Source organism: Lytechinus variegatus, chromosome 4, assembly GCF_018143015.1.
Source record: "Lytechinus variegatus isolate NC3 chromosome 4, Lvar_3.0, whole genome shotgun sequence".
Classification (NCBI taxonomy): domain Eukaryota; kingdom Metazoa; phylum Echinodermata; class Echinoidea; order Temnopleuroida; family Toxopneustidae; genus Lytechinus; species Lytechinus variegatus.
In genome coordinates, this window is record NC_054743.1 from 48,443,270 (window position 1) to 48,587,448 (window position 144,179).

The 144,179-nt window shown below is 35.9% G+C and overlaps 2 protein-coding genes across 6 annotated transcripts; one reads left to right on the forward strand and one right to left on the reverse strand.

Moving 5' to 3' along the window:
• Positions 1–31,532: 31,532 nt before the first annotated feature.
• LOC121414220 lies at positions 31,533–115,480 on the reverse strand. Of its 5 annotated transcripts, XM_041607321.1 has the most exons (15): positions 115,364–115,480; positions 89,940–90,028; positions 84,262–84,567; positions 83,166–83,339; positions 81,463–81,503; positions 77,016–77,141; positions 74,244–74,354; positions 73,416–73,496; positions 70,431–70,541; positions 60,666–60,746; positions 58,750–58,854; positions 55,652–55,834; positions 53,958–54,137; positions 32,346–32,573; positions 31,533–31,860 (listed from the first exon to the last, which is right to left on the reverse strand). In XM_041607321.1, the coding sequence occupies exons 1-15, from the start codon at positions 115,366–115,368 to the stop codon at positions 31,825–31,827; spliced, it is 1,857 nt and encodes a 618-aa protein (XP_041463255.1). In that variant the 5' UTR covers positions 115,369–115,480; the 3' UTR covers positions 31,533–31,824. The 5 variants fall into 5 exon arrangements, with proteins under 5 accessions (XP_041463255.1, XP_041463253.1, XP_041463254.1 ...); XM_041607319.1 differs by having other exon boundaries at positions 31,533–32,573; XM_041607320.1 differs by lacking the exon at positions 115,364–115,480 and adding an exon at positions 109,052–110,010 and having other exon boundaries at positions 31,533–32,573.
• Positions 115,481–120,036: 4,556 nt separating this feature from the next.
• LOC121414222 (neural cell adhesion molecule 2-like) lies at positions 120,037–137,579 on the forward strand. The gene is made up of 11 exons (XM_041607324.1): positions 120,037–120,128; positions 121,429–121,770; positions 122,019–122,375; positions 123,113–123,397; positions 124,136–124,441; positions 125,382–125,669; positions 126,377–126,397; positions 128,499–128,765; positions 131,987–132,091; positions 134,122–134,264; positions 135,856–137,579. The coding sequence occupies exons 1-11, from the start codon at positions 120,083–120,085 to the stop codon at positions 136,294–136,296; spliced, it is 2,601 nt and encodes an 866-aa protein (XP_041463258.1). The 5' UTR covers positions 120,037–120,082; the 3' UTR covers positions 136,297–137,579.
• The last annotated feature ends 6,600 nt before the right edge of the window (positions 137,580–144,179 follow it).

The window sequence follows — 144,179 nt, forward strand, 5'->3', positions numbered from 1 at the left end:
TTATAAACTGAAAAAGGCAGTTGCACAACGAATTTTGAGACAAGCCAAAAGAAAATCTTGGGAGCAATATGGTTTCCACTTTGGCGAGTTAACATCACGAGTTATGGCGAGTTATAGCAAGTTGCCAAAATGAGGCACTCGCGACAACTCGCATATAGCTCACCATGAAACTCGGGATAACTCGCGACAACTCGGCATGGCTCGGCGGAGCTCGTTCAAGCTCGGGACAACTCTCCTTGAAGTCGTGAGCAGTATCAAAATTTTTGAACATGTTCACAAATTTTGCTAACTCGCTGTAAATCGTGCTGAACTCACCTAAACTCGTTTTATACTCGCAGTACTCGCAATAACTCGTAAGAAGCTCGAGATAAACTCACAATAACTCGTAATAACTCGCCTTATCTGAGTATACGCGAGTGCGTTCCGAGTTTTCAAAAGCGAGATACGAGCATTGCAATCGCTTTACGAATCAAGTGGAGGTGCCCACGAGATTAGCGCGACTTTAGATCGAGCACCCCGAGTTACAGCGAGTTTCGTATGAGTTTATTCCGAGTGCGTTGCAAGTGCTCAGAGGCATGCCAGCTGAATGATAAATGTCCAGTGATCTATATTTTCCCCACATATAAACCCCTCCAAAAAAAGTTTGGAAATCTGAGTTCGGCCATTAATTTCTTCCAACTCAAAAATTTTCACATTGCATATTTGACATCATTTAAAAGGTAATTCAATTTTCTTTACAATAATACCATGCTTGCTATGAGCATACCATTACGAAAAGGGGAGGATTCAAAAGTGTTGGATGAAGTCTGAACTGAAAAGCTGCAAAACGAGCAAAAAAGTTTGGAAATCTGAGTTTGGCCATTAATTTCTCCCGACTCCCAATTTTACACAATGCATATTTGCCAAAGATCATTTGATTCTCTTTAAAATGATCCCATGCTTGTTATGATCATGCCATCAAAAAAAGAGCAAAATTTAAAAGAACTGGATGAGGTCTGAAGTAAAGACCTGCAAAACGAGCAGAAATAATTATGAAGGGTCAATACAGAACATGATTCTTTTGTCTGTGTCAATAAAGATGAAAATCCATTCAAATCAATCCCCTGCTTTTTCATTTCATAATGTTTTGTTGTGGTTTATTTTTGTTTGTTGTGTGTTTGCTTGTGCAGAGGTGTGTTTGATTCCATTTGAATGTTGATGTTAAGGTGCATAAAAACAATTGCTGAGAATCTCACTCATAATCATGGCAGAAAAAAACAGTGACATTCAATGTTGTGTCATTTTGCAAATTTTTAATTTTGACCTTGCCCCACATTTCAAGGCACTGCACCTCCATGTGAGCAAAAATTATATCATTGAAAGTATTATTTAAAGAAAATTAAATGATCTATTCATTGATATTAATTCAACATTGATATTTACTAAAACCGAGGCGGGATTACCGATCAAACTCTAAAGAAACCGCTTAAAAAACTCACTCATCACCACGGAAAAAGGAAAAGTGACTTTCAATATTGTGTCACTTTGCAATTTAAAGGACAAGTCCACCCCAACAAAAACTTGATTTAAAAAAAAGAAAAAAACTCAACAAGCGTAACACTGAAAAATCCATCAAAATCGGATGTAGAATAAGAAAGTTATGGCATTTTAAAGTTTCGCTTCATTTCACAAAACAGTTATGTGCACAATTCGGTCGGTATGCAAATGAGGAACTGATGACATCACTCACTCACTATTTCTTTTGTATTTTATTATATGAAATAATTTTTTTATGAAATATTTTTATTTTCTCGTCATTGTCATGTGAAATGAAGTTTCATTCCTCCCTGAACACGTGGAATTCCATTATTTTAACATTTTGTGCTTCAGGCAAGGAGATCCTAATCTTCAGATTCGTAAAAATTGAAATATTGTATAATTAAAAAAAAGAAATAGTGAGTGAGTGACATCATCGACTCTCTCATTTGGATGTAACTGACTCGTTCACATAGCTATTTTGTTAAAAATAAGCGAAATTTGGAAATGTCATAATTTTCTTATTTTACATCCGATTTTGATGAAATTTTTAGCATTGTGCTTGTCTGATTTTTCTCTATTGATTCAAATCAACATTTCTCTGAGGTGGACTTGACCTTTAATTTTGAATTTTGACCTTGCCCCCACATTTCAAGGCACTGCACCTCCATATGAACAATAATCATATCATGTAGGGTATCATTTTAAAGACAATTAAATGATCTATTTATTGATATTAATAACAATTGATATTTACTAAAACCGAGGAGGGAGTTTTGATTAAAGTCGGATTTCCAACCTTTTTTTGAGTTTATTTTAAAGTGAGAGCACATTTTAAGTGACCCACGCAATGTACACGTACTTCTAAAAAGGCCGTTGCCACTGCATTATTACAACTTTCAACAAATAAGGAGAGAAATATTCCTCGATCCAAAAGATCTAAGAGTTGTGGCCATTCAGGTAGGGAAACAGCGAAAGAAGATGACATTCAAACAAGGGTAGAAGAAGTGCAGGAAGAGACAATTGAAACGGAAGAGGAGGTCAATGACGAGCAGAGCCAAGGTAAAAGAACAAGACATCAAACTAGACAAGGTCCAAGTGGAGTGCCTCTGGCAGTCTCACCTGCATCACACTAACTAATATAGTAGCAGTGCTGACTTTGAAAACTACTATAAAATAATTATTCACAAAAACACCATTCATACAATGATACAATACTACGTTCATTGACAATAAATGACATTTGACCTTGATCATGTGACCTAAGACTTGTCAGTGATACTTGATTACCCCTATATCCACATTTTATAAACTGTATCTAAACTTTGAAAGTTATGACAGCAATATAGTATTAATCTCCAAAATGGCCAAAGTTCAATAACCTTAAATGACCTTTACTTTGGTCATGTGACCTGAAACTGGCATGAGATGTTCGGTGATACTTGACTACTCTAATATCCAAGTTGATGAATCATATCCATAAGATTTCAAAGTTATGATGGTAATTCAAAAAATACCCCCAACATGGCCAAAGTTCATTGACCTTAAATGACCTTTTACCTTTATAATGTGACCTGAAAGTCGCACAGGATGTTCAGTAATACTTGATTACTTTTATATCCAAATTTCATGAATCAGATCTGTAAACTTTTAAAGTTATGATGGTAATTCAACAGATCACCCGAACATCACTAAAGTTCATTGACCTTTGACCTTGGACATGTGACCTGAAATTCGCACAGGATGTTTAGTGATACTTGGGGGGCGTTTCATGAAAGGTTTTGTCGGACGTTTTATCCGGCAAGTCCCATTTTATCTGACAGTAACCATAGTAACAGTACCTCTCAGCCAATCAACATCAGTGAAAAATGTCAGATCTGACAACTCATAAACTTTCAAAGTTATAATGTTAATTTAACAAATACCCCCTATTGGCCAAAGTCCATTGACCCTAATTGACCTTTGACCTTAGTCATGTGACTTGAAACTCGATCAAGCAGGATGTTTATATACTTTAATAACCTTATGTCCACGTTTCATGAACTAGGTTCATATATTTTGTAAGTTATGATGACATTTCAAAAACTTAACCATAGGTTAAGATTTTGATGTTGATTCCCTAAATATGGTCTAAGTTCATTGACCATAAATAACCTCTGACCTTGGTCTTGTGACCTGAAACTCAAGAAGGATATTTAGTAATGCTTGATAAAATTTATGGTCAAGTTTCATGAAAAAGGTCCATATACTTTCCAAGTTATGATGCCATTTCAAAAGCTTAACCTTCGGTTAAGATTTGGTGTTGACGCCGCCGCCGGCATCCATAAATTGAGTGCCAAAAATGTGCATATCCCGCCCCTTGGTCGTATGAAACTCTTATCACTCGTAACAAAACCTTGATAACTCGTTCATAGCTCGCTTTAAATCGTATAAAGGTCACCGCAACTCATACTAAGCTCGGCCTGACTCGTTTCGCGCTCAGTTCACTCGTACAGCGAGCGTAGTGAACTCGATGTTGAGTCTTTTGTCACCGAAACAAATTCCAGGAAAAAATGTAAATTTCACGCGAGCTTGTGCGAGCTAAGGCGAGTTAGAGCTCGCGCAGCTCGCGTATGACTCGCAACTCCAACTCGCCAAAGTGGAAACCCACAAATTGGTCATTCACTAAGGGTTGATGGGCGAGTTATTCAAAAAGACAAATTAAAGGCAAATATCATTGCTGATAATTTTCATAATCCAAAAAAAAAATTGACGAAGAGACGTCATTCAACAAAACTGACTTGAGAAATAAAGAACCCGTAAATAATTTGGAAACAATTAATGAAGATTTCACTCTTAAAGAACTTATTGAAGCATTAAAAGCAACTCCGAACACGGCCTCAGGGCCTGACAATATTAAGGCGCTTCTTATAAAAAATCTACCCCATAATGCAATCGTCATACTGCTTGATATTTTCAATTTAATTTGGCAAACATATAAATTACCGCCTATTTGGAAATCCTCAATCGTTATTCCAATATTAAAACCAAATAAAGACAAATCAGATGCTAAACAATATAGACCGGTTTCATTAACTTCGGTCTTGTGCAAAATTATGGAAAGAATAATAACCAAAAGGCTACTTTGGATAAACGAAAAATACAATCTAATATCATCTCCTCAATCTGGTTTTACCCCAAATAGAAGCGTTTTCGATAATTTAACAAGACTCGACACAGATGTCCACAAATCATTTATGAATCACGACTTTGTTATAGCGGTTTTCCTTGACCTTCAGAAGGCTTTTGACAATGTTGACCACAAAATTCTGATATTGAAATTACGAACTTTGGGTTTCTCAGGTCATATCCTTGATTGGATAACCGAATTTATCAAAGGTCGAACTTACAGAGTAAGGGTCAATAATTTCATTTCACATCGAAAGGAAATATGGAGTCATAAATCCCTTCTTGTTCAATCTTTATATGATCTAGCGCACTCATACATTTATTCGAATATAGCTATTCTTGCAGATGACATTGCGTTTAATATAGTATAGATGCCGAAACCTTAAAATTGCAACCAAAAAATTCCAAACAGATATTGATTCCATTGCAGAAGGTACTAGCAAAATTAAACTTAAATTATCTGCTACCAAAACCAAAATCATCATTTTCACCAAAAAAAAAATGAAAAATGCTTCCACTGATGTTTATATTGGAGATGATAAAATAGAAGTTGTATCGAATTTTAAAATTTTAGTTTAACCTTTAATTCTGAGCTTACGTGGAAACACCACATCAGTGACTTGAACTTGAACTAAGATGCAAAAAAAGAATGAACATAAATTAAGGTGTATTACTGGCACCACTGGGGAGCGGACACCAAAACGCTTGTGATTTTGTACCGAGCTCTCATTAGACCTCTGTTGGACTTTGGTTGCTTTTTATTTAATTCGGCTCCTCAAATTCATAAGAATAAATTAGATTCGATCCAATACCAATCCTTAAAGATTATTACAGGCACATTGCCTTCAACTTCCTTAAAAAATCTCCAAATTGAGTGTGGCGAATTGCCACTTAGCCACCGCAGGGAATTCCTCTCTAAAAAAATACGAACTAAATATATTACATTCAGCTCCATATCATCCAACTAGAGAATACTTTGCAGACTGCTGGGAGTACAACTACAAATCACCTACTAATTTACCATTACCAATGAGAACTTTGGAGTACTCACCATCGGTGGAAAAGATTACTACAGTGCCACAACCACCTTGGCACTTTCTTCCTCCGGAAATCGATTTTAGCCTCAAAGAAAAGATTTCTAAAAAAGACAAACCTTTACTACTACAACAAAGCTCTTATGAAACAATCTATTCAAAATATTATAACACCCTTCGAATATATACTGATGGGTCTAAAGATCTTACTTCATCCAAAACAGGCATATCATTTTATATAACTGACCTAAGATATTCAAAATGCTTTCGTATTTCACCTCATATCACTCTGCCGTGCTGAACAGGCAGCAATTATTATGGCACACACCTGGTTGGAAGATTGCTAGTTGATTCTCTCAGCACTCTGCAATTGATATCTAATTATGAAAACACTAAGCTATACCCCTAATATTAGAAATACTTACAAAATGTAGGGCACTTACTTATCTAGGTGTTGAGATAAGATTTGTATGGATTCCGGCAGCACTGTGATATCAGTGGAAACGAAGAAGCAGACAAATTAGCTAAATTAGCTTTAACCAAACCAGATATCGATGTCGAAATTTCTCCAAATGTAAGTGAACAAATCAGTTCACTGACACAACAAATTTGGGCGTTCAGGAAAGAACCTTTGCTTAATGCCTTTTGTAGACGACATGGAATAATTATCCATCGATTGCGTACAGGTTGGATTAGAACAGCCTCTTTTTTATTAAAAAATCATAGGCATCCAAATGGCCTTTGTGATACTTGTAAAACCAATGATGATGGTTTTACATCTTCCAGGCTAGGGTGAATCAAGTATAAAGGTTTTCTTTTAATGCTCAATGACAAAGAAATTAACCTGCTCTGACCAGTGAAAATCACCAGTTTAGCTGGAGGGATTCAAAAGAATACGCTTACATGAAATAAATCAAAATAGTTAGAATCACCTATTTCATGTTCTATTGAGATAAAAAAGTACTTTTTCAGTTCACTTTATGTCAAATCAATTACTTGAAATAAAAAAGGTCTACTATTTATAGTTTCTGAATAAGGCAAATCCTGTAATTAAAGGCATTATATACAGTCAAGGAAACTCCCGCTTTTGCGAGAGCGACAGAATCTCGAATAACAGGGATTTGTGGTCGCACGACGTAATCTTTTAGGATCTCACCGAATAGCTTTCCTGTACAAAGTGAATAGGGTTTTTTGACATACCCTCACTAAAAAATTCATATAAAAAAAGCACCACGGTGGCGGATTTGTATTTTTAATTATGTTAAAGAAAACTAAATTTCTCATCTAAATTTTAAAAATAGAATTCGCCACCGTGGTGCTTAGACGCTATTGAAGAAAGAAGACACATTTATGCTGAAAAATGCAAGCAAGAGTTCTCGTAAGAGGAGGTTAGTCTCTGCGTTCAGCCTTTGTGCCGCGATACTCCGCTGCCTGTTGTAGCCGAACGTGTGGTGTGTGTGTGTGTGTGTACTGCGTGTACAAAGTGTGCATAGAGCTATGGTACTACCATTGACCTTCCATGATCATGCTGAAAGTTATTTTGGGTACGGCAATTACGTAATATATGATAAGAAAGACTTGGAAAATATATTCGTTCCTATGGTAATGACCTCTAATCAGCTCTCCGGCGGTTTAGGGCTATGGAAAATGGACATGCAGTTCTCGATAATGTTCATGATCTAAACCATTGATCTCACACCTGTTCACTGCTAGCATGGATCATGTCGAATGGAAAATGGTCATGATCATAATGACATCATAATATTGCTTTTAACTCATCTTGGCTGGACGTTTGAGGGAAGTTTGGACATGGATCGAGCTGACAGGCAGACTTTTATAATGCACTTGATTTGGTGACCGCTAGCCCCAATACTTTGCAGTATGTTTGTTTTGAAGGTGAATACAGTATACTTTTTTCCAATTCGTTGGCTTCGTCAACCAGCCAATGATTGTTTCAGGACAGACCTGTATTCGGCATGTTTTGAAATTGCATATCGACTTAATATTTTCCATGACTTCCGCCGGCACTAGTAGTGGAAATAATATTATAATGTATTGATTATGGATTGTGCAGCAGATCATAAGCTGAAGATGAATGCTCAGGTGGAATTAACATGAAAGTTGGATATTACGGATATACATGACGGTGGATCCAAAAATATAGTCTAATTACGGCACATTTAACGTCCGGATTAAAAGTGATGAACGAAAATCAAATTGAATGCTTGACAATAAATAAGAGAGAGAAAAAGAGAGAGGGAAGAGAGAGGAAATGCACGGTTGTATACACGCGTACACATTTTCACCGCTCTTACCGAGTGTTTCGCACACATACACAGGCGCGCCGGAACACTTTCAGTTTTGGGGGGACAAAATCCCGAAGGGGGAACAATACTTTTGACAGCGTGAGATACCGAAGCGATCGAGCGGGAGAGGCTATGGGACCCCCCCCCCCACGGTAAGGATTTTGTGTAAAAACGGAGTATAAAAGTTGCGTTTCTAAGTGCATTCAAAAATAAAATTTCTTGAGAATTAAACAGTCTTGGAGTTCTTTTTGCTCCTTCTGCTTCCTCCCTTCTGACCCAGCCTGGTGTTTCTTCATGACCAGGGTCGCAGTTCCAGCAAATTACGAGCCTTATTGCAAACGAAATTGTTTCAAACCAATGTAATATAGGCCTTTTAAAGACTTTAAGATGACAAAGATGACCGTACGCAGCCGGGGGCCGCCGATCGAGAGGGCAAAATTCATCAAAAGTGTGCACGAAATCCTTCAATTTTATTCTAGAAAATGCAAAAGCTCCCCCATCACAAATCCCCTCGCTCTTACGTTTCTTCGAAAATTTAGGTCTTGCAGCCCCACCCACTCCCGGGTTGTTGTTTTTTTTTTTTGCAAACGTCCATGAATAACTAAAGCTGGGATGAACCAGAGAACATAGCTGCCATCTCAATCTGATAATTATCAGGTAATGGGAAGAAGCTTTGGAATCTAAAATACATATGAGCTGAAATAGTATCAGACAAAACGCCTTCCAATCATGCCAATGAAAAGAGAATAGAGAAAAATACGGGGCTGTGAAATTATCTTAAGATTTTTTTTATAGTAGAGCAGTACTGTAATGCTTATTTTTTTCTTTTACATTCTTTACATTTTTATTCATATCTCGGATAATATGAGTCCGGTCAGGAAGACACTTTCACAGATGATTTTATTTTTTTCATGTCCAAACATTATCTCTAAGTTGCTTTCGAGTGGGATTCACCATTTTTACAAATTATAAGTTATAATCCTCTACACATGATTATTGTGAGTGTAATTTTCTGATAACATGTCTATATTGAGTTGAAATGACCTTGGTATTTTCTTTAGGGCACTGAATTGTTATTATTATTTGTTTGGCGTCACCTGTGCCTGGGAGGCGAAAAGCGAACTGAATCACTATGATCCACAGGTCTCTCCTCCCGATATCATTGATTGGGGGGGGGGGGGGGAGGTGGACCTCGACACCGGGGTTTCCCCTACTCTTATACGAATACTGTAGTGCAGTGGGTCTTAACGTGCAAAGGTGGTGACTCTCCTCTACAAGGGGCCTCCATTTAACGTCCTATCCGAGGGGCGGAGTGTTTTCCATTGTAACATAGCCTGCATCTATGAAACATGGGAGACTGACGTTTACACACAACGCACTGACTTCAGTCATCCGCCCAGGGTGGACTCGAACCTACCATCTTTGGTTCGACTTCGACGGGCAGACGCGTTACCGACTGAGCCAACACCGCTCTCTTGTTATCACTGTATTAACTCAATTTATATTTAGTTGAAAATGAAATAATTGAAACAAGTTTCTCGAGATGTTATGGTTTCTGGGCTTGACAGCTATGACATAGATTCCATATCTTGCTCGAGTAACTAGTGTTCACGCGCGTTAGTGATATCGGGTCCGGTCTTAGCATTTCTGGGCGACCGCGCGTTTGTTAGACGAAACAGCGTTTGTTAGACGACACAGCCAGCATCATAGAATTATAAACCTAATCATTGGTGGACCACTATCAATTTGCCATTCGCTTTTAGTCTGAAATGTATTCATTAAAAGGTTAAACGTTATCACACTGTAATAAGATGGAAAAGGGGGCTTATCAAAGCTATGTTTCACAGAGGAACTGTTCGTCAAAAGACGCGAGGCTTACTATGATAATGTATTTGCCCCGTCAGGGGCAAATTTTTTTCATTTTTGACAATGGAAATGACAATTTTCAGGCAGAAAAGTGCCTTCATTTACTTTTGTCCTTAAATAATTTATCATTTTTCATCTTTCAGGGGGGCACGTTGGGGGGGGGGGGCAAAATCTCGTTTTACCTTCCGGCGCCCTTGCACATACATAAGGGTCTGAAAACAGCCGAGAAAGACTACACAGGGCGAAGGTTTTCAGTGGCGATTCACGCTTCGGTGAACGCAACTATCTCGAAAAAGGGACTTTTCAAACGATCTCGGAAAACCGGGAGTTTCCCTGACTGATATATTGTGTGTCGTACGGGACATGTCCAGTGTATCGTAAGGGACAACTATTAATAGGACAATTATTGAAAAGTGAAGGGCAGTAATTAGATCCTTATGGGATAAATCGATCACCCATGGTTCAAAGATGGAGAAACTGATTTTATGAAATTGCATCATCAAAAATAAAATTGTAAGAAAAACATTTGCACTTTCATGTGTCGTACGGGACATTGCAAAAAGAGGTTCGGAAAAATCAGGGCTGTCCTTATTATGGATCATGAAAATGTTGTAGATATTATTTGGAAGAAACCGTGATACATTATTCCATTGACCTGCAATATTTTCAATCTTCTCGCGCTTTTCCAATATTCTTCAGGCAGTGTTTGTACTTGTTTATTTAATCAAAAAAGTCGGGAAATATTGACAATTGAAAATTCCATTATTCCCCCTAAAAAAACTTTATCTGACTTCACTTTTGGTTAAAATTCATTATTTTTATAAAATTTAGGTATCATAGTAAAATATTACACTACTTATGACTTATTGAAAGCATGTTGAAATTTAAAATATTTTTGAAGTTCTAGTGTGGAATCGCCCATTTACCGATTAATATATTTTTTGGGGTGACTCAACTTACCAAGCATACTGCTTACATGGGCATCCAATTTTCCTGATATATATAAAAAAATATATATTTTTTTCAAAAAACATTATTTCAGAGAGTATTTCACTCCTGCAACACAATTACATGTATTTTGTAGCCAGTCTGCTGGCAATTTATGATTTTCATGGGTAATTTGCACTTTTTGGCGGCATATTGGATTTTGCCAATTTGCGGAAAATGCTCAATGTTACACGAGTGGCATCATTCAGATTCGTAATCAGCACCTTCGAATTGACAAGAAACCATGAAAAAATATTATATATATGAAAAAACAAGGTTATGCATCTTCTATCCTGGACTACAGGGGGCTTTCTAAACCGTGGCATAGTTTTCATGGTAACGAATGTCAGGAATTGACCACGCGGGTCTCACGGGCCTAATCACTAGTGGCAGGCCCTATATTTATTCGAGCCAACCCATTGCTATTTTTTTTATTTTGATATGGCTGATTGACAAAGTGTATGCATATGATTGTCCATCTAAAATTGATTGTATTTTTGGTAATTACTGAAATTCCTTTTCCCGAATTGGGAAGAAATATCACCAATTTTGGACTATATTTTGACTGGAGGAAGGATTAGGGCTATTTTACTGTTTGAGGTGATGAATCTGCTCCACCCGACGGTGTCTTCAAACACGCCAATTTATTTTTAAAATGAGCCGGTCGAGGGACCCTTTTCTGGTCAGATATGGATTGCCAGATATAAATCCTATCCACTGGTAGTAAACATTCGACCACCGAATTTCATCCTTATTTTTTATGAATTTTTTAATGGTCAAGGTTGTAATCTTGACTGTAGCCTATTACATGGGGAATTCCCTAGTAGGCACTAGTGGAGGAAATACCTGCCCAACTCTTCAGTAGCAGATTATTTCACTAGTATGTACATATTTCAATCATAAAGAGGTCCAAAAACTGAACTTCATGGCTATATGCAAGGCTACATAGGGGGTATAACAGGTAACAAGTTGTTAAATTAGTAACTCTGTGTTTGTGTACCTAGGGCTAGGCTAGGCTGTGTAGCCGCTGTGCGTGTCATTGACAATGGGTCGCTTGCATGTTGTCGTGTGTTTTCGTATACCGACGAGCGCTGCTACCTGTGTATCGTGTATAGCACCCATCACAAGATATCGTACACGTTAGATTAGGCCTTGAATCAATTGCACTTGTGAAATGGGTTCATGGGGAAGGGAATGAGAAGAGAAAACTTTAGACTTTGGCTGAAGAGTGGCGGATTCAAGGGGGGGGGGGGAGAAAAGCATAGTTATTGGGGGGGGGGGGCTGAGAATGAGTTTTGCTATGTTGTTCAACTTTAACTGACTTCTAGCCAGACTAGCCCCCATCCATTTAGAATACAAGCCATCTAATCCCCTCTCTCCCTGTGTGTGTCTCTCTCTTACACCCTGGCGTGGGCCCTTGTCATAGGAATATGTGAATGTATTGTATGCTTGTATGTTGATTCTCATTTCTTTTTATTGTTATCTGATTTAACTCATGTGAATCTGGTATTGTGGACAGATCTTGAATCCACATATGCACACTATTCATATCTACAATTTGCATTATAGGATTTGGGCCCTACATTGCATCCATTGTTGAGCTACATAGGCATGTAGGAGGTGTGTAAATCCATAGGGCACAAGACATTAGAAGTAACATTAGAAATGGTCATTACATAACACATCTGTATATTTCATGCATTTCTTTGTGTAAAGTGAGTTTACAGATGTTAAAGAAAAGCCAGGAAGGTAAATTAAAAAGAAACCTTCATGTGCCATACAATACAGGTCACACGGGCCTAATGACTAGTGGCAGGCCCTAGATATTCATTCGAGCCAACCCATTTAGTCTGGTCAGTTAGCGAAATTATATGGACACGGTGGACAAAAGCGTGAATTTTTCTCCAGACCTTTGTTTATGTATAAGAATTAAGAATGGGGTATGCTCCAAAAAATCTGGCTGCAGGAACAGTGAAAAAATGGGTGAAAATGTCAGAATTTATGAGTTCAGATTTGTCTGATGTATAGACTAGCCCTAGTGCAAAACTGAATAGCAGTGCATTATTTTGCATTGGATTAGTTCTTGAATTCAGACCCTTTTTGAACAGATCTTCTGTTTGTCCTCGCATCTCAATGCACCAAATATCTGAATGAAGATGCTAACCAAGCCGAAGGGTGATGGTGGAGGGGGTTGAATGTTGGTGTGTATGTACATATTTTGGTCTTGGATAAAGGTGTGCAAGACACATTTTTTGCATGCGTTGGAAATTGTGTTGCCATGGTAACAGTGCATTATTGCAAAAATAAGGTAAAAATCTTGCAGTTAGAACCACTTCCTCTGTTTTTAACTGATTCTCATGAAATTTGGCACACACATTGATCTTGAGGTGAAGATGTCTGAGAGACACTTTTGTGTGTCTTTCAGAAATCTTGTTGCCATGGTAACAACATATTATATGGTGAAAATTGGGGAAAAACTTACAATTCAAACTGCTTCATCAGTTTTCAATCAATTCTCATGAAACTTGGCAAACACATTGGTATTGAAGTAAAGATGTACTACATGTAGGCACTTTCTGTGTGTGTTTCAGAAACTGTGTTGTCATGGTAACAAAATATCATATGGCAAAATTTAGGTAAAAATACTTGCAATTTGGACTACTTTATCAGTTTTGAACCAATTCTCGAGAAATTTGGCTCACACATTGGCCTTGGGGTAAAGATGTGCAAGAACCTTTTTTTTTGCATTTGTCAGAGAGTGCATTACCAGGGTAGCCACATATGATAGCCAGAAATGTAGGAAAACTTATTGTGGATCAAACTTCTTCCCCTGTTTTTAGTCAGTGCTCATAAATATTGGAAGAAATATTCATCTTAGGGTAAAGATTCATATTAAATTCTAAATGTCTTCTCTGCATTACAATGTGGGGGTATTAATCACCTTCATTAATATTTCTGGGTTTGGGGGAAGGGGCAGGATTAGTCCTTTAAATCTGACATCAAAGAAGGTTAAAGGCAGTGGCCATTAGAAACATAAAAATGATAAACACTCTTAAAAAACGCATCCCCTTAAGGGCATATAGGCTGGAGGTACACTGGGTGAATATGAAACCTTCCGCTGAAGCAGAGGAGTTCCAACACTGGAAAGCAAAACAAAATGTGTACCCCTTCTATTTTCAACAGTTGATTTTCCAAACCTTAGTTCCACCTCCCCAAGATGTGCACCCCTCCCCATACCACTTTTAGTTCTACTTCCCCATGCTCAAACCAGTCTACACTTTTGTCCCTCAGGGGTCAATGCATTTTTAAAGCTAGACATTACTCTTTTTTGGGGAGGGGGGTCTTTAGAAAATGACCTCATAAAAATTACAGTTAAAGGATTATGACTAGGAACTGAACCCCCCCCCCGAAAAAATAGGGGGCTGATATACTTTTTAGCAGAAAATCCCCCCCCCCCTTCAAAGGTAGAAGAGTCCTTTGCACTTCAGACCATTCATTTGAAGTTTAATGCATTCTGATTTGATAAAAAAAATTGTTTACAGTACCCAATTAACCATTGTTTATTTATATTCTCCTACTCAGTCTTTAATTCATATTCATATTCCGTTCCTACTCTTTCTTTTTAACTTTCACATCACTCTTGATTTTGAGCTTCACCATACCATCTCCTTCTGTTTCTTGTCTCTCTGTAAGTATATTTTTTTTGACATATTCTGAAGTGTACCTTTAATCATGCAACTAATTATAGAAATATAAATATAAACAAAAATCTCTACACTTGTTTTAGAAATTCACTTGCAAATCCATGACTATCAAAAATATACCTATGTGCACAATAGATTTTAGCTTTATATTTTCTTTCATTTAATTTTTTTCAGTATATTTCTGTGACAGCCCCTGCTTCATGCTTCAAATAAAACATTGATTAATTGCACACCGGAAACACCGGAGTGTTTAAGTTCCTCATGGTCATGGCCTTTAACATTCTATATTCTTATGTTGTCAGTTTTTAAGGACCTTCTCCGCCCCCCCCCCAAAAAAAAAAGCCTATAAATATTATTGAAATTGATTAATACCCTGCGCTATTATATGACGTTATAAAGGGGAATCAAACCCAAATAAACACTTGTTTTTAGAGGAAAATGACAAATCAGACAAGTTTATAGGTCAAAGTTTGAACAATATCGGACAAACAATAAGAAGTTGTAAATATATTAAAGTTATAAACATTGGTATATCACTATACCCATGAAGACTTCAAATTGACCGCATATGTGATGTCATTGTGATGTAAGAAGGACCACTCTTCCATGTACTGGAATAATTAATTAGCTAAAATTTCTTTATTTCAAAAGTTTTACTTGAAATTATATCTTTCTTTCATGAGGATATAAAACATACTACCGGGTTTATATTACGGCCCCCATGGAATAGGGATTTAGGAGAAAACCAAAAATCCTGATAACTAGATACTAGTGTAATGGGAAAGTTGTCCTTGCGGCCTCACCCCTTGTCATAATTTACTTACCCAGTTGCCAATTTGAATTCTACATACTAGTAGCCTTAGGGATTTTAATTTTAAAGCAGCCATAACTTTATTTTGCTTGTCCGATTTCTTTAAAACTTTCACCATTCTGAATTTTCTCCTTTTCCAGGCACACAACATTATGACCAAGGCTTGATTCCCTTTTAATACTGAATATGAATCTTTACCCAAAATGAATATTTGTGTCAACTTTTATGAGCACAGGCTGAAAACTGAGAAGTAGACTGATCCACAATGAGTTTTGCCCATATTTCTGGCTAAATGTGGTTACCAAGGCAATGCACTCTCTGACAAAAGGTTCTTGCACATCTTTACCTCAAGGCCAATGTGTGAGCCATAATTATTTCATGAGAATTGGTTCAAAACAACATAAAAAACTGATGAAGTAGTCCAAATTGCAAGGTCTTTACCTAAATTTTGCCATATGATATTTTGTTACCATGACAACACAGTTTCTGAAACACACACAAAAAGTGCCTACATGTAGTACATCTTTACTTCAATACCAATGTGTGTGCCAAATTTCATGAAAATTGATTGAAAACTGATGAAACAGTTTGAATTGTAAGGTTTTTTCCCCCAATTTTCACCATATATGTTGTTACCATGGCAACAAGATTTCTGAAAGACACACAAAAGTGTGTCTTAGACATCTTCACCTCAAGATCAATGTGTGTGCCAAATTTCATGAGAATCGGATGAAAACAGAGGAAATAGTTCCAACTGCAAGATTTTTACCTTATTTATGCAATGATACACTGTTACCATGGCAACACAATTTCCAACACATGCAAAAAATGTGTCTTGCACATCTTTCCACCCAAGACCAAACTATGTACATACAGTGCCGGCCGCGGGAAATGTCACGCCCGAGCACGCAAACAGCCTAGGGGGCTTTCGCGTCTAACCGAGGGTATTCAAGGGGAGCAGTCTAGGGCGTTTAGACGGGCCCGCGGTTTCCTGCGTGCTATATAATATTGGCCGTGCCCGCACTTACCCTAGGAAATCCTAGCGTACGTACATTGCACTATGTTTACATGTACATGTCCTTCGATTATCTTGTGAAAGACCATTATGTTTTTAAACTAGCGTGATCGGGATCTATTGTAGGTTGAATTTTTGATTTAAGATGTTATTTGTTTTTTTTCTTTCATCCTTTCTTTCATTCTTTAATTACTGTTTCCCTTTTAATTTTTTTTCCCTTATTATTTCTTTCCCTTCTTTCCTTCCCTATTTCCTTTATGTTTTTCTTCTGTCTTTGTTTCTTTCAAATAATGAAGGAATTATTTTTCTTTCGTTCTTCCATTCTTTCTTTCTCTTTTTTCTTACTTTTCTCTTTTCTCTTAATATATTTTTTCTTCACACATTCATTCATCTTCCCTTCCTTTATTTTAATTCTTTCTTCCTTTATTCATTTCAAGTAATGACAGAAACCGTATTCTGTCTTTTATTCTTTCTTTCAACCTTTTAATCATACTTTTTCCTTTAAATTTTACTTCATTTTTTCGTTCTTTCTTTCTTTCCTCTCAATTCATTTCTTGCTTCCTTCTTTCTTCCACTAACCCTCCCTTCCCTTTCTTGATATATTTTGTTAACAAGTCTAACGTACATTGTGTGGCCTTTTTTTTGTTGATTTTTTTTGGCCTGGCTCGGTCGATCCTATGTAGTGCTTTGCCGATTGTCCCGTATTTAATTTTGTGAAATCTGGTCACCCCGGCTGGAACGTCGAAGCTATTATCGCAATGAATCTTAACTTTTCGACATATAGATACATGCATGTACTCTCGGACGAAGGCCTTCCCCGAGTCTTGACATTTTTCAGTGCTCATTTATCCTTTCCTTTCGCTGGAATAGTCACAATGATCGTTGATTACGATACAACGTTATGACATCGGTCATGCGCGAGGTCGACTCATGATTATTTCACCGCCTCCTTTTTGTGCCACGATCTTTCTTTGATTTCTTTAAAGGGGGTTGTCGATTACGATCCGACGTTGGTGTGTTCTTTCGACATCACATCATGCACGGAAGGCAAGAGCCCGGCCACTTATTGTCATTTTATCTCATTTCGGTATTGATATTTTATAAACCTTTATCATAATAAGCGGGGTAGGGGGCCGGGGGGAGAGCAAAAAATCCCTCTCATATCGGGGAAAATTGTTCTTTCTTACATCATAAAAAGCAGACGCGCAAAAAGCGAACACTGCAAAACTGGTTGTGCTCATCGATTTTTTTTATTTGGTTCCTTTGTTATTGTCAACAGTCTGGGATAGTCTTGCTCCCCGTCCACGCCGACCCCTCTCCTTTGATCACATCCGCTTCCCAATTTATGACAGGATGTTCTTAGAAATGGGGGGGGGGGCATTAATTTGTTGATGCGTCAACAACAATGAATAAGGATATTCTTTTCATTTCGGTCCAAATCGGGTCTCCCAAGCCCTCACCCTATAAAAAAGTATAAATTTACTTTAATATAACATCACTTTTAGGTTTGTCTTTTAGCTAAAACATCTGATTTCGTGAGAGAGGGATTGAGAGAGAAAGACATGCAAGATGTTTTATTTTGCTGATTGATATATTTCCTGTAATAAAACATGGAAACGAAATTTAAAAGTAATTTTTCATTGTAATTTTTGCGGAATCGTAACAAATTCAATTAATTTTAAAATGATAAAACCAAGTCACAACATCCTGTAATACAAAATTAAGTTTTACGTGGCATATCGAAATAATAGTACATGAGATTTTTAAAGCGCACTTTCCATCTTGATTATATGCTCAATGCGGTTCAGAGCAGAACAACAACAAAAGGTATATGCTTATATGTATCTATTAAAAACTTTCCTAAGGCATTTAGCTTCAATGTTTAAACACGTACCCAAGCAAAAGTATGTTTTCGAAAGCTACTATGACGTATTGTATGGAATGGGTACTTAACGAGGTACTTATCACTTGCCGACAAAGCAAGAATGGAGCTATACAAACAATTCTTTTCTTTTGTTAAGAATTTTAGCGGGTGCTCACGCAAACGCTAACTATCAAACCTTACTATTCTTTTCGGGGAACAAAGGAGTTAGTTAAGCCAAGTTGAAGAATAAAAGCCCTTCTCTGTTCACCTCTATATAATATAGTCGAAAATCCCTTTAATCATCACGCGTGAGCATTACTGAATAAAACAAGTTTCATAACTATATCCTTATCTATCCTTTTCCTTGTTTCTTTTCTTAGGCCTTTTCTCTCTCTCTTTCTCCCCTTCAGTAACTTTTATCCCCTCTATTTCATCTTTCTCAATTTTCCCTTCCTTTTTAATTTCTCACCCCTTATTCTTTCTCTTATTACAACTTTCTTTTATTTCCCTTCCACCTTCCCTCTTTTCTATCTAACTTTCGCTTTGTTTATCCCTTCTGTTTTCTCTCTCTCTAGCTTCTTCTTGCTTTAATTTCCCCCTTCCTTATCCCTTCTCCATTTTACCTTTCCCTCTTTCTCTTCTTCATCCCCCCCCTCTATTCCCCCTTCTCTCAGTCCGGGCTCCCAGTTTTCTATTTCTCTTATCTCTTTCCTTCAATCCATCCCTTCCTTTTCGCATTTTTTTCTTTCATTTTTGCTTTCTTCTTCTCCGTTATATCTGCACTGATCTCGTAGATCCGCGCCTGAAAGGCATATCAGGGTATATAAAAAAGGATGACCATGCTGGGGAAGAATAGAGTAAATAGTTCTAGGACTACCTCGGGAATGTAGGGTCAACATCGACAAATACCAGCTCCTTTGTCAGAAACTCATTATGTCACTGAATGAAATAACGGACACCACGGGGAGAATATTAATAGGAAATGACCATTTAGGCTGGTGCCAGTGTGTAATCCAAAGTCATTCGGTGAAAAGCTTAAAATTCCCGTTATCAACCCAAAACTGTAATTTTCATAACAGATTTTATCCACGATAAATGATCGAAAACTTATGGTTGATATGAGATAAATATCACATGCAGTCTTGAACGAATGTGTCAAATCAGACCTCTTCTTTCGACCAAGAATGCACGGCCGAACATCCTAGGGAAAACAGCCTAGGATAGACGCTGGCGGTTCCCTAGGGCACTCATTTTCTAGGGGAGCGGACACGGGCGTCTTCCCGCGTCCGCTCCCCTCAAATGCCCGCTACGGGCTACCGCGTCCGCCCTAGGGGGCACTGTGACGTTTCCCGCGGCCGGAAATGTACACACCAACATTCAACCCCCTCCACCGTCACCCTCCGGCTTGGTTAGCATCTTCATTCAGACATTTAGTGCATTGAGATGCGAGGATAAACAGAAGATCTGTTCAAAAAGGGTCTGAATTCAAGAACTAATCCAATGCAAAATAATGCACTGCTATTGAGTTTTGCACTAGCGCTAGTCTACATATCAGACAAATCTGAACTCATAAATTCTGACATTTTTACCCATTTTTTCACTGTTCCTGCAGCCAGATTTTTTGGAGCATACCCCATTCTTAATTCTTATACATAAAAAAAGGTCTGGAGAAAAAAATCATGCTTTTGTCCACAAGTAGGGCATTTTGACGCTAACAGACCAGACTAATTGCTATTTTTTTATTTTGATATGGCTGATTGACAAAGTGTATGCATATGATTGTCCATCTAAAACTGATTGTATTTTTGGTAATTACTGAAATTCCTTTTCCCGAATTGGGAAGAAATATCACCAATTTTGGACTATATTTTGACTGGCGGAAGGATTAGGGCTATTTTGCTGTTTGAGGTGATGAATCTGCTCCACCCGACGGTGTCTTCAAACACGCCAATCTATTTTTAAAATGAGCCGGTCGAGGGACCCTTTTCTGGTCAGATATGGATTGCCAGATATAAATCCTATCCACTGGTAGTAAACATTCGACCACCGAATTTCATCCTTATTTTATATCAATTTTTAAATTGCCAATTTAACACATGAGTCTATGGGGAATGAATCAGGCCTGTGAGACCCGCGGGGTTCAACGATATGAGTGGTGTGCGGGTCGCGATCCATAGACAATTGGGACCTTTCGCAATCCCCACCGACGCTAATATTGGGGTCCCCTAACACAAAAGTGAACGCTTAATCATACACTTGATTTTTAAGATTGATTATATATTATAGTCAATAGAATCAAACGTAGAAAACTGTTCTACAATCAATGCTATGCTTTGTGTTACAGGGGGGCTACAGGCCCGACAGATCTGCTTTTCGTGTGCAAAATCCTTTCCCGCGACACCCTCACCATACACATGTATATTACGACTGATGGCTGGAGATATTCGAAATGCAGGACCTAAAATAGATTATGACATGGATAAGAAAGTGGTTTTTTAAACAAATCGAGTACATATTGAGTGAGAAAAAAACTTACTGTATGAAGGCTTAGATATGGATCATTACAATCCATCGAATCGATTTAATGTGGATTATTGGTGGATCACTGGCAATTGATTTCATGGGTCAGATCAAGCTCTCTAGCCGAAACCATTTCTGTACACAACATATGCAATACGTTTGAGCATGGACCCTAGGGTCCATTGTTTGAACTTACGGGTTTCTTTTATTCTATTGTTTACGCCTTCTACACAAACGATATGCCTCTAGCACACAATGTTATGGGCATTATGTTTTACTTTCCCCAGGAATGGGGATTAGATTCAAATTCCGGGGGACCACTTCCATTGATGAGTGGATACCTGGCGCGACCATGGGGTTTCGAAAAGCACCCTTATAAACAAAGTAGGTCTTTTCCAGATTATGAAAATGCATCTCTTCATAAGTATTTGGGTTGTGACACCCTACAAGTATTGGATATATATATCCCCTTTTCAGCATTTTTAAACATGGTTTTGACACCCTTATATCGTTACAGAGGACTATACGTAACGTACTTGCCCACTCTTTTCCCTTTTACGCGTGGTGCTCCTGGTATCCACTAATCAATGGAAGTGGGCCCCGGGCGGCCTCTCGAGCTCTAAGCGGAGTCAAATGTGGCTTTGGAAAGTCGTCCTCAATCGGATATATCGCTGTTAACATAGTAGCAACCATAATTTTGCACACGAAATGCATATTGAACGTTTCCGTCGCAGATGCGAAACGAAAAAAAATCACATGTCACACAATTTGCATTGCAGGACAGAGTTTTACGACCATGATGACGGGCCCTGAAAATCAATTCCAAAATCAACTATCGTTTTAAATTAGCGTGCGCGTCCTCAAACGAAAGGTCGGGATTGACACGAATGTTGTAATGACAGAGGCATGTCGGCTATGCATCTCTGGAAATGTCCTATACGAACCGTCAGCGCTGTGGTACTCGGTGTGAGTACTCGAAGCGGTTCCAATGACGTTGCTGTCAGATAGTTTACATTGCCATAGCTGCTGTGATACGACTCAAAGACCGATCTATTGACTGCGAAGAGACCTGTTGTTAGTTTACGATCAACAAAATGGCTACGTCAGTACAACCGGAATGTTAGTTTGCGAATAGCATAGTAGCTGCGATATGGTGCGGTACTGCAAGAGGAATCGGATACCGGGGGAGCATTTCATGAAAGGACTTGTCGGACGTTTTATCCGACAAGTACTGTTTTATCCGGCAGTTACTACGGTAACGGTGACTCTCAGCCAATCATTATCAAGGAAACTTGTCAGATCTGACAAGTTGTCGGACGAAAATGTTGATGAAACGCTCCCCGGAGCTCTACGAATCGGCATGTCATTCATATCGTATGTAGAAACTGATCACATAGGCACCCAACGATCTGTACCATTCACTTGCGAGATACCTTCAGGGAAATACACATCATCGGAGTGCTCAACACCATCGTCATATGACGCGAACTAGCAGACCCAGAGCTATGCACACCAAGAAACACCAGGGGCCCGTTGCAGAAAGAGTTGCAATCAATTGCAACTCTAAAAATCATGCGCAACTTGATTTTCAACCAATCAATAGCGCGCATTTTGGACTTGCAGGATTTTTTGACTTGCGTTTAAACGCAATTCTTTCTGCAACGGACCCCAAGGGTGAAAACGTTCTGGGGCGGTATACTGAAAACGTTCTTATCTTAATTTTGTTCTTATCTACGTCACTTTCTTAAATTGGTATTCTGAAAACGTTCTTATCTTTTTCTTATATTTCGTTATTATCTTTTTCTTATCTTGCTTTCCATCCTATGCTGAGCGCGTAAATTTACCACTCGCGCATATAATACAAAAGTGCGCTAAAAGATAAGAATAAAATCAAGATAAGTGGTATTCTGAAAACGTTCTTATCTTTTTTCTTTCTTATCTGTCACGATATTTAAGATAATATTTAAGATAGCTAGATGGTTATCACATCTCACGATGTCCGCATTTTTTCTTGCTCAAAATCGATGGCCACTAGTAGTAACAAGTACCCACAAGTATTCCTCCCACCATTTCTTTCATTCACCCTTTATTTTGCCCGTCTCTTTTTTCTATCCCTTCTTTCTTTTTCTTTTTTTTCTGGCCTTTCTATCTGTCTGTCTTTCTACTTTTCTTTCATTCTTCATTTATATCTTTTCTTTTGTTCTGTTTGAATCTTTTAATTTTTTTTCTTTTGCTTTGTTTCAGTTATGCTTCATCTTTCTTCCTTTTTTACTTTCCCTTTTCGTTTTATCCCTTTCTTTTTTTTGTTTACTGAGTCTTTATTTCTGCTTTTCCCCTTTTTCTCTTCCTTTTCTTTCTTTTTCCTTTTTCTTTCTTTCTTCCTTCACTTTTTTGTAATCTTTTTATTTTCTTTCTTATTTTTTCTTCCATTCTTTCGTTTTTATACATGCATACTATGAAAGCTTAAAAGTGCCACCGAGATGTTGAGATAATTATCTCGGGAAGTCGACATCTTGATAGCAAAAGATAAGATGACGAGATCCCAGATCTCATCATGTCGACATCTTTTAGAAGAGATGATGAGATGACAAGATCCCGAATCTCATCATGTCAACATCTTTTAGAAGAGATGATGAGATGACAAGATCCCGGATCTCATCATGTCAACATCTTTTAGAAGAGATGATGAGATGACAAGATCCCAGATCTCATCATGTCAACATCTTCTGGAAGAGATGATGAGATGACAAGATCCCGGATTTCATCATGTTGACATCTTTTAGAAGAGATGTAGAGATGACAAGATCCCAGATCTCATCATGTCAACATCTTTTAGAAGAGATGATCAGATGACAAGATCTTCGATCCATGATCATGTCATCTAATCAACTCTTCTTAAAGATGTAGACATGACGTGATCCAAGATCTTGTCATCTCATCATCTCTTCTACAAGATGTCAACATGATGAGATCCGGGATCTTGTCATCTCATCATCTCTTCTACAAGATGTCAACATGATGAGATCCAGGATCTTGTCATCTCATCATCTCTTCTTAAAGATGTTGACATGATGAGATCCGGGATCTTGTCATCTCATCATCTCTTCTACAAGATGTCAACATGATGAGATTCGGGATCTTGTCATCTCATCATCTCTTCTACAAGATGTCAACATGATGAGATCCGGGATCTCGTCATCTTATCTTTTGCTATCAAGATGTCGACTTCCCGAGATAATTATCTCAACATCTCGGTGGCACTTTTAAGCTTCCATACTTTTCCCTTTTTTAATCATTCATTTTATTTTTCCCCTTTTTTCTTCCTTCCCTTTAATAATTCTTAATTTTTCTTTCTTAATTTTTTCATTTCTGCTTTTTGATTCTTTTGTGTCTTTTTTTATGTTTTTTTTTTGCTCATTCTTTTTTCGTTCGTTCTTTATACTCTCTTTTTCTTTACTCTCTGTCTTTCTTCTCTTAACTTTTTCTTTATTCTTTTCATTGATTTTTTTATCGTTTACTTTTCCCAACTTTTTATTTTCCCTTTTCGTTTTTTTTCTTTTTTTCTTTCTTTCTTTCTTTCTTTCTTTCTTTCTTTGAATTTACCTTTCTTTCCTTTATCATTTTGTAGTCTTCATGTTTGCGTTAATTTTCCTTTCATTTTTTTCTCTCTCATCTTTATTTCTTTTGTTTCATTTTCTTTTTTTCTCTTTCTTCCTTCACTTTTTACATTTTTATTCCCTTTTTTCTCTTTCTTCTTTTTTCTTTCTAACTTTCTTTCTTTCGTTTTTTCAGACTTGTTTTCTTTTTCCGTACCTTGTTACTTTATTTTATCTTTTAAGTTTGACCTTTTTCTTTTTGTGTGTGTGTGTTCCTTTTAGTTTCTTTCTTTTCTTTCTTTTTGTCTTCATTTTTGTTCCTTCACTTTATCATTGACAATTGTTCTATTTCTTTCTTCCTTTTCTTTCTTTTATTCATTCTATTTTTCTTTCTTTTTTATTTTTTTATCTTTAAGTTCTTTTTGCTTGCTCTCTTTCGTTTATTCTTTATTTTTTCATTATTTTCTGCTTTGTTCCTTTCATCTTTTTTCTGCTACATTCTGAACCTTTTCTGTCGTCCTACTTTAATACCTACTTACTTTCTTTCTTCCTGTTTTATTCTTATTCGTAACTGCTTTCTTTGCCCTTTTTTCTTTACTTTCTTTCTTTCTTTATTTTGTGCACGTGTCTCGAAATAATAATCAGTCATTGCGTATAAAATGCCTATTTCGCGCAATGCGCCAGAAACAGTGTACGCGCAGCGGCCATGATATTCTCTTCACAAATAAGGAACGCTTCTATTGGTTAAACCGACAATATAAAGCGCATTTTGATTGGTAATATCTAAAAAATGGGCGTGTTGAAGATAAGAAGGAGGCAGTCCTTACAGAGATAAGAACGAGTTAAGAAGATTTTCAGAATACCGATTTTTGCAATGATTTTAGCGTCTTCTTATCTCAGTGAGATAAGATAAAAAAAATAAGAACAAAGATCAGGGGTGGTATTCTGAAAACGTTCTTTGTTTTTATCTTTGTTCTTATCTCAATGAGCAGAAATTTAAGAAATAAAAAGAACCAAAGCAAAAAACAATGAAAGAAAGAAAAGGTAAACGAAAGAAAGCAAACAAAAGGAACTTAAATGAAAAAAAATCAAAAGAAATAAAAAAGGAAATAATACAAGAAAGAAAAATGATGAATAAATAGAATGATAATCAATGATAAAAAGAGGAATAAAAAATTGAAGGAAAAATAAAGAAGGAAAAGGAAAGAAACTTAAAGGAAAAAAAACGGAAAAGGACAAATTAAAAAGATTAAAAAGGATAAAATGAAGCAATAAAGAACAAAAAAAAGTTAGAAAAAACGAATGAAAGCCAAGTTTTAAAAAAGAAGGAACAAAAATATGTAAAAAGTGAAGGAAGAGAGAAAAGGGGAAAATGAAACAAAGAAATAAAGAAAGAGATAAAGAGAGACAAGATAAAAGATGAAAGGAAAATTAAAGCAAAAGAGAAAACTAAATAAAGATAAAAGAAAGGTAAATTCAAAGAAGGAAAGAAACAGAAGGGGAAAATAAAAAGGCAGGAAAATGAAGAATGAATGAAAAGAAACGAAGAAAGATTAATGGATAGAATAAAGAAAAATATTTTTAGAAAATAATAGAAGAAAGAGTAAATAAAAAACGAACGAAATGGGAATGAGCAAAAAATAAATTAAAATAAAGAAGAAAGTAGTCAGAAAGAAGGCACACATTTAGTTAGTTTCATAAAGCAGAAATAAAAAGAATGAAAGAAAGAGAAAATGAACGAGCGGAAAAAAAAACAAAAATAAAATGAAAGAAATTATAAGAGAAAGAAAACAAAAAATAATGAAGGAAAAAACGTTGAAAATTAAGGAAAGGAGGAATGAAAGAAAAAAGGAACACGTAAAATGAATAAATAAAAAACAACAAATATAAAGAGGAAAGAATGAATGAAAGATAGAAAAAGAATGAAGAAATAAAAAAATACATAAAGTAAAGGATGAAAGGAAAAGAAAATCAGAAAGAAAGAGAAAAATGGAAAGAAAATAAAAACTTAGTAAAGAAAAAAGGAAAAAAATCGTAAAGGGAAAATAAAAAAAAGAATGACCCCTCCCAATCATGGGATTGACGCTGCTGTGTAGGCCCATCCTCCCGTTTTTCATTTATAAATTCACATTTATCATTTTATATGTATTGTTATTTGTTTTTAACGGAAATATATTCAATAAAAAAGAAAAGAAAAAGAAAGAATAGGTAAAATGACGCAAAAGAAAACTAAGGAAGAAGTTAAAAGATTCAAAGTAAAACAAAATGAAGAATGAAAGAAAAGAAAAAAGACAAATAGAAAGAAAGAAAGAAAAAGCGAAAATGAATAAATTAAAGAAAGAAAGAAAAAAAAGAAAAAAAGGGATAGAAAAAAGAGACAGGCAAAATAAAGGGTGAATGAAAGAAAGGGTGGGAGGAATACTTGTTACTACCAGTGGCTATCCATTTTTAGCAAGAAAGAACGCGGACATCGTGAGATGTGATAACCATCTAGCCCTCTTTTAGCACGCTTTTGTATCATATGCGCTAATTATAAATTTACGCGCTCAGCATTGGATGGAAAGCAAGATAAGAACAAAGATAAGAACAAAAGATAAGAAAAAGATAAGAACGTTTTCAGAATACCAATTTGAGAACGTGTCGTAGATAAGAACAAAATTAAGATAAGAACGTTTTCAGAATATTGCCCCTGGGGTGGTATTCCGAAAACGTTCTTATCTTTGTTCTTATCTTTTATCTTATCTCATTGAGATAAGAAGACGCTAAAATCATTGTAAATCAGTATTCTGAAAATCTTCTTAACGCGTTCTTATCTCTGTAAGGACTGCCTCCTTCTTATCTTCAACACGCCCATTTTTAGGATGTTACCAATCAAAATGGGCTTTATATTGTCAGTTTAACCAATAGAAGCGTTTCTTATGTCAAGAAAATAATCATGGGCATTGCGCGTACATTGTTTATGGCGCATTGCGCGAAATAAGCATTTTATACGTAATGACTGATTATTACTTCGAGACACGTGCACAAAATAAAGAAGGAAAGAAAGAAAGAAAGAAAGAAAAGAGTAAAGAAAAAAGGAAATAAAGCAGGTACGATTAAAGAATAAAAGAGGAAGAAAGAAACTAAGTAGGTAAGAAAGGAGACAGGAGACAATGGTCAGAATGAAGCAGAAATAAAAAAAATGAAAGGAACAAAGCAGAAGATAATGAAAGAGTAAACGAAAGAAAGCATCCAAAAAGAACTTAAATGAAAATAAAAAAATTGAAAGAAAGAAAAAAGAATGAATAAAAGAAATTAAAAAGAGGAAAAGTAAAACTATTATCAATGATAAAGTGAGCAATAAAAATAAAGAAAGAATTAAAGGGAAAGAAAGAAACTTAGTGAAAAAAAAAAACGAAAAAGGACAAAAAAAAGATTAAAAGGATAAGATGAAGGATAAAGAACTGAAAAAACGAGTGAAAGAAAAAAAGAAAGGAAGAAAAAAAGAAGGAATACAACAAATGTAAAAGGTGAAGGAAGAGAGAAAAATGAAACAAAGAAAGAGAGAAAGAAAGAAAGGAAGAAAAAGATAAGAGAGAAAAGATGAAAGAGAAATTAAAGCAAAAATAAAGACTAAAGAAAGAAATCGAAAGAAAGGTTAATTCAAAGAAAGAAAGAAAAAGAACGAAAAGGGAAAATAGAACTGGCAGGAAAAATGAAGAATGAATCAAAAAACAAAAAAAGCAAAAAACAAAGAAGAAAAATTAATGGAGAGAATAGAGAAAAAGGATAAATAATAAATTAATAAATTAATAGAAGGAAGACGGAGAGAAGAAACAAAGTAAAGAAAGAGAGTAAATAAAGAACGAACAAAAAGAGAATGAGCAAAAATTAATTTTAAAAAAGAAGAAAGAAAGAAAGACACAAAAGTGACAGAAAAAAAATCAAAACAAAGGAACCCCTAAAGAAAAAAAAGAACCAAAGAAGAAAAGAAAAAATAATAAAAGAAAGATATTAAAGAAAATAAGGGAAAAAAAAGATTAAAAAAATTAAGGGAAGGAAGAAAGAAAGAAAAAGGGAAAAATAAAATGAATGAATAAAATGGGGAAAACATTTATAAAGACGAAATAATGAATGAAAGAAAGAAAATAAAGAAAGGAAAAACAACGAAAAGGGAAAAAATAAAAAAGAAGAAAGATGAAGAATAAATTCAAAAGAATAAAGGAAAAGATATAAATGAAGAATGAAAGAAAGGAAGATAGACAGACAGATAGCAAGGAAGAAATAGTGAAAATAAACATAGAAAGAAAAAGGATAGAAAAAAGGTGAAAACAAAATAAAGGAAGAATACTTGTTATTACCAGTGGCCATCTATTTTGACCAAGAAAGAACGCGAACATCGTGAGATGCGATAACCCTCTAGCTATTTTAAATATTATCATAAATATCGTGAAAGATAAGAAAGATAAAAGATAAGAACGTTTTCAGAATACCACTTATCTTTATTTTTTTTTAGGGCGCTTTTGTATTATAATTATGCGCGTGTGATAAATTTACGCGCTCAGCATAGGATGTAAAGCAAGATAAGAAAAAGATAGGAACAAAAGATAAGAACGTTTTCAGAATACCGCCCTGGGCCCCGTCTTACAAAGAGTTACGATTGATCTAATCAATCGTGACTCTATGGAAATCCATCAGTGTCAATTTTTTTCGTCAGGAAATATGCAAAATGTCCTTTGTTAACAAAGGAGAACACACAAAATTGTCAAGAAATCAATGAATTTATGGATATACATTAATATCCAAAAAAAATTATTTTAGCAAACTTGTTTTTATTTGTTGACTTTGCTGGCTTTCCATAGTTGCGATTGATCGGATCAATCGCAACTCTTTGTGAGACGGGCCCCAAGAATATTTATATGTTCCTCTTGAAACATGCTAATAAACCGACGATACACAGCCAGGAAACCAACAATAACAGAATTGTTATAAACATTTATAACTGTATGAGGGAGCTAATACAGGGGCGTTTCCAGCCTTCGCCAATAAGGGGGGGGGGGCGGATTTTTTTCCAGCCATATTTTCCCTGATCGGCCGCCCGAAGATGATTTTTGTTTAGCCTTTTAAGGGGTAGTCGTAATAGTCTCTTCTTAGCTTTATTCTCATAAATTAACATAAACATATTGTATTATTATCTTTATTTTCACTCGATTTTCTATTGTGCCAGGATTATTTCATTGTTCATTGTTTTTATCAGCGAATAAATTATACAATTAGTAGTATTAAAATTAGTTACTGTTCCTTTTAATAATTTGAAATATTTTAGTTTGATTAATATTACCATTTAAGTAACAATATTTGTTTTATTTATGTTACTAAGTATTGTTATCTTTGATTTAGATTTTGACTATATTTTCATGTATGATGTGATGATTTATGTTATTCTTTATGTTTTCATCAGGTCATTGATGAAAAACAGTTTTATACTGATCTTTTGTACCTGATTAAATATGTTCTAATAAATAAATAAATAAATAAATTTATATAATGCGAGCTAATTTTTTGGTTATTTCATGTATTTTGTCCTAAAATTTGAAAATTCTGGGCAATGTTTGTTTTCCTGAAAAATGCAACTAAATAATTACTGCGAACGCAAAGCGCGAGCAGAAATTTTAATACACGTTTTTAGCTGATCGAATAGGAACCTGTTTAATAAGGACTTCTTTGCAGTTAGCCATGAATACGTTACGTATTTCAACAATCATATAATGCAAGCGGCGAAGCGCAAGCTGAAATTGTTTGACATTTCTATCTAAAGAATGAACAATCTAGGCCCTTTTTTTAACATAAACTGGATAGCTTTATTTTTAAACAATTGATGCGAGCGCGTTGCGCGAGCGGAAAAATTCGAGATCTAGATCTAAAATCGGACACTCTATTCATGTTTTGTAAATCATGAAATGATTAGTAATAGGGAATCTTCCTACATTAATAATGCGAGCACAAAGCACGAGCAGATTTCTTTATTTATACTGTGATCTGAAACTGGATAATGATATACAAAGAGAACAAGTAATAAACATGCACGCACATGTTTCAGATTTTGACCTAGAATCTATGCATTCTAAATACATCTTTTATCATGAAAATCAAAGCGACCGCGAAGCGCGAGCTTAAACTATTTGATATTTCGATCTGAAAGGAGTTAATTTATGGATCGCCCTTAATAAAGAGCTGGGGTCCGTTTCATGAAGAGTTACAACTGTGTAACTTTGTCACTATGTCAACTACCATGGCAACATGGCTCAGCAACCAATCACAATCAATGTTACCATGGTTGTTGCCATAATGGCGAAATTAAAACAGCTGTAACTCTTTTTTAAATGGGCCCCTGATATTTTTATTGTTATTACTTTGAGTTTTGACATAAAGGACTGGGACATTCTATGGACATTTGGTCATCATATTGAAATGATGACTATCTTCCTATTCCTATTCCTAAGCGCGAGATGAAACTTGTCGATATTCCATTCTGAACAAAGGGAAAACTTAGTTATTAAATCAATATCTTATTTATTAATCTATTAAGCATAAGGAGAACAAGACATCTGTGAGTATTATGACCTGAAAACTTGACATTTCAAGCATTTCTTAAATTATAAATAGGATGCATGAGCTAAAATATATTTCTAACAAGTAATGCCAGCGCCAATCGGAGCCGAAAGTTTTGATACACTGTCATGAACTGGGGATTTCAAGCTTATTTGAAATAATTATAACTCGCCAATCAAAATGCGAGCGTGCAGCTGTAGCTGATACTATTTGACAATCAGACCTAATTGGGATATTTTACTTTATGGAATACACGAAAATGATAGGTACCTGACAAACAGCGCGAGCAAAAGAAATTAATATGACACTTTTTTGAAAATAAATTTGTAAATCAGACAAAATAATGAAATTTCGATTTCCGAGCTGAAATAAGTTTTGTATAATGACTTCAAATTTTGAAACTTTAAGCACCAGATCGAGTAAGACAATTATGTTAATCACTTAAGAGTCAATGCGAGCGCGAAGCGCAAGCAAAAATGTCATATAGTCACATGAATTTTTTTCCAAGTCTTCCTCTCATCTTATTTTTTCACTCGTCTTCCTCATCTTATCTTTCCTCTTCTTTTTCCCCCTCTCTTTTCTTTTTTCCCCCCATTTTTCTTTTCTTTTTACTCCGCCAATACGGGAGGGGGGCCGGGCCGCTGCCCCCCTTTGATCCGCATGTGCTCATAGGCATGGGGTGTACTTGCAACACAATTTGGGTTGGAATAGATCTCATGATACGTGTCTGATTGTTGAACTGACGTTGGAAAAGTTTTTTGGTCTGACGATGTATGCGCGTGCACTTTTTTCGATGATGCAATGTTGAGGCAACGTGGGGGGCAACGCTGTAGTGTTACCTGGGGTGTCAGGAACGGCTCCACGGGGGCATAGGTAGCATGCTCTAAGGATTTTTCAGTTAATATAAAACAAAAGGGGAGAAGAGATCAAAAAGAAGCGAGGATGAAGAATAGGTTTTTAAAAAAGTCTATGGCGTAATCTTTTTATAAGTCGTCGTAGCCCGTTTGTAAACAGACCCTTATACCCTAACAAATATCGTATGAACCTCACCCTATCAACAAACTGACGCTTTGTTACAATTTATCTTATAGTGTTTTAAGAGATATGTACTAATAGTGGTCTCATAACGTAAATAATAAGAAATGCATGTTGTGAGAAACGAGGTTTCACGTGACATTGACATCAATCCTAGATGAGACCATCAACTATTCTGCGAATTATAAACGACGTGGTCTTAAAAAAGATTCTTACATCGTTCGTGGCAGGTAATGAATTCACGTGTTACAGAAGCTCTGAAAATCAACAAACTGGCTTCCCAACTTTACTTCTATAGCTATGATATTTAGTACGTATGTAAAAATATCCTACCTCGTATCCTACATTAGGTACAGACTTCCGAAAGTTGATGAATGATTCATTCAACGTCTCTGTATCTGGCACATCAGCATACAATATCTCACGGGAAATAAAGTAACGTGCATGATTCCTCTTGTCAGGATTGGCCATCCAGAGTTTCATTCGTTTTTCCAACATTTCACGCCTTTCAGGATTGTCGTCATTGCTATCGTTCTCTGAAAAGGCTTGAATGGAGTCATGCTAAAATATGAACAGAAAATTTAAAGCTTTATTGTTTCACCATGCATCGAGATTACAGACTGTTCGAATAGACACACCACCAGATATTCGACTAATTGTGCAAATATCTTATTTTTTCTGCTAGAGATTTCCAAATTTCTCATGCAATTACGTTAAAAAACCTTCACTTTCATCATTATCCATTTTAAAATTTAATTTAAGTCAGAGAATTCTCAGAACAAACTCAAAATTGAGAAAGCGATGTATTTTTAATTTACATGTATCAATAAATAATTGAACAATTCGAAAAATTACTCTCAGACTGGTTTCAGATCTCGAAATAAAATAATGTCATAATACTAGCGTACCTTCATTACATTTGTGGAATTGCACGTTTAAGCCACTGAAGTTCCAAGAATTTCCAAAGATGAATCGTTTTAAATTTCCCTTTTATGTAATGTTGTTAATGTATGATTTATTTGCACTATACAATCTCTTCTGCATTAGCCTTCATTATTTAAATGTATAACATCTTCGATTTCGTAATGGTTGTGTCAGCCTACGGTAGGCCATGTTCCTTTGTGAAAATACATTGTTCATATAATTGTAATGATCATTCAGAGATAATCGTAAGGCTTTCATGACAGTGTTTATTTATTCATTTATCTAATTCAACATTCCGATTAACACACCAACAAAGTCACTCCCCGATAAGACCTTGTAAAACAACTGCTCAAGTTTAAGAACCAATAATTAGTCAAGTGTACTTGACCAAATTGTCTGAAAACCCGATTGTTCGTCATGTCCCACATTATTTCGAGTGCATTAAAAATGACTTTCTATTTCTTTTTTTTTATTTCTAATATATTTGACCAGGGTAGCCCTCTCAACATGGTTTCCCGTTAGGCCCTGGAATACATGATAAAAAATACAAAAACATAAACACATACGGAAATATACATAAACAACATGTTAAACTCATCATAACAGGAAACAAGTGTACGGCATCTTTAAAAATAAAACATACTATAGTGAATAACCAAAATTACATAGAAATCAATACACACAGTGACATATGAAATAAATGAAGGAGATAGACATAAACTGTTGATCTCAATATAACTTCTAATTACATATACATGTGAAAGAAATGGATGAAGAGAACAATGGTAGGCGTAGCTTAAATCAAGGTTCCCCAGAGCTATCTACCCTTTAGAAAAATTGGTGATGCCGACAAAATGTCTCTGCTGGGAATCGAACCCGGGCCCCCAGCTTTGAACGCCGGTGCCTTAACCACTAGACCACATAGACGGGTTAGTGGCTAGGGCGACCCCGATCCGATTGACCGTCAGATAGACAGATTTTCGACACTATACCAATTATAATTTCCTTGGTCGGGTGAAGGTGGGTTTTGAACATTGACAAGCCGCAATGCCTCAGCTGGATCAAAGGTATTGCTTTGATACAGTAAACGTACATGACGTATGGGAGAAAGTATACAAATGTGTGAATTTATACACGTACAACAGCTTTGGCAACTCTTTTATTGCGTATGAAATTCGCAATACATAATAGATATATAGACTGATCGGAATGTAACAATAAAATTGCAAAGTACATGATCATTAAAATAATATGAAATAGGCGATTATGATCATGCTACTCGCATGAAAAACAAAATAAATAAAAACTGAGAAGCAATCAAATCACAATTTATTAGTACACATAAAATAACAATTAAATGAAAACGAGGCAATTCTCTAATTGCACCGAACCTCTTTAAACAAGTCTTGAAATGTGTGGCTAAGTCGTTTGCACTGTCTTTCAAAAGATTGAAAAGCAAGGCAAGTTTGGACATGAATGGGAAGACTTAAAAATCAATATGCCCTGATGATAGTTTCATATATTCAGTACGTGGAGTTGGAATAAAAAGTTTGGGTATTTGCAGCATTTCTAGTCGTTTTGACCTGTGGCGACCGCACAGTAGCGTTGTTAGCGTAACAGAACGCTAACATTAGGGCCAGTCATACCTTTCACGGGTGAGCACCGCCTTGACGCATTGTTTTCACTAACAGATCACTAAAAGTAGGCCTACTGGTATCGATAAACTCACAGAAGCTTAGCCGAATTCCTAATAATCTAAAAATAATAAATTTTAGCGGTGCTTAATCGCTCAAATGATTGACAGTCGCAATTTGCACGTTTTCTCGCGCGGTAGTCGCGCGGAGCGGCAGTTCTGAAGCGGCTGTGATAACTACTTGCGGTCACGTAGATCAAACGAAACCGCACACAAAGGTGCGGAAAGCAAGATTAGCGGCGCTCCGTATAAAGAGGTCGCTCGTTGTACTGCGCAATGTTCACGAAATAGAATTCCTCAGGAAGTTACCGCTCATCAGAGGCGTGGGAAAGAAGCTTTTACTTGCATTCTGTATGAGTTTAGTGAGAGAATGTAATCATTTTGAGTTGAGGTTTTGTTGAGAACACTTGTTCTGTTAATCAATCCACTTTTAATTCCATAACGGACTCGATATTGGAACTAATATCAACAGCAATAGGATTCATCGTATCGCGACGGCCCCTGCTTCGATTCAAATCAAATTGTATTTCAAATCTTTTGCATGTTACATCGGTTTGACCTGCTTCTGAATCTCAAGTTAAAAATTCGCAAAGGATCTGGTTTCAGCAATACTCGTTGGGGAGCCTGATTTGAGCTGGTTTGTGGAAACCAAGGGGAAATCCAAATTTCTCGTATGTATTATGTACCTGGTGGATTTATACGAACTGGTGACCGACTAAGCAAGGATGTCGAGGTGGAGAGCATCCTAATTCAAAGCTACAATTGATGCCGCAAGGAAGAGATACGTTCATTCTTCTTCATGGTTTTTGCCTCGCAGATTATAGACAAAAAATTCCTACCTAACTACAGACATATACTGGCCAGATATACTGCAGGAAATATTTGGCATGCTACATGTGGTTATAAAGGAATGGAGGGTGACAAGTCGGTATTCGAGGAAAAAGTCGGGGCCGCAGAACTTGATTGCAGTTTGTGCATGGAGCTTCATATAGTTGCAGTCAGTCGCCAATTAAGACCTGAAAAGGTAGCTTCTTTTGTCCAAGTGATGTTCATGACTAGAAGGGTTTTGCATTGTTAATGAGCTTGACTGACTGAGTTGACCTTCGAATGCAGTAGACCATGGTTCCTAGGTAGATCCACGAGAGACCAAGGCTAGGATATGCAAGCATCCTGTGAGTATGGTATTGAGTTGGATGTATAGATACATGTATTTTTTAGATATTTTAGGTGAAAATGAATAAATAAAAAAAATAAAAGAACGGGTGATTAATTAAAAAGCAAAAATAATTGCATTAACGTCCACGGGCGACAATGCCTTGTTCTTGTTTCAAATTTAAATTCCGTAATCCTTTTCTTCCGCCAAAATCCCATTCATTTAACACATAGTTTATTCACCCTGCCAGGCCACGTCCCTCATCTAAATCTCTCAAAATATTGTAGGCACGTTGTCCAGCACCCCAAAATGAGGACCTCGCATTTCATTTCCCCAAATTACTCATGCATGACCATCCAGGCGCCATTTTGTTTATTTCAACTCCATTAATTTTGCATACAATTTCTCATCCCGTCCTTCCTCCCTTATCCTGCATGCTACAGACTTGTAATAAATTGCTGTCGATTGCTGTCGAGTTGCTCTTGTCGAGTTGCTCTTTCGAAAAATATGACTTGCCCTTCAAAATGCCGTCTTCTTCACCTAAATTCGAATCGAATATAGAATACGTTCAAACAATTCATGTTTATAAGAATGTTAAATATTAAACTTGTAAAATGGCCATAACTTCCTTGTTTTTATTCATTTTTGTTTTATATTTTCACGGTTTACTAATCATGTTATCCCTCACAATTCAATATTCTAGCACGCATTAGTGATCATTGAGATTAGAAATAGAATAGAGAATACTAAAATGAAAATAACTCCCTTGTTTTTAATTATTTTGGTCTCATATTTGCAGAGTTTGCCTATGGTATCATCCCTCATAATCCAAATGGTTTTTACGCATCCGTGACCTATACCTGACTAAATGTTGGCAATTGTGTACTTGCCAAAACTTTCTCGTTTTCATCCATTTTGGTCTCATATTTTCAGAACTTACTGATTATGACAAAATCCTTCATAAGTCAATGGTTTGATACGCATCAGATATTGACTTGTTTCCGACCTCCTGTTTTTAGGAACGACAAACTATCGATCTTAGGCCTAGGCCTATTCCGTATCCGGACATCTACCCCCCCGGACATCCACCCCCCCCGGACTTCCACCCCCCGGATATCTACCCCCTTAGGACAAGTACCCCCTAGGACAAGTACCCTCTAGGACATCTACCCCCCGGACATCCACCCCCGGACATCTACCCCCGGACATCCACCCCTGGACATCTACCACCCGGACATCTACCCCCCGGACATCTACCACCCGGACATCCACTCCCGGACATGGGGGTAGATGTCCTAGAGGGTACTTGTCCTAGGGGGTACTTGTCCTAAGGGGGTAGATGTCCGGGGGGTAGATGTCCAGGGGGTAGATGTCCTAGAATCGGCCTATTCAAATTAATTTCAATGAAGGTATATGGTCAGAGCGGGATCCGGCCTTTGATATCGCCGGTGCTAGCCGGCTAGCGAGATTGTCGATGTAGACATGGTGTATGAAAATAGCGGGGACGGACTAGTCCCAAACTTGAAGCTTGAAAGTTGAAGTTTAGGCCTAGTCCGTCCCCGCTTTTTCATCTTCATATGAATAAGTATAATTCTCAGCAGGTTCTTTTATTTAGGAACAATTTTCTTCAGAATAATCAGTTGTGAAATACGATTGAATTAGCATTTGTGTCAATTAGTGTTAAGTGTTACTTAGTCTTAGATTTGAATGAAATGGCGTAGCCTACCCTAGACCTAAATCAAGTCTATTTGAACAGGATACCCTGGGCCTGGCCTGGGGTGGTAATTTGAAAACGTTCTTAGTGCTTACTTCATTCAAATGTGATGTGATTCTTAAGTTATACAGGCCAAGCGTAGACCTGGGGCCCGTTTCATAAAGGACTTGCAACTGTTGTAACTTTGTCATAATGGCAACTATCATAGTAACAGGGCTCAGCAGCCAATCAGAATGAAGGTTTTCATGGTAGTTGCCATAATGGCAAAGTTACAACAGTTGCAAGTCCTTTATGAAATGGGCCCCAGATCCAGATTCAGTTTTATACAGCTGTAGAAATATGTGGTTGGAATCATTTTATTTTTATAAACAGAGTGGGGTAGGCTTATGCCTCTATGTGATAGAGAATGAAGTTTCGGGTCCAGATAACTTTTCTGTTCTAGTTTGGAATATTCATACATAGACCTGGGATATGGGCAGCTAGAAATTTCAAAAATATTGTTTAAGAAGAGTAATTTTATTTATCTCTAAAACTCTCAAATTTAAATTGTAAATTGCAGATCCGATGGGACCAACATCTTAGCAGTTTACACCTAGTCAGAAGTACAAAATTGAGAACCATGCCGATCAGCAAGTGTTAGTTACAATCTAATGAGGAACGGGATATCTGAATGGAAAAATTGCAAGGTATGCTTAATGTTTTGATAATATACAGGCTGTATCTAAGCTCACACCCCAAAAAAAAAAATAATAATAAAAAAAAATAAACATTCCCCCTTTTTGGGAGGGGGTTGGCTATGGCCAATTGAGCTGAAACATTATGCGATATCATGTAATGTTAAAGCTTCATTGTGAGTTAATATTTGTTTGAATTCAGATTCACCAGTATTTCCAGTTTTAACACTGCATACTAATTATCCATATCTCCTGTCTATACATGCATTTGCATAAAAAACCAAGATATTAACAGTTATCCCAAATTCTGATAAATATTTGAATTAATTTGCACTCTTTATTTTCAAAACATACTGTTGATAGTTATATTGATATATGTATTTATCTGGATGTGGGACGGAGTGTCTGCATGTGCTAAACTTTTTTTTATCACTGAAGAGTATAAAATAGAGTTTACATTTTTTTAAAGAAACATCCAGGGCGTATTTGATTTATTATCGGCCCTTCCAAAGGTCTAGCATTTATCTTTGCGATACTATCGATATAGGGGGCTGTCCCTTGCTTGGCACAGCCCTCGTCAATTGGAAATGGTGGTTCGATATCATGCTGCAGCTCAGAAGGTTCAACACCTACACTTTGTTATGCTTCTATGCAACGACGTATAACTGAGAGAACTAAATCCATGGTCTTTCAGCTACTGACGCCCTCTTAGACGGATATTTGCCGCCTTTCGCACACCTCAGGAACGGTCAGAGTTTTACGTCTACGACGACGGGCCCCAAAAGTCTCTTCCAAAATCAACTAACGTCGTAAATAAGTATTTGCGTTCTCCAGCGAAAGGTCCGGATTATTTTTGGACACGTCGGAACGGCACAGTGGCAGTTAAGCTAAATATTGCTAGCCTCTCCCCTAAATTGGGGTGGAAAGCTAGGCGTTGTCGTTTCCGGGACATCCTGTAGGCTATTTACGTGTAGTATTCTTAATTGATTAGTTATGTTGCTAATTGTTGCCAAGGGTTGAACATTGAGCTATAGTTTTGTTAACAAACCTTAGAATGAGATGCCGCCAGAAAAATAATTATGATAATTAAGCATACGATATGTCTGCATGGTTAAGCCAATTGTTCTGGAGCAGGAGGGAATCAGACACAGTAATTCTTCCCACTTTCATCATGATATATTGTTGGATCTGTTTATCTATTCAGTTGTGCGAATTTTCTCTCTCACACATAGAGAATGCTGTTTTTATGCAGCTAAGATGTTAGTTGTTGGTAGATCCTTAGGCTTGTTTTACTTAGTCTCAACCAGGTATTCGTCTTCAATACACGAATACACGAAAGGGTTCTTCCTTTCTTTCATTCTGTATATATATATATATATGGTAGAAACATAGTGAAGCCAATTTTATCTGGCATGGGAAATAACGCGCTTCATGGGATTCACAGACAATAATATGTGAGCGACGAAGCGATATGCACACTGGCGGCGGGCATTGTCCGTTTGGCGGTGAATCTTACGTAACTTTAGCTGGCTTCACCATACCTCAGCAGGAAGGTATATTGTTTTCAATTATTTGAGATCGGAAGTATTGGCCATTGCGTCTTAATTATGCACCATTTATTTCATGTTGTGCCCTTGATTGTTTCCTCGTCCATATAGGTTGACACCCTATCATTTGTGGAGAGGAATTTTGTTTGGGCAGTGTTATTAATGTTGTGCCCTTTGAATGTTTCCTCGTCTGTAGAGGTGGGCACCCTATGTAGAGAGAAATTGTTTGCGTCATTATGCACCCCGGGTAGGGATGTGCGGACGCTTGGGTGCGGACGCTTTAGTAAAATTGTGATTGAGTTATCGGATAAAATATACCCGGGTCCTTCCAAGTAGTTATGCTGAAGCCGTCCACTGTAATTAAGTGGTATACCCATTATATAAAGTTATAACATTGAACTTAGGATGGTGATTTTCAGATTTAAGAAACGTACTAATATGTATTCAAATTATGTTAGTATATCGTATCACAAGAACCAACTTATTCATGTTGTAACCGCCAAGATTATTAAGCCTATTCCCATACTGGTATGGGAATTATGTTGGTGATTATACTTGTTATGTATGGATGAGATTCAAACCACAACCAATGGCACACCTTAGTTTCTTGTGCTTGTGTTAATTGTGAGTGTAAAAGGCTTAGCAGAAGCTAACAGTGGCGCTAAGGTCAATACAAATCACTAACAGTGCCAAGGGCACCAATAGTGACGATGTTAGTGAATAATTTCTCTCTTTAAAACTTGTCTCCCTTTCTTATACCAAGTAATTTAAAATATACCTCGACTGAATTAAAGAGCTATTCTGGGCCCACACAACAATATATGAATAAATTGAGTAAGATTCGATGAGCAAATTCCTGAAAATTTCATCAAAATCTAATAAAAAAATAACAAAATTCTTGAATATTAAAAATTAAACACTGTATTTTGCAAATGATATTACTGAGCAGCATGTGGTCATGAATATGCAATAAATGGAACTATAATGCAATATCCTCAAGCTCTTTCCCCCTTTTCTGATTTTACTGAAATGAACTCGTAATTGTCTCAAATGTGTATATGTTGTCCGACGAGTAACGAAATGATGATCTTTGAAGCAATATTATAGGTGGAAAAAAATTAAATAAACCGAATTTTGTATGATACAACAGACCCTCATTGCATATTCCCGAAGACATGAATATAAATTTCACCGAAATAGGGCCTAATGCAAAATTTAAGATACCATAATTGTATTCATTTCCAATTTTATCAATTTGTCAGTGTTTTGTTTCTCATTTTCAAACAAAAGAAACTGATGAAAAGTGGGATTGTATTTTTTACAGAATCTCCATCGTAATATCATGACAGGCTATTTTTTAAAAATCTTTTTGAAGCTTATTGGATATCTTCTAAATTGAATTAGTAAATATATATTTACTACCTGCTGCCATTTTCAATTTTGTAGGCCTATATGATAATGAATTACATTCATTTACCCTTTCCTAGACAAGATTTTAAACTTGTAGGATGTGCAAATAATCATAACTAAATCCAAGTTAAATCTAGATCACTACGCACAAATTATAGATTTTGCCTCACTTAGCTTTCTGTGCCTTCTGTGCGATAATTCTACCCATTTTGTTAGGAGCTGATTTGTTAATGGATACTATACAGATTGTGATGTCAACCATTGATCTCAGATGTAAATAATGGATAATAGCGATCGTGGCGAGATTACCGGTTGTAACAGGGCCCTTTGTTAGCGCAGTGGTAGTGAAATGTTAAGCTAACATCGTTTCTGTGCGGCCGATACTGTTCGATATTAGCTTGTTTATATAATTTGGGCTAAGGTTGTTAATTATTTTGAATATGGCAATGCAGTGATTAAACTGTATCTATTGGAAAAAGAATTGCCAATTAAGCTTCTGCAGTAAGTATGAAGTAGATGTACATAGGTCGGCATTTAAAATAATTTTGGCGTAGCGATTCTGGGTTCGTTTTTGTTGTGTTAACCAAGATAATGGAACAATAATCAAGATGAGGGACAAACATGACAAAATACGGATCAATTAGTGTCTAGGGCTTAATCCTCCGAATACAAGAAGTGACCCGATGAAGTTTGCTGTTCACACTGTTCACATGTTTTGTTCATTTCATAACTGGGTCGAGAGTAACTCCAAGATATTTACTATTTCCAGTGTTAGATTTTTACATGATACATCAATGTTACAACTTTTCATTTTTTTTTTCATTGAACCAAAGATCATGACTTTAGTCTTGTCGACGTTATTATACATTTCGTTTCTGTCTATCTTTTATGACGAATCAAGATTTATTTTATCAAGTTTATTTAACAATTCCTCATGAGGTATAACGTCGAATCGGGGGCGGCGGAACGGGGGGGGGGGGCAAAATAAAAAGAAAAATTCTCAGTAGGAAAAATGATCTTTTTGGAAAATGCCCTTTTTCAAAATCAAAAGTGCCCTTTTTCAAAATGAAATGCCCTTTTTAAAGTAAAACATAATACATTTTTTGTTAGAAAAATCACACAAATGTTTGATCGCGCTTCACGCTCGCATCAATTATTGTTCAATATAAGGTTTTGTTTAGTGTAAGATTATGTTTAGTATAAGGTTCTGTTCATGGTTATAAAAATGCATAGAATGTTGTTTATTATAAGATACTTATTCCATTTGTGGTTACAAACAGTGATTAGAATATCCAGTTTTCAGGTGAGAAAATTACAATTTTCTGGCTCACGCTTCGCGCTCACATCAATATTTGTTCACTAAGCTATTCATCCTGTGCATTCAAAATGCTTAGAATGTCCAGTTTTCAGGTTGGGATATCAAACATTTTGGGCACATGCTTTGCGCTAGCACCAATTATTGTTTTCTAAGGTAGTGTTATATATAAGTAGAATTGTAAGAACAATTACATTTATTTATTTAGTTATAAGTATTTCCTCTTTATGGATATTCATAGCATATAATGATCAAGAATATTCCAGAATGTCTCAGTAAGGCTTTGTTAGGCGTGCCTACACCTAAATAACAAGAGTAATGAGAGTTTTTTTTTTTGTATTTTCTGGATACACAATAGAAATGGTACACAATAGAGACTCCTAGTGGTAGTGCAAATGGATACTAAGATTAGCTATGTTGTTGACAAGAGCATAGTTTATTTCCGACTGGGATACAACATATATCTTCTGTGGAATTATTTGCACGACATCAATGAACTGTTTGCAGTTACTTTGAGAGAGGAATTCTCAGTTCTCATCGCGATCATCAACCTGTTTTTTGTGTGATTCTGTGAGGATTTATTCACATCTTTCGAAGGGAATGGTTCTTTGAAGATTCTTTTGCAATTTTGAGAGAGAGATATTGTCTACTGCTTGCTGTTCTTGGTGATAATCGGTAGTGGGCCATCTGAGATAAACATCCTAAGATGAAGCTGCTCCTCGGACTCTGGGTTTGGCTTTGGTGCCTTCACGGAATCCATTGCAGAATCTCCTGTTGACTGCCCTGAGGTGCCTGATGCGTCCAGTGCCAGTAATCTTTCTGCGCTTGGCCTTCACACTCCGGTTATATTTCCTAATGGTCTTACAAGGGTATGAACAGGCTGCACAGGAACAGTTCTGGATGTGCCAGCTACGGCGCCCACACCTCCTACAGAAGTTGTGGGTCTTGTTACGGCGCTGTCCAAAGCTGGAAGTACCCTCAGTCATCTTTTTAAAGCAGCAGACTGTAAGAGCATCATCAACCTGTTTTAATAAACGCTTTTCAACCCATGGATTGCTGACATTGACTGTTAATCATCATCAACATCGTCTTCACATACATCTTAACTTGTTACAGTGACTCTTGTTATTTATCGTGCTTCAACATCAATTTCATCATCGCCATCATTGTGAACTTTAATTTAAGGAATCTTCACCAACCCACTTGGATTTTTATCTTGATTTAATACAGGACTATCATAACTTTGGATTGCACATTTAACTCATCAAGAAATGTAAGATCATTGCTTATATTTATTTTATTTAGTGTATGATTGATCAGTTTCCTATTTCTTTTTACTTATGTTATCATGTCTTGTACTGTCCTGTCTCTTGTATTGTCTTGTCTCTTGTTTTGTCTTGTCTTCTATGTCTTGTCATTCCCATTCTCTTTCTGCTTTTCTTCTGTCTATTGCACAACATATTCTTCACAGCGAAGACCTCTGTGTGTGAATAACTTTGCACTTGTTTTGTAATTATGCTTACATCAATATGATTTGGACCTCTTTGTTCCTTCTTTTTTTCTTTCTTGTATATAAACGCATATATGAATAAGTCGATTATATTTTCTTCATTTCCAAGGGGGATCCACACTTCACAAGCTTAGTGGACCCCCCTTATTTCCATTTATGCTAAATATTATACTGGTTTTTTTTTGTTTTACGAAGTAAGAATAATTTATATTATAAATACAAAATGAAACGCTCTGAGCAATCCGAACTTAAATATACTTGTTATAAAAATACATTGACAAAGATTATACGTTTAGAAAAGAAAAGATATTTTACTAATCAGTTACAACTTTACAAGCGTGATATGCAAAATACATGGAAAGTTTTAAAACAAGCAATGAATATATCAAATAATAAATCTAATATTACAAAATTAGATCTGACGATGTAATTTTTGAAGATTCTCGCCAAATTTGTAATATCCTGAATAATCACTTTTCCTCAATTGGGGAAAATCTTGCAAATAATATTCCTCCCGCAACAAAACACTTCTCTGAATTTTTAGGCCCACCAAATTCTAGTTCAATGTTTCTCGCCCCAACTTATAATCAGGAGATAATTAATATTGTTTAAGTTCTAAAAAAAGTACAGGACATGATGACATCAATAATTTTCTTCTTAAGGGGGTAATGTCGTCAATTGCGGATCCATTAACTCATATATTCAATCTGTCACATCTTAACGGCATTGTTCCCGAGAGCATGAAAAAAGCAAAAGTAATTCCTTCGTTTAAAAAGGGTGACAAATTAGATGTTAATAATTACCGCCCAATTTCTTTGTTATCTACATTGTCGAAAATACTAGAAAAGATTATTTATAAAAGAACTATAAATTTTCTCAAATCAAATAATATACTTTCGAATTCCCAATTTGGATTTAGGGAAAAGCACAGCACTACACATGCATTATTGAGTTTCATTGAAAAAGCGGCACATTCAATCGATAAATCTTCTCATTTAATTGGTTTGTTCCTGGACTTCTCCAAGGCCTTCGACACCATTAATCATTATATTTTACTAAAAAAATTACATCATTATGGAGTGCGTGGGAAGGCAATTCTCAAATGAAAAAAAATAATTGTGGAGTTCCACAGGGTAGTCTTTTAGGCCCGATTTTGTTTATAGTTTATATTAATGATTTTTGCAGATCGTCAGATGTTCTTTCTTTCATTCTCTTTGCGGACGACTCTAACTTATTTTTGTCACATAAAAATCCTCTTCACCTTGCTAATATAATAAACTCTGAATTAAAAAATGTTACCCAATGGATAAGAGCAAATAAATTGTCAATAAATCTTCAAAAAACAAAATATATGTTGTTTAGCAAATCTATTAATATACTTCCTGTCGATATTATTTTGGATGGAACTCCCTTGGAAAATGTATCCCATATTAAGTTTCTTGGAATAACATTCGATAATAAGCTCTCATGGAAATTCCACATAGATAACATGTGTAAAACTATTTCACGCAACACTGGTATAGTTAACAAGCTTAAATTTTATTTACCATTATCGTCCCTGCTTACATTATATTCATCCCTTATATTGCCTTATTTAAATTATGGAATTTTAGCGTGGGGCAACACACATCAAACACTCTTAGACAAATTACTCCTATTACAAAAGAAGTATCTTCGTATCATATGCCACACAGCATATTTGTCTCATACGCACCCATTATTTCTTAACATAAAATATTGAAAATTAAAGACTTATATTTGTTTAATCTCGGTCAGTTTATGTATAATTATAACAACAACAACCTCCCAAATGTATTCAATTCAATGTTTCCAAAAAATCAATCCATTCATAACTATCCAACAAGGCGATTGGGTGAATTCCATTTACCACTTTTAAGAACTTTGCTGGCTCAGAACAGATTTATATACACAACAAAAAAGTAAGTCCCCCCTTGAACAAACATCAATAATTTCCGAACCAATTCGAATTATTGAAATATTTTTACATGAGCGTGTACTAGGTAATTTTATAGGCTACCCTCTGAGTAAATGTAAAGGACGTATTTTACGTCATGCTTCAGTGAGCACCGTCAGAAGGCAAAAATGCCACTTTTCAAAAGTCACAAGCCAAATATCATGACTTTGATTCCATTTTACTGGAACTAATTCCACATTCTCATCATGAAAAATAGTCAGAAGGCTTGTAAAAGGTACTTTCTAAAGTACGATACAACTGTTTTGCTAAATTTCATGGTTGAATAAACACAAGTCCAAATTTGCAATAATTGGATTTTTTATACATTTATATCACTAAGAATGAAAGAATATGATGACAGTTATTTTTGGGAAGAGTATCTTCAACAATATTCATCGTTTCACGGTTCAATGAACATTTATTAAAAACAAAAAATACGATTTTCAAATATCATAGACAATTATTGTTTCGTTTTGGTAACTGAAAATTATCTTTTCTCAATTTTTTCGTTATGTTCACGACCATTTAACTTGCTTCAATGATTCAAAGGCTTTTAATTAAACATTCACGCTTGAATGAACATGTGGAATGTGATGCTCTCTTTTTTACGTTATGGAAAAAATGCAATTCGTAACTATGGATATCCGTTAAAAACCTCCTTGCATAGTTCATTTGATTTGATTTTTATGAAAATCCCGATGTTTAAGTGAGCACATAATATTCGAAAATTATGCAAATGAGAAGAAAGTTCAAAGCCGTGGCCCCACTCTGTGCCGTGTTGAATGGTTATTTTGTTGTGCGCGCCTTTTGGATAGTGTTACTCTGAAGCCATGTGCGTAGTTTCATGAAAAAACTGTTGGCAGAAGTAGCACAAATCGTCCATGAATCAAACCCTCATTTCATATTTGTGAAAATTTTGACTTCTTCTCTCATAGACTTGTGTACATTATGGGTGCATATGTTAAAGCATACTTAACCCCATATTCAGTATGGTGGATCTTTTTTTCAAGGCTGTCTTTAGCAATGTCATTTGGCAGTATTAAATGTTTATTAACCTATGGGCAGAATTCTGTGCAGAAATGAAATCAATATGTTTATTCATGAATGAGTGAGCACGCATCAAAGTGGGAAAATGGGTATTTTCAATGTCACGGAGTCATTTTAAACGGTCATAACGTGCATATTGAGGGCAAATTCGGTTTCAAATGTTTTTGTTTTATCATCCATCATTTCTATCACCACACACTTTTCGAACTTAAAACATTTTCATGGTTGAGCGAGCACATTCGAAAACTTAGGAATGAATACTCTTTATACGGCATAAATGTATTCTTTTCGTAACAAATTTTCATGATCAGTTTAATTTATGGGCAAATTAGTGGTGGACCCAGAATCTTAAAATGGGGGAGGGGCCTATAATCGGGGAAGCCACCAACATTTTCAAATTCTAACATGATCTATAGCAAGTTGTAAATGATACTACCATAACCCCCTATGATGATACGTCACGATACAGGGGCCGCGGAAGTTTTTCAAAGTGGGGGGGGGAGGGGAGGTTGGGGGTAGCTGAGCCAAAAGTGGGAGGGTGGGGGCTGACCATGCAAAAATCACAATCGTATGGTCATTTTTACATTTTTGTACATGCTTTTTGAAAAAAGTGGGGGGGGGGCTGAACCCCCTCCCCCCGCTTCCGCGGCCCCTGCAATACAATGTGCTCACTCAACCATGAACATACGATATCAAAGTTGTGTGTGGAGTGGCTAAATGATGGATAGTAAACCAGTATAACACCATAAAATTCACCTAAAAAACAACTTTTGTCCAACATTGTATTTGCACAATCTGAAACACGACTCTTGTGACTTTCAAAAATGGTCATTTTTAATTCAATCTTTGATTATTCATGCATGACTCAACCGATCAATTTTATATTTCCCCAGGAGTTGCCTAATGAGTGTAGAAATCCACCTACGAAACATCATATCTCAAAATCATTCCGTTCAAAAGTTACAGCAATTTGATTTAGGGGGGACTTACTTTTTTGTTGTGTATATATGATGGACCAAAGTTATGGAACTCATTTCATAATGATTTAAGAACTGCTAAATCTTTGAACTCTTTTTAGACTAAATTCAAACTATCTCTATTAAAATCCTATAATGTACCCTAAAATTAGATCTAATTCATCATCTCTGTCAAGTCATCAATATTACTATAAAGACTATAATTAAAACAAATTAATCATCTTTTTTTTAATAGAAAAACAAATCTGATACAAGTCCTTCTCATTTGTGCTCGGTGTCGAACCTTGTACATTATTGTGTCTATGCTCTCCTCTATTTTCTCTTTCTCTCCTGTCCTTATCCGCCTTCTTATACCACTTATTTACTTACGGCATCAATCACATTTTTTTGCGCATCATATTCTTTCCAGGTCATTTCATATATTTTTTCTCCTTTTATACACATCCACGATTGCATGTGTTTTATCTACGTTCAGCAGCACCCATCCATCCTATCAGGGCATTCTCCCCTTTTTCTTTTTTTTTCTTCGAGGGGGGGGGATATTTTAGGACGGGTTGTTTTGTCCTATACAAACTATATTTTTTTGATAACTTCGTATTTATTTTGTGAGTATTATTTATCATTTATTTATTTTTTTTCTCATTTGATTACATATATCTGTATTTGTACTTAGTTATTGGTTGTGTTTTTTTTTCAGGGGCCCACATTGTACAAGTATTGCTTTTTAGTGGGTCCCTCCATTTCCATCTTAATTTGATTTCTATTGAAAAATAATATACTAAGTTAAAACCTCCAATGTGCTGCCCAAATTGTGTGTTTTTTCACAACATGTGTATTATTATTTTTGTTTCTCTGCAACGGATACAAATACTTATGTTTATATATGGTATACAACTTGTTTTTGTTTGACGGAAGTGAAATAAATAAAATTGAAAAAAAAAAATGATTTGTATTACTTTACATTACTTTGTACTATGTTTCGAATGGAAATGGAATAAGGAATTGAATTGAAAAGTTGAAAAGAAAAGGAAATCAAATTTTAAACTAAATTTTCATTGTTATATGTTGGAGTATCGTAACAGTAGTCATTCTGTTCCTGGTGAAATGCCAAGAATGTCTAGTTTTCTGGATAGAATATCACATATATTCAGCTCGCGCTTTGCACTCGCATTACTCAATTGGTGAGATATGTAGCCCGTAGCCTATTTACGAGTCATTAAATGCAATCTTTCAAAGGTTCCTTTTCTGGTCAGTATATTAAAAATTTCAGCTCGTGCTTCACGCACGCGTTAATTCTTTAGTTAGATTCACATCCCTTTTTTCATGATTACAAAAACTGCTCATAATCTTTACTTTTCATGTCTTATTGCATGAAATTTCCAAAAGTATGAGCTCCTTATTCTCGCTCGCAAGGATGCCCTTTTAACCGTTATTAGATCCTTAATTGACCAAAAAGCGAGTTTTACAACTTCAGATTTGAGAAATCGCTCAAAGCGCTCGCTCGCATAAAAATAAAACCTAAATATATACTTTATCAATCAGAAATCACTTTAAAACGATTGCTCAACTTAATTACTACAAAACACACCACTTCTTCACACAGATGATAATCTCGTGAAAATATCCGTTTGCACCAAAATGCCATTTTTGGCATATTTTTGCTTTGCCCTCCCTCCCCTCCCCAACGAAAATACGTTCTGCCGCCCCTGTGTCAAATGCTTTACGGCAGAGGCGTCGATTATGGGGGGGCAGGGGGGGCGATCGCCCCACCAATGAAAATATTGGGGGGGCAAACATATCATTTTGCCCCCCCAATAATTCCGCATGTGCTAAAAATAAAATAAGATTGTAATGTTACACAGAAATCAGCAAGCGAGATTGAGATACACAACTTGTTCTTCGTCTAAAATCGTGCTCAAAATGTCCACTTTTCAGATTGGAATATCAGAAAATTTCAGCTCGCGCTTCGCGCTCGCATCATTTTTGTAACAAAAACCCATACTTTCCATGATTAAATAGGTGAATATGGTCCCGTTTTCAGTTCTAAACTTTAAAAGAACTCCCACTTCGATTTGCAATAATCTTTTGTTGGATATATATATCTTGTTCTTTATTAAAAACGTCCATTAAACTCAATTTTTTTTCAGATCGAAATATCAAAATTTTCAGCTCGCGCTCGCATTAATCTGCTGGTGAGATATGTATATATATATATATATATATATATATATATATATATATATGTCTGTGTGTGTGTGTGTCTGCGTGTGTGTGTGTATACATATATATATATGTACACATATATATAGGCATATGTGTGTGTTTGTGTGATCGAGCGCCTTTGGAAAATTGATTCATGATTTTGCCCCCCCAATCTGAAAAATGGATCGACGCCCCTGCTTTACGGAGGTCTATATTGTAATAAAGTTGAAACATTAGAAATATCATTGATATAAATATAAAAAAGAAGAAGCGGGCAAAAAAGTTATTGATTTGGAATGATTAAAAAACTTTATATTGGCTTCCACAAGATAACTACGGAACCAGTCCAAGGTTAGTAGCACGAATCCCTAAATGGTAAAGTTTGCTTAAAAGTATATTATGATCAATTGCATTATAAGCCTTAAGTCCATAAAAACCCCTTTTAATTGTTCATTCTTGCAAAACATAGGTAAATATATTATCAATTAAAGTAGTCGTATTTTTTCAATGCTCGTAGGTTTGATCATACATGTAGAGCTCTGTAATAGCTCTATGGTTTGATAATTGTCGGGAACATACCATGGACATTTAATAATGTATTAAGGCCATCGGTAATGTAATTTTGGGAGAGCAGATCAATATTAAAACCCCCCATAAAATGCATATTACTCGGTTTAACTCATGTAATGGGTTATCAAGATAATCCAAAAAGAGTTTTTTTTTGTCCTTCTCAGGGAGTTTATTATAGTAGACACTTCAGCACTTTGCCCAATACGTGAACCAATTTCGATACAAAGCAATTCAGCACCATTATTACGAGAAGAGAGGTCAGAGCGAATGATTTAAAAGATGTAGTATTATTGGAATAAAAGCCACCCTCCTCCTTTACCCTTTCAGAATGTATGAGTGAAAAGTGCGGAATGTCATATAGAAGAGGTGATTCACTATGAAGCCACGTTTCGTTAATACCTACAACAGACAAAGGTAAATTGCAGAGAATATAAAAGCAGTTGTTGCGTACATGCTTAAGACGGCTTCAGCCGGGATCTGACAGGGGTTCATACATCCTTGTCGCACATCAAGATCATCCTCTACCCCTTGTTCCATGGGTTGGTTCCCAAAGTAGGAATTTCTGTGTGCTCTGTTCCTGATGTCGGAGAGGGTGGCCGGCTAGACGGAGCCCCCGGGCAGCAATCAAGTCCGCTTCCATGGGAAGATCACCTAGAGTTGGTAATCGGAGGTGTAGGAGCTCCAGTGAACGTTCATAACTTTCGCAGCATGTGGGTGTAGGTGCCATTTAGGTTTTTTTTCTCCGTGGACACAGTTAGGGCCCAGCACTCGCATCCATAGAGCAGGATGGCCTCAACTTTAGAAACGAAGAACCGCTTTTTGATACCCGGGTTCATGTTTGACTTCCATATCATATCCATGCCATTTAGGGCTTTCCAGGCGAGTGCTTTTCTGACTGCGATGTCTTTCGACCCAGGATCCGAGATACTTGAAGTCAACCTTCTGTTCCTGGATGACACCTTCCCTGGTGCGGAGTGGTGCATGGTATTCAGTGTTGTAGGACAGGTACTTGGTTTGGGGGCCATTCAGTCGAATACCAACCTTCTTGCATTCGGTCTCTACCCTGATGAGTTCCTTTGCTTGCTCTATGGTATAAGACAGGAGAGCAATATCATCCACGAAGTCCAGGTCAGCTAGGACTTCCTTCGGGTGCCTCCTAGATTCGTTGGGTGTAATAGTGAAGCCTAGCCCCTCTTCCTTTCCGTCTGCCATGGCTCTCCTCAGTGTATAATCTAGCACTATTATGAACATGAACAGAGCGAGGGTGTCTCCCTGGATCACTCTGGCGAGGATGTTTAACAGCTTCGTCTCACCATCTAGGGTCTGTACTCTGGCCATGGTATCATTGTACATCCTTATGATTGCTCTCAGGAGGTTGGGTGGGATACCATCCTCATCATCTTCTCTCTGTGTATGGAATCAAAGGCTTCCTGAAGTCGGTGAAGGTAATGGTGGATGGGAGGTGATTAACCTTCTCACCTTCAATGATTCTTCTCAGAGTGAGGATCTGAGCATGGACCTATTACTATTAATAGGTCCATGATCTGAGCAACTGTGGAGCACTTGGGGCGGAAGCCATTCTGATTTATGCGGAGTTTGATATAAATGACACTGCGTATACGATTGAGGATTAACCCTTCCGAATTTTATTGCATTCGCGGAGGGAGAACAGAATACTCCCGAAACCACCCGAATACGAATATTCGGATGGATTCGCAGCTGATTCGGTTTCGGTGTAACCCTAGCTTGACCGTGTTCTCAATCGGGACCCTTCCATCGGAATGAATTCGATCATATCTGAACGGGATACCAGATCGTGGCATTTGAAAAATACCAATCGTTACCCTGTCCCACCCAAGCGGATTAAATCGTATCCATAAATATTACCACGTGAAATTTCAGATAAGTTGATAGAACATTCGCGATGAGATACGAAAGGACTATGGCGGCGTTAAGTGCGAATCGTGAGAGTGGGAACTATATATATTGAATACTAGGTATTACGCCCCTTAAAAGTATTGTTTAATTTTGTGAGCAGCCGATATGAAAAATTCTTAAACCAAGATGAAACATGTGTTCAAGTGCATGTATTAGAACTAATAAACCCTGAAAACAACCATTATTGAGAATGAAAAGCTAAAACTACAAGGCAAACGCCGATTTTGTAAATAGGCGTCTTGTATATAGTATACATGAGTGTATGGGATGAAATTAAGTTTCCGGTCACTTTATATTTCAATATTTGAAGCACTAAATAATTATTTTGGAACGCAATTTTTTCTGGGCTTCATTTTTGTAACTTATCATAGACACAGGTGACAAGTGTGACCTTCCAGCTCAGATTTTTTTAAAAGTCAAACCAATGTTAACCAATCACTTTAATCGTACGATGTACCAAAATAAGTCATGTTATAGTACAGTGCGTCCCAGAAAAAACGAAACCGAGATTTAGCGATCATTTATCATTACTTAATCATAAATAAAATAGACAAATGACCTACCAATTTAAAGCTTAGAATCTCCTCTTTCATCTGATATTACATACATTATTTCTCATTCACGCATGAGTGAGCAAATACAATTTGAAGAAAGGATATCAAAAACTCATTTGGCGGGGGGTATCTGGGTTTCAAAAAGAAAACCACATTTTTGAAAAGTTCAATATCTCCTCTTTAATTTGATACCTAAATTACAGAAAATGGTCAAAAAATAAGAAAGTTCTGGTCATTTGAAATAAGGCTTGAATTTCAATAATTTCATAAAATGAAGAGGTTCTCCAGGCTGGCTTTCAAACTCACTCGACACTCCGTTTTGTTGACGATCAGCCATGCATTGAATCTTTTGTTCACCATGTGAAAGCTTCTGTGGGAAAACGTTTATCTCATGAAATTATGGAAATGCAAGCCTTATTTCAAATGACCAGAACTTTTTTATTTCGATTTATTTTTTTCATGCATCAATGAATTGACTGGTGGTATAAGATGGCAAAATTATAAATGATCAATTTGTTATTCATCGAAATTATATATTTTTTTAAGTGCAAAGTTAAAAAAATATATAAAGCAAATTCTTTATGGATTAATTTCAAACTGATTTTTTTTATTGTTCATATATTATGTATATGTTTTTTTTTGAAAAAAACTTATTCTGAGGACATAAGATAAAGATGAAAAAACAATCGGGGTACACACTTTTAAGGAATGGAAATCAAAATGAGAAACTGTTTTAACTTACGATGCTCTTTGAATAGAACATTGATTTGTCCTGTTGCTGATTGTCAGGCATCGTAAGAAGAACCTCACATCTGTCTCTCCAGCGACCAGATGGAATCTGATCTAGTTCATTAAGTACATAGACAACGTATTGAATAGTGTCATCTGCGAAACTCTGATCAGGATACCTGTCTTTTGCAAACTAGAATTGGTCAAGAAATGAAAAAAAGGGCGCGAGTAAAGATCGAAATATATTGGCGGATTCAGGGGGAGAGGGGCAAAGCGCCCTCTCCCTCCCTCATTGGCGGATAAAAAAGAAACAGAAAAAGGAAGGGAAAGGCAAGACAGGGGGAAAAGAAAACACAAATAGGAGGAAAAGGAACACTGAATAAAATTGGAAAGTGGTATTATAATGGGTGAAAAATAAGGTGATATAAAATTAACATTTTCTCTATCTCTTCGCACTTGTATTGCCTTGAGTGAGACAGTAATCTGCTAAAGAGAATGCTAATGAGTTTAAATGTGGAGCCTGTTCATGATTACAAAAAAGTACTGATTATAATAAAAAAGAAATAATATATCACGCTCCGCACTTGCATAATTTACAATGACATCAATATGCTCTTCGTGATTTTCTTCCCTGTTTAACAGTGCTTAACATTTTCTCTCGGTTTCGTATATGAAGAATTCCAGCTCCCGCTTCATATTCACAGGAATTTAATTGGATAAGAGGTTATTGTCTGTTTAAAAACTTGCTCAAAAATTAATGTCCATTTTCAGATCTGGATAATCTTCACGTGACGATTTTTCGCTTTCATCATTTATTTCAAAATATTTTTTTTCATGATTACAAAAAGAAGATAGAATGTCCAGTTCTTATGTTTAAATGTTGATGTGTGATTGGAACTTCATATGAAGATAGGATTACGAAAACAACCCGTACGTATTCCCTTTTTTCGGGGGGGGGGTAGATACGGGTCAAACATCCATCTATATTACTGAAACTCACATTCATATTCATATTCAATGCTATGAGCGCCTATAGGCAGCCCAGCAATAACGTCAGGGTAATAACAGGAGCTCTCTCTCTCTAAAAGGCCTGTTTTCGGAACTGAAGTGGTTAACGTTGATAGATCCCGAAGGTAGATATGCCGATTTTATTATTTTATCATTAATGTCCTTGTTATTATCATTAGTATTATTATTATAAACATCATTATTAAAATACAACATATTAAGGCAAAATGAGTATTATACAGATTCATCATTTCCTCTTTTCGATTTTTTTCTCGGTATTTTCGAATCTGTTAGTTTCATGCTTGATACAAATCAAGATTTTTTTTAATTTGTGTCACATATGACAATATTTTCGGGATGGCTTTGGTTCATTCTCCTTATTGAAAATGAATATATTGATGACGATAAATATGGAAAACCAAACCAATAAAGAGTCCCTGGCCTAGATTTGCAAATAAATATTGGTGATTTCAATGCATTTGGCAGGATTGGAGTGTAGCCGTTCTGGCTCCCTCCTTGTCACAACGGGGTATGTGATCGATGCCGAAGGCCTAGTGTCCTTTCGGAAGGTGTTAGTCCCCACTTTATCCACTCTCAAAGCCAGGTGTTAAGTGGGTATGATGACAAAGCCTTGACAGTATGCATACAACATATTGTGTGTTTTTTTAGCAGATTAAGGTAAAGTGCGAGCTGTACTACCTTTTCCAGAGAAGGACGATGTTTTACACCTTTCGGAGGCTTTTGCCTCCCTGTGATCTTCACATGTTCATGTACCACCTTCACTACACGCTCCACGACGGCGTCCTGGTTTTTAGCCCTGTGTATATCAATCAATAACACCTTTCCAACAAGCGGCAGTTGATATTCTGAAGCCTTTGAGTTCTGTAACGTAGGTTAACAAGAAATGGACAAAACACGATTTTACATGAACAAGTATATACCAAGTAACAATGCATTCTTAGAAAAAATAGGACAGTTTGCAAGCCCCCGTTTGGTCAAACTAATACCATGGTCACATTTGCTCTACGGCAGTGAGTCGAAAACAGCCGTTTTATTCATTTTCATACAAACCACATATACGTAGCTCGTACATAAAATATTTAAACGGCTGTTTTTGACAAATGTGCCCAAGGTATTAGTAAAATGGTAATGAATATGTGAGCCACCAAAACTATTAAGCCAAATCAGTGCATCGAATCTGCTACAATCTTGGTTGACTTTTACCAATATTTTTAGTCTGATATATATTCATTAAATGATTGGTTTAATGTCTTAACTATTTGAGAATGTATTCTAGACTACATTGTCCAATTTAAAAAAAATCATGAAAATCCATCATTAAACAGAAACGTTTTTTCGATAAACTATAGGAAAGCAGGAATCCCAATCTTGTCGATAAACCAAGTTCAACATTTTCCCCCAAACTCCTACAATTGTGTGCTTTATTTTTGTCAAGGGTGATTTCCAATGTCACTGAGTGTGTCCATATTACATATTTCAGGGACGACCGTACATCTTAAAAAATAAAAAGTGAGTAAAACATTTGTTTCAACAACAGAACCAAGGTTTTTTTTATTCAAACAGAGACGCTGGCGAGTTCATGCATCCCGGGTATAAAGTAACGCAAATTAATTTTGACGGCAAAAGCAGCAGTCAAAACGAATGATAACAAATCACAGAAGAGAGAATGTGTCTGTGACATCATCCCCTACCTGCCTCAAACCTTTTTAAAAGGTGATACTTCCGATCTATAAAAGCGAAATAATGGGTAAGATGCATAAAAAGTTGCAATTGCTTTCCAGCAATTGCAACTTTTTAGGCATCTGACATATTAAATTCTAACAAGCGCGATTAAATATTATCAGCAGACAGTGGCGTACCGTGAGTCATGGAATGGGGGGGGGGGCACCAGCAAAAATATTGAGTCACTTAGTGGGCGCGCGAAGAGCGCTCAATTGCCAAGTATAGGCTAATGACAAAATAGAGAAATTTTACGGACTGTGCAATTGAACGAATATGTATCTCACTTATCAACTAATGCGAGCGCAAAGCGCAAGCTGAAAATGTTTGATATTCACACCTAAAAAAGGATATCATAAGCAATTTTTTGTAATCATGATATGTACCGCTCTCGCAAATCAAACAATGCGAACGCGAAGAGCGAGCTGATATATTTTGTATAAATTTACCCCAAACAGGGACATTTTAAGGACTTTTTTAAAAAGGAATTCATGAAGAGCATACATATCTAACCATAGTCATTCAATGCGAGCGCCATGCAAGCGCATGCTGATTTTGTTAGAATTAACCTAACCCATGAAACACTTTTTGTAGTCACTGTAATCATGTACATGATACATGTCTCGCGAAGAGCGAGCTGAAAATTTTTGAAATTCAGACCTGAAGAGGGAAATTCGAAGGCTTGTTTGTAGGAATCCACTAAGACCATACGTAATTTACTCACCAAATGATGCGAGCGTGAATTGCGAGCTGAACTTTTTTGATATTAAGAGCAGACTTCTCACCAGTCCACTAATGCGAACTTACAAGCACGGAAGGGAATGTTTGATATTCAGACCTTAAAAGGGGGCAATCACTTTACGTATATAGTCATGAAAAAACATATGTCACTACATAAAACAATAAGAACTAGTTTACATACACCTGTGGAATACAGTGACATTTGTTCACTTGCCAAACATCGTAAAATTTACTATATCTTCAGAAATATAAATACTACCACGACTAATTTGGTATCAAGGAAAGAACGTAATAAGCTCTTTCACATGATTGGGATGCCGTTAGGATTAAATTATATTTCAGGAGGAATTTTCTTTGAAAAAAAAATAATATTCGTGCTAAATGTATTCTGTTGTTTGTTAATATATTTCAAAACGTCGTTTCATAGCAATATATAAATGTCAAATCTATCATTTATATTACATTTTCTATCATTATATGTCACCACTGAACAAAAAAGTGAAATGTTTGTGTTGAGGAGTAACTAGCACAAATATGAAATGTTTTTGTCAAGATTTTTTTTATTAAAAAGATAAAGATTTGGTGGATAAGATGACATCTAAATGTTTTTCAGCTCCTGATGACAAAGCAGTGTGATGAAGGGGCATGACATACTGAATGTTACATATCAAATTCGTCATGTTAGTACAAATAATTCATAAGATGCAGTAAATTTTATAATGTTTGGAAAGTGTCAACTTTTGTTGAACATTTTGGGTGTATGTAAACTTCTGGCCTCAACTGTATATATATATCATTACTCAAACAATACGAGCACCAGGAATGATGAACACATAGGCCCTCTATACACGCCCTAAGCCAGTAATGTTTCATAAATTGATGGAAAAATAGTTATTCTGCAATATGATGATATATTACAATATAACATAATATAAAATGCAATAATTTCTTCTTCCCCTTTTCCCCCGCTTTTGTTGCCAGCCGTGGGGGGGGCACTTGCGCCCATGCCCCCCCCCCCCCATAGTGTTACACCAATGTCAGTCGATATCATCGAAACTGGACGTGATAAATGATAAAAACCAATTTGGAAATAAAATATTTCCGTTTAATAACTTAATGGTTTAGTGAAATGAATGTATGTTACTTCTTTAAAAGTCTTCGCTTTGAACCACAATGTAGGAGTCTGTGTTATATCCGTTTAATAGACACTATCGTAATAATGAACATGAATCGCAGAGTTTTTTTTATATAAAGCAGGCAATCGCTAATTCTTACTAATTCGGAATGTTTGGTCATGTAGCTTGTCACAAACGTACCTCCTTATTTGGAAATGGAGAAGAAGCTTCACGTGGGATAAATTCACTTATTTCGGAGTCCACTGAATCATTTCCCTGCTGTTGTTCTCCACCTTCTCCATGTATCTGCTCATCACAATGAACAAAAAAAAACATCAATTTGTTTCTCTAAATTATTTCATCAGTATAGCTTGGGAATCATTGTAAACGAGCATAATGGATAGAAGTTAATTACGAAAATTTACAAGCATATGATGCAAATTTCATAAATGGCCCTGAAAAAACAAGCGTAGATGGAGATTTCAGGGGTGCCAGGTAAAAATGGCAGAGGTAAAAATGGCAGAGGTAAAATTGGCAGAAGTAATAATGGCAGAGGTAAAAATAATCATAGGTGATTTTTAGCTATCATTTTTATCGACCTGTTTTGAAGGAGAAGTACACCCTGAAAAATGGTTTACTATAAAAATAGCAGAAAAAAACATATATATGAACGTTTGAGGAAAACCCATCGAAGATTAAGAAAGTTATTATAAATCTTAGTTTTTTTTATTTGTGACGTCATATTCTAGCAGCTGCCCCGTATTTTATGCACCAAAATGTATACTTCAATTTTTTAATCAATGGGTCAAGATTGTTGAAAAATTCTTTCAGGACCGGATGTGAAATGATTTGTATGTTGATATACTTGAGGTACAATAAAAACCATTTTCATTTTTTTTAATAACATTTCATTGATATTTCTTATTACACCATATATGGGGAAGAACTGCTCGCAAATGACGTCACCATTAAAATATTGAATTCTAATAGCTTTTTAAATCTTTGATGGATTCCCTAGAACACTCACCAATATTGTTGTAATTACTTTCTGCTATTTTTGACAATAAACTTAAGTTTATGTCAGGGTGAATTTCCCCTTTAATGAATTAAATACAATACTTGGGATCCAAAGTGTGGTTCAAATTTGAATATCAGAGGAGCAATTTGACGTGGGAAGGCCATGCCTGAAAGTCAAGGGAAAAAATACCGACTCAAGTGTTATCAATTTGGTGCAGAAGATCTACAGTATGGCTTTAAAATGTGACTGTTTCTATTAGTTCAACATTATAATTCTAATTTTCTTCTCAGAACATTTCTTATTTAATCTACTGTACATGGAGAAAGTTTTTGATTTCTTTGCATTGGGGTTTAAGACTGGTCATATAAACCTCTGTCATTTAACCGCTTTGATACCTCTGCCGTTTTTACTTTTGCCATTTTTACCTGTGCCAATTTAACCCTTGCCATTTTTACCTCTGCCATTTTTACCTTTGCCATTTTTACCTTTGCCAATTTTACGTCTGCCATTTTTACATTTGCCATTTTTAACCTCTGCCATTTTTACCACTGCCATTTTTACACCGAGCTGATTTCAGGTTTTATGCCACCGAAGTCGGATCTGTATCTGCTGATTGATTTCTCTGTATTAACCCAGTAAAACATTTTCTTTCCAAAGTAGGACATCATAGGTGTGTAATGATCATGACCGTACGCAGCAGGAGTCAGTTTCCCCCTTCTCCCTCCCAAAAAAGTTTGAAAACCTCAATTTTTTTACTAAAAATTGTTACATATTCACCTAAAATGTGTACTAAGTCCTACAATTTCTTATTTAACAAAATGTGGGAAACGCCCCCAATGACAGGCTCGGTCGCTTTGCTTCCTCGCTTTCGAGTGTCTTCGAAAATTTTTACACGTCCTGCCACCAGGAAAGAAAAAAATGCGTACATTCTCGATAATGAGATAATTGAGATGAGAACTCGGACAGAGCTACACCAAAAGAAAGCTAAACGATATGGCAGGCTAACTCGGGTTGGAAATGTTAAAACTATGTTTAAGACTACTAATCAAATTCCCTCATTCCCTCCTTTTCATGTGAAAGCATGAAAGGCACTCCTTACCAAAGCCTGGTGTGTATTCGCACCGTCTCCTGGTCTAGCATCGACATTATCATCATCGTTGGGTGGTCCATGCCCAATTTCCTATTATGGAACGTAGCATAAACCATTTTAAACGGTAGGGGAGACATTCTTATTTATATTATAATGTACACTCGGCAAAAAAAGTTCTTGGAAACTTAAAAAGTTAAAATATTCCATATAGATATTCGATTATAGGCAAATTAATGTATGTCAACATGACCAGACAATATTCCTCTTCCAGTATGACATGATATTTTCATGTGAACAATCATGCATGGGTGGTTAAATGCTTTAAAAATAATAGCAATGTCAGTAAAAGAAATGGACCATTCAAATGCTAATGAAATGTTATTAAACTATGTTTTTGAAATATTTTCAAAAAAACATTGTTTTTAAGTGTTTTTCTGATGTTCTCTAAAAATGTTTCAAAAATGTATCAGAAGCATTTTAATGTTGACGTTTTTGTGATATCATTATAATATTCTAAGACTCAACACTGTAACATTTTACTGACATCTTTATAATGTAATATCGTGGATGTTACAATAGCATTTTAAAAACGTTGTTAGAATATGACAGTAATAATTAAACATTTTTAAGATAAATTGAAACCATGATTCTACAATGTTTTAACAAACCATTTTTGAAAAATGTTTTCCAAAAATTGCCAAAAGTATATTAGAAACATCGTTTTTGTGATGTAATATTAACATTTTTTGAGAACTAAAATAACATTTTACTAACATCTTGTTAATATTATAAATTGGATGTGAACTTATCATTCTAAAACGTTAAAATATTCTGACAATAACATCAAACGTTCTTGAAATGTTATGAAACTATGTTTGAAAACTATTTTAACTCGACGTTTTTGAAAAAAAAAATGTTTTCCTAATATTTTTCAAAAACTTTACATGTATTTTAAACATATTTTCCGATGTTTTTTATGATATGATTGTTAAATTCTTTTCAGAAATTTATTATATTTACTAACATTTTTATAAGGGTACACTCTAAAAACCGAAGTGCCAATTTAGCTCTTAAAGAGCGCGTATAGTGACTGCACTTCGGAGTGCTGATTTCTCTAGTTCAAATTTGAACTAGACAAATCAGCACTCCGAAGTGCAGTCACTATACACGCTCTTTAAGAGCTAAATTAGCACTTCATTTTTTAGAGAGAATATATTTGATGAAAAACTAAAATTAAAGAAAATGTTTTTAGAATATTATAACAATGAATAACATCAGCCGTTATAGAAAGGTAAGGAAAATATGTTCTTATAATAGTAGAAGAAAAAAAACATTAAAAAATTCTAATATTTACCAATAACTGTCTTTATAATAACATCTTAAAATTTCTTTTTAACTTTACTATGTTTATAAAGTGATACAAAGGATCTAAATATATATTTTAAAGGTTTTTTCAACATTATAGCAATAATATTATTCGTTCTTCATATTTCACTAGAAAGGAGAAATGTGTTATTTAATACGTTTGTATGATATGACAATATTTCAGAAAAAATACATTTTAATAAAATCGCTCTTATAATGTTGTGAAAAAACATAAAAATATGTTGTTGGAATATAATGCCAATAACATAAAACATTTTCAAAATGTCATTATAATATATTTCTAGATTCTTATTTTATTAAATTATTTCTTAGAAACGGTATTTATAATGTTTGAAAAATGTTTTAAAGATTTATCAGAAACATCCTTATTTTGTCCTTTTTAAAGATTATTTTAACCTTGTTTTATGAAAAATTTTTTAACTAACATCTTTATACTGTCATGCATTGGATGTGACAATAACATCAAAAATTCTCTAAAAAATATGAAAATTTGTTATTAAAAAATAATTACACACTTTTATTAAGAAATAGTTTTATGATGTTTTCCCAAAAGTCTAAATGAAATTTATAACAAACGCCGGTATTTTGATGTTTTTATGTCATACCTGTCTTCAGAAACAAAATACCATACTCTGATATTACGGTAAAAACATCCGATATAAAAATATACAATTTTAAAACGCTAGCAGAATTTAATGATAATATCATTGATGGTTGTAGAAAGGTTATATTTTTCTTTTGTTTTTACAGAAACAAAATACTTCTAAAATGTTATAAGAATGTTACCTCAATAACATCAAACGTTCTAGAAAGGTCACGAGACAGAATTTAAAAGATACAGTGTAATATAATGAACACCATTTCAAATAATTGTTATTTTATTTTTTCAAAATCCTATAGATAAGAATTCATGTTAAACAAAACCATTTTTCTCATTTTCATAATTTCTTTCAGAAATCAAAGAAACATCTTGATAACGTATTTTCAATGTTAGCAAAATGTAATGACGGCACAATCAAACGTTCTAGAAAAAGTTCATTTTGAAAATATTGATTACCTGATGAAAACAAAAATTTTTGAAAAATATTATTACAATAAGTTAAAATGACATCAAACGTTCAAGAAAGGTCATAATTAAATATTTTGACAATATTATAGGGATATTTTCAGAATTTATAGTTGGAAATTATCATGTCGAGGAAAACCATCTTTTATGTTTTTATGACATCATAATAACGTTATAACGTTCTAATATAATTGTTGGGAAAACATTACGCCAACGTTGGGAAAACGTTTGGCGATCTGAACATGACGTAGTAGTCATGAATATTCATGAGAATAGTAAATGACCCAAATTTCTGCTGATTATGTTTACTTAGTTGTTTTTACCATCAAAAGTTTCCGAAAAATATGTTGCTTGATTACCATATGAAGAGTTTAGTTGCAAAAGGGCTTCGGTCCACGTTGGACCATTCTGAGAAAAACCATGTTTTTTATTCTCACTTACTGCAATATTCTTATGAGAAACTAAATTGTCATGATGTACTACCCTATCATGTGAACATAAAACTGGGTATAAAAGAAATCTACCTGTCTTCAATTTTTTTCTATGAATTCTTTTAAAAATGATCATTGTGGACCTAAGCCCTTTTTCAAGTAAACTGAAATTAATCCAATCTATTTTGAATAAAAATGTAATTTTTCTTTGCCACCTTTTTTTCCTTTTTCATGTAAATTTCAAATTTTCTTTGTTTTCATCAACGTAACTAAAAATTTAGAGGTTTTGAGACAGAAAACAATAAAATTTATGAACAAAGGACCTAACCCCTTTTGACAAATGAGCTCTTCAAAAGAGTTTGATTGCAAAAGGGGTTAGGTTCACTCCAAGGAAATAATTTTTTTTTATTCTCCTATATTGCATATTCTTGTGCGAAACTAAATTTTCAAGATTCCCTACCATGACCACATAAAATTGGGTATAAAAGAAATATTCCTTTATTCATATTTTTAAAAATATTCTTTTAAAAAAAAAATCGGTGTGGACCTAATCCCTTTTGCAATTAAACTGAAATAGACCTAATCCCTTTTGAAAAAAAGTGATTTTTTGGCCATTTTTATCACTTTTAAATAGGAATTTCAACTTTTCTTTGGTATCATCTAATAGTCCAGGAAAAATAACTGATTTTGGGGGCCAACCGCAAACAAATAGCAATAGCATTTTTATTACCACAATGCATTTTCCTGAAGTCCGCAAAATGACATACTAAAAGTCCAGAAAAATCCCAGTAGTGGAAAGACGTCTAATTTGCATAAATCCAAAATGGCTGCCAAATTTTCAGAAAATTTGAATTTTCGTACATAGATTCTGACATGAACATTTAATTGCCTCAAAATTAGTGTCATATGAAAGAAAAATAAATTTCCTATAATTTGGAACTATTCATAGGGGATAAATCGATAATTAGGCTGAGATTTTTCTTAGAAAACTGCATTTTTGTCATTTTTCCCCAAAATCGAAAATTTTGGAAATACATGATTTTACATAAATCTAAGAAAAAAAATGAGCAATTATCTTGAAATGTTCCAGAAAACTTTATTGATATACTAACATCATGAGGATGCAATTCTAAATTGGTTTTATTCTGTTTAACAAATTCATAAGATATCAAAGTTGACTATTCAAATTTCACAAATGTCGCGTTTTGTATGCATTTTCGTAGATTAATACATGTATGTATAACGTATCTAGTGTACACAGTACAGTAAAGATTGTTTGCATTTATCTACGCTTATCAACTACTTAGTTAAGATTAGTCTTTCTTTATCAGCTACATAAAAAAGGGCTGGCACATTGATGCCTACCCCTTTCAGGGAGCTGTAAAAGTCACACCTTCTGGCTATATCATTTGGTACAATCAAAATTAACGCAACAACATTTCATTCCAAATTAGTGATAAATTTGTTAGCTTTATAGTCCAGGAAAATTTTACTGATTTAGAGGGTCAACCTCAAACAAATTGCACAAGAAATTTTTTACTGCAATGCATTCCTTTGAAGTCCCCAAAAGTTCATAGTATTTTAAAATCCATGTAGTGGAAAGACGTCTTATTTGCATAAATCCAAAATGGCGGCCATCGCAAGAATTTTCAGTAATGATTATTTATAGTAGTACAAACACTTGTCTGATCATAGCACTTTAAAAAATATGATTAAAGCATTTACCTTTCACCAGTGTTATATCTTACCATAGGCTTCATTTACAAATTCAAATTCAGATTTGACCTCTTGAGGACAATGACCTTAAGGCCAATGACTTAAAAATATTGATTTTTTGCATCCAGAGTTCTTGATTAGCATCATGTTATATCAACTTATGTTTGAAATTTGAGGATCTCTAAAGAAATTTGACCTTAAAATGTAAAAATATTGGTACTCGGCATCACTGGTTGATATGTTTTGAGGTGATTGACCTTTCACTTTTCTCAGCAGTCAAATGTTGTCATCTGCAACCTTTACTCAAGTGATCAGTTAAAAATAACAAAACTATCATCTGTATAGTTGTAAGTTTGTAACTCTAGGGGCACGTTTCATAAAGAGTAACTTTGCCATTATCATGATTATGGCAACTACCATGGCATTACGGTTCAGCAGCCAATCAAAAATCAAGGCTACCATGATAGTTGTCATAATGGCAACGTTACAATATTTGCAACTCTTTATGAAACGTGTCCCAGGTCTTTTTTGGCTAGACTGAGGTTAGAGCATTGGGAGGTTTTGAAATAATATCTGAAATGCCTCAATTATTTTTTTGCAATTATCATCTATGTACACTTCCTGAGAGACTTGCAAATTTTCCCATCTAGATTGTAATCTGGTGTAGTTGCTCTTTAGAAGGGAGATGCAGCTTCCCACGTTGCTGGTTGGCACTGCACTTCTCTTCCCTTAACTTGCATAATGGTGACTCTGTCAGAGGTTGGACAAAATGAAAAATATGTTTCTTAGATTTTAGGCTTTTTCAACTAGTTTGGCATCATAGATTTGATGGACGCTATCTTCGCTGAGAGCTCTGTGGTATAGATACTGATCTGCGTATATCAGATGGGCAATACCAGACAAGACATACAGACTCTTCATATTTTTTGGCTTTAGATAGTTTGTGATAGTCCCACAAGTGTTGTCTAGAGGTAGACGTGTCCAATACAGCACATGCATACTCTGTAGCAGAGTATTGGTGGAGGACTTTGTCAGTTTCGGAGAAGGTTATTATGGATCCTCACTTTCCCCCTTCACTCTTAATGTGACTGACTTGGTTGACACCAAGATAATTATATTGCATGGTCGCGGTGCTGGAATGGAATTAAAACCATGGGTTGTTTTGAGTTTCCTCAAAGCATGAGGATTGTGGGGATGAAACCAGCTAACCTTGGTCTTTGGGTTTGAAGACTGGACTCAAGCAAGAACACTACCCTGAGAGAGTCAGTTCTTTTGAGTTCTTTACCTCCTGGTCATCCTGTTGAGCTCCATAAAGAGATGTATGTTTTCTAGTAGAAGTTTGATGACTTTGGTCAGATGAATGTCATCAATGATTTGTATAGTTGTACGAGTAGACCAAAGTATCAGATGCAGCTGCTAATTCAACAAACTTTTCTACACCCATTAGTTAGTTACCGTATTAAGTCGGAAGTCCTCAGTGAACTGAGTCTGGATGAGAACCTAGCCTGTATATTATTTCCAAAATTAAAAATCAGCCTGGTTAGGAATATGATATGCTGTTCTATAATGGGACCAATTTTTTTTAGGATGAGATGCTCAAGTAGCTTGTAGAGATATCAGAAAAGGGCGATTGGCCTGTAGCTTCTAGGTACATTTGGATCTTTCCCATGTTTGAGGAATTACTTTATCCTTCCTCAAAATTTCTTGGAGATGGGACTGTTTAGCACATTGTTAAACAGGCTGACAAGCCTTTCTTAAGTATGGAAGCTTAAGATGTTCATATAATCATATCGTCATGTCTACATATCTTAAATAAAAAAGATAAGATGACGAAATCTTGGATCTAGTCTTGTCTACATCCTGTAGGAAAGATGATCAGGTATAGAAGATCTGTGATCTCGTCATGTCTACATCTTTTAGAAGAGATGATCAGATGGCAAGATCTTGGATCTCGTCATGTCTATATCCTGTGGGAGAGATGATCAGATGGCATGATCTGGGATCTCGTCATGTCTACAACTCTTAGGGAAAAGGATAAGATGACAATATCTTAGATCTGATCATCTCTTCCACAGGATGTAAAAAATGGCGAGATACAAGATCTTGCCATCTGATCATCTCTCACACAGGATGTAGACATGACGAGATCTAAGATATTGACATCTTATCCTTTTTCCTATGTAGACATGACGAGACGATTAAATTAACATCTGGGTGGCAGATCAAAATGTTTCATTTACTCAGAGTGGTGTCACCGAAGGGTGCTGCCTTTCCCTTCTTTGTTCCTTCAATTTCAATATCCAGGTGAAGTCTCCATTGGACTGGTCCCATGGAAGATATCCAATTTGGTGTATCTTGTACTGGGTTGTTCTATTCAGCAGAAGCTGGATAGTAAACTAGTTAAGTTTAATATTCTAAATAAATTGACCTTTGAAAGTTTCAGGGTTAAAGGTCACAACTTTTAATACTCGCAAATTTTCTCATGTATCAAGGGACCTGATAAGTTAAGAATTATTATGCAAAACATAATTTTTTTTTTAGATATTCCGACGTCAATAATCCTTTAGGTCATTGCCTCTAAAGTTCAGCGCAGCTCAATTCTAAATTGCATTCGATTTTTAAAATGAAACCTATGATAAAATATTACAGTGATGAAAGTTTAACGCTTTAATCATATTTTTTAGTGTTATGATCAGACCAGTGTTTGTACTACTACGATTAATCATATTGGATCACTTTTGATGCCAATAAGACGCTTTTCCACCACTTTGATTTTTTCTGGACTTTTGGTATATCATTTTGGAGACTTCATGGAGATGCAATGTGTTGAAAGAAACAGTATTGCAATTTTTACACCTTGAGGCCTGTTTATCATAAAACAGTGATGCTTAGCGTCAATATTAAAAAATGTTAAGGTCATTGACCCTTTCTAGCTCTCCAGTGTTCAAAGGTCAAAGTTTATAGCCCACCAAAATCCTTCTAAAAGACCAGATTACCTCGGAAGTCAATATTGAATAATTTTATTTTCATTATTACTATTTTTATCATGAGCTAATGATGCAAAACATCAATTTTTTGATATGTTGAGGTCATTGACCTTAAGGTATTTGACCTGTAGAGATCAGGAGGTCAAATCGGAATTGCATCCTAATTTTGAAATGAGGCATATGGTAAGATATAACACTGACGAAAGTTCAATGCTTCAATAATGATTTTCAAAAGTGCTATGATCAGGCCAGTGCTTGTACAAATAATCATGAAAAGTCTTCATGATAGTCGCCCTTTTGGATTTATGCAAATAAGACGCCGTTCCAATGCATGGATTTTTCTGGATTTTTAGTATGTCGTTTTGGTGACTTCAGGAAATGCATCGTGCCGTGCTCAATATAATTGTATTGCATTTTTTTACACTAGAAGCCTGTTCATAAATCAGAGATGCTACGTGTCAATATTCTAAAATGTTAAGGTCATTGACCTTTTCCAGCTCTCCAAGGTCAAGACTTATAACCCACCAAATTCTTTCTAAAATAGCAAGATACCTTGAAAGTCAATATTGAATCATTTTGTGTTCATTATAACCATATTTATTATGTACTAATGATGCCAAACATCAATTTTCTGATATTTAGAGGTCATTGACCTCTAGAGGTCAGCGGAGGTAATAATTTGACTTGCATCTTGCTTTCAAAATGAAGTCTATGGTAAGATATAACACTGGTGAAAGTTTCATGCTTTTATCATAATTTTTGAAAGTGCTATAATCAGAACAATGTTTGTACTACTATCAATAATTATTTTAAAAAATCCTTACGGTAGCCGCCATTTTGGATTTATGCAAATAAGACATCTTTCCACTGTATGGATTTTTCTGGACTTTTAGTATGTCATTTTGGTGACTTCATGTAAATGCATCGTGCTCAAATTAATTGTAATGCAATTTGTTTGCGATCAAACCTTATTTTCCTGGACTATAAAGAGCTACTATAAATCTAATCATTGGGAACCAAAAAAAAAAATCAAATTTGATGAAAAATGGACCTAACCCTCTTTGCAAGTGAGCTCTTCGTATCATTTTCATTAAATAAATTATTCGTATAGGTGAATTTTCAAGGTTGATATAGAAAAATTGTTATTAACCGTAATCTTTAAGATTAGGATAGGAATAGGCTTAGGATATAGGATAGGATCAGTTAATACAGGTTGTGGGATAGAGTTTAATAGATGAACTTGAAACCAAATAATATTTTGTAAAACATTTTGAAAACATTCACTTGAAACATCAGTAAAATATCATCTTTGCGGCATTTTCTTAGCATTATTAATATAACATTTTAAAAACATTAAACGTAAACAACATTATGTTTTTTATTTTTGGTTATATTAAAATGCATGGTTTCAGAAATGATTAAAAGCGCTTTTAGAACAATAATTTAAAGCATCAGAAGAATATCATTGCAACATTTTATTAATATCATTGAAATACATTATAAAAATATGTTTAAAATGTTTTTTTTTATGCTGCAGCTTAACGTTAGAAAAATGTTTTATAGTAATAAAAAAACATACATTTTCATATGATTTTGACATTTGCCTAAAAGATTTTCATGTTTGACCAAACATTTTTATGATATTTTGTCAATGTTCTTGTGTTAGCTGGGAAGCTTCAAGAAGTTGAAATCACAATTTTAAATGAGTGAAACAATCACACAGCCTCACACAGATCTTCCGGAGGGTCTCCCGGTAGGCTGGGGATAATCTGAACACGGTGTGTGACTGCGTGTGGCTAGGTTCGCAATCACCCCACAAAGCAACCTTTTGCAGGCATTCATAGGGGGATCTGAGCCAAATTTAACGTACTCTGCCCGTTGTTAAGGGGCAGATCATGGGCAACGGTCAGAAATCTTGTAAACTATGTTGCCTTTCTTAACCACGTTAGTTTGTTGTTTTGCAGGTATCTTTCTCCTAGAGTATCACGAATGTGTCGTCTATATACCAACGTATCGATCCCATGCCCGTGGCTTAAGTCTAGTATATGAAGCGAGAGCAGTGGTCTCAAAAACACTTGCATATAGATATTGAGAATGAATTGCAGAGGTTTTTTTTTAATAAGCATGCAATCACTAATTCTTAATACTCATTCGGAATGTTTGCTCATGTAGCTTTTCATAAACGTACCGTCTTTATTGAAAATGGAGAAGCATGACATTCTGGGGTTAATTCACTTCGATGAATTTGGGATTCCACTGGATCGTTTTCCTGCTGTTGTTCTCCATCATGTCCATGTATCTGCTCATCACAATGAAAAAAAAGCTCATCAATTTGTTTCTCTGAATTATTTCATCAGTAAGCTTGTTGGGGCCATGCGTTTTGAGTTGGGCCCATTTCCGTTACAACTCAAATTTTCCTTGAAAATCGCACCATTGTATACAGTTGTAATTTTTTCTTATGTTTGACATCCTTTACCCATAAAAGTATATATATTCTGAAAGGAAATTGTCTGAGGAATTCAAAAATGGAATCAGAAAAGGCATAGGGTAATGTCATAAAAAGTTAAAGGTCAAAATATGTGGAAAACTGTGAAAAAAACATACTTCCCAATAAATCTGAGAATCAGTTAAACTTTACACCCTATAGGGAAATAACATGCATATTTCAATTCTTTAGAGTGAGACCTTTCCAGTGATATATAACTTGTTGGGGATAACTCTACCAAAATAACTGGGCGCAATCATCTTTTAAGACCAAATTTCACATCACAATTTTTGCGGGTAAATATGTATCAATGCTTGATTTACCCCTAAAATATTAATTAGCCTTGCCTTTAGTTGCATAAATACACTTGCAAACACTAACCAGTATATTATGATATATTTACTGTGGTTATTATGAATAAAAAATGATTTCATTTGACTCAAATTGTGGGATTTGTCACCTCTTGGCTCAAAGACCGGTGGACCACAGGTTGACAAAGTTCTGAGAGTCAGGTTTAACATATAAATATAGGAAGATGTGAATGCACAATGAAAAGTTCTCATTATTGTTTAGCTTATTTAAAATTAGTGTGAACAAAAACAACTGACAAGTTATAAATAAATCCAGACACCTGGCAAAAATACTTTGATTATGTTATTTTAGAGTGTTATATTTTAAATGTACCCTCTTGCTCAACATTCTGCAGGACATGGTCTCTTGGTACTGGGTCAATTGAATGTCTATGCACAGAACATATTTCTATGAGTACATTTGCCTCTGTTTAGTTTAATCTTTGTACCAGTTTCATTCTCAAGTAGTTTTTTGTTTAATTTTTTTATAATTTGGAAAAATATTCTCTGAACACTTTTGTGCCAGCCAAATATGTGTCATTTACTGATTTATAGAAGCAGTGTGATGTAACATTAAGAAAAAAGTAAATAGAATCAGATGAGGACTTTATTGCAACAAACAAGTTTTCATTAATTAAAATTGCATAAACGGTGTATTTATATCTATTACGATACCAGAGTAATATCTAAAGATTCTGACACAAAGTTATCAGTATCGGTCTATGCTGTCAATATTGAAACCATGAGGTCATAATTATTAACACAATAGATTGATTTATCTCTGAAGCCTTTAATTAGTTTGTGCTTTTCTTTTTGAAATTTATGCAGCTTCTAAATTTTATTCAAGGTGTAACCCACAACTGTATTTTATCTCTCCTCATTTCCTATACATCAGACAGTCACAATTTCAATCATGTTAATTTCATGTTTTACATCAATTAATTATACTAATTAGCTTAATTAGGTACCCTTTAAACTTAAATGTTCAAATTTGACCCACTTATGATTGAAGAATAAGCTAGTGAGCCCCAAAACTATTACATATTTAGGTACTGTGATGTTACACATTTAGTTTCTTAATGAAATGAAAATTTATGCTCCCCTCGTCATGCTCCCCTCGTCTACCACCATGCAAAAATGGCCAATCGATGTTACATAATTGCTAATTACTGGTAAACAAAGTAATCTCAAGTATTTCTTTTTCTTTTAAGTAATTGGTATAAAGATTCCCTTTAATATGATACCAAATATACCCATGTAGCACATGTATTTCAAGTTTTATACCATTAATTATTTCTGTGCTTGTCGTGCAAATGTAACGATACCACCTATTTGCGGGCCCAACTTAAAACGCATGGCCTTACTCATTGTAAACGAGAATAATGAATCCAAGTCAATTACAAAAATCTACAAGCACATTATGCAAATATCAGAAATCGCCCTGAAAAACAAGCGTAGATGGAGATTTTATGTTTTATGCCACCGAAGTAGGATCTGTATCTGCTGATTGATTTCTTTGAATAACCCAGTAAAACACTTTCATTCCATACCAGGACACCATAGATCTGATCATGACCGTACGCAGCAGGAGTCGGTTGCCCCCTTCTCCCCCCCCAAAAAAAAAAAAAGTTTGAAAGCCTCAATTTTTAACTAAATTTTTTTACATATTCGCCTAAAATGTGTACAAAATCCTACAATTTCTTATTTAAAAAGGAGGTAAACGCCCCAATGACAGGCTCCGTCGCTTTGCTCCCTCGCTTTCGAGTGTCTTTGAAAATGTTTACAGGTCCTGCCCCCAGGAAAGAAAAAAATCTGCGTACATTCTTGGAAATGAGCTGACACGGACGGAATTAAGATAAGAACTCGGATACTGCTACACCAAAAGGAAACTACACGATATTAATGACACAGGCTTACTCGGGTTGGACTTGTTAAACCTAAACACTACTAAATCAAAATTCTTCATTACTTCCTTTTCATGTGTTAAAGCAGATACGAACCAATAGCGCCATCTCGAGTCCTCAACTACTCATACCTGGCCAGTTTCCTGATTCATTATACTAGTGTAGTCTAGTAATATAGACCCACTTGAATGATACCATGCTATTATCAACTACCATACCGCAATAATTATGTTACCAAGTAGCAAAACACTTACCTTTCCTCTCAAAACGTTTAGTTGCTATATACAAATACAATTATTATAGGTCAATTTATTCTCAGTAGTCATTAGTAGATCTCTCAAAAGCTATATTTTTAGACTATGTATTTATAACACACAGTCAATGAGAGACCACACAGTTCATTCCCCCTTTAAAGCATGAAATGCACTCCTTACCAAAGCCCGATGTGTATCTTCACCATCTCCTGGTCCAGCATCGACATTTTCATCGTCGTCGGGTGGTCCATGCCCAATTTCCTTGTGGAACATAGCATAAACCATTTTAAACGGTAGGGGGAGAAACAATATATAATAATATAAATATATGGAGTGCTATGAGAGGTATGGTTGTTTCTACAGGCTCAAGGGACCGCAACGCGACTATGCTCGAAGACCTTGCCCGGAAGCATGGTCTGGCTAGTGCGGTACCCGCGAGCCGAAAGAAACTACCATATCGCGAATATCAAAGCAGCCCAGACATAATATGAACCGAATCAATAATAAGTCTAACTTCTCCAAAATAAACTGGATTCCAGAAGAACTAATCAAAATTTACAAGGGCATTGCGCAAATTCAACTCTATAAAAATAAACAATATTTTTCATTTCATTTCGTTTATTTCCATTTTCAACAATTTTAGACAGGCTAGCTTCAATAATCTTTACAAAGCACATTTGTGTCAATTATTAAGAGATTGGTCCAATCACAGAGTTATAGCTCCTCACATCAAATGGTTTCAGAATCCCAATTTACAGAAAGGCAAAAGAAAGACTAGTGAAAATGAAATGGGATTTAGCAGATTTCCCACTTTATCACACAGGTCCTTCACAAAGAAGCTGCAAGAAGTTGAAATTATTTTTTTTTTTTTGTGACTGGAACAATCACACATCCACACACAGCACAGATCTTTCGGAGATGTCCCGGTAGGCGATAAGGTGATAAGCATGCAATCGCTAATTTTTACTTATTGGGAATGTTTGGTCATGTAGCTTTTCATAAACGTACCTCTTCTATTGAAAATGGAGAAGCATCAAATTCTGGGGTTAATTCACTTCGATGAATTTGGGATTCCACTGAATCATTTTCCTGCTGTTGTTCTCCATCATGTCCATGTATCTGCTCATCACAATGGAAAAAAAATAACACACATCAATTTGTTTCTCTGTATTATTTCATCAGTATAGCTTGTTACTCATTGCAAACGAGCATAATGGATCCAAGTCAATTACAAAAATCTACAAGCATCATGATGCAAATATCAGAAATCGCCCTGAAAAAGAGTAAATGGAGATTTCAGGTTAGATTTTTCTGTATTAACCCAGTAACACATTTTCTTTCCATACTAGGACATGATAAATCTGTAATGATCATGGCCTATATACAGCAGGAGGCAGTTGCCCCCCCCCCCCTCCCGAAAGTTTGAAAACCTCATTTTTTATTACAAATTTTCACTGATTCACCAAAAGTATGTACAAATTCCTTCAATTTCATTTCTAAAAATGCAAGAAAAAAAATCGCCCCAATGACAGCCTCGGTCGCTTCGCTCCCTCGCCTTCGTATTTCTTTAAAAATGTTTGCACATCCTGCCCGGAAAAAATACGTAAAACCTGACATGGACGGACTTGAGATGAGAAATAATAATAATATAGGGTATTTATATTGCGCACATATCCACCTTGTTAGGTGCTCAATGCGCTCCTATATTACCCGGCTAAGCTAGGCGTTCATAGCGCACACACCTTTTAAAGGAATTACTTCCTACCGGTACCCATTTACCTCACCTGGGTTGAGTGCATCACACTGTGGATCAGTTTCTTGCTGAAGGAAACTACGCCATGGCTGGGATTCGAACCCACGACCCTCTGTTTCAAAGTCCAAAGACTAATCCACTGGGCCACAACGCTCCACATAGGATACATGCAGTTTTACCAAAAGGACACTAACAGATATTAATTACACAACCGATCATTTTTTTAAAGGCTATACAAAATCATTCATTCCTTTCATTTTCATGTGGTAAAGGCACTAGGCCTTTTTACCAAAGCCTTGTTCAGTGTCTACATTCACAAGGCCTATCATGTGTGCAGACATTATGTGTTGATCTTAGGGATCATGTCCACCCCCACAAAAATTGATAATAAATAAATCACTACCCCCCTATATATAGGTAAGATTCTAAAAGTAAACAGAGGGGAAGATAGGAATATATGAATAAAATTCAGAGCCATGGTGCAGTCGTTAGCTTCGCTAGTTCATAAAAAAAATCACACAACATACACAATGTGAAATTTAGGGTCTAATGAATAGACTGTGGGATGGCCGCTAAAATTTTGACTTTCCGTGGGGCGCCAAATGAAACCACGGTTCTTGGACATGATAATATGTAAAATATTATGAGTGAATACATGCAACATGTTGCCATCACTAAATTCTGCTCCAGACCTCAAAATTAAAATAATAATATGCGAAATCGTACCATTGATTCGACTGGAAATTCCGCCATTCAACCCATTTGTTAAGGACTTCCGCGAACGCGCGCAAGCGTGTACAATGCATGTAACCTCGTTCGCGTTTATTTTTTATTTGTTGTAGAATCTACGATGGCGGATAAGATGTCGTCGTCTTCGTCGTGTTTTGACAGCGAAAATGACGATTTACCAATAGCAAATATATGCTACATGCACGTCTTACCCAAGGAAAGAGGGCCAGTAAATTTCTTTGAAGTAAAGAGCTAGAACAAATTTAAGTCTTTGCTGCATTCGTTGGTGTAGACTACCTGGGACTTCGGAATAAAAATAGCTGTTCGTGCAGCAAAGAAGTTTGCGATTGACTTGCATGCAGCCCGGCCAGCATTTCAGCAAGATCCGAATGGATCAAAATAAATATAGATGTACCGCGTTACTTTCAAAAGAGGGGGCACACCTCGAGTCGATTTTAAAAAAATAAAATCACTTTTTCATGACAATCTAACTCTCCTTCTTTCTTTCCTTTTCCAGTTTTCACTTTTTATGTATTTTCTTAGTTCCCTTTCCCCCTTTCCTCTTTTTTCCCTTTCTTTCTCCCCCTTTTCTTCTTTTTCCTTTTTTTTTATTTCCCGTTGAACTCCACCAGGGGGAACAGCTTGCCCCCCCCCCTGTTAATCAACTGCTCCCTCGGCCGGGCTGCATGCAAGTCAATCGCAAATTTCTCTGCTGCACGAATAGCCTTTTTTATTCCGAATTTCCAGGTAGTCTACACCAACGAATGCAGCAAAGGCTTAATTTGTTCTAGCTCTTTACTTCAAAGAAATTTACTGACCCTCTTTCCTTGGGTAAGACGTGCATGTAGCATATAGTTGCTAGTGGCAAATCGTCATTTTCGCTGTCAAAACACGACGAAGACGACGACATCTTATCCGCCATCGTAAATTCTACAACGAATAAAAAATAAACGCGAACGAGGTTACATGCATTGTAGACGCTTGCGCGCGTTCGCGGGAGTCCTTAACACATGGGGTGAATGGCGGAATTTCCAGTCGAATCAATGGTACGATTTCGCATATTATTATTTCAATTTTGAGGTCAGGAGCAGAATTTAGCAATGGCAACATGTTGCATGTATTCACTCATAATATTTATCATGTCCAAGAACCGTGGTTGCATTTGCCGCCCCACGGAAATGAAAAACTAGAGACATTTTCCTTGTCCATCCCACAGTCTAGAAGGAAAAATGACATCTAAACTCTAGTCGTACGCCTGTTTGTATCGCTACTAATATACCATTAATCCACATACTTACCCGTTTTTGCGGTGCATTTGAGCCAGAATCATCATTTTTACGCAATGATTCATCGGGTTTTACCAACGGAACACTTTGAGCACCTTCAGGATCGTCATGGGAACCAGACGAATTCATTTTGTATCCCTATAGTGAAAAGCAGAACAATTACATGCAAGACGTACCATGTGTGAAGATTATGTGCATGTTGATCGATCCTTGGGATGTGTCGGGCCTGTAAAACACCCCCATCCCCTTAATTCATTGCCCGATTATAGTAATAAGCTCCTAAAAGTACAAAGAAGCGAAGAAAGGAATTAAGTAACAATTAAGAGCCATGGTGCAGTAGCTCGCTTTGCTCGCTCACCAAAGATTCAGATACACACTAATACATCGAAATGAGAGAAGGGAGACGGTTTGCACTCTAATCCGAATTTATGTTCTGGTACCACTGGGTCATTCTATCAGTACTTTTCGTCCGACATGTTGTCAGATCTGAAAACTTCCTTGATGTTGATTGGCTGAGAAGCACCCCTGGAGAAGCACTAATCATAATAGTAACTGCCGGATAAAACTGGACTCGTAGGACAAAATATCCGACAAGTCCATTCAGGAAACGCTCCTTGACATACTTTGTAGCATCCTACAGCTATGATAGCCGGTGTGGGATTTAGCCGTTTCAGTCTTATACACTGAATTATCTAAAACATTATGCCAGTTGATTGTGGTCCTAAGCCGGATCCACAATGAGCTGTACCTTTATTCGAGCATCCACTGTCATATTCCATTACAAAAACCGCAAACGCCAAATTGGTTACCCAGACGGTTAACTGCAGATCCGTCTTTTGCCAACTCATCCACTCGTCACCTGGTCTATCTTCATTTACTAGTTGTCTATAAATGATATTCCGTCCATCAACATTTATTGTAACAGCCATTTGGTTGAATACGCATTTGGTTCAATAATCACTTCGTCTCATCACCATTTCGTCTTATTACCAGTTAGTCTAATATTATTTTTTTTATTCATTTCGCCCAATTTACACTTAGACCCAACAGACCAGATGGCACATAGATTAAATGGCTATTGGACCAACTGGTTATTAGACAAAATGGAGTGTGGACGAAATGGCAATTAGACCATGTGGATAATGGACGGACTGATGTTAGACCACATGATAGAAGACAAGTTGGGAATTGAACGAATAGGCATTAGCCCATTCGGAAATAAACCACCATGATGGCCAAGATCAGTACGACAGCTGCCATGATCACATTGGTATTAAGTGACAATTCGGTCAATGCACGTTTGATCAGCGTCACAAGAAACATTTAGCAAATTGAGTATCTGAATATAAAAACGACCAAAGTACAATTTTCGGCAACATTGAGTTACATATGGGAAATTGTAATTCCTTACACAATGACTCATCTTGTGTGTAAAAGACAAGATGGGCTTTTCTTGCATACATTCATATCATAGCGTCCTCTCTCATTGTTTTTACTACTTTCTACAGAAGTCTATCATGTATATATACACAACAAAAAAAGTAAGTCCCCCCTAAATCAAATTGCTGTAACTTTTGAACGGAATTATATGGAGATATGATATTTCGTAGGTGGATTTCTACACTCATTAGGCAACTCCTGGGGAAATATGAAATTGATCAGTTGAGTCATGCATGAATAATCAAAGATTGAATTAAAAATGACCATTTTTGAAAGTCACAAGAGTCGTGTTTCAGATTGTGCAAATACAATGTTGGACAAAAATAGTTTTTTAGGTGAATTTTATGGTGTTATACTGGTTTACTATCCATCATTTAGCCACTCCACACACAATTTTGATATCGTATGTTCATGGTTGAGTGAGCACATTGTATTGCAGGGGCTGCGGAAGCAGGGGGAGGGGATTCAGCCCCCCCCCCCACTTTTTTCAAAAAGCATGTACAAAAATGTAAAAATGACCATACGATTGTGATTTTTTGCATGGTCAGCCCCCACCCTCCCACTTTTGGCTCAGCTTCCCCCCCTCCCTTCCCCCCCCCCCACTTTGAAAACCGTTACGCGGCCCCTGTATTGTGATTTATCATCATAGGGGGTTATGGTAGTATCCTTTACAACTTGCTATAGATCATGTTAAAATTTAAAAATGTTGGTGGCTCCCCCGATTATAGGCCCCTCCCCCATTTTAAAATTCTGGGTCCACCACTAATTTGTCCATAAATTAAACTGATCATAAAAAATTGTTACGAAAAGAATACATTTATGCCGTATAAAGAGTATTCATTCCTAAGTTTTTCGAATGTGCTCGTTCAACCATGAAAATGTTTTAAGTTCAAAAAGTGTGTGGTGATAGAAATGATGGATGATAAAACAAAAACATTTGAAACCGAATTTGCCCTCAATATGCACTTTGTGACATTGAAAATACAAATTTTCCCAATTTGATGCGTGCTCACTCATCCATGAATAAACATATCGATTTCATTTTTGCACAGAATTCTGCCCATAGGTTAATAAACATTACTGCCAAATGACATTGCTAAAGACAGCCTTGAAAAAAGTTCCACCATATTGAATGAGGGTTTACTTATTCTTAAACATATGCACTCATAATGTACACAAGTCTATGAGAGAAGTCAAAATTTTCACAAATATAAAATGAGGGTTTGTTTCATGGACGGTTTTTGCTACTTCTGCCAACAGTTTTTTCATGAAACTTCGCACATGGCTACAGAGTAACACTATCCAAAAGGCGCGCACACCAAAATAACCATTCAACACGGCACAGAGTGGGGCCAAGGCTTTGAACTTTCTTCTCATTTGCATAATTTTCGAATATTATGTGCTCATTGATGCATTAAACATCGGGATTTTCATAAAAATCAAATCAAATGAACTATGCAAGGAGGTTTTTAACAGATATCCATAGTTACGAATTGCATTTTTTCCAATAACGTTAAAAAGAGAGCATCACATTCCACATGTTCATTCAAGCGTGAATGTTTAATTAAACGACTTTGAATCATTGAAGCATGTTTAATGGTCGTGAACATAACGAAAAAGTTGAGAAAAGATCATTTTCAGTTACCAAAATAAAACAATACTTGTCTATGATATTTGAAAATCGTATTTTTGGTTTTTAATAAATGTTCATTGAACCGTGAAACGATGAATATTGTTGAAGATACTCTTCCCAAAAATAACTGTCATCATATTCTTTCATTCTTAGTGATATAAATGTGTAAAAAATCCAATTATTGCAAATTTGGACTTGTGTTTACTCAACCATGAAATTTAGCAAAAAGTTGTATCGTACTTTAGAAAGTACCTTTTACAAGCCTTCTGACTATTTTTCATGATGAGAATGTGGAATTAGTTCCAGTAAAATGGAATCAAAGTCATGATATTTGGCTTGTGACTTTTGAAAAAAGTGACATTTTTGCCTTCTGACGGTGCTCACTGAAGCATGACGTAAAATACGTCCATAACATTTACTCAGAGGGTAGCCTATAAAATTACCTACACGCTCATGTAAAATATATCAATTCGAATTGGTTCGGAAATTATTGATCTTTGTTCAAGGGGGACTTACTTTTTTTGTTGTGTATATATATAAATATAAGAATGACCAAAGTCCATATGATTCTAAAACCGACCCAAGCCCACCCGACAAATGGCCCCGCCCACACACACACAGGTATCGTGAATATTAATGTTCATACAAAAATGCACAATTAAGTTTGTTTTATAATGTTGTCAGATGTCTTTTGGCCAAATATACTTTAATTTCCTAAATTTAAAAATATCATTTTTTCGCTTTCCTCGAAATTACCTCTTATGGACTTAGGCCTTTACTAGATGGGGTGGGGGGGGGGGCAGTCAAATATATTGTTGTACACACCATGCATGACCAAACAAAGATTGGACGCGGGCCGCGCGAGCACTCGTTAAGGGTATCAAAAACACCGATTTTCACAACAAAAGGTGGTTTTGAAAGACTAGTCAAGGGTCAATCGCGGGGTCAAACGTATTCAGGGAAGGGTTTTTTCAGAGCTTCTTTTTAAGACTAGTCAAACGTGTTTAGGGTATAATTTTCTCCCAAGATTTCCCCCGGTGCTTTTTCCTTGTCGTTTCTTAAAAGTGCTCGGGCCCGAGACAAAACTTGTTTAGGGTTCATATTCTGGCGACAACTAGTTTTTTTGGCTCAAATGTGTAAATGAAGCCAGCGAAAAAAAAAATGTTTAGGATTGTTAGGCATACATTTAGAATACTTATTTTGCACACAGAGAAAAACTCGTTTAGGGGTGTTTGGAAATAATTTGGTCACGCATGTTTACAGCAATACATTTGACCCCCCCCCCCCCCGCGATATTTTTATTGCGTTTTGAGTATCACGGTTCCCATGCATTTTAGCAAAACTTTTGAAAATAAGTGATTTCATCATCTATTAAAATTAACTTACTCGTCTTTTACGGGCAGCCATACATCTTCCGTTAATGTACTCTACAAATGAAGAAATGTATGAAACAAAATCAATAATAAAGATAATTAGAACAACTGTTATGATTACAATGATAATGATACGAGATAAACTATACTCTAAAATATAGTACATGAATGGCCCAGGCTTGAAAAAGTGTAGTGGATAATTATCTTCCCATTTTTGAGAGAAATAAAGCACCGATGCATCGCGATGGTAGTATTTTAACAGATGATTAATCATCCCCGTTAATAATATTAATATAAACGCCTTGTGTATTTCTTTCATATCCTTTCATAATCGTTCATAAGATTGGACGATAAATCTCTATAATGCTGAATTTGAGCGGGAAGAAATAAACATATAGGAAACTTACTCTAGGTTCTAGCTGAGATGATACTGCGCCTTCTGAAAGTGTTAATTTTTTTATCAGATGCCGGGATCATGCCAATCGAATTTTACTTGCAAATTCGATTGGGATTCTCATTTTCTCTTACATGCTATTTTGCTTGACGCCTTTTTATTTCTTTATTATACATTTGAATATGATTTTGGGGGAAAAATTTCTGATTGTTCAGGTTAATGTTTTGCTTATGAACCAAATCGGTTTTCATGCCAAGATGCGCATCGCGTTCATGTTATTTGAATGATAGGCCAGTTGTCTATTTTATTGTAATGAATAACAATTCAATTTTCAAAATTCATTAATAAAAATCCACAAACATTGGATCATTCTCAATATCAGTGAAACACAATCTTAAAAATCAATTACATAAATAAATATAAATATAAAATAGAGAAAGAGATAGAAATATGGTGGGCAGCTTACACATAAAAGTTATAAACCATTTAAAATACTTAGGTAATATACTTTACAAATTATGGTGAACAATTTTCCACATTTAACCTTAAAACATATTCAATACATCTTTATCAATAATTGGCCTCTTATAACATAGTTAAAATTAGATTTTTTTTTCTTTTTTTCCTTTAAAAGTTTCTTTGCACAATTCAAATCAAATTGAATATAATTTAAAAAGAACAGGCAACCAAACATCGGGAAAGTTATCGCTGGTGGGTGGATTCAGAGCCTGCAGTGCAGGACCCCACCCCATCGCCAAATGATAATGGGTTACAAAGGACAAATGTTTTTCCATCTTAATATTCGAGAATAAAAGAATCATCTAGCGTAGTAATTCTAAATGGATTATAGTACTGGTAATTCAAAACAAGAAAATTTTGATGATAAATATATAGAGAGGAATAATGACGTACTATAGTTTCACAATGTGACATTTAAAGAAAGACTGATACCGTTGGAAGCTTGGAGAGATTGCTGAAGGTTTAGTTTTTATCTCCTATCCCTATTCATGCTTACAAAAATAAAAACGGATAAAGACGGGGGGGGGGCGTTTCATAAAGCTGGTCGTAAGTTAAGAGCGACTTTAAGAACGACTGGTGATCCTTTCTTACGCGCTAAACCATCGCCAATAAAGTATTACCATGTACTACACAAGGATCACCAGTCGTTCTTAAAGTCGCTCTTAACTTACGAACAGCTTTATGAAACACCCATCGGGTTAGACACAATAGTGTGGTCGAGGCCAGGTATTGGTCAAAAACAATATGGCCCAAAAATTATATTGTGTCTATTCCGGCTGGGTCCTGATTTTCTCGGTCCTTACCTTGTATACGTGAACGCTTACGGCACATGATCACTATGATAACGGCGATTGGGATTAAAATCAATAGAGATAATGATCCTAATCCATCTTCCTTTTTAGCCGGTGGAACTGGTATCTTCTCAGAAGTATTATACGGAACGCTGGAAGTGGTTGAAGGAACCACTTCAACTTGATCTGAAATATGAATATTAGAGCAATGCCATGATTGCAAGACGTAAGTACAGACGATACTTGAAATATCGATATATAATGAAATTGGAGGTGACGTGGCCGATTGGTCTTAGGCGCCTGGCTATACATAGAGAGTCCGGGGTTCGATCCCCAGCCGTGGCACCTATGCCCGTGAGCAAGGTATTTAATCTACAATGCTCTTTTATCCTGCTTTCCAATAGCCGCCATCTTGATCAGCAGAAGTAGTTGCTTATTACATTGGAAAATGTTAGAAACTTCAATGTTTTCAAATACTTCCTTCAATTTCAAGCCATGTGAAACTTGAAATTCAAGGACTTTTTGGTGTCACCGAAGGATATTCTGACGTAACCGTGAAATCCATTTTTTGGCGCATCGTATGTCAGATTTTATTTAAATAAATAATGTTGACAATATGAATGCGTAATTCGAAATATTGAATGCTCATATGCCTCCACTCGCCACATTCACCATTTTAATGCGTAGTAGAAGTGTAGTAAAGTAGAAGTATTTTTCGTTCAAACAATATAGTGTTTAGTAATGCTAATTCAGATATATTTCCAAAGCAAGTCATACTTTTAAGCGTCTTGAAGGGTCTGTGGATAATTCTCTCTAAAAAAATAATGAAAATTGCTTCATAATAATAAGAACTCTTAACTCCTTCTTATTGCAAGGAACTACGAATAATCTCTTTTCTTGGCAATTGAGGTCTCGTTCCCATAAACATCACCAGGCCTACCATGATTATTTAATGTTTGTCGGAAAAATTGTAAATGTTTATACAATGTATCTATGCTTTTTAGAAAGTAAAGAACCCCGTGGAAGGCGGAAAAAAGAAACAAAACACTACAATAATGAAAAAAAATATTCCAAGATGTTATCGTTAGGCCGACTAAAATGGCCTTACCTACAACAGAGAGACGAACTAGGCTCCCTTCCTTTGCAGAATCAAGTATATATTCAGGAATATCTTTCACCACTTTGCAGTCATAGACTCCACTATCTGTTTCTCTAAGGTCCGTGATCGTCAAATACTTTGCCTGGCTTGTAACCTCGTATCTTTCAGTGCCGTTTGACCGTGAGGTTACCCCTTGTGGTTCCACTTTGAGGCTGTAGATAGTCTCGTTGTCCTTTTTCCAGTAAACCCAAATTGCAAGCGAAGTGTCGAAGGGACATTCCAACTCGACCATTTCTCCAACGGGGACATTTCTTTCTGTAAAATAACACATTTGTTGTCAATTATAAATCAGGACCAAATGTCGGAGCTGTAATGCGAGTTTAAGCATTATATCGCTGTCTAAAATGACAAGTAGAAGTCAATCAGAGAAAAGCAATTAGAGTCAAACCTCAGGAAGCTTAAGGCCTAGAGTGACCATGTAGGCCTACAATATAAACTCACAGATTAACACAGAATAATATAGATATGCATGCGAGGCTAGGGGGTGGGTTGAGGGCTGATGCCCCTCCCCTCCAAACAACCCCTCCACCCCAGAAAAAGAGGAAGATATATATATATATATATACATGTATATGTGAGCATGTGCGTATACATACATTTTGTACATGCGTGTGCGTGTGTAATAATGTTCTTGATGAATGTAATGGTATTGTTAGTGGTAAAATTGGGATTCAACTTTAGATCTAGACTAACAAGTTATCGATTCAAACAACTTCGACCTGACAGATGAATCTAACGTTAGATTCTAGACCTAGATCTTTAATAGATCTTACATGAGTAACAGTTAGATCTAACTTTAGGTCTAAAACTTTTAACGCTATTCATATTTGGGTAAGTAGATCTAGGAGCAGGAGTAGGTATAGGTCTAAGTCTAACGTTAGTCTAGATCCCAGTTTTAAGCACTGACACTAGACGTAATTTAGATTTCATACATTAGATCTAATAAATGTTAGAGATCATGGCTGTTTCGGCCTAAAGTGAGTTGGCCATTTTTATATGTGTTAAATATAGATTCAACTTGTTACTGTTAGACAATGCATAACTGACCATGCCTACTGGGATCTAGTCCTAACAGGTTAGACTAAATTAATAGGCATAGATCTAGGCGTATACATTCGTAATTCGTTAATCCGAAAAAGGAATAAGGTTCATAATTCCGAAGGTTTGTTAGTCCGAAAACGAAATAAGGTTCGTTAATTCGAAAATTGAATAAGGTTCGTATTTCCGAAAACGAAATAAGCCAAGGTTCATTAATCCGAAAATTAAATAAGGTTCGTATTTCCGAAAAATGAAATTCATTTTTGTTACAAAAACTGTTGTCATTATAAGATAACACTATATTATGCAATAACAGTAATAACTATCAATGATACATGTGTGTGTGTTGTGGCCAAAGCATGTATTGCATTAAGAATAGTCGCCCGGATCAAGCATAGGCTTAATTTCGATTTTATCTGAGCAATTGCTGCCTAAGCAAATGGTTTAAGGATGTAGGGGATTAAGTTTGTTGGCTGCGTGCGAGTAACCTCCAGATAATAGGATTTGTATTGTAGGGGATGTCATTTTTAATAACAGCTTCTGCTGGTAATAAAAATGAAAATAATACTAATGATGATCATAATAATCCAAACGATGATCATAATAAAAATGTTAATAAAGAATATAAGCGTTGATAAAATTTTATTGATCGTTTAACGCCTAGTGTTGACAATGTTAATGACGATAGAAATGATAACAGCTTAACATTTAATGTTTTTTTCATCATAATCCATGTGAAATTTAAAAACGGAATGCATTTAAATTCGAATCCACCGAACAGTTAAGCCTATGTGTGTGTATGTTGCGTGAGGGATGCTCATGTATGGGTGTTGTGTGTTCGTGCATATCAGGGCCGAAGCCATGATTTTCTATGAGGGGGTTCCGAATAAAAAAAAAGAGAGAACGCTTTGTAGTTCATGATCACTTCCGTTACCTACCGGGGCTGATCCAGCTTTCCCCAATGCGGGGGGGAGGAATTTCCTTACATTTTCCCTGATAAAAAAACGAGTCGTGTATCTCAAGAAACAATTCAGTGCAAGTGTGAAGATCGAATCGATCATTAAAGACTGTTTAACACTATGAAGAGGGCAATTTTCTTGTTACTAAAAATGGACGCAGGTCGGTAGGGGGCAAATAAAAAAGGGCACTTATAATGTCAAAATGGGCATTTTAGTGGAAACGGATATTTTCACCTAAAATTATCATCTGCGTGAAGCAGTTGTGTGTTTTATAGTAATTATGTTGAGCAAAGCCATTTTGAAGTGATTTCTGATTGATAACATGCATATTTAGGAAAAAATCAATTCTGAAGTTGTAAAAGCTCGCTTTTGGTCAATTATGGCGCTAATTTCTGTTTAAAGGTAATCCTTGTGAGATCACGAGCTCAAACTATTAGATATTTCATGCATCAAGACATGAACTTGAACATTCAAGTTACGGGGTAATAATAGCCGGGAGAACAGAACTGAAGTGGCTTCCCTGGGTAAATAATATCTATTTTATTATTATAATTGTTATTTTAGGCCTACATGAAATTTCCCAAAGTTTGAGCACGTGATTCGCTCGCAACATCTCACAAGGATGCTCTTTAAACAGTAATTGACCAAAAACTTCAGATTTTATTTTATTTCCAAACCGCTTGCTCGCTACGCTCGCAAAAGTAAAACCTAAATACATATCTTATCAATCAGAGATCACTTAAAAAACTTTGCTGAACTTAATAACTACAAAATACACAACCTCTTTACACAGATGATAATCTCATGTTGAAAATAACAGCACCAAAATGCCCCTTTTGGCATGTAAGTGCCCTTTTTTGGCTTTGCCCCCCCCCCCCAACCAAAAGTAAAAATACGTTCCGCCACCCCTGGTTTAAACATGCATCGTCTTCATGGCTAACTGCAAAAAGTCCTTAACATGTCCCTTTTTGATCAGGTCAGAGCTTATATTATACAATTTCTGTTCGCGCTTCTTGCTCGCAGTTATTATGTAGTTACATAGGCATCTCGTTTTGAAGATCGCCCATCATATTTTTTAATAAAAAGCTCGCTCTTCGATGTTATTACATATGATGTTATTACATATTTACTTTATTTTATAAGAATAAAGGTAATTATTGACTGTTAGGAATATCCTTTCAAAGAAACAAAAAAAATCAACTTCGAGCTGCCGATCGGTGAAAACATGGGTGGAAAAATGTTCCCCCCCCCCCCTATTGGCGAAAGTTGGATCTGCCGGGGAGGGGGGGGGGGGGCAGGGGCACTTTGAAATGCTTTTTTCCAAAATAGGAAATTCCCTTTTTTCCAAAAAAAAGGTGCCGTTTTTCCAAATAAAATACTCTTTTTAAAGTATACAGCTTAGATTAGTTTTCAGGCTGGAATATTACAAATTTTCAGCTCGCGCTTCGCACGATTGGTGAAATTGGTGAAATATGTATCCTTAAGAGGTCACTAAATGCTTTCTTTAACAGGTTCCTTTTCTGGTCAGTTTTATTTAAACTCGCGTTTCGCGCTCGTGTTAATTATTTAGTTAGATGCACGTCTTTTTAATGACAGCAGAAACCTGCTCGGATATTTTTATTTTCATTTCTTATTGGAATTCCCTAAAGTTTTAGCTTGTGATTCACGCTCGCAATACCTCGCAATAATGCCACTTTAAGAATAATTGAGCCCCCAAAACGAGTTTTACAACCTTTTTTCCAAGCCGCTCGATCATTATACTCTCTCGCGAAAAATAAAGCCTAAATATTCATTTTTTCATAATTAGAAGTCACTTCAAAAAAGGCTTTTCTCTACTTAATTATTATAAAACACACAATGACTTCACGCAGATGATAATCTCAAGGTGAAAATATCACCAAAATGTCAATTTTGACGTATGAGTTTCATTTTTGGCTTTGCCCCTTCCCCCAACGAAAATTCGTTTGGTTTTCGGATTAACGAACCTTCGGAATAACGCCACAAATGCTCGGATTAACGAACCATTTTTTCGTTTTCAGATTAACGAGCATCGAGGTATAGGCAATTTACGTGTTTCGTAATTGTGTAACCGATTTAGGACCTTCACCCTACTATGAAGTTTTGATAGAGACGACTGGGTAACTTTTGGGGGACAATTCCACGAAAATATCCCTCAGGGCTCAAAATTGCAAACATACATGTTTATATCCAATGTGCAAAATCTACCTTTTATAACTGTAGTCTATGCCTTGAAGTTGTTGATGCCATGTTTGCAACTGAAATGCATTGTCTGCATATTTCTGATATTGTATTGCCAAAAGTTCAAATTTTGTTTCAGAACGCGAGTTCTGAAATTGGCCAGATTTTAAATGATTATACCTGAAATATAGTCTCACTTCAGAATTGGTTAAAGAATGATGTCTGTGATTGATTTTTAGTAGAGGACACTCACTTTTTCCACAGTATAACCATAAGAGCTCTCATTTTGGGAAAAAATAAAAAAAGTTGGGTTTTTGGTCTATTGACAGCATAACACCCATAAAATTTAAAAGCCAAAAGTTCCATACCAGCCACACAAAGAAAATAAACATTAAACCAATGAAATATCTTGGGATTTGCAAAGATGTAACTTACTCATTAAAATTATACCTTGTTGTAAATCAAATACCAATTTCAAGGAAATGAAGTTCTAAAAGGTGGAAGGCCCGTAACAATTGATGTGGCAGTAAATATTTGTTTGTTTTTGTCTTCTTCTACTTCTTCTAATCTCAAATCTTTAAAACCAGAAATCAGGGTCGTCACTAGACCATGTTCAGTCACATAGTGGCACACGTTGTAATAGACATCATGAAGTTGAGCCTCCAGGCCAGCGCGCGGGAAATCAGCAGTTATTGCCTCATGTGCTACAGGGGCCAAGGACATAATTACAACAGGAAGGCAAAAGATATTCGTTGGACCCACCTCTTTCGAAATTTGTTCAATTTGATATTGCTGATTGACAAAAGTGTATGAATATGATTGAAAATCTAACACTGATTGTAGAAATGGTAGCTACTAAACTTCCTTTGCCCAAATTGGGAAAATAATATAATATCAATGAATTTGGAACTATTTTTTAGCTGACTGATAATTTAGGATTATTTTACTGTTTTAGTTGATGAATTTCATCTTTTCATAATTATTTTCATAAATGGCGATTTATTTTTAAAATGGGCTGGCTACAATACCCTTTTCTGGCGGTCCTCGTACAAGCGCCAGAAGACGATTTTGGTTTGTATTAAACCCGCCATGGGCATTTATTATATACATAATTCAACATTCAAAATCACATTACATGTTTACAAATTTTTGGGGGGCATCCACACTTTGCCACTCTCGACCCAGGTGCTAGATGGGTGCTCGATAGCATGTGAAGGTCATTGTAGCTTGTCCAGTACTGTGTGCGCCTCACCGGCGACTTGCTGGATACTCCCCAGGGAGTGGAGGGTGTGAATACATTGTGTGCAGGAATGACTGATTGAATCAGATGAGCGGGGTAATAATATAACTGTAAAACGATAAGACACGTCGTCCTGATGTATTAAGCGCTAAATAAATGCAGAATATTATAATCATATTATATATCTATACCTTGATATGTATGTACGATCCACACTTGTTGTATAATCATGATGGCAACTGGGATAAAACAGGTGGCAAGTATTTCTTTCATCTTCCTGCTGTAAAAAGAAATGAAATAATAACTTATTAATACCAACATTTAACATTTTGTCTTACTCCAGAAGATTGACAGCAATCATCTTAATTTGCAAGTGTAAGTAGAACATGTGACCAACACGTGACAATTATCCAACGTGTCAATGTAAAGTGGCACACGAGGATGGCAGAAAATCACGTAGGTCTAAGTGGATCATTGACTCAGAGGTGGTTTAGTTGCCCATCCTCTCTCATCATTGGTATCGATCGGATCGGATCGATGGATCCAAAATTGCACGGTTGATAACGTCATTGCAAAATGGGCTGAATGAACGCGTATCAGGACATCTACCCCCTGAACATCCACCCCCTTAGGACAAGTACCCCCGAGGACATTTACCCCCAAAAATCCACCCCCGGACATCTACCTCCCGGACATTCACCCCGGAAATCTACCCCCTAGGACAAGACCCCCGAGGAAATTTACCCCCCCCCAAAAAAAAAAAAAAAAAAATCTACCCCCGGACATCTACCTCCCGGACATTCACCCCGGACATCTACCCCCGGACATCCACCCCTGGACATCTACCCCCGTATCCCTAGGATTGTTTGCCGGATTTCATGGAGAGGATGCGTATCTTAGCTAATAAAATCATGCGAACGCGTAGTGCTGGATAAATAGTTTATATTCTCAGCACTTTTTGAGCATGAACATGGTGCGTATACTGTACATCTCTTTTTTAAAACAAGAAAAATAAGAAATCGAATCGCGAGCAGAGTAATTTGTGCATATTGACTTTATAACGGGATCTTTAAAGCTATATGTTATCATACTGAGTAGATTAACATCTCACTCAATTGGCAATGTAAGAGGGAGGCGCGAACTTGTCATTTTGATATAATCACATATTTTTTTTTATTTTCCCAATAATTCTACTCCCCTTACTTCGTTCACTTTTCTTCCTCTGCTCACTTTTCTTCTTGTATGGTTTTCTTCTAAACTCCCTTTTTCCCGTTTTTGTTCTTTTTTTGGAGACTTATTAAGAGGTTGAACGCTTCATTTCTTAGTAAAATATCCAGCTTGACAGAAAGTTCCTTGGGTCAAAAGAAAAAGATTAATCCTATGAGAAACTCTGTTTTTACACAAATAAGCGAGTTATGTGCATACATTTGCATATTTATTAAAATCCATAATTCAATTTTGATTTATTGTTCGAAATAGACATGAAATGAAATACTCCGAAAATTTGCTTTGCCCAATTAATCGTGGGCCTGGCAGCCGCTGTGCAGCGCCAGATCATCGAGGCTCTATCCTTTTAATCGTTGAACGCCAAAAAAAAATTATTACAAAACAAAAAAGAAACAGGGTAGCAGCAACTCTCCCCTTTTAACGTATTTTGGTCTGACGCGGCCGGGGTTTGAGCCCCCGACCTCTCGGTTGTGAGACGGACGCTCTACCAACTGAGCCAAACACATTGGTTATTGTTAATGAGATCTTTAACATATTATGCATATGACGAACCCAACCCCTTCTAGAATTTGACACAAAGACTCTGAGGACGAAAGGGATTATAATTACGAATAAATATTTCGGGTATCCCTGTTTGTAACTACCTATATTACAAAACTAATTATAGTATTTTTCACGTATCCTGAATTATTTATGTGGAGTAAATCATAATGGAAATACATCAAATGAGATTTATCAATCTTAAAAGAAAGTATTCATAAAAATAAACTTACTATGTCAATGCAAATAACTCCAGAATTACATTACCAAAATGCATTTGTTGTATAAAGGTAGATGATCTATAAATGACAATTAATTCCATTAACTTTATTCATTAAATACAAGTGAATTGCTTGGTTCGACCCTTAGGTGCAGGGGCGGATCTAGCTTTCGCCAATGGGGGGGGGGACTCGGACATTTTTAAAGTCATATTTACCCTGATAGGAGTTGATTTTTGTTTGTTTCTTCGGGGTAGTCCTAATTGTCACTTCGCTTTATTCTAATAAATCTACATAAATATGAAATAGTGTTATAATCCTTATTTAGATAGTGCGAGCGCAAAGCGCGGGCTAATTTCTTTTTCAATTTATATTTTTTGCTAGAATTTGAACATTCTTGGCAATGTTGGTTATCCTGAACAAGATGTGCATGCAACTAAATAATTAGTGCGAGCGCAAGCAGAAAGTTTTTATATACGCTTTTAACTGATCGAAAAAGGTATATGTTAACATGATTAAAGACTTCTTGTAGTTAGCCCTGAAGACGCTACATATTTCAAAAAAATAAATAATGCGAGCGGAAACGCGAGCTGAAAATTTTTGACATTTCTACCTAAATAAAAATTCTGAGTCCTTTTTTTTGTAATCATGAAGAGAATAGGTATGTAACTAAACAATCAAGATTTAGACCTAAAGCGGGACACTCTAGTCATGTATTGTAAATCATGAAAAGGATGCGACAACAGAGGAATGACGCGTCATTCTCAATAGTTGTGATAATTGAAACTTACTTTATAAGGTATTCATGTCTTCAACGCGGAGCCGATAAGGCCCGAATTACAATCGTCACGAAAACATTATAAAAGGACTCCACCACAAGGTGGCACTATAACACAACTCTGACAAAACACTGGCGTGATCACTTTTTATCTCTTCATGTTAATCTGATGCAAATGTATGCATACTAATAATAATTATACTTTCTTATATAGCGCTTAACACTTACTTTGTCCATGTTGTCAGAAGTCTCTTAGCGCTCTACAGTATATGCAGCATAATTACCCTGGCTTTAGCAGTGCAGCTGTTACGCGCGCTGCGTTTCAAGGAATAAATTCCTGCCAGGTACCCATTTACCTCACCTGGGTTGAGTGCAGCACATTGTGGATCATTTACGCCATAGTTGGGATTCTAACCCACGACCCTCTGTTTCAAAGTCCGGTGACTAATCCACTGGGCTACAACGCTACTACTAATCATTTGCGACATAACAAAACGCACCTCCAAAACAAATGAAAATGGTATCGTCTTACATAAAATTTCAAGACAAATAACATAGCCCTAACAAATATAATATCTGCTAATTTGGTATCAATTCCATCCATTGAAATAAAAGATTATCAGGTAGATATTGTCTGAACCTGCTTGCTATTGGTAAAACGATTTCACTTAAATAATGTTGCTAACACAAAGCAATGCTTATTAAATCAAACCCCATTACCAGCCATTTACATCAAATAACCAAAACTTAGTTGTACTCACGATATACCTTTCTCACAAAACAATGAAGTCCATAAATTATATAAGACTGTGCCGTGCACAGTGCACCTTCATCAGTCTAAAATACCTATAGAGCCAAGCAAAGACAGAAGATGGACACATTGGCTGCAATATGACATAGGGCATTTTAACAAATCTGTCGTTCCAAACCCAAAATGAACTGTTTACCTGTATGTGACCTATAAACTTGGAGGCCTATAACAAGACATCTGAAATCTTAAACAAAACGAATTAATGTGTTCTTTTACTGCCAATTACTGTTTCATCACTTATCTAAATAAGCATATTCACATTCACAACAAAACCTATAGGTGTGAAACCAAAGGCAAACTATGTAGGGCAACCTTTCGACACCAAGTGTGAGCAAGTAAGGATCATCTGTGTAGAACAACTGGTGTACCCAGTACAACACAACAAAATATATCATGCCAAATGTAAAAGAACAAACAAAATCAGAAAAGGAACAAAAATACATAATTTCAGGCATGAATAATGCATGTCCCATGCCATCTAAGCAGAACCCCCCCCCCCCAAAAAAAAGGAAGAAAATATGTGGTCCTATTATTAGACGAAAGTGCAAAGGTCTAGCTTTGAGTGACAAAGAACAAAAGATGGCTGAAATTAACGCTGTTGCAAAAAACTATAAGAAATTGCTGAGTAGAAAGGAAAGGGCATATAGTAGGCTTTTACATGACAATCTTCATACACTTAAGAAGGTTAGTCCACAAGAATATTGGAAAATTTTGGATGGCCCTATGCGTAGATCCTGTCCAGCCAATGTCTCTTTAGGTGACTTTGTTCGTCATTTTAGCAGTTTGAATGATGCCCAATGTGAGGCACCTGTAACAGGTGTGGCTTTTGCCCAGTCCATGGGCAATGATGAGCTGAATGCCCCTATCTCTGTTGATGAAGTTATAAATAATATCAAGAGACTAAAGAATAATAAGGCATGTGGTGTAAATTTGGTTAGAAACGAGTTTTTGAAAAACTGTTCAGCAGCTTTCATACGTTGTATTACTGCTTATTTCAATGTAATACTGGAGAGTGGTCTAGTACCAAAAGACTGGTGTCTAGGTAGTATAGTTCATATTTTCAAAAATAGAGGTGATGATACAGATCCAGATAATTATCGTGGGATAACACTTTTAAGTTGTTTGGGAAAATTATTCACTTCTATCTTGAATTATAGAATAACAAATTATTTCGACAGTGAATGTAAGCTGGGAGAAGAACAGGCTGGCTTTCGTGCTGGCTATTCTACAACAGACCACATTTTTGTTTTGAAATCCTTGCTTGATATTTACTTGTCTAAGCGGAAGAGGATTTACTGTGCTTTCATAGATTATAGAAAAGCTTTTGATATGGTCGATAGGGTTTCACTTTGGCACAAATTATTGAAGTCAGGGGTGGATGGTAAGGTGTTTACAGTTATTAAGAATATATATTATCAAGCAAAATCATGTGTGATAGTAGATGGTCAAATGTCTGAGACTTTAAATGTGATGTTGGTGTTAGGCAGGGTGAAAACTTATCGCCGCTACTCTTTGCTATATATCTTAATGATTTCGAGGATTTTCTCAGTAATCATTTTAAAGGTCTCAAGTTTTTGGTTGAAAATGTATGTGCAGACATCTTAGATAAAGAAGTAAATAGTGATCTTTTTGTACAATTATACACATTGTTGTATGCAGACGATACCCTAATATTGGCTGACTCATCAGAGGAATTGCAGGTGGCACTGAATGCATTATCTCAATATTGTAAAATTTGGAAATTAAGTGTGAATGCTATGAAAACTAAAGGACTGATATTTTCTAGAGGTAAAGTGCGTAAATTTCCTGTTTTCAGATTTGGGGCAGATGAAATCGATGTTGTAGATGATTTTGTATATCTTGGGATTCGGTTTAATTATAATGGAAGTTTTAAAAAGGCTATTTCAAAGCAGGTATCACAGGCCAGGAAAGCTCTTTTCTCTATGTCTTCAAAGGTTCAAAGACTCAAACTGCCATTAGATATTCAATGTGAATTGTTTGATCAACTTGTATTACCAATACTCATTTATGGATGCGAAGTGTGGGGATATGAAGATTTGAGCCAAATTGAAATATTTCATAGAAAATTTATCAGGTCAGCATTATGCGTGAATAAATTTACGCCAGACTGTATGGTATATGGTGAAACTGGAAGGGTTTGGTTAGCTAACAGTATTATATATAGAGTGATTAGCTTCTGGTTAAGAATAGTAAAAGGTTCTCCCTTTTAATACTCTGTCAAATTTTATTTATTGCAAAGGTTAATTAGTCAGAATGCAGAAAGGTCTACATTCAAGTGGTTATCATGTATTGAAGAGATATTGAATCATGCTGGTCTTGGGATTGTTTGGCTGAAGCAAGGAGAAGGATTTAGTAACAGTTGGATACTGAGCACTCTGAAGTTGAAATTAAACGATATGTCAAAACAGGATGTAATGTCAAAAATATGGTCAAACAGTGTATGCTTGAATTACAGGATCTTTAAAAAGGATTGTCTGTTTGAAAGGTATTTAGTTTTGCTGAGTAAGAAAGATAAAATAACACTGAGTCGTTTTAGAAGTAGGTCACATCGTTTACCAATTAATAATAACAGATTCACGGAAGCCCTTAATGAAACCAGTATTATCTGTCCATGCTGTGATATGCAGGAGTCTGGTGATGAATTTCATTATGTTTTTGTATGTCCCTTTTTCAGAAAGGAAAGAGAGCTGTATTTAGGTAATAAAGCAAGAGTTAAACGACCTTGCTCATTACACATGTTGAATTTATTCTTATATTCTAGCTTAGGTCAGATGAAGAAATTAGTACTCTTTTTAAGGAAAATAATGTCATATTTTGCTGGCCTATATAAATGTAAATCTGAACAATCCAATCAAATGACGCTCATAAACAGGAGTGTTATACAACCCGAAGTGGTAGGTCAGTTAAGCAACCGAGAATCATTGATTTGTAGTACAGTCTTGCTGTATGTTAAGCATTTCATATATGACAGTTGAGTTACATCACACTTTTTAGTCTGCATGAATTTTAACAAGCCAAATTACATTTCTCTTATGTAAATGTACAAAATAGAAGTTATGACCTGTTATATAGTTTTTGTAAGTATTTATAATCTTTCATGTGGTTTTCACCACTTTTGAAGCATGCTTGCCACACTGTATGATACTGTAAATTCATGTTTAGCATAGCCTAGGTTTAGAACATCTTCATCCTGTTATACATTTGTATTTTAGTGTTGTTGTTGTTGTTTTTTTTGTACATTGTATTCGGTATTTTTCTTCTGTATTATTATCATATGTTTGTATACATTATTTTCTTTTGTATCATTATCATGTCATGTAAATGTGTTGTACTCTCATACCCAGAAGGGGGTCGTAAGAGTGGATAAATTCTATTCTATTCTATTATCTGCATAAGCATAGTAAAATAACATCTTATTCTTGCCAAGCAGAGATATCACTAACCACATAACCAGATAAATACAATTATAGACCATGGATCATATACTCTTTTCTAAAATAAAACACATATTTCATAACACATAAAACCATTCATTGCCAAACACAGAAAAGGGGCATTGACTCATGCAAAACCTTTAACACATTAAGAAAAATCAAGAGAGTAATTATACATTTGTACACCTCCACCTAAAAGTCTGTCACACTGGAGACCACATAGCTATATGCAAACTTGCACAGATCACGGCTTAAAAACAACGTCCCACACACAAGTAGTAAAATAAGGCATATATATATATATATATGTATTCATTCATAAAAAGTCTTGATGAAATATCTTAATAACAACATCGAAAAAATCAGACACCATGACATAAATCCCGCAAAAATACTCGTGCACCAACAATATGATATATGAAATACGTGACTTTAATGATTACATATTGCATAAGGGGTGCATAAGTACTGTATTTGGCTCAAATACAGTCAACTCTTCTTCAGACAAAGATAAAATTTATCTTAAGCAGGCAGTACATATCCTGAAAAAAAAAATACAAAAACAAATGCAATGACATACTGGAAATTAGACTGTTCACATCAAAATATCAAAACCAAATAGCAGCTGGACCATCCGGACCTGTTAAGAGGCAAATAACAGAAATGCGCATGACAAATATGTCACATCAAAAAGGGGTATGCCCGGCACGAAAATTAGTATCAATGTACACTACAATATAAAACTATACAGAAAGAAATCATAACGTGCATAAAAAGTGAACATGGAAAGAAAATAATAACATAAAAACATCATACGTGCAATCAAAATTGTCCATCAGTGCTGCACCACAAATAGGCCACGAACAGCTACAGTAGAACACCGAATAGAATGTCAACATTGTTAATGTTCAGTTTTCAAGGTCCTGCCTGGGAAGATGCCATATAGATCTTAGGTATCTTAGACTAGATTTATGTCAGGGGGAAGACCGGGACGGCGTTCTACGGTTAACCAAAACGTAGAGAGGTTTGGTCGTTCCTGCGACATAGGAGTGATGAGCAGTGCAGATGACATCTCAAGAACAAGATGTCGATGAGCCAAACGAACTGTCCTGTGAAGTAACATAAGGACTGTCATAAGAGCGAGATGAGCACGAGGCCCGTTGTTTGCATCTAAGGGGCGACCCGGTGAGTCCAGAACTTCCACGAAGAGGTTACGAGTAGGACTACTGTGATGGCAGTGACGAATGGTTAGAGACACACTACTGACAACAGAAGTTGGACTTGAAATAGGGCCCAGGGAATTCTTGTCAATCGCCGAATTGAGTAGGTATCCTGGTAGGTTGTTGTTGACATCCGGGGGTCGACCTGGTGGGTCCATAACCTCTGTTGTGAGGTAATCACGGATAGGGCCGCTCTGCTTGTAGTGAGAGACCAAGGAACCGGTGATGTTCAGAGAAACACTGTCTACGTAGTCAGCAAATTCAGCTTCTGGGGTAGCTTCCAAGGAAGATCTGTCAACTTCCGAACACTGTAGGAGGTCCGGTCGATGAAAGAAATCGCATGGTGGAGTTTGAGCACCAATACAACTATCAATATAAGAAGGAACAAAGGTGGCAGGTCTCAAGTAATGGTGAGAAACTGAGCCAAGATCTGACTTAACTTGCTTGCACATACTTGCATCCTTCTTGATACGGTCGTCTAGGCTAGGAGACGGATATGCCAAGAGCACCTGTGAGCGTGGTGCTTACTGGCGAGTCGACGATGTTACCCGAGGAGACGGGAATGACGAAAGGTGTGCACGGCGATGTCTCGGTGTCATCGGGCATGTGCGCAACGATTGAAGGCGCGTGCAGCATTTTCTTGGTGCCAGCTGGCATATGCGGATTACAAACATGCGAATCCAAATTGTGAGTGGCAAACGAGCGATCAGGACCATAAATGTATGATGGTCCATCACCTATGGTGATGCGGCGCTTAGCAGGGCGGATGGTAATATCGTGCAATTCGATGAACGGGATTCCTGTATGAACTCGAATATGCGGCGCATCTACAACGTACGCGTCAAAACGGTAGTTTTTTCCATCCCTTGTGAAGGTAAGACTAGTTGTACCGGTGACTGAAAGACACAAGAAACGCTCAGCGTATCCCACAGATTGAAATAATTCTGTACGCGTAATAAAACCACCAAGACTCTGCACCAAAGACATATCAATGAGGTTTTGTGATGAACCACTGACGAGATCGACTCGGACAAGTTGTTGGCCATGGAAGAGATCAACGTTTGGAGTGCATGAGACGCTGGCCACTGGAGACTGTGGCGAAGGTGTAACCTTGTCCTTGGATTTGGTCTCACCTGACTCCGGTGAGCCACTCTTTCCAATGCTGAAAGTTACATGTAGGCATGTTATTTTTTTAATTATCTACCAGCAGGTCTACTTGTAGTGTAGTAAAAGAGGCTACACTAAAAAAAAATGAATGGCTTTGTAACTGGAAAAGGCGCAGGTTGGTGATCATGGTGTCAAAATGCACAGATTCTTACAAGAAGATCAAATAGAATAAAATCAAGTACATGCAATGCTCATTCACCAATGGAATTCAAGGCCAAAGCCTCTCAAACGTCAATGACCTTTTTTTTACATTATATACCACATACGGTATAATGGTATCTCTGAGATGAAAAGGCGCAGGTTAGCGATCTTGGTGTCAAAATGCAGAGGTTCTTACAGGAAAATCAAATTAAATGAAATTAAGTACCCAGAATGCATGTTAATCCATAAAGTTCAAGGCCAAAGGTCAATGACCTTTTTTTCATAGGCTGTGTATCGTATAATGGTACATGTATCTCTTGTATTGTTGCAAGAAGATAAAAAGGCAAAATAACATAATAAAGAATTATCCTTCGTCTTTGGTATCCGAAGTCAAAGGTCAAATATTTATATGTCCATGCATGATTCCCCCCCCCAAAAAAAAAAATAATCCATTATATTCACGTTTTATTTGTGAATAAGAGAAAGAAAGATAGCTATTTGTAATGAAAACTTGGATGTTTAATGATTTCACTCTGAAATAAGGATAAATAATGGCCACGAAAATATATTCAGGGGTTAGAGGTCAATCAACTATGCCAATAACGACAGGGAATTTAAGTAAATAGGTAAATAACTTGATTGTGGCATGTACATGTAGGTATATAGTGATTCTGACATTTTCAGGACTTTGATCTGGCCCTTCAATGAAAGCCTTATGTTCTGTCAAGGGATATCAGGATCTATATTATTACTATATTATTGCACAGCTTGATCCTCAAGAACTGGAAGTGGTGCTGTATGAGTTTTGTTAGGTCGATGGATGTGTACTTGTAAGCTATTATCTCTAACAATCAGTTGTTCTTGACCAAATACATGATCCTTGTACAAATTGTTACCTAGTAGAAATAGCATCATGGGTGATGTACGGCAGCTAGGGAGCAGATATGAAGTTTTATTCTGCAGCAATAGCATCTCAAGAGATTATGGTAGCTCGCAGTGAGAGGAAATTAATAATAATAAGGGAATTCATCTATTTTGAAGTTGAGATACATGTCATTTACTATGACAATAGCTGCAGCTCTAATGATGGCCTTCATTTCATCTTCATCGTCATCCCTCTGCTGTTTGGAAATTAATGCTCTCAGATGATGCTAGCTGTGACATGAGAGTTAGACCTATCCTATTCATTTTCATAAGATTAAGCTAAAAGTTAATAGTATTTATTATAGCATTGAGGTGAGTGGACTATTGCTGGAGAGAAAAAAAGACACGACCAGCTTGATATAGATATTATGATGCATTAAATGCTGCTACTTATCAACCTTTTTTACTTAATTTCCGCTGATATTTTGGAAAGAGTTCATTGACCTCTGACCTCTGAATACATTCTCCAAGACCTTCATTACTTCAGACTGAATTTATGACACAGGCATGTTTCTATTACAAATTAGCCATCTTTATTTACGTTATCACAAATAAATTGTGAACACAAAGGATAAATGTTTTGTTATTTTTTATGTCATACAGATTATATATATATATATATTATTTCATCTGATCTCGGAATTCAAGGGTGAAACTTTATTCTTTATACTGATGTTGGTGCTATGTGTTGTTTAATCTACTTGTACAATATTAATCTTTGCATTTTGGCACCAAGATCACCAACCTGCAGTGTTTTATCTCAAAGATACCATTATCATCATCTTATGTTTAAAAAGAACGTTGACCTTTGTCCTTGAATTATATATGTGAATGTAAATTCTCGATGGTTAATCTCATTTTATTTGATCTTCCTGCATGTATATGAATCTGTGTATTTTGACACCAAGTACAGCAACCTTCGCCGTTTCATCTTAAAGATACCATTATATAATATGGTATATAATGTATAAAAGGTCATTGACCTTTGGCCTTAAATTTTATGGGTGAATGCGCATTCTAGGTACTTATTGTTTTTTTCATTTGATCTTCTGGTAAGAATCAGTGCATTTTGGCACCATTATCACCAACCTGCGCCTTTCCATCTCAGGGGTATCATTATACAGTATGGTATATAATGTAAAAAGGTCACTGACCTTTTAAAAGCTTTGACCTTGAATTTTAATGGTGAATGTCCATTTTAAGTACTTGAATTTATTCTATTTTATCTTTTTGTAAGAATCTATACATTTGACACCATGATCATTAGCCTGTACCTTATCATCTTAGAGATGCCATTATACAGTATGGTATAATGTAAAAAAAAAGGTCATTGACCTTTGAAAGGCTTTGACCTTGAATTTTATCGGTGAATGTGCATTCTAGGTACTTAATTTTATTTTATTTGATATTTTGGTAAAAATTTGTGCATTTTGACACCATTATCACTAACCTGCGCCTTTCCATGTCAGAGATACCATTATACAGTATATATGAAAGGTCGGTGACCTTGTAAAAAAAGCATTTTCCCCAACCCGTATTCCTCCTAACTTTTTTTGTAAATGCTGACACCCATGCCTACTAAAATCAGTTGAAAAACCATTTCCAATAATGTTCTTCCAGATTGGCTACTTTGGGGTATAATTTAGGGATACTATAAACCCTTTTTCCACTCTTTAACGGCAAAAACCTTAGCCACCCCACTTTACAGTGCGTATTAAAAAAAAAAGTTTACACTTTGAAAAATCCCTGGGAATTGAAATATATACAACATGTGGGTGAATTTTTCACATATAATGTTGGGTTTGGGTCTCATCTATCCAATAAATTAAAAGTTTTAACTGTCCATTTTTTGTAAAACTCGCAGAAATCTGTTTGCGCAGAAATGCTTGTCTTCACGCTGTGTCAAGGGAAAAGGGCAAAATGAAACTTACCTTGCGAAACATTTCTGATACATTTCCTTTGCACTTTTAGTCAATAGAAATAAAATGGATACATTCAAACATTTCGTAACAGTTTTGGCACCCAAATTGAAATTTCAACACTTAGTAAGCACAACCTCTACCCTTTTGGTGCCAGCTGGATCTGAGGACATAACTAAGTCTAAACAAAAGTTTATGTCAGACATCTCCAGCTTTTTTTCACTAAGTTTTTATCATTCAAAGTGGGTTTACATTTCATTTTCATTTACTCCTTGTTTCTCCACACTTTTTCCAAGCTTGAAAATGATTAACACAATGAAAATCAAGCCTAAGCCATTTTATGTAAATCACAGCTCAGTGTAAAGCAAATATCGTCACGATGGCCTCGGTGTGTGGGGACCAATGCACTCTTCGAAGTGTTTTGCGCAAGGAAACAAGTTTAAAAGGGTAAAAGATATCTTCAAATCAATTTAGTAGCTAAATTCCAGGTGTTATTCATGATTAAGGTCTACTTTTATTCGCATAACTATTTCAAAGTTCTTTGCAAACCATTTTTAACAAACTTTTCAAAAGTGAGTGGTGCTCACTCAAGCGGAAATATTTTTCGACAGTTTTATCGTCATTTGCTAAAATGTATCTGTACCAATGCTAAAATGTGGAAAATCATCAGGGTATTACAAACGTATAATTTTACATGATTTTTTTTAAGTGGAAACTTTTTTTGATACGCAATGTATAGTTAAGTCTTTGTTTTGGGATTTCACTTTGGCAAAATAGATCGGTCTAAATCAGTAAACACCAACGCAAAGTTGTAAGTAAACAATATAATATTAGATGTTCTTATTATAAACACTATTCTGATCGTATAGTGCTACGGATATTGTACACACATTGAGTTGAATAATGTTGTGATTGCATTCTACGTAATTAAATGTATGTTGTATATTTATGTTTAATTATGGTGTAAAGAATAATGTGCTTGTATCAAACGCAAGGTTGATTTATAATACCACTCTCAGTTATAAAATAATGATGTATGGGGAAACTTGAGATTTGATTTTTTATTTTATTTGATTTTATTTTATTGTTTACTTCTGCAATTACATCATTCGTATATAATGCATTTTCCATAGCATAACAAACATAGTATATTGATAATTTTTTGGCATGAATCATAACTAAATGTACTAAAATTATCATTACAAACAAAATTGATCCCATACCAAATTAGTTAACATTTACAATTTGCAGGAGAAGGATTTTCATCATAAGCAGATTGCTTGAAAAAATGACAACCCCAGGTTTAAACTCATTGATTAATATAATACATTGATACAGCAGAATCGATATACAGTACATTTTATGAAAAACAGCAGTAATCTAATTTGAGCAATGAAGATGGAGATGATAAGGATGAAGATGGCGGTGAAATGGTGAAGATGAAGGTGATGGAGAGGATGATGATGGTGATGATGCTTTAATGATGACACATCGACACAGAAATTTTACTTCAAATATTCTGATATCAACATAGATTTAATATACAATATCTATTTTAAAAAATGTGGTTTGAACTAAAAATCTTTAGAAATGATTTGGGCAATTCCATGAGATGGGTGCCATGGGGTGAAAAAATCAATTCATATTTTGGAACTTGTCACCCACCTAATTTTGTTCAGTATATTTCTATTTATATAGTAACTGCGCTATATAAATGGACATATTATTATTATTTATTATTATTATATTTCTTGGCATACGAAACAGCAATTTTTTTCCAAAAATTCCATCAAGAATTGCAAATATTGAAATTTGAACTCAACTTACAACTTTATTGAGAAAAAACAGTAAATTTTACCTAAAGAATTAATTTGAATTAAAAAATAATTAAAGAATGGTCAGCAGTTGTTTAGTTGATTTTTAGAATGTATGAAGCATTAGTTTTGAGTTGCCAAAGACACAAAAGTGTCTTCCAATCCCATGAGTGGGTAAAAAGCATGCCACCCCATCGCTTAAACCAATGTAACGTGAGTAACGAAAAAACTGAAAAAGTTTGATTTTTTAATATTCCCTTCCATTCAAAATGTGCCAATGGAAATTTTCTTCATACTCCTTGTACCTGATAAGAAAAATAAAGTAGAAGCTGTATACATGTCATGGTATTACAATTAATGAGGCCCAAAAAATGTAACGTGAGTAACAATGTAACGTGAGTAACGATGGTGTAACGTGAGTAACGACATAAAATTGTGATATTGATATGTTTTTCACAGGCTATGGTACAGTACCCTTTTCCTGTTTGACTAAGGGGTAAAAACAGAGAGTTTGGTCCATCAATGACCCTTTTGAAGTGGTCATTAATGTCATTAAAGAGAAATTTGCCAGTTGTGGTAAAGATCACAAAATTAATTCGATATGAATTAAATGAAATGACCAACCAAGTGTTTGTATATATCAAATAAATAAAATATAGAAAAATGTGCCAAATGGCTCTTGAAGAAAATGTGTAATTGCTGAGAAATTAGAAAGATAAATTCCTTCAAAAGTCAGGTATGTTTCCAAGCAATATTGATACACTGTCCCACATATGCTTTTCTGTGTTAGTGATCATGAGCGTTGTCAGTTTTTAGCTAAGATTTCATGATTTCAAAAAGATAAGTTTATGTTTTTTTATCTAGATCTATGATGATAGAATGACAATCAACCTTGATTCTAAAGACTTTCCCATGAAATAATTGTTTGCTGCAACTAGATGTACATTCTTTTGCCATTAACATAGATAAACTGGATGTAGCTAATAATTGTTGCCCTTTCAAGTTTACTGTTCAGTTTTAAGCCTTTCTAAGACTTTTAATCAATAAAAATGAATAAATTTGTATCTTTGCTTATAAGAGTCTGCATGATTTGCATATATATATAGCCTAATGTTCAAATACCAACACTAAACTTTGGTGCATTGCTTTCATGTACTAGAAATAAGTTAGTACATAAATTATTCAGCTGGCTAATAATTACAGATGGATAAAGCATAATAAATATTACACTTCATTTCATTTTAGTTTGTTAAAGGTGGCAATTTCTGTTTTCACAATTTGCATTTTTTTTTGAAGGTGGAATGTTTTGGTCAGAGTTACTCTATTATCTGTTTAACGCATAATTCTGCTCCCTTAATCTTTAAGCAAGCACATTAACTTTATAAGATAGGTTTGCTTTATATTGCTTACAAGCCTTACAGTACAATTAATTCATTCATGGGATTTCATGAAAGAGAAACATAATAGAGTATATATATACATGTAAGTTCTAGTGTGAGGTTGGATCAGATTGCACATAAATGTGGTGTGGAGTCTAGGGGAATAGTTTTTTAATACTCATTCTACCAGTTGTTATGTTGCTTCACGATTATTAAAATCTTCAAACGACTGACTAAATAGAATTCAAGTGTCTCCTGACTCAGTGATTCAGAGAAAATTGAAAGGAATTTAATTTTAAGAGAAGAAAATTAAAGGATAATATTTTTCACTCCACATCACTTACAAATTTCATGTATTTTCACTAAACTTGACATCGCACGAGTATGTGTGGTAATTGTTGATGATAAGTCATATAAAATGGGCAGTACAGTCATTCTTGAGAAAAGAGGTTAACAAAACTGTTCCATTTTATGCCTAAAATAGTTCTAATAGTTAATTACATCTAAATATACACTTTCAAGCAAATATTCATGGTCAGGAGCATGGCAATGAGTTATGTTCAATATGTAACGTGAGTAACGTGTAACGTGCGTAACGCTAATTTGGGTAAATTTGTCAAAGATGTGAAATTTTTCAAAATTGCTGAGCATCTACATTTGTGAACCTCTATACCAGTTATAAAATCATAAACCCACTTCTTGCTATTCCACTCAGTATGAGGACACTTCTTGAACAAAGTCATGTTCTTGATTTATGGGATCCAAAAATGTAATGTGAGTAACAAGAATTTGCTTGCCTATATTTTCTGGATAGAAATGTCAAACTAAATTATGATAATATACCAAGGTGTATTAAGTTATAATAAACCTTGTGCAGAAAAGAGAGATTGTCAAACCCCACAGTAAGCAAAATATGGCAATTACAATGTTAAGGTGCTTAATTGTGTAACGTGAGTAACGTGGAATTGCCCATTTATATTTATAGCTAATTTGAAAGAATGATCAGGATTTATAATCTGTAACCGAGTTAAAGATACGGGACGCAATTATTGGTCAACAGTTTTTCCAGAGACAGGAGCTGACATCAGACAGAGGGTCACTGCTAGCACACTCAATAAAGAAACCAATAATCAAAGAAGAAACAGCTAAACATCATCATTAAAGGTAAATGCTAGTTTTGGTAACGATATCAAAATGAGTTCGTACAGAATCCAATGAAATGACCACTAAAGTGTCTGTTTGTATAAATAAAACGCATGTGCCAAAGGATTTTGAAAGAAATTGTGTAATTGCTGAGAAATCAGCAAATAAGCACGGGATTCGGGTAGGGCGTCGGGCCCGACGCCCTAAGCAATAATTATACATTGTCCCACGTGCGCTTATCTGTGTTGGGGATTTTCGGTGTGAACATTTTCAGCGTAGATTTCAAGATTTCACAAAGTCCAGTTAATGTAACTGTGCCAGATCTAGATCCTCGATGATATACTGGTAATTAAGCCTTGTTTTACAGACTTTCTCATGAAATGAGTGTTAACTGCAACTACTGGAATTTCTCTTTAACCATTGAATTCTATAAATCTGTAATAACAAAATGCTTATTTATACTTTGCTTATAACATGCAATCATTGTTAGAATAAAGGTTCTCTAAAACCTAATCATGTTTGATTGGTGTTCTGTTAGCAGCCTGTGGATACGTAGACCATACACTGCAACCCCCTTACCTCTGCGATAGACACCTATGCCTCTCACATACTAGTCTCGTTTTTTAATTATCTCGAAGCTTTTAATACAAAACTTCAAATTTGTTACAGGTTTGCCAAATCATAACATGATCATTATTTAATCCTTCCCTTTCTTTCTTTTTTCTCTCTTTTTGTCTTCTTCGTTGAATTTTTGGGGTCCATGCCCCCCCCCCCCCCCTCTTTATACGGGAGTGTCCTACGGAAATAACGGAAGCAAATAAAAGCAAACACCTTTTTCTCTTTTTATTATACCTACAATGTTAGTTTTACTAAACTTATGTTAAATAATAATAATTTATAAGGATAACAATTGGTAAAAATTGTTGTGAAAAATTACGATAATATATGAAAATCGCTGTTGAGCTAGTTTTGAGCACTGCATCGTAATATTAGAATGTTGTAGATCTGACGTTATAATACAACTAAATTTACCAAAGTTCGTTTCTCATCTATTTAGATGGTGTCCCAATTTTACACATGCCTTGTTTGCCCCACTTTCCCTTAATTTTTATGTCGACTGTATTTATGAATACAATATGAAGAGCTCCTATGCAAAAAGGGTTAGATCCATAAATCCATTTTTTTTTCAAAAGGGGTTGGATCCATTTCAGTTTGTTTGCAAAAGGGGCTACATCAACAAAGGTTGTTTTGGGAAAAAATTATTTTAAAACATACGAAGATAGGCAGATTTCTTTGCTACCCAATTCTATGTTTACATGGTAGAGTAGTATAGCATGACAATTTAGTTTCGCTATCTTAAATATCAAAATACAGCAATGTCCCCATATATGACATAATAAATGATATATCTCGTTAGTAATGATGATTTGCATATATTACTTCGTTCATACATCGCGATTTTTTGCTGTTTAGTGCTGGTTTTTGTGAAAATTAGTTTTCCCTATTCATATTCTACATATGGCGGTCATTTTCAATATCAGGAAAATAAATATTTCGTCAAAAAATATTTTTTCAGAGAGTATTTCACTCCTGCCACACGATTTTATGCATTTCATAGCCAATGTGTGGACAATTTTAGGATTTTCATGGGTAATTTGCATATTTTGGAGGCCATATTGGATTTTGCCAATTTGCGGAAAATACTCAGGTTACACGAGTGGCATCATCCAGATTCGTAATCAACACCCTCGAATTGATAAAAAAAAACCATCAAAAAAGATTGTATACGTAAAAAACAAGGTTTGGTTAAGTTTCTATGGGGCCTATCCTCTATCCTGGTACATGTTTTCACCCCGGGGGGGCCACTTCCATTCACGAGTGGATACCATGCGCGACCATGGGGTCTCGAAAAGCACCCTAAACACGTAATTTCCATATTCTGAAAATGCACCCCTTAACAAGTATTGGCGTGTGAAACCCTACCCTTAACAAGTATTGGAAACAAAACGATACTCTTGGCAAATATTCCCTGAAATGAACCCCTAAACAAGTACAGGAATGTTTTATTGTTACGGGTCCTTCGGTCGTCGGCTTTACCTTACTTTGGTTTAGTGCGACCCCACCTTCTACACCTCGCGCAACTAAACTCTAAACACGTAGTTTTGGGGCAAAAAGGACATCCTTTATAAAACATTTAATTTTGTTTTATCATCCCCGCAAATTCGACCCTAAACACGTAATTTTCCTAGCGAAATAGATACCCTTTTTTCATTATTTTTGTGTTTTTGACACCCTTATCACGTTACGTACGTAACATGCCCTATCGTAAAAAGGATCATCCTTTTTACGTGTTTTTTTGGTCGCGCATGGTATCCACTCGTCAATGTAAGTGGCCCCCCCCCCCCCCCGGGGTTTTCACGATGGCATGACATCAACGTCAGCCTGAAAATTATAACGAAAGCCATTATTTGTATGTAAAAAATTAAGTGCAAACTGCAATTAATTACAATGATTGTATTGTAACAAATATCTAAATCCACCAAATGAAACTAAAATGGTATACTTACATTTGTATGGACACTATTGCAGCTGTAACTTTATGTTTATTTTTTACTAAGCTGTCAATTCTGTGGGTATTGCTGCTATCCGGTTCTTTGAGTAACTATTGAACAGCGTAGGCTACGGGCTTGCGATCTGCGATCATGTCTTAGTCATAATCATTTGGGGATTCCCCATTATTGTACGCGTTAGACTCACTCCAGTCTACTATGCCTGTTTATTTTTTTTAGTTTGATATAAGAGAAGCACTTGGATAAGGGGTCCCGGGTAAGAACTTTGGGTTTATTAAACTTATATGGAGCAAACTCCGACATTTACCATACGTCTCGAATATAGATTAATGCAGACGCTTAAAATAATCCCACGTCCATTGATGCAATGAGAGAAGAAGAAAAGGTTTATTTGCTTCACAGCGCTGTGCACTGAAGTAGTTTTTGAAAGTAAGTAAAATGACCAAGTACTTCATACTTACACGTCAGTGGTATGCTTATTATCATTTATTTACTTTCCGAAATCTGAACATGAAATTTGTCGGGGAGGACCTGATTTGTGTTACTTTTCCTTTGGAAAATATGCCTGAAACAAGACTAATATTGGGAATACCCAACTTCAGTAGTCAGCATAGTATACTATCTATATGCTAGTCAGCCGTTGTCGTCTATTCTCGGGGTGCTTATGGCGCGGGTATATAGGCTGCTTTCAAACTGATCTTGTTGTGTACGCTCAGGAGTGTATCCAAGGATGACAGTTCCAGCGTTTCAGACAATATTTGCAACTTCAAAAGGTCATCAAGATACCACATTTTTTTTTAAATTCTGAACTCCTGTCATGGAATCACTCACATATGACCATGAATTATAGTGCAAGTTTCAATGTATTTCAGTACATAATGTGGTAGTTACAGCATAAAGTGTTCACCGATACGGATATTATTTCCATGTATTCCTTTATTTAATCATTTTAATTTGTATTAATTTATTTATTTATTTTATTAGGTGATCTGTCAATCGACAGATCAACTATTAATTTCGTACAATTTATTTATTTATTTTTATTTTCCCACCTCTTCTTGTGAGCACAAAATCTCAAAATCTCAAAATCTACATCATCAATTATCTTCAAAATATCATCAGATATGGGGACTTATAATGTGATGTGTATAAGCAAGTTCAAGGTCAAAAGGTCATCATGACGTCATCTAGACGCCATTTTGTAAAATCACATTATCAATCATATCTTCATTATCAATTATCAAAAATTAACAATATTTACATCACATTAACTTCAGGTCGAGGGTCAACTGCCCATGTCATCAAAATTCATGTAAAGGTCACGACGTGCGCGTACGCGCGCGTCAAAATTTTAAAATGCTCAAAATCACTTTTTGACCAAAACAGAGTACGAATCAGGTCATTTTTAAGCATTTCAAAAATTTGCGCGCGCGTAACGGCACTATAAAACATAAGATCGCCATTTTTTATATCAATGCACCGATAATATAATTCTGAACAATTTGATACCTTGATCAACCTTCTACGACAAGTAATAAAGGAATTAGCCTCCATCAAAGTTTACAGCACGCGCGCGCGTGCTTACCATAGACAATATATGTGCAAAAACATGCCTATACAAAATTCATTATAGCTTTTAAAGTAGTACAGTGACCCCTATTTTTTTTCATGTTCGAATAGAGTATGGATGGGAGATGTGATTTCATGTCGCATTTGACCCGAAATTATATCATGACGTCATCAAAATGGCGTCGGAACTCAAAATTCCCATTTTGCTACTTATGACGTCATTATAATTATGCAAATTTGACTTTAACTCTGTAAATATTGGTCAATTTTCGCTCAGTTTTCAATATGTTGTAGTTGAGGACATATTCTTTCTAATTTGTTGCCTTTATTTACTTTTAAAGGAATGGATCATCCTGAAAAATGGCAAGTTATAGAGGCATGTAATTTTCGCTCATTTTGTGTGCAATCTCTATGGGAAATGACTTTTTCTCAAAACTGGATTTTACATTCCTCTATTTCGCGAGCCATATCTCCATTTCTATTGGTTGGTTTTCTCTGAGCTTGAAGTATGTTGTAGCTGAGATTGTAAGCTATCGCAAATGTGGTCTCCATTTTCCGATCAGATGCCGGGATCATGCCCGTATTTCACTTGCAAAATTGGATGTGAGATCCTCTTAATTTGCTTGTGTAGAAAGTCTATGGGATACAGTGCAGCTCAATAGGTAAGGCACCAGACTTGCATCCTTAGGGTCGAGGGTTCGAACCCAAAAGTGGGCATAATCTTTTTTTTTCTTTTCAACTTTTCGCAAATGTTCCTTATAATCACCATTACAAGGTATATTAGTTCAAATATCGCACAATAAAGTGGGTTAAAATCGTTTTTAACCTACATGTAGGCTACATGTATTTCACATATTCTCATTTCCCTCTTTTCAAGAGTATTCAACATGTTCTTTTCGTAATAAAAGTTTAGTTTTCAATATGAGCATCGTATTGATCTCAATAAACATGGTGATTGTATTCATGATCATGAAAATCAGAGACAGATCACCTAATTCGTCCTCATGACGAATTAAAATTCTAATTTGTATTTATTTTCTTTTTTTTAATAAATGACGAGGTACTACAATGCAAGGAGAAGATCATTCTATCATGCGAGCACTAAGCGTGCTAAAGTTTTTTTTAAAACGCTCACCTGAATATGAACCATTTAATAATACAAAGAACTCTTGTCGGACTTCATGTTTATCTTTACATCTTTTAAATTTTAGTTCTAACTTCTTTCGTATTTCCTCAGCGTATTTCATATCATAAACCAGGATAGAGGATGCTTACAAAAATGAAGAGACATTCAAAATGGAGGTAATAAAAAAATCCGGGGCACACCCAACGCGCTTATGAATATTTTCTTATAATTTCATTGTGTACTTTTCCTTACCATTTATTTCTAGCGATTCATGAAAGGAACACATGTATTTTTTATTCAATCACAATAAACATGAAAATTAAGAGAGAAAAATGAATGGTCATCATTTGCTTATACGAAATTCAATATTGCCAACATTATCATCATGATCACCTTGTACTCACTCCTTATCATCATGATCATGCTTGTCATGATTATGATTCATCATAGATATTTTTTATTTTCAACCGTAAATTATTGGGGGAGATAACGCACGTCACCCCAACGAAAATTCATGGGGATATATCCCCCGCGCCCAACCTCTGTGATAGAAACCCATGTCTCTCACGTACTATTAAAAAGTCTCATTTTTAATATTTATCTCGAGGTTTTTACTACAGAATTAAAATTTGTGATTGATTGTGATATAACATTCAGAACATAATAATTTTATTACCCTTCTATCTTTCAATTTTTCTCCTTTTCTCTCTCTCTCTCTTTCTTGGTCGTTAATTTTGTATTCATATATATATATATATATATATATTTTTTTTTGGGGGGGGAGCATGGATCCAAAGGCCCCCATCTATATGCCAGAGCCCAACTGTACAAGGTAATAATGACATGAATAAGGAAAGCAAACACATTTTTTTCTGTTTTGTCGCCCCCCCCCCCCCCAGAATATTACTAAACCTATGCTAAATGCAGAGCTCCTAGGTTGACGATTAATGATAACAATTGTTAAAAAGTGTTGTGAAAAAGGACGATTACATGTACATAATTATGGTAATCGTCGTAGAGCTACTGATGTACTTTGTGAGCACTGCATGGATTCGGCTTGGTGTGGATGTGAGGCTATAATACAACTAAATTTACCAAAGTTATCTAGTTATAGATGGTGTCCCAATTAATCAAATTCCTTGTTTACCCCACATTCCCTTAACGCCTGGATGATCAGGAGGTATTCTTTACAGTGATGTAAATTTGGATATGCGCCAAAGTATGGCATTTAATACTGCAATGAATGAATCCAGATGTCAATGATATCATAGTCATTCAAGGGTTGCATTAAATTCCATTTCAAAACACATTTTCAACCATTCAAATGAGAATTGTTAATAATTACTTTGTACACTGCAAAAACCCGGAATCTATATATGTCCACGTACACCACAGAAGTTTTAAACAACACCGGTTTTGGTATTAGTCTAACACAAGATAGGTGTTTATACAACACCAGTTAGTATCAAAGCAGCATCGGTTTGATTTCAAACTGGTGTTGTTTCAATACTTCTCTGGTGTGGACATATATAGATTCCGAGTTGGCGTTAAATCAACACCGGAGTTTTTGCAGTGTAGTATTAATTCTCAAGTTAATTTCATTGAAAAGGGATTTGCAAATATGTTTGCTGACTCATGTAGGATTATGGCATCATTGGCATCTGGATTCAACTATGCAGTCATTGTTAACTTTGGCGCAAATCAAAATTTACATCTCGCAAAGAATACCTCCCCATCACCCAAGCGTGAAGACATACCACATGGTATCAAATAATTTGGCAGAAGTTACTCTAGCCATATTTCATGATTATGCTTTTGAGGCCCTTGTTTTCTTAAAAAGGGAAGTTCTGAGGAGCCACTTTTTTTTACTCACACGGCATATATTTTTCATAATGCAAGTACTGACAACTAATTAAGGGCATGTAGGAGGGCTGGTGCCAAAGCCACTAGTTAGTATGCCCATCCCCTCCCCCGTTTAATCCGAAGTATAGATCAGGTGCAAAATTTTGGAGTGGAACATATTTGTAGTATTTACACATTTGAAGAGTTTAGTTGCAAAAGGGGCTATGTCCACTTTTACTATTCGGAGAAAAAACCTGTTTTTTATTCTCACTTACTGCAATAATCTTATGATAAACTAAATTGTCATGATTTACTACCCTATCATGTGAACATAAAATTGGGTATAAAAGAAATCTACCTGTCTTTATTTTTTCTATATATTCTTTTAAAAATTACCATCGTGGACCTAACCTCTTTTGCAACTAAACTGAAATGAATCCAATCTATTTTGATTAAACAAGTGATTTTCCTTTGCCACTTTTATTCACGTTTTCATGTAATTTTCAAATTTTTGCTGTTTTCATCCGAATGACTAAAAATTTAGAGGTATTGAGGCAGAATACATTAAAAATTTATGAACAGTGGACCTAACCCATTTTAACAAATTAGCTATTCAGAATAGTTCGTTTTCAAAAGGGGTTAGGTCCACTCCAAGAAAATCATTTTTTTTAACTCTCACATATGGCAATATTCTTATGCGAAACTAAATTTTCATGAAACCCTACCATGAGAACATAAAATTGGGTATAAAGAAATCTACCTGTCTTCATATCTTTTGAAATATTCTTTTCCAAAAAATACTGTGTGGACCTAACCCCTTTTGCAACCAAACTGAAATGGACCTAACCCCTTTTGAAAAAAATGATTTTTCTTTGCCATTTTAGATCACTTTTTAATGAGAATTTTAACTTTTCTTTGGTACCATCTTACAGAGCTACTAAAAATCTAGACATTGAGAATAAAAAAAAATCAAATTTGATGAAAAAAACCCTTTTGCAAGTGAGCTCTTCATTTGTGTTCAAAGTTAGTTTTTTTCTTTGAAGTCTTATTGGTTTCTTATTATTTTGTGTAGCAAGTCTCTGATAAACAAAACAAGTAATTTAGAAAAAAAAAGGTAAAAAGAAAGAAACAAAAATAAAAAGCAGCATATACATCTTGAGTTTACATTGGAGTGCATATCAACAAGTAATAAAGTCACGAGTAGTAAAGTCGGCCACTTTGTCTCTTCTACGTACTCATCATCCCCATATAATGTAGTAAAGGCAAGAATGTCATAACATAGGGATGAAACCAATTTTCTGTTTTACCTATATTATTAAATATTTACGAAATTCATCGCAAGGCATATGAAAATATTCTTCAGTTACATACAATAATTTACAACTTAAATCTGCATTTCTGAAAATGACTTGCAGGTTTTTTTCTTTGTAATACAATACTTTTTTGCCAGAAGTTATATATGGTTTATAACCGTCAAAAGTTGGTGGTTTGTTCTTCAGATGACAAAACATAGCAGGACTTAAACAACTTAAATATAATCATTTTTGGTGTGGTTTACCACTTCTTAAGCACCGCCATATTTAGATCTGTGCTACCTATACTACTGTACACCCTCCCATGAAGGGGGATGCCAGGTACACCACTATTTTTTTAACGATGCCATGACATCAACGTTAGCCAGAAAATTATAACAAGAGTCATTATTTGTATGATAAAAATGTATTGTCACAGATATCTAAATCCACCACATGAAACTAATGTAATATACTTACAACATAAACAATAGCTTTAATTATGTTTTTAATTAGCTGCCAAATCGCTGGGTATTGCTGCTGACTCAGTGAGTAAACGTTGTATAATATGAGAAGCAGACGGGCTAACGATCAATCATGACCTTTGTCATATTGAAAATTCCCTCTAATTCTACGCAATACGTTAGATTCTTCATTCCAGTCTGCTTCTTTTTTTTCCGTATAGATAGTCAGAAAAGCACATTGATAATTAAGGTGTATGGGTAATGCAACTTGCATTTAGCAAATTCCGACATTTATCATACTTCTGAAAGTCGAAGTATTCATTAGTACAGTTCCTCGAAAAACCAACAAGACCAACCAAAGAATAAGTTGATACGAAAAAAGAAAGATATAAGCGTTGCTTCTCATGCTGTACGTGTAACTGGTGAGTGTAATTAAGTGGTTTAAATTTCAAAATATCATATACTTCGTAATTTCACATCAGCGGTATACTAATACCTTTTTTTTATGTAAAAAATCATTTTTGGTCGGGGGGTGAACTTGACGCGTGTTATTGTTCTTTTGGAAAATATGCCTGAAACAAGACTAATATAGGGAATTCCCACCTTAGTAGTAGTAAGCGGTCGTTGTCTGTTCCCTGGGTGCTTATGGCGAGGTTTTGTAGGCTACTTAAGAACTCAACATTTTTTTGTATTCGTACACTCAGGAACATTTCTAGGTTCCAAGTAGGATGCATTTTAGCATTGTGTTGACTTATTCCCTTTCGTACTACATAGATCATCGTAGTCTTTTTTCATGTTGTAATGTCATAGGATGGTCCTCCGACAAAGAAAATTATAGTATTTGGTATTTGTTTGTTGTCAATATGTATTAGTCAAATGCTACGGGCCTGTAAAGACTATTATTGGGTATTATTGGCTATATTACCCCCAACCCATCCCATATGCCTACAGTACTGTGAAATGATTGGCTTATGTTTCTGATAGGCTATAGCGTTTAAGTTAAGAGCTTTTATAGTGTTTATAATACACTTCCTACAATGTTTTGATTGTTTTGCTTTATTTATTTCCCATGTAGGCCAAACAATAATATCCTTATTTACATTTGTAGATAAGAATGCATAGTAGGAAAATTTGATCAACTTTTCTCTCTACGGTAGAAAAGAAAATATGAACATTAGTATATACCTTGACAGGATTGCCCATGAAAGTCGAGATGGCTTATTTCCAATGGGGTCCTTACATCAGTAATTGACAACAATGTACATCTATGAAAAAACACCTATTGAAATCTACAAACTACATCAATTAAGTCTAGACCACTAAATTAACACGATGAATTGTAAAACTATATATATAAAAAGACAAAAACAAATAAGTTTGCCATGAAAAACATTTACGCAGTTAACACAATATGATTAAAATAATTGTAAAACATGTTGAGTAAATGATCATTACTTCTAGGTTACATATGAGAATTATAATCAGTTTTTAAGTAGCGCTAAATGCATCGTAACTAATACAAGATTCATGAATCGTAAAACCTAAGATATGAAAAAGTACAAATAAGTTTGACATCAAACTTTCACGCAAACAACAAAAGATGATGAAACAATGTAAAAACAAGTTGATTAAATAAATCATAACTAAATAGTACATGATACACATGAAATTAGAAAGAATATTTAACATTACAGAGTGGGGACATTTTTAAGTGTTGTTTCAATACTCTTTTAAATTGTGTAAAAGTCTTAACCGATTTAACATGATTAGGGAGGGGATTCCAAAAATGTATATCTTTATGATAAAATTTGTTACCAATTTGACCTTTTCTCATAGGTACAACAAAGTTAAACAGACTATTTCTTGTTTCATATATATGTATATATATATACATATATATGTACATATATATATATTTGGGAAAAATGACAAGGGAATTGGACGTAGCTGATAGACCACGATTTCATCCGAGCTTTCTTCATGGGTTCTATGTTCACAAAAACGAACGAAACACGATCAATAATATAGAGGGAGAAACACGTTTTACGAGATAACGGTGTATTATGTAATGACCCATCATCCACTTCCACCATATACCCATTCTGTTCCACTTGAACGAACTGTCAGGAAAGAAATTTAGTTATAGAATGTTTCAGTTAAGGTTTATAACATGTGTTAAACAGTTTTCATCCAGGTTAGAGAAGGCTTACAGACAAGCAGGTACATGTGTTTTGAATACTTTAAAAGCAAGCATTGGAAACGCTTGATCCCCCCCCCCCCCCTCTTACATGTATGAGTACAAATGTACCAGGTTTGTGTCATATTTTATACAGGTGTTAGAAATATGTCTTATTAGGCGAAGCATTTTCATACAGGTGTCGTAAATAACCAAAAGTGATCTAGCATTGATGAGTGTGGATGTATAGATACACAGGAAGTGTCTTTTATTAATAAGAATGTGTTGCTTTATGCACTTATCTGTTATCGAAATCTTTTGAATTACTTTTTAGAAATTTTATAGTTAGTCCTAGTAACGGTAGGGTATATTAGGAGGTTAATTTTAGTAATTCGGGGAGAACCACCTAAGTCAGAATAGACTACAGATGTTCGTGTAGGCCGTTTTAAGCTAAAACTGAGGGACTACGTCGGTGACGAGATAACGACCCCAGCTGCCGCCGGTTCTCCACCGACATGACTGGTCAAAATTCATGTCATCATTGGGGGCTCGATCTCGTCCACTAATTCGTTGAAGCCACATCTCTCTTATCTGGGGCTACTAATCGAGGGGTGAGGCAGTCTGCGGAGGCCGAGTGGAAGAGACATCGCAACCTGCGGAGGCCAGGAACTGGACCGACCACCAGGGCCAAGTGGGGCGTGTCAGACCAGATAGGATGATGGGGGCTCACATCAACGATTACCGTTTAATATTTTCATGTAAATCATTGTAAAAGAAATCAAAGGAGACCACAGAATGATTTAAGAGCTCTGATTAAATCTTTCATAACTGTAATCCTCAGTTTTTACGTATTCCTTATTTGGTGTCAAGCAGCAGTAGATAAATAATTAAAAAAGTCACTTCCCACGTGACACCAACTTAAGTCTGCATCAATTTGTAACTTCCAGTTGCTTGGATTACAGGCGCACGCCACAATGCCAAGTTGTGGCGTGTGTATATCTATGTAGATGTATATATATGTATATGTGCATGTGTGCATATATCATATTTTATTTATTTATTTATTTCAAATATTTAAAAGAAGGGTAGCCCAATCAGCAACAAGCTGGTTTTCGTCGGGGCCCCTCGTAAACAAACACAAATATTACACATGGTGACACATTCGAATATGAACAAAGAATAGAGCATGAATACTTATATTGAAAAATTGAAGAAAAAAAACACAAACCAAAAATTAAAAATTAAAAAGTGAATGAAAATATACGACGTTGTGGTTGATATGTTATTATATCAGTTATATATACACACATGTATATGCCTTTATGTCCCTGTGTTTCTCCCTCAATACTATTGATAAGTTTCGTTCGTTTTTGTTAACATAGAACCCATGGAGAAGGCCTAAGGCCGAAATCTCGGATTAAATTGTAATCTATCAGCTACGTCCAATCGCCTTGTCATTTTGTTTCGCCTTTGGTGTAAGACACAGTAGTCATATTAAGGAGTAGATGCCTGGTTACATTTGTATATATATATATATGTATACAGTAGCGGACCGTGACCCGGAGGAGACAAAGCATTGGGGGAGGGGCACTGCATTGTTGTGCCCCCTCAATGCTGTATGTATATATATATATTTTTTAAAGAAGTGGATGACCTCTTTACAATATTTAAAATAAAAGAGTTGCCAAAGCTGTTGTACATGTATAACCTCACACATTTGTATACATTCTCCCATACGTGTACTGTATCAAAGCAATACCTTTGATCCAGCTGAGGCATGGCGGCTTGTCATTATCAAAAACCCACCTTCACCCGACAAAGGAAATTATATTTGGTATGGTGTCGAAAATATGTCTATCTGACGGTCAATCGGATCGGGGTCGCCCTAGCCACTAACCGGTCTCTGTGGTCTAGTGGTTTAGGCACCGGCGTTCAAAGCTGGGGGCCCGGGTTCGATTCCCGGCAGAGACATTTTTTCAGCATCACCAATTTTTCCAAAGGGTAGATAGCTCTGGGAAACCTTGATTTAGGCTACGCCACCCATTGTTCCCTTCATCCACTTCTTTACAATTTTTACAATAAAAGAGTTGCCAAAGCTGTTGTACATGTATAACTTCACACATTTATATTTATATATATATATATATGTATATATATATATATATATATTTATATATATATATATATATATATATATAAATATATATATGTGTGTGTGTGTGTGGATGTATATATATATATATATATATACATATATATATATATGGACATATATATCGAGAGAAGTATATTCAAGGACGCAGTAGGATGGTCAATCTACAACATCCTGACAGCAATAATAATGAAAGGTTTTAAATACATCGTATGAAGTACTTTACATTAAAATAGGAGACAATCGAAAGTAACCACAATTAACCGTTAAATGTTCTCGTAATTTTACTTTCTATCGCCTATCGATTGGATCTTGATTTCACTAAAGCTTTTAAACTTATACTGCGGAGAGAAAAATGAGATGCATTGTTCTATAGTTTCCAGCAGGAAATCCCATTGATTTTCGTCATGGATATTTTACTGTTTTCGATGATGTCCTTCCCACTATTATCAGGTATTTTTCAATTCATGTTTCTATGTGATTTGTATAAGTTAAGTTCCATAAATACTTAGAATGAATTCGTCGTATTAATCAAACTATTGTATGAATATTTCCGGTAAAACTCAACGTACCATTATGATAACCCTAGTTCTAAATAGTCGCCAGTGTGCAAAAACAAGGGGGCGAAATAATGCTTTTTTCATACAAAATTTCAATTTTGTCACGAATTTCAATATGAAATTCGGTAAGTATTTACAAGGTACTTCCTTTCCTTTTTTCTTGGTCCTGGAACTATTTCCTTTTATTTGGGATGGGAGCAAAACGTTATGCATATAGTTTCTCTTAACTACATGTTTATTTCCAGTCGAAGGAATTTCGATGGAAAAACCTCATCTACTATCAGTTTATACCTAATTTTGCAAACTCAATGTTGAAATGATAAATTGCACATGTTCCGCAGTTGTATCAACCTGTAAAGACAGCAAGGAAACTTGAATAGGGGCAGATGTTTCATTGGCGTCATGGTATTTATATTCCATATACTTCATTTATTTTTGCGATTTCGTTTTACACGATTACATTGTTCCTAGTAATATGCATGTATACACGAATTTCAAATGTAGCAATAGAGCAAACCGGAGTTAGATTTTGAATCAGTCATGACTGTTGGGTTGTTTGAGATTAAGATGTATTCCACGAAAATATGGAACTTCATAAATCTATTATCAATTAGCTAATTTTCCGGGGGAGGGGGCACTTCCATTGAAGAGTTGATACCATGCGTGCCCCCCCCCCCAACACGTAAAAGGTCACTCTTATTTTTTTAAAGATGGGCCCTTTTCGAACGAAACGTAATAAGGGTGTCAAACTCACTGAAATAATGAAAAAAGGGTAGACCTATATAATTCGCAAGGAAAATTACGTGTTTACGGTCCAATTTGCGAGGGTATAAAAAGTTAAAAATAGTTCGGACGTTTTGCCCCAACACTACGTGTTTATAATTATAAGGTCTGATTTGAGCGAGGTGTGTGTGGGGGGGTACTAAACCCAATGAAAGTAAAGGTAAAGCAAACGTCCATGATCACGTACGTGACATAACAATTAAGATATGGTTGTCCTTTTTTTAAGGGGCCAATTCAGGGCATACTTGTCAAGGGTACCGTTTGTATCACACGCCAATACTTGTTAAGAGGTGCATTTTCAGAACATGGGAAATAATTGTATAGGGAGCTTTTCGAAACCCCGTGGTGACGCATGGTATCCACTAAAGTGTCAATAAAAGTGTACCCGGCTGTCTTCCGGTCTTAATTAGGAACTGGTAGCTTAGCCGACACATTGAGTGTTCAGGGAAATGTTCCTTTGGCTTCTTTCGTTGGTGTGTCTGCGAGGCTAACATGCTCCTTCTCGCCTACAAATCCTCCTTTGGACACCGGGAAATGGATTTCTCCTGCTGGCGTTAGAATCGGATCATGTTCAAGGAGCCAGTGCTCAACGATCTCGCCGAGATATCAGCTTTCTCTTTCTACGACTGGTTATACTGGAACGATGGATTTTACACTAAATCATACCAACCGGTCAGATTTTGGGCCTTATCAGTGCATTGTTTCGACTTCCGGGGACACTAAATTAGCGTCGTTGGATCTGAAAATTAGAGGTAGGTCACCTATTCGTGCTATTTCTAGCTGGCACAAAAACTATTTTGAAACGCGTAGATACTGAAAAGAAATGTATGTGTAGGTCCAATATCTGAACTAGACTATGGTGCATGTCGTTTCTCAAGAGTCTGTATTATAAGCCATGAATGTACCATTGATTTCTCGAATTTTACGACATTTGTCATCTTGATTTTTTTCTCCATGCTAAATCGATTTTTTTCTCATTGCCCTTTGATCGTATCTCCAGAATGCCCGATGCGATTACCGATGATTGCTTGTTCACCTAGTGTACCATTTAACTCTGGCAGTCCATTGACCGTGCAGTGTTCGGACAGATTCCACGACAATCGTAGCTATCACCATCAGACTCGATATGTGATAATTCATGAACCAGGACCTTCTACTCTACACTATTCAAGGGGAGTCACCAATTCGTCTTTGCTGACTGAAACTGTGAACATCACAAGAAGAAGCATTCCAGACGCCATGGAAGACCAACGTCTGCAAATTATGAGCCGGTGCTGCAGGATTGAGGCCACATTACCCTGCCTAATTGCAACTGATGGAGACCTGTGCTCCAATGTTTGCACTACCACAGTCCTCTGTAAGTCAAAAAAGCTCTACTACACAGGATCTGAATCTTCTCGAACCCCCAAAATTGCACGAGAAATTAATTATAATAAAAAAAAACCTGACTCCCTTGCACGCATACAGCAACCAGACTTCTCTCTGACTTCTGAATCCTTGTCTGTTATACCTGTGGGGAGCTGGGTGAAATCTGCATTGTTTTGCTCCACTGAACTCTTTTATGTCCATTGCGCTATGCGTTGTCGGGTGTATACATGCAGTTCCTTATTAAAAAAAAAAAATGTCCTATAACTAGTTGATACAGTAATTGTTTCCAAATTGGGAGGAATAGCATTTAGGACATTTCCTGTAGTCCTACTTTAGTTGCTTCAACATGTTCAATAATAATATTAATGATTATAATAATGATAACAACATGAATTTACATAGCGCCATTTATCTAGAAATATTCTGTTCCATTCACCTCAAATGTGTTGAGTACAGTACAATGTGGATAAATTTCTTTCTGAAGGAAATCACGCCATGGCTGGTATTCGAACTCACGACCCTCTGTTTCAAAGTAAGAAGACCAATCCACTTGGCCACAATGCTCCACCTTGTAGATAATGACAAGAATGACCACCAAAATACAAATAATTCTTGATGATTTTACTGGTACGTTCGATATAAATATATATTTTTATTCATTTCAAAGTGATACACTCACCAATGTCCGATTGGTTTTCTACATCGTTATGTTAACACGTTCTGCAGATCCACCTTCCGATCTCGTCTTGGCCCAGTCTCCCCTGGAACCATGGCGGGAAGGATGGCGGAATGCCTCCTTGACGTGCAGATCTAATGGCTTTCCACCACCCCGTGTCTCCTGGAGGAAGGTTCAAGAGGACACCTCACCTGGGATTGTCCTGGCGAACGGGACAGGGTCGTCCAGGTTGTCTTTCAGGGAGCTGGATCGTGGACAGTCTGGAGTATATCGGTGTGAATCCCATGGCTACTTACAAAGAACAACAGCAAAATCATTTAATATGTCAGTACAACGTAAGTATGTTTACCTTTTTATGCATATAATCATCTTATCATAATGAAGAGAAGAATATGGAACCACAGGACTGGGTCTGTAATATGAAATTTAAAAGGGAAACATGTATTATTGCAGCAAAAAAAGAATAAAATGAAAACAAAACAATAAATAAAAACATCAAATAATAATGAAAATGGAATGTAAACATTTTTCAACGAAATGTGTAAAAAGACGGTGTAAAATAACACATTCATCTACTCTCCTTATGTCAAAAACATTACTTTAAAATGGGGACTGAAAGTAATTAAAACTATGATGAAATATGACATTGTGAGCCTTCAAACAATATTGTATTTGAGATTAAATTGGTCAAGGTTCAAGTCTGCTATTTTCTCAAGTGTTCACTTTCAGGTTCTTATCGACTTGTTTCATTTAGTTATTAATGTCTCTTGCATGGATTGATTTATGGCATATTTATATACCCATTTCAGTAACTCGCTTGTCAGGACCGGGCCCGATATAAGTCGTAAACAGGGAATCTATGAATGGCGCGGGCTGAAAAAGCCGCACCAGGCACGAGTTATTTTGGTACTGCTTTTATCATCACCAGGCAAACACCAAGCCCGAACCAGGTGCTGACATACAAACGCACAATACGGAGCACCTCCGGTCTGTACATGGCGTGTTCAGTTACCTTGACAGTAAGGAGCACTGGTCTCTTAATAGTAACTGAACACAAATTTGATTATCCACAGATCCTCCTGAAATTGATCGCCGGATATCCTCCGTTCACGTAAACGAAGGAATCGTCGCCACACTTCCGTGTATCGTACACGCAAATCCTTCGACACCGTCAATGATCACGTGGCATAATCAAAACCAATCACGCATCGTCTCCGAAGACCCTTTCTTGATCGCCCTGGTCAGTCTGGACGGTATATCAGGACGCTTGGAGAGCAAACTTTCTTTCATAGTCGACAGAAAATTGTTCGGCAATTATTCATGTACCGCCAAAAATACTTTAGGATCAGATTCCCTCATTATTCAGCTTTCGGGGTACTGTAAGTATGTTCAGACAATTATTCCTTTCATTTCCTCTTCTTCTTTTTCTTTTTCTTCCCCTTCTTCTTCTTCTTATTATTATTATGCATTCATTCTGTTCATTGCAGTCCTGTGACGTATACTCGCACTGTTTAGCAGGTATGATATGGACTATTTTCATGTTCGTATGTAAATATAAAATAAACAAATGAGCATTTTATAGTGGAGATTAAAACAATTGAACAAAATTTAGAATTTATATAACACTTCCTAATTGGGCTAGAGCGGTATCACTTGATGACATCTTGGAAAAGCCAATTGCAACCCCTGTTGTCCAACCCCTAATCACGTATCCTGGGACATCCATTGGTAGTCAAGGGACAGGAAGGGTCAAAGTAGTCGAGTGTCTGCAGAAGGCTGCTATATTGCCGAGAGGCGCATTTGACGGGGGAATCATACACTGCATGACCAGCTATCTACGTGTACCCGTGGTCGAACACCTCTTAAAATGCACCCTTATTCTGGCAATCTACAAAACTAAATATCAAATCCTAAATGGCATAGAACAGAAGGAAACTACCCACTTAAAGTGGTACGAAGTAGAAATTCCACCAATTAAAAAAAAAATAGTGGTGTAGACTGTGGTACTGTTACCCTACCAATGACACCAGCCTTTCCCCCATGGATGTCGGCGTGTGCATGAGACGAGGCACCTGTCATAGTCTTTAAATAGAGCTTTGGTTAGCTTTTTCGTAAACCTTGATTTTTAAGAGTATATGCGTAAAAAACAATGTACATTTATAATTACACGTTTTATTGACTAAATAGGGACTAACAAAGCTAACCATATATATGAAGTCGAACATTATTCACAACATCTGAATGGTGGATATAATAAACTAAACACAACGTTTATTTTAATAAGAAAATGGACCAATCATATACGCTAATCCATTACAGCCTATCCAGACTCCCCGTATGATCTTCAAGTTATCAGCTACTCAGATACATCCCTCACCCTCTCTTGGACGGCTGGGCAAGACGGTGGCTTGCCAGTCACCTTTACGGTTACTTACTGTTCCAACATCTCTCAAGTTGAAAGGGTGTCCAAGATGAAGCAAGCTATACCGACGACACAAGTTGTGGTGACAGAACTCAGAAGCTATACATCATACAGCATATCGTTGATCGCTGTAAATGGCGTGGGCAACAGCAAGGCTGGCGCTGAAATCATTGCGTCTACTGCTCGTAAGTTGAGGAAATGCGTGATATATGCATTTTAACTGTAGTGCAACTTTATGATTGATTTTTTATGGTGGGGCCACGTTTAGGTATTGTGAAGAAAGCTCCGATATTTGACTTTCGTTGAAGTATTGAAAAAGAAATATTCAAACGCAGTGATATAAAATAATTTTTATTAAATTGATAAGGGCAACTAACCATGGTGATAGAGTGTAGGTTGTTAGATTGTTAAGGAAGACTTGCACACCTTTTGTTTACGTTTTCATCTCATCTCTATCTGATTGATGCGGGTGTTGCAAAAAAAACAACTTATGTTCAATTGCAGATTAACTGGAAGTCCTAAAATCGGTCATAACCCCTCCGACTAAATGCAGTTTTTTAATTGATTAGCATTCGATTGAAGATCCAACTTTTTTCCCCTATGTCCACCATTGGAGGACTTACCCTTGATTGGCAATTAAACGTAAGCTTCTTGTAATGGACCATGGTGTCATTCCATTTAGAAGGTATGGTCTTTTAATGATTTCCCTTATCAAGAGGACGACATCTGCTGATTAAACCTACCTCTAATCGGTAGAGGTATGGGAATGATGGAAAGGTGTCGTAAATAATCAACATTCGTGAAGATGTGCTGGTATTATACATGGTATGAAGTTAATGAGTCATATTTACCTTTCCTTCTTCCTTTTCATTCGTTTGCTTTGTTTTGCCAGCGGGAACCCTTGCATTCTACGGTAAGCAAAATATTATAAAAATAGGTTATTTGAGAATACTAACGGTGGTGGTTGTGGAGATGGTAGTCAGGATGATGATGATGGACACAAGAATAATGATATTAAGGATGATGTTTACGATGATGATGGTGATGATGATGATGATTATACTGATAATGGTAATATGGTCAACGGTAAGCAATAATAGTATAACCTCAGCTTTATGTTTTTGATTTGATTTGATTTGATTTGAATTTATTCAGACAGATAAAATGAATTATTTACATGTCTTGGATTGCCAAACAAGGTCTAGAAAAACCCATACAAGTCGGCATCCCAGAATATAAAACAATACATAATCAATAACATTAGATAAGAAATACAAATAGGCAGAATATCATATGAAAATAAAACTACAGCAGGGAAATAAATAATTCTTCAAAGTACTAAATTTGCATAATGATAATTCAGGTGTCTAATTGGAGATATTTTAACAAAGCTGATTCAAATGTATGAAGTGATTGATTGCTAACTACTATTTGTGGGAGATGATTCCATTCATTAATTGTTCGAGGATAGAAGGACTTCATGTAATAATCTTTACTAGCAAATGGAACATTCATCTTATAAGTGTGATCATTTCTTCCTATTCTATTTGCTCGTGTGCACCTATTCACTTCTCCTACATTAATCAAGTTGTGAACGATTTTATAATAAAAAACAAGCCGATGGTATTTACGTCTTTTCTCTTATAAGTTCATTTTAAACCGTTTTAATAATTCGTTATACTTTGAAATCCAATCTTTGGACATCATCCTGACGTAACGTTTTTGGATGCGTTCAATCATATCTTTATATTTTATTCTGTAGGGATCCCATGCTATACATGAATATTCTAGACGTGAACGAATTAATGTTTCAAAAAGACTTTTTAAAATAGATACTGGGCAATTAACAAAATTCCTTCTAATAATTCCCATTATTTTGTTGCATCTTATATGTAAATCCATACATTGATCGTTCCAGTTTAAAGAATCATTTATTATGATACCTAAATATTTTTCAGATTTAACGTCTAATAGTTCCTGTCCATTAATAGAGTACATATATGTTATATCATGTTGCTTTCGTGACATTTTCATAATTTCACACTTAGTTAAATTAAAATCGAGCTTCCAAGTTTCAGACCATTTACTTAAAACTTCTAAATCGTGTTGCAATATTTTACAATCATTAACAGTGAAAATAGGACGGTATACTATACAATCGTCTGCGTATAATCGAATAGTGGATGAAATAATGTTAGGTATATCATTTATAAAGCATAAGAATAACACCGGACCCAAAATTGTCCCTTGGGGAACACCGGATTTAACTTTAATCCTCGACGAACATTCACCGTTTATAACAACTCTTTGGTAACGAGTTTGTAAAAAATTCATAATCCATTGTAAATTTTTAGAAGTAACACCATACATTTCTAGTTTTGTTCGTAAAAGATCATGGGGGACACTGTCAAACGCCTTGGCGAAATCGAGAAAGGCAATGTGGACGCTAGAACCAGACTCCATATTATAACTCCAATCATTGATTGCTTCTATAAGTTGTGTTTCGCAACTTCTTCTTCGGCGAAAACCGTGTTGATTATCACATAATATGTTATATTTGTTAAAGTGTTCAACAAGGTGTTCAATAAGGTGTATGTTACCCACATAATAATACTGTTATCATTATAACCGGACCATGCGGACGGTGTGTGCAAACATTTACAAATGTGGACTAGAAATTATTGGAATACAAATGACTAGGAAAATACTTATGAAGGTGAATTAATTATGTTGCCATGACCAAGTGGATTGAATGTTGTTATATACATGTACGTAGGAAATGCATGCTCAGCTCAACTCCCTTTACTTATATGTTCCATGGCCGCATAATGATATTGTACATTATGATCGATAATAAACAGGCACGTGCCAAACTCAAATAATAGAAGACGAAACTTGGTTTTAGTTTAGATTCTTTTAACGCTTCATGTGAAGGTTTGTCGTACTTTATTTGTCTCTTCTGTAGATTTTGATTTCCATGATCTGATTTTAAATTGGTTTTCCGATTTCTTTAGGTATCACAGCAAGGTACGAGATGGCGAGTGGAATTCTAAAACTATCTTTTTCTGAACTACGTCCACTTCCACCCGACCTGTGCATATACGCAGAGTTCCACGTTGGTGGATTTCGACATCGGAACGAAACATGTTTACGTCCGGGTCAGATAGGTCATATTCAAAATGGCGCACGAGAAAATCAGCTGTGGCTCGTCATCTGCGGAAAGGGTGTTTGCAGTACACGATCAACCGCGACGTATACAGATGGCGAAACTGATTTATGGAGTGCGTATAATTATGCAGTAATTTATTCATCAAACATGATTTTCTTTCTTACCAATGGTTACTAACTCTCGCGCCATGATAACACTTCCACTTTTTTCTGTCTTGAGCTTCCTTGTAAAGACCAGCGATACTTTTTTTCCTTCTTTATCATATGTTTCCATTTAATCTTTGTTCTTCCCTTTCATCTTATGCTATTCACTTAAAGATCCCGTGCTCTATTCATAGGCCGATTATACCAATCAGTCGGGTCGCGTGCTCTTGCGAAATCACGTGGGTTTTGGAATATTGGCGATTTTTTTTTTATTTCGATGCGAATTTTTTCTCTAACGCTGTCTTCAGTGGGACAATCACACTGGAAAAATAAACTAATTTCAAATTCGAGTTTCGTTTTAAGTCGGCAAGTGCCTTAAATAGAATGTACTGCACTACTGTTTTTACATAAAAAACAAGCAAATCGGCCATGTGGTTCAACTATCTTAGAATAGATCCGGACTTCTATTGTGCCTTATACGAGGACTCCTAAGCGGAACTTGCCATATCTGCCACTTCAATATTACATTTATCCTTCCCATATGCGGACATACCTGCATGCCTGACCCCATGGCGGGACCCGGCCGCGGTCGGACACGACGTGCATCGGTAGCATGGAGCAAGCTAACGTTAGTCGAGCCGAGGTAGATCGAACGTTACGGTGCTGGCTGCTTCAACCATGGATCAATTCGAGAGCGAGAGCATAAATGTAAGACATCAATAACAAATAATATTGAGGAAGATTTTTTTTAATACCCGTCACTCTCTGAAGCCATGCCATCTGTCTGTATGCTTCCAATCCGAGTTTAATCTAGACTAGATTTCAGTACGGCATGATAATTTGCATTTTCGTCGCGCGAATTTTTACCGTGCAACCGATTTTATTTCTCCGGAGGAAGAGTGAGGACGATAATGATACCTGTATTAAGACCGGAAACGAAAGGGATTCATATATCATATGCAACTTTAATATACTAGAATATTGGTCTGATAATTCTGTCTGATTTGCATTTTTGTCGCGCGCGAATCATACCCCGAACGATTTTTTTCCTCTGGAAGAAGAGAATACCGTAGACCTTAAAGTTCTTGCGTTTGTAACCAACAACTTCAGTTCAGTACTTCACGATCAAAATCGAGTGTGCGGAGAGAGAAGTACATGTTAATTGGAGTAAATGGAAGATAACGATGTGGGATGTACACAAAATTCAACAGAAATCAGGTCAAATATGAGGAATGTGATTACATGTATGTTAAAACAATAGTCAAAATTCGCTGGTTTGTTATGTTAAAACAGTAGTCCAAGTACATTTTATTTAAGAAACTCGAATTTCAATTTCATTTTATTTTCCCAGCGTGTTTGTCCCATTTAAGACACTGTAAGAAAAAATCGCATCGTTCGAAGTCCCCCAAATCGCCAAACATCCTAAACCCGAGTGATTTCGCACGCGACCCGACTGATTAGTATAAGCCATTCATAGCCTCTTTCCTCCCATACACACGACACATCCATTTCAAAACGCATCTCTATACCATTCTCACAATAATTTCTTTTAAAAACAACCTTTCCAGGAGCTCACTTGTGTTCATTCTATTAGATATTCTGGCATAATGTGTGAGTGTATACATCAGTGCTGTGACCATTGTGTATAAGAAAGTTGGTAAAACAAAGTAGTGACATTATTTTACAAAACATTATATTAGCACTTCAATTCATTGGCAATATTAATCTGTCGTTGTGTCATTTACATTTCGAAAAACTGTAAATATCCATATTTATCTTCGCATTTTCATTAAGGTCTCATTTTCAATGATATAAATGATAGGCGGGTAGAATTCAAGTTACTGTTATTGGTTCGTAAATTTTATGAACCAAAAAAAAACTGTCCGTCTTGAAAATTAAATCACCTATTGCAGTATATACATGTATTCGAATAATTGAACAGAAAGAACATAACTCAAACGTTGGAAACAATAGTTTCACGAGATTACGTTTAGTAAGGATATTGTTTCCCGATGATTTTTTTTTCTTAAAAAATGAAAACAAGTCCGCACATAGTAACAAAGAATGCATATAACATTTCCTTCAATTTGAATGTATGAGAAAAGAGCAATACGGATTAAATGTCTTTACATGGACATTGTTGCCATGGCCGGGATCGAACCCCGGACTTTTACTTGTCTAGCACTATGCCACGGCACCTCTATATCTTCATCATTTGTTATATTTGAATCGATTCAGCACCGACGCAGAACTATTTCATTGTTAAGCACACCCACATATATACATGTAAACCCTCCCTCTCACACTCTTACGCACACACCCTTGACTATAAACCATTTCGTAGTTCCTTTCTGCGCATGATCAAAAGATTCTACGCATGATCAGAAGAAGGTCATTTGCACTAAAGTGACATGGTGCTTTAAAATCTAATGAGATAAGCACCAACTTTGATGTCTTGATTATTCATATATTGAATTGTCGTTTTCATTTACATCACAAAAAAACAACAATGCTTCCACGAACGACTAGTATTTCACAGTTTGTCAAGTACATTGTGCAACGTGCTAAGATATGCATTCAAAGTAGGAATGTAACAAATACCTTCATTAAGCGTTCATTGGTATGCTATTCAATTCCTTCATCCTGCTATGTAAGGCAAGCTTACGTAACATCTTGCTTTGAAATCTGCCTATCATGATGAAAGAAATGAAAGGTCATTTGAACAAAATTGCCCATGAAGTAATTACGAACTGGTCTATTAGTGTAATTGCTGTCAAACGAGAACGAACGAACAAGCACACTCTATGAACCGCAGCATACAATTGGGGACACATAACCTCGTATTTACCATGCAAACTGCGGACGTTTGTATATGAGTATGACAATTCAGTGTAAGGCGTTGGGGGTGCTAGATAACACATTTTTTACTATGTTCCAAGGTATTGGCGTCAGCTATGTACCTTTCATTTGCAGTGATTTTAAGGCTAAAAAGAGGAAGCGTCCCTGTTTCGGAAATGTCCCCAATGTGATGGCGTTTCAAATTTTCGTCTCAAGTTATAAATTAGCATTGCAAAAACACCATCCCCATCTCTCTCACGCCAACAAACCCTCCACCTCTACACACACCCACACACATATACATCGGATCCCTTATTAAAGAAACGGCTGGTTTTCTTGCCCCCTGCCCCAGGACTCATGGTCATTGTGTTACCTGTGTTCAGCTGCTTTGTAGTGTGTATATTGCTGGTCCTTCTGGTCGCCTGCATTCGAAGGCTTATTGGAAGACGACGAATGGGTAAGACATTTTCTTAGAGTTTTTGGTTTTATTTTAGGGAACAACTGCATTGGCCTTTTATCCTAACTGATATAAAAATAAGTGAAATTTTGATCTAAGAATTTCAGGGGTTGGAAGGTCCGGGGAATTCGTCATTCATTCATTCATATGCATTTACACGTTCATATATTTACAAAACATATTGGAATATACAAGAAATATAAATGATTTATGAAACAAGGAGACAGCTTAAAAGGCAGAGAAGCCTTATTTGTGCTGCCACCAAGAGAACAAAATAGAAATCATACCAAAAAAACTTACAATATACAACGCCTAAAAGTCATAAATGCGTAATATTTGAAAACATTTGAACAAAAATTCAGTCGACTTTATCTCACTTTCAAAGGCTAATGACTCCTGATAAACGTACTGATTATGATATTTAAGATGATAATTATAATTAATAGAGAAATCGTTATAATTTAGGAAAATATTAGTATAATATTTTTGAGAGAATCTTTATTTTTGCATTAGTGATAATCACGAAGTACAATAACAGTTTTAACCAGTTATGTGTGCTACAGGAACGATGATGATAACAGGTATTAAGAAGTTTATGGAAGTAAGAGTAATACTGTATAGACTGAGTAGTAGCAGTTGGTAGTAGTAGTAGTAGTAGTAGTAAAAGTAGTAGTAGTAGTAGTAGTAGTAGTAGTAGTAGTAGTATACAAATGATGCATGGGTTGGAGTGGGTCAGTAGGAACTGTGTGCACAAGGTAACTTTGGCATGGTTTAACCCACGAGGCGCAGCCGAGTGGGTTTAGACCATAATGCCAAAGTTACCGCGTGCACACAGTTCCACTGACCCACGAAAGAAACCCATGCATCATCTGTTTTATAGAATGGAAAAAATTTATTGAATAAAATACAAAAATTAATGATTTACCGGATGCATGATAATTTCATGCGTCCGGTAAATTGAATTTACCGGACGCATGAAAAAATTTACCGGACGCATGATTTTTTTTACCGGACGCATGATTTATTTACCGGATGCATGAAAATTCCAAAATGTAGTGCAGACACTTTGATAACCCTGGACAACATAAATATGGGCTTAACTGCATAATATGTCGGCACAAAGGCAATATTATACCCAAAATGCCAAATACAGCTTTGGCCTTTGCATTGACAAGATCTTGAGGCAGCCTCCGACCTCCAATAGCTGTGTGTGTATGCCCGGGCCGCGCCGGGGGCCAGCGCTTGCAGCTGCCTGGGCCTGCAGTGCAGTGGAGAATTTGGCTGTTCACAGCTCAGGGCAGTAGATCTAACATTAGATCGTATGTCTGGACTTCTCAACTAACAAGTATGCGGGCAGTTTTAATCCGAATGACAATTACGGTACCAGATTTGTACTTACAGATCATTTTGCATCCTTTATTTGATTCATTCTGCCTTGATCGAAAATTCAAAATTTTGACGTAAACAAGCGTAACAGTACATGCGCGATGACATCACAATGACCTTTTCGGGCGATAGCTTGTTTACAGTGGATATCGTTTTGATTATCGGGATATCGTTCGTGCAGCCCAGTAAATATTCTTGCATAGCTCTCAACCAATCAGATTGCGGGGATTTTCTCATCCATTCTATAATAGTAGTAGTAGTAGTAGTAGTAGTAGTAGTAGTAGTAGTAGTAGTATCAAAAGTTGTGCAGTAGTACAGTACTAGTAGTAGTAGTAGTAGTAGTAGTAGTAGTAGTAGTAGTAGTAGTAGTAGAAGTAGTAGTAGTAGTAGTAGTAGTAGTAGTAGTAGCAGTAGTAGTAGTAGTAGTAGTAGTAGTACTAGTGGTGGTGGTAGTATAGTACTGGTAGTAGTGGTATAGAATTTGTATATTAATACTAGTAATATTAGTGTAGTGGAAGATGATGTTGTAATTTTCGTTGTCATAGGTAATTCACAGCTGCATGCTTTTACAATCGCAACAATGATATCAAATACACATTACCTTTATCTTGACAAGTGAACTGTTATTTTAACATGTGTAACAGCTTATCAACTGGACGCGATTCAGCCTGTGAAATCCCCCTCCGAATGTCCGGCCAGGATACTTCCGTCACCACCTACCAAGCGTTCTGGAGATGCCTCAGAGTCGCCCAATACTCCTGAAAGTACAGAGACAATAATTGGTGAAGTGAGTCTGGGGGTCGTTTCACAAAAAATATATAAGTGTGCCTTGCATTCAAGTCATGCTTAAAGGACAGGTCCATCCGAACAAAGAGTTGAGTTGAATAAAAGGAGAAAAATCCAACAAGCATAACACTGAAAATCCCATCAAAATCAGAAGTAAAACAAAAAATTTATGACATTTTTAATTTTCGCCGAATTTGACAAAACATATGCACTTCCTGGTCGGTATACAAATGAAGGGACCGATGCCATCACTCACCATTTCTATTGTATTTTGTGATATGAAATATAAGAATTTTCCCCTCATTGTCCTGTAAAACAAAGTTTTATTTCTCCCTGAACATTTGGAACTACAATTATTTAAAATTGTATGGTTCTGTCAGGTTGGTCCTTACTGTCATATCTGTAACTATTGAAATATTTTATAATTCAAACTGTAAAAAAACAAAATACATGGTTAGTGAGAGATGTCACTTTGTCATTTGCATGTGACTAAATTATACACATATTAACTGTTTTGTGAAAACTAAGCAAAATTGTAAAATGTTATAACTTTCTTAGTTTACATCAAATTTTGATGAAATTTTCAGCATTATGCTTGTCTGATTTTTCTTAACTGATTCAAATCAACGTTTTTTCCCAGGGGTGGATGAACTCATTATTGAACGTATATTTTGATTAGTGGACGCAGGAACTGACCAATGCAGTGATGCATTATAGGCCTATACGCAGCACGCACCTGAAATTTCAGTGCGACTCCAAGTCCAAATTCTATAGAGAGAGGTCATTTTATAATTTTGCCCCTAAACTTTGGAATACAATCATATTTTTCATTAAGGCGGCGGCATGCATCTACATGCTCTTCATTCAAAAGTCGCCCCTAATATTTTTCTTTTGAGACAGTCTTTGTAACAGCTTAAATACACTTCTCTTTCTTTGTCTATTTTCCGAGACGCCTCTGGGCAGTCAAATGCGCTATACAAGCACCGAAATATTATTATTAAATATCCCCCCCCCCCCAGGTTCCCAATCTCTAATCGTCCGTAGTCCAAGTATGCGGTACATTCTTAAGATTATGTTGGGTTGCTTTTCATGTTATTCACGGATCAGAACCAAAACACAGTTTATCCTGTATTAATTACGACAGACTAAGCAGGTCTTTGCGCTTGTCCACTTCTGTCTACCTTGTTATTCCAAAAGTTTCAAAAACTTTTTTTTTTGGGGGGGGGGTCATTTGTTTATATGCGCACCCCACTTTGTGGAATTGCCTTCCTGAAGATATAAGAAATGCACCTCTACACTGTAATAATATTGGGCAAAATTTTAACCAGCACGAGGGCAATTATGTGTCCAACCAATTTGGGGCAATATTTTCCCCAATGTTGGAAGCATATTATCCAGTAAGGTTAAAGAATAAGCAGCAATTGCTTTAGAATGAGCAAAATTTTCATCACACTGAATATTGAAACAACTAATTTAAATGTTATTCACGCTTTTAGATAAAACATGGTGCCAGAAAGGATTCACCTGGAAAATGTTTAAGTAAGCCTTTCCTGAATAATCAAGCGAGTCGTGTTTCTTATTTCTTATTACAGGGTTATGAGATGATGGAAATCAAATGTGCGGACAAAGTGCCACCGGTTTCATACTTGCTTCCTGGTAGAGCACCACCAAGTGTTAGCAACCATCCACAAAGACCACCTTCTGGAGACGACAGGGCGTTGTCTGCCAGCAACCAAGGGTACGTGCCTATGGACAACACATGTCTTGAAGGAATATACATGACTCATCTGCACCATGATCTCCGACCAGAGGTGGAGGATGAAATCACCTCCGGAAGTGGAGCACCTGACTTGAAAACCTTTCCCTGGACAAAGGAAGGTATAGCCGACGACAGTGACGGCGACGTCAATGACATCGACAGTTTAAATGATACCTATGCTGTGGGTGAACATGGTGAGAGTGAGGTTCTTCATCATGAATACTTGAAGGCTTCTGGGAGTCAAGCATCTATGTTTCTTGAAACCGCGCTTTGACATGCTAGGGGTTCATCATGATGACTCGCAACGTTGGCATAATGCTTGTCGACGGCTTCAGCACTCTAATCCACGGGCCGTGGAACCGGGGCGGGGGTGGGTGCATCGGAGTGCTTCAGCCTACCCTTTCTTTTTCAAAAACAGTGTACATCTGATTGTGACTTTGGTGGTATACCCAGCCCCCCCCCCCCCCCCCCAACGCACACGCACACACTTTTGCTTTCTTCAAAGCCGTTTTGCCGCCCCTGTAAGACATAATATTCTTCCCAATGGTTATAGGTCTGTTGGTGGTGATTAGGCGCTGAGATGATTTGAAAATTAACATGTCAGGTAATTGGAGCTAATGTTGGAGGGATTGAATCATCAATCCACTTTTTAACTCAAGGTGTCCCACAATGTTCTGTATCAGGTTCCGTCTTGTTTATTAAATATACCCTCCAACGAATAAATGAAATATAAGGACATAAAAAGGGTTATTTCCATGAGGATGATATACGGAATTATTAGAGTTGAATAGCCTTAAACTGAGCAGTGCTAAAAGACGGATTTTTTTTCATATTCTCACGTTTACGAGAAACATTAAATCCAGTCCTAAGAACCTTGCAGAAGTGCAATTCAAGCAAATGGATTTTCTTTTTAAATCTGGTGGCCCAAAAGAATGTTTCAAAAAATTATGACTAAATATTACTCGTATTTTTTTTTTCAATTACACTTTGTCAAAATGCGTTAATGAGGAGTATATATGAATTCTATCAATATATTTTATGACGATACAACTTGTATCTTTTATGTATAATAAATTAATACATAACAGCGATAATAACAAATATGAAATGTTTATAAAACTCGATTCTTGCTGCATCACTTACCTTACTTTTATTTCATTATAACTGTCCAGCACCTCTGTTTTATAAGGTTCAGAGAAAAAAAATAGCATTTGGAACAATTGGCATACTTTTCACTTGCAACTTCAGGGTCTTAATGCTGGGTGTGCAAGATGGAGGGGGACGAGCCGACGTCAAGTTGACGACTTCTTAAATATCATAAAAGGGTTTTTTTTATATCATAAAAGGGATAATAATCTCCCTTATACTTTTCTTCTACCCTTTTCCCCCCAATTCTCTTTTTCCGCATCCCATTTCTCACTTTGTAACTTGGACATGTTAGAATATCACAGCGGTCCCTCCTGCTCCCTGTAACATAACCCCGGTCGCAGAACTGATTCCTACTCTTACCTCACGACGACGATGACGACTACTACTATTACTACTACTACTAATATTACTACTTCTGCTACTACTACAAGTACTACTACTGCTATAACTATTACTACAACAACAACAACAACTACTATTACTGCTACTACTACTACTACTATTACTACTACTACTACCTCTACTACTACAACAACAACTACTACTACCACTACTATTACTACGCGTACTATTACTGCTACTACTACTACAACTATACTACTACTGCTACTCCTACTACTGCTACTCCTACTACTACTATTACTATTACTACTACTTCTACTACTACAACTACTACTACTACTACTACTACTGTTTCTACTAATCGAACGCAGCCGAGAATGTATCAACAATCCTACGCCAGGCTATACTGCTGCTGCTACTACTTCTACTGCTACAACTACTACTATTCCTACTACTACTACTACTACCTCTACTACTACAACAACAACTACTACTACCACTACTATTACTACTACCACTACTATTACTACGCGTACTATTACTGCTACTACTACTACAACTATACTACTACTGCTACTCCTACTACTGCTACTCCTACTACTACTATTACTATTACTACTACTTCTACTACTACAACAACTACTACTACTACTGTTTCTACTAATCGAACGCAGCCGAGAATGTATCAACAATCCGACGCCAGGCTATATAGTAAATCATGTAAAAAAAATCATATGTATCCGTACATATGCAATCAACCAAAAAGGTCTCCGTCCTCTTGTTTCAATAAGGGAGGTGCGACAAAAGCACATAAATAATAGTGACTGACAAATGTTAGTCTACGGTGGTGGAGATATGTGGAAGCTCTCCATAAACTTGTTTTGTGATCTCTCCATCTAATAGTTGTTTATATGTGCCATTCTAGCCTAACTTGTTTCTTGATTGTCCATGTTCCTGAACCATAAGAAATACATTCTACACATATCCTAAACAGGGAGAATATGTTGTTGTTTGATGACTCAGATACCTATACAGAAACTGATCGTTCGTTCAACATGATTATATACTTATAGATTTACTTAATTCAAATCAATTTACGTATTCACAGTAAGAATTATACAAAAAATCTCAAATTTTAGTCGCCATTTCAATTCTTTTTAAATCCAATTCTAATTTTTATCACTTTTTGAAATTGTATTTATTAACTTATATTGCATTCTTCTTATGATATATAATTGCATTGATTTAATTATATTTAATGATATTGAGTATATTGATTTAAACTTGACATGTATGTTAATTTATATTTAAATCACTTTCGAATATGTATATCATCTTTTTTTCAATATTGAATTTTGTTCATGCTATTATTAAAATTGAATCAATCTATCTTGTACTTATTTGTATTATTTTGAAGAATGAAAATAAATTGAATTGAATTGAATTGCAATGTTGTACATTCACCTTTTTTCTATTTCAAATCGCTTTATGCAAAGACTTTTAAGATATGAATTTATTTGTGATGTTTTTAGCTAATAACCATATAACTTCTTCCATGTAGCTGTATGATTAGCTTCAGTTGTTATCTTGTCTTAGTGTTGTCCATTGATAAACTTTATACAATTTTATTGTGAAAGCAAAAAATGTCAGTCTTGTGGCTGTATAACATGTATCGAATTTTATTGCTGAATAAAATAAAATTGAATTGAATTGAACAGAAAAGAAGTTCTGTGCGCTTGGAAAACACTCGACATGACTCAGTATCACAGAGGTTTGTTTTCCATCTCCTCAATGACTTCAAAAGCAGTGGCCAATCAAGTTCATTGTTGAATACGCATTTTGTTCAGAGAATTGGGCAGGGACCAATCCGATTTGGTCTTTCATATTGGAATTCCGTCACAAAGGTCTGTGTGACACTGCCTTGGACTTTGGACCCTTGAATGAAATTTTCTGTTTCATTGTGACCTATGTTTTGAGGATGTTGAACAATTGAATAGGTTTTTCCGTGTAGTAGACATTTTGTGACCAGCCACCCGAAAACATACAATAATGCTGTACAATCACATTTCCCCATACAGCGGCCGTAAGGAGAGTCGAAAGCAGCCGTTTATTATTCATTTTTATTCAAACCACTTAGATGTAGCTATTACAAAAGTAAATAAAACGGCTGTTTTCGACTCTCCGTACGGCCACCGTAGAGCAAAATATCACTGAGGTATAACCAATAATTTGGTGATCAAATGTAAATTCAAAAAAATAGTTTATCTCAAAGGGGGACACTTCTTTTTCATGCCTTAAAAGAAAGAAGTAGTTAGGTTCAATTAATAAGAGACGAGATACAGGAGTTTTGTTAAAACATTTTGTTTCTCGGACCGGAGCATCGTCCGAGATTGCATCTCATGATTGAGCGAGCCCCGAAACTCAAACATTGTTTTCTCCTTATTCTTTGAACCTCACACTGTTTATATAATTATATATTCAATCAAGTATACTTGTGTGGGTTACTGTTGATACATTTTGACAATTTATGTATCATTTCAAAGCTTAGAATGCGAAAATCTCAAAATCCATTTTGGGCGATGTATTGTTTGTTTGGGGTTGCAGGTCACATTTTTAGCAGTATGTTATTTTTTTTTCTTGTATTTCCCCAATCTGTTGTGTTCACAACTGATTTCACTCTGTATTCGTTAAGTGTATTGATTATGAATTCGTTTGAACTTAAAGGGATGGTCCAGGCTGAAAATATTTAAATCTAAATAAATAGAGTAAAATTCACAGAGCAAAATGCTGAAAATTTAATCGAAATCGGACATTAACAAATAACGAAGTTATTGAATTTCAAAGTTGATCAATATTTTGTGAAAACAGTTATATGCACATCGTCATGAATATTCATTAGGTGGGCTGATGATGTCACATCCCCAACTTTCCCTTTTCTTATATGTTATTACATGAAATCATTATGTTTCATTGTTCATACATGTGTAAATGATGTGTCTCCAATGATGAAATAAGGTGCGGCAATAAATAACTAATGCACTTACTCAGTTGTCAATCCAATTGTTTTTATAGCTCTTGGTAGAAAAATTGAATGAACCTAATTCCATATATTAAAGTACAAAAGAACCAGTGGGGGTATTACGTCATCAGTCCACCCAATGAATATTCATAAATGCATTCCTAGAACTGTTTAACCGGAATAATGCAAAATTAATCTTTAAAATTCAATAACTTTGTTATTTGTAATAAGATTTTGATGAAATTTTCTGCATTTTGCTTTGTGAATTTTACTCTTTTGATTGAGATGTAAATATTTCCAGCCTTGACCATCCCGTAAGGTCACTTCCCTAAATCACGAATGGTGTAAATATAAAGCAATCACCCTCACTCACACGAACAGTAGGTCTCGTACTTCCGAATCCTTAGAGGGAGGTTGTGGGAGAGTGTGAAAAGGATGAAATAAAAATATTAGATATTCAGAACCAACAACAATTTATGGTTGTTAATTTATTCACTGGTACTACCGAAAGTTACTATTGTAATCATTTTGTAATGTATTGTTTTCTGTTGGAAATAAATTTCATTTAAAAATTATCACCTCCAACCTACCAACGCTGCATCTTAAACGTCTCAGTGCATTCAAGACAAAATATCGTAAATTTTCTGTTCACATATTTATTCCCATTATACGACACCAAAGGAACCCAACCTCATAGGTCATATCCTTGCCCCCGCCTCCCCTTCCGACACATCCCTAGAAAATGGGTTCCAAAACATGATTTATGTGACTTGCGGCATTTACCATGTTTACCGAAAAGCTTCCTATATTCAGTTTCATTCCGCTTTTAAGTCAATAGTAACTTTATTCTAAACTAGTTTACCCCCTCAAACGGCGGATCGGCTGATTTACATGTATACAAGATATAAGCATCCTGTTCATTCGGCATGTTCGGACGCTCATTTGATCGGACGTTTATTCAATGTTGTGTAAACCAGGGGCGGATCCAGGATTTTCCATAGGGGGCGGGGACACATTTTCCGGAGGAAAATTTGACAAGCAAAAAAAAAAGATTTTTAGCCAAAAAAAGAGGATATTTTGTCCACGAAAAAAATTGACAAGCAGAAACAAAGAAAAAATGTCTCCACTTCCAAAGGGGGTGGGGCACACTTCTGTTTTAACGGCATTTTTATATAACAAGTTTTACCCCCCCCCCCCGCATGCGCCAGTGGTGCAAACAATAAATCTTCTGAAAGTGAATCCCTCGACAGATTTCGTTTTCCTTCACTGAAAGAAACCAGTAAGCATAAATAGTATCCTCAATGAGCAACTTTACTAGCTCAAGGAAAACATGATCGTCAAGACCTAAGCGATATTGCTAACAAATGTATCATTTCCATTTTCTTGCAAATTTTCCAAGGAATTATACCAAAAGTGTCTACCAGATCATTCACCAATCTGCCCCCCCCCCCCCCTTCTCTACGTCAGCACCGATTCGTCTTGTTTCTTTTTTTTTTGTATTGACATCTAAATAATGACTGAATGAACTCACTAACAACAGAACAACGTTCCGGCCGACCAAAATTTGTTTTATTAGCTATGTGTACAATATGGTTTAGGGACGGCCTAAGGAGGTCACTGGAGCGCCCAGATGGCCGATGGGCGATGCCACTCTCAAAGGGCGGTCACTACACTGAAAAGCAATATATTTTGAGTGAGCGAAGCAATTGAGCAAAAGCATTATTTAATCACTGTCGCTTGCCGTTTTACATGTTTTTGTATGTTGCTTTATCATTTTTTTTTATTTGTGAAGAAGTATTCGTTGTCGAAGTCTATTTACAAGATCATAATCAACAGTTCCTTGGCGGTGGATTAAAGGGGGGTGGGGGTTGGCAAATCACACCATGTGCCTGAGCACTAGCGTACCTACGGGGGGGGGCAGTCTACCCCCCCCCCTGACGAGCCACAACCCATACAAAGTACATATCTCTGCCACCCCCCCCCCCCCCCCTGACGAGCTGGAAAACCTTTACGAGCTTGAAGACTTGAAGACCCTTTTTTTTTTTTGCTTGTCAATTTTTTTTCTGGTACGAAAACCTTTTTTTTTTTTGCTTGCTTGTCATTTTTTTTTGCGGCCGATTTTGCCCCCCCCCCCTGTAGAAAATCCTACATGTAGGTACACCACTGTGCCTGAGTGCGATGCGGGCAAGTTAACTCAGTCATGTATGTTGGATCATTACACGTATACTAACCAGTCATTCCCTCCATATTTTTGTTTGTTTGGTGATTTTTGTGTGTGTTAGTGTGTTTGTTTTGTTTTTGTTTTCAAGTGATTTCAAATTAAGATAAATATTAATCACATTGAAGCCGAATCCGGGAAAACATATAGGACCAAACATGCAAAATGCGACGAATGACCATGCACCTTCTATCTGGTTGGATGTCTTTTACGATTTCGACCGCAGTCTTTGTTTTGCCAATTTTAAACCAATTTGATAAAAGAGTGTATTTTGAACTGATGACATCATCGTTTATACCAATTCATTCAATTTGTAACAATATTGTTTGAGGTAATTTGCAAGTCACGCTCTCAAAACAGTCACACTTCGGCTTTGTGTACGCTCCGCTCTGCAAATATACATTAAATCTTTATTTCAGACAACTACCGGCATAACTGTTTATTCCTCATATCGAGTGATTGTAACGAACTGCAATTCAAGAATTCATACTGACATGCGTGTAATTAGCCTTCTATTCAACATAAGAGAATGATCTACAAGCACAGACTCAAACTTCATGCTTTAATAAATCATTGTCTAGGGTTGAGTGATTCAACCCTAGACAATACTTTGCAGACTCCAAGCCCACTGCCTGCGTAAAATAATTTAATTGGTAATCCCACAGTAGATGAAAGAACCTATATCCTCTTATATACATTCACATAGGCGGATCCAGGGGGGCCCGATGGGCCCGCCTCCCCCCCCCCCCTATTGGCGGAGCAAAAAAGAAAAAAGGAAAAAAGAAAGGAAAAAAAGAAAAGGAAGGGAAAAGAGAGGAGAAAAGAAGAAAGGCAAACGTAAGAGGAGGAACATGATTAAATAAAATAACATGAGGGGAAGACTTTGAAAATAATTTTTTTTTAATCTATTTGTTAGGATACAAAATTTTCGCTCGCGCTTCGCGCCTTATTGTCTTTTAGGGTATTTGCATATCTTGCTCAATATGGAGCTTGAAATATCAAACTTTGAAGTCAATATACAAAACATATTTCAGCTGGGAAATTGAACTTTCATTATTTTGTTTGATTTACAAATTGATTTTTAAAAAATGTAAAAATTTCTGTGTTATGGTCTGAACACTATCATTTTCTGCTTGCGCTGCGCGCTCGCAAAATTTGATTTTTCAGGTACCTATTATTTTCCTGTATTCCATAAAGTTCTCAAAAAGTTCCCTATTCAGGTCAGATTGTTAAAACGTATCAGCTAGCGCCGCACGCTAGCATTTTGATTAGTCGGTTATGTATATCCCAATATTAATTCTAAATCAAACTACTTTGATGACAGTTTATCAAAAAATTCGGCTCGCGATTTCTGCTCGCATTGATAGATATAATGCCTCTTATGCATAATTACAAAGTGCTTTAAATGTCCAGTTTTCAGGCCATAATA

What these genes read in the sequence shown, in the direction of transcription:
- LOC121414220 (XM_041607319.1), bottom strand. An exon ending in GATCGTACATACATATCAAG is followed by an intron (nt 84,568 to 89,939) that starts GTATAGATATAT and finishes GTTATTTTACAG; the next exon opens with AAAGAAATGTCCCCGTTGGA. An exon ending in AGTTCGTCTCTCTGTTGTAG is followed by an intron (nt 83,340 to 84,261) that starts GTAAGGCCATTT and finishes TTCATATTTCAG; the next exon opens with ATCAAGTTGAAGTGGTTCCT.
- LOC121414222 (XM_041607324.1), top strand. Translation starts at nt 120,083, where the DNA reads ATGGATATTTTACTGTTTTCGATGATGTCCTTCCCACTATTATCAG. An exon ending in ATTTAATATGTCAGTACAAC is followed by an intron (nt 123,398 to 124,135) that starts GTAAGTATGTTT and finishes GATTATCCACAG; the next exon opens with ATCCTCCTGAAATTGATCGC. An exon ending in TGGCGAAACTGATTTATGGA is followed by an intron (nt 128,766 to 131,986) that starts GTGCGTATAATT and finishes CCCCTGCCCCAG; the next exon opens with GACTCATGGTCATTGTGTTA.